Source organism: Podarcis bocagei (assembly GCF_964188305.1).
Source record: "Podarcis bocagei genome assembly, chromosome: 9".
Classification (NCBI taxonomy): domain Eukaryota; kingdom Metazoa; phylum Chordata; class Lepidosauria; order Squamata; family Lacertidae; genus Podarcis; species Podarcis bocagei.
Window position 1 is genome coordinate 26,738,314 of NC_138134.1, and position 144,179 is coordinate 26,882,492.

The following is a 144,179-nucleotide window of genomic DNA, read 5'->3' on the forward strand; positions in this document are numbered from 1 at the left end:
AGGTTGGGAAATAATGGCAAAAGAAGCGAGCGAGCTGCAGCAATAAACAAAATGTTTTTCAGTAGCACAGGTCTTTAAAGGATCAGTTTACAGGGGAGGGTGAAACACAGTTATACTTCTTATAGTTCTAACTTCACAGTGAGTGGAAAAATGACTTTTAAAAAATCTGTATATACCACTTTCCCAGGGAAAGCCTACTCAAAGTGACTTGCAGCAACGAAGACTTCAAGCATATGCACTATAGACACAAATGAAAGTATTATTGAGCTATTTAAATAGCAGATCATTTTCTCCAGAGCTTTATTATTATTTGAGTACTTACCATTATATTTATTTTCAATCATATGGTACGTATATACCCCACTTTTCTTCCACCGTGAAACTGAAGGAGCCTCAGGAGAGATGAAATAAAGTTCTTATTAATGCAGTGCATAAGAGGCAGTGATGACCAGCAACTTGGATGGGTTTAAAAGAAGATTGTATAAATTCAAGGGGAGTGAGGCTATCAATGGTGACTAGCCATTATAATTGGACGCTGCCTTCATGGTTGGAGGCAGTAAAGCTTCTGAATTCCAGTTGCTGGAAGCCACAGAAAGTGAGACTGTTCTGCATGTGGGTTTTCCATGGGCATCTGGGTGGCCTCTGTGAGAACAGGAACCTGAACTTGATAGGTCATTGGCTTAATCCAGCAGGAGTTTAGCGGCAGTCTTCTACCTGGGCACTGATTAACCACGAACCTCTTAGTTTCAGCAAGGGAGCTATTTCAAGGGCCCTCCGGCCATGTTAAGGGCGAACAGCTCTGCCCTCTGCAATACAGTGGTACCTTGGGTTACATACACTTCAGGTTACATACGCTTCAGGTTACAGACTACGCTAACCCAGAAATAATGCTTCAGGTTAAGAACTTTGCTTCAGGATAAGAACAGAAATCGGGCTCTGGCGGCGCGGCGGCAGCAGGAGGCCCCATTAGCTAAAGTGGTGCTTCAGGTTAAGAACAGTTTCAGGTTAAGAACAGACCTCCGGAACGAATTAAGTACTTAACCCAAGGTACCACTGTATGTGCCTCTTTGTTTGTATGCACATATAACATTTATTATATAAAATTTTCTCCATTGGTTAACTTCATAATAAATGTTCACAAATGTGTGTCCCCTAACCATTAAAATACCAAATTACTCTGTTCCTTTAATATATTCCTTGAGATAGGATTTTACAGTGCAGTTTTTCTTAAAAAAAATGTTTAAGGTTACCCTCATTTTCCTACTCAGATTGAAATACTGCCCCTCAATGACGCTAAACTTGGATTCACAAAATGTTTAGGGGAGTGTGTACCCCTGAGTCCCCCCCGAAAAAAGCACTGGGGTTTTAAAATAAACCCTCATGAAATTTTGGAGCAAAATGTCCAAACATGTATGGCAACTTTTTTAAAAAACAAGTGAAATAAGCTGGTAATTCTGAGTGTGAAATTGTTTAGTCTCTGATTCAAACACATGCCCTGTTCACCATATAGTTGAACTATTCATTTACAGATACCCAGATTTGGAAAGATAAGTATGGAGCCTTGATTCAGTATTGTACACTTGTAACTGAAGCTAAAAATATATAGGAAAATACTCACTTTAAAAAGTTCCATTGTCAACAAGAATACTCCAAAGTATGTCAATTTAGCATTGTCGCTCACAAAAGCAATATTATTCAAACTAGACGTTATCTATTTGCGGTGATTCCCTTGTCATTTGTACTGCAGTTAAAAAGTCTCAGTACTATACAGATGTCAATCAAGTCGAGGAAAAAACACCCAAATAGGAAATGGCAACTAGAGAAAAAACAGAATAAATTTTACTTAACTTTCTTGGATGGTTAATGAACCGGGACTCTTTCAAAATGCCTACCTGGGAATCCTTTTGATTAAACAAGCAACCTAGACAGGATGGCTCATGTATTTACATGATTCGCCAACTAAAAGTAAAGCAATCTGATTTATCTCTCAGCCCCCTGCTAGAGTGTAGGCCTTGTCAAATGCACAACAATACAGTGGTACCTCGGGTTACAGACGCTTCAGGTTACAGACTCCGCTAACACAGAAATAGTACCTCGGGTTAAGAACTTTGCTTCAGGATGAGAACAGAAATCGTGCTCCGGCGGCGCAGTGGCAGCAGGAGACCCCATTAGCTAAAGTGGTGCTTCAGGTTAAGAACAGTTTCAGGTTAAGAACGGACCTCCAGAACGAATTAAGTCCTTAACCTGAGGTACCACTATACTGAGCTCTGATTCTGTCTGGTCCTACCACAACAATTGTTTGGCTGAACTCTTAGGCAGCATCCCAGCCAGATCTCTGGAAAATCTGCATATGCTTTGAGAGCCATCACCCCAATGAACTGGCTACTCCTTCTTGCTTCTGCTATCTGTTTGCCTTTCCTCTCCAGTGATTTGACCAAATATATGAGAAATTGAGAATAAAGTGTTTGCTGAAATGCTGCCACGTAATTATTTTGCCGATCATTCAACACATTTCCGTGGGAAAGAAACCCATTGAACTTTGTGGCAGTTGTGTCATAAGATTGCATTATTGAACTCTGTGTGTCTTTGTGATAGGGAACGCCTTTAAAAACTTTTTCTTTGGGGGGGGGGGAAATAAAGCATCGGAGGGTTTTCCCCAAGATCTTTCAGTGTTTTTTCAAAACATTCTTATGAAAAAAGAAATAAACTGAAACATAAAAGTATTTCAGGTTCATTTTTCCTTGTTTAATAATAATAATAAGGGTTGAATGCAATGGCATTGCACACCGTGACTTTACAAATATATCTTAAGAGGCCCACTTCAATCCCTGCCATTACTTTTCCAGAAATTGCTTTTTGCTGTTGTTGAGAATATGTAACAAAATAGCAATTAACTGGTTTAGTGTTGGAGGGTTCCCATGAAGGAAGATAGAGGAGGAGGCACTGAGGCATGGCTGTGCAGTAAATTTCAGCTTCTAAGGAATGGGAGGAAGGTTTGCAGTAAAAGTGAGAAAAACGGAATACGGGTGGAATAATCTGAAAATCATGATGGTGGGCTCAACTGCGTAGATCCCCTCCCCAATTCAAATCTTGCTCCTTGATCTCATTAAGAAATGAGCACTAGTCCAGAGAGGCAAGGATGAGCAGCCAGGAGCTTGTATTTTGCTATTCACCCCTCTACCCCAAATAAAAATAAATTGAAGCTATCCATTTCAAGGTGAGTGAAACATCTTGCAAACGATCATTGCCATTTTGAGCCAACATCACCAATGGGAAGCCACTTCTCTTGCTACTTTTAAATACATAGGAATATTATCACGAATCACCTTTTGTCTAAAGATATCCTCCCTAAATATGAAATGTACACAGATTGACTTTTATGGTAAACATGAGAACAAACACTTCTGACACAGATCTAGAGATAACTGAGTTTCTTTAGGAGTGTAATATGTTACATTCAATGAGAGTACAGTCTATATACCTTTGTACATGGCTGAGCAGGATATACCAAAAAATGTACACCCTTTCACACAACCACCTGTACCTATGCAGAGCCCATTTGTTCCTGGGTTTACTGCAATGTGTGAACAAGTCTCTTTTACAGATAGAGATAAAAACAGTTGTGATTTGCTGCTGCTTTGAAAAAGCCAAATTAATAAAGCACACATTACCCAAGATTTTCGTAAGTCCCAAGTTATCCCATGCAAAGCAGCAAATGCTACCTTTCTGGTGCTGAGCATTTTCCTAACACTATTTAAATGCATTCTAGAAGTACATAAATGTTTTGGATGACTTAATGAAGTTTACGGCATTTATTAGCAGTTGCCGTGTAACGAATAGGAAAAGTTATATCTAGAGAACACTTAAAAAGTCAGCCAAATGGTGAGGATTGCAGCCAACATTTTAGCAAATCATTATGAAGGAGGGGCGAGCGAATGGGCCATTCTTTGAGCCTATAAATTGTAGTTATCACTTGGTTCTCTCCCATTTCTGGTGTTTGTAATTTTACAATTAGGAAGAAACTTGTCAGAGGCACAATGAATGACACAGGGGGAAAGTCTTGCAGAATGCAACTGCCATCAATAGCGGGAGAAACAAAGCAATTGTTGTGTTGCTTAAATTTTTAAAACCATTTGGCAGCTTAATCTGTCTGAACAGTCGGGCATAAAATCTGTTATATCTGTTAGCTTTGATTTACACTCAAGTGGTTATTTTGCTTTTGTGGCGGTACAAACAAAAGATGGGCTTCAATAAAATGAAGTGCTAATGAGGATTTGTTTGAATTATTTTAATAGATTGTGATGGCCTGCAAGGTGTGTGTATACAAGCAGCATGAAAACACACACACAAAAGTGGCATTTTAGAACAAGGTTGGCAAAACATCATTTAGGAATTCTCACTGCCTGCCAGACAGATTGTACATTGAGCTATAAGCATGGTTGACCCATCCCACAAACTGATAGAGAAGCTTTGGGTTGCTAATTGCCACCCTGGAACTAGGCTTAGTTGCATCTGTATAAGAAAGCAGCTACAGTGGTACCTCGGGTTACATACGCTTCAGGTTACAGATGCTTCAGGTTACAGACTCTGCTAACCCAGAAATATTACCTCGGGTTAAGAACTTTGCTTCAGGATGAGAACAGAAATCGTGCTCCGGTGGAGCAGCGGCAGCAGGAGACCCCATTAGCTAAAGTGGTACCTCAGGTTAAGAACAATTCCAGGTTAGGAACGGACCTCCGGAACAAATTAAGTGCTTAACCCGAGGTACCACTGTACTACCTTTTGCCCAAAAAGGGGGGCAGAGACATGCAGCTCTGATCTGCTTGCTTTTAGAAAGGTCTTAGTCTGGTTTTTCAGGCACCTAAAACCACCAGGATTGGATCTAGTCAATGCCTGTATGGAAGCCACATATAGGATATAAGAGAAAGATACAAGAGATAGAAAAATGCTGCAGAAAACAAATCTAGGGTGCATGTCTTTGTTACAGCATATGAAAGAGGCAAGTTGTCTGAGGAACCTTTGTGAAAGGTTCTTTTGGATATACTAAAAAAGAAAAAAGGAGGGGAATGCACACATAAAAACTCCATTAATCTAGGGACCTCCCCCTATCAAACTTTAGGGTGAATGTTTGTGGTGAATGTTCCTCAGTTTTGATGGGCTCAAGTATGTGCTGTGGCCTATATCATTTTGTTCATTAGAGAGAAGACAAAAGGAAGACTAGAAAGCTGCAGAATAAGACCATTGGTCCATCTAGCTCTCCTAGCCCTACCTGGAGATGTTGGGAACTGAACCATTGCACCTTCTGCATTAAAAGCAGATGCCCCCACCACTGTGCTCTGTTCCTTCACCAAATCTTTTTCTGTGATGCATATTATCTCTCTTTTGCTTCTCCTTTCTTGTGGCTTCTCCTCCCTCCTAATTAGTGGGCTTAATTCATGCTCGCTGTATATTTTTTAATAGTCTCAATAAAAATGTTTTTAAAACAGGGAGCGAGAAAGGGAATATATGTTAGAACATTTGAAATCAGAATTATTGGGATGCAAAACAGACTAATGGCAGAAAGTAAACCATGAATTCAGAACATGACTAAAGAGCACATTTGAGGTGAACAGGTTCTCCTGTATTAGCATGATAATTTCGGGTGAAGTGTGCTCTGAATAACTTGCTTGTAGCAAACTATGCTTCAGAAGCAGGGATGGTGCTCAAATTTACCCAAATTGCAACCTGGCTGCCACTAACCAGCTTTCCTTAGCTGGAAATATCTAGAATGCTGTTGCATCTCACGCAGGGCATGAGGCCCATCAGGCCAGCGTGAATTATGCTGTCATGACTGAGCTGCCACAAGAGATCTGGTATAGCTGGGTGCAAACATGGACTGGAATGGATGAGATATGGCTGTGTAAATAGCCTGCAGATGCCCACCCAGCTCCTGCCTGCCTCTAAAACGAGGGTGGGACAGGGGGAGAGAAGCATGCAGCAGTAGTAGCAAATGGTGGGAGTTTAGAGGGAGACTTACCACAACATCAGAGGCATCAAAGAAAACAGAAAACAGGTAGCCTTAAAGTGGAGATGGCTATCAGAGAGGACTTCAATTGGAGCAACAGTCCTGGCCACTGGAGATACCCTGGGGGGGTGGGGGGGAGGAAATATGGCTACAGCACTTTGGAGAGTGAATAAGGCACCTATTAAATGGCTGCATCTTTCTGGGCTCAGGATGATGATCACCAACCCAGTACCTGAGGACCCCATGAGGCCTGCAAAGATGGGGGCTCTGAGCTTCACTTCTTAAAAACTGTAAGTCTCTAGCCCTCCTAGAAAGAAAGTTATGAAGCAAAATGTTCAGGCACCCTTCTATCCATTAAGTATGCCTTTTATTTGTGATTTTGCATCTGTATGGTGGGCTGTGGTACTTCAGTATTATTCCTAGAGTTAATTATCTTTTATTAAAGGTAAAGGGACCCCTGACCATCGGTCCAGTCGTGACCGACTCTTGGGTTGCGGCGCTCATCTCGCTTTATTGGCTAAGGGAGCAGGCGTACAGCTTCCAGGTCATGTGGCCAGCATGACTAAGCCGCTTCTGGCGAACCAGAGCAGCGCATGGAAACGCCGTTTACCTTCCCACTGGAGTGGTACCTATTTATCTACTTGCACTTTGATGTGCTTTCGAACTGCTAGATTGACAGGAGCTGGGACCAAGCAATGGGAGCTCACCCCATCGAGGGGATTTGAACCGCCAACCTTCTGATTGGCAAGTCCTAGGCTCTGTGGTTTTATTATCTAGCTCTAATTTACAGCTGTACACCAGCAATAGGCCACCAGTTTGCAAGCGAGTGTCTGGACTTGCTTCACAGTTTGCCTAGATCCTCTTAGGTTGGAGACTTACGGGTTTTTTTGAACAGTTGGACAATAGAGGCATCATTGCTATTGGTGTACCTGTTGCCTCTGGACGTTTAAAAAACAAGCAAATAAAAACACTGCAGATATCTGTAAAACTTGTTGTCACACGACAGGCAGTTATACGTCTATTTCACAATGCTCCACTCTCGGAAAAAAAAGCATTGTTTGTTTCAAACACACAAGTTCTCCACTACCCTCCAGAATTCAGCAAGTGGAATACAGCTCACATAACTGGCCATGCTGATGGGGACCAGTGGGGGTTGGAGTCCAGAACATCTGGTTGGCATCACTTTGGGCATCTAGATAACGTCTCAGTAGGTCCCCAGAAGCTGTTTTAAACTTAATATGACTCAGATAATTTGTTTGATTAACAAGTCAAATATTACACATTTGGGAACCAATCTCATGAATTTGTGCACTTGAGTTAATAAAAGTTCTAAGTCATATCCTCTGAAGATTAAAAATTAGTTTCCTGTTGTCACTTTGCTTTACTTCAGCAATTTCCTCTCTTGGATGTTCAACCATTTGAAATTTCCGTACTTCATTTAAACTATCTGCCTCTGCAATACCATAAACCTGCTAAAATAATAACAAACAATGAAATGGATGAATGCTCCACAATGGAAAAACACACCCTTGAACATCCATATTGCACATTCTGGAATATGAACTCATTCAAATACAAATTGCTTTCAAAGAAAAAATCACCAGGTGCAAACAATGCTATGTGAATAATTTACTTTAGGACCAAATGAAACTACGAGGCTGGCATTGAATGGATGCTTGGGCAGAGTGGTAAAGGCTGAGGAGAGGTGGCTTTACATTGCTGTGTGAAATGAGGCATAGGAAGAGATGGTTTTAAGGGAATGGCCTGGTCAACTAAAAGAGAACTGAGGACAGATTCTCATTAAACCTCCTAGCACTGTTGCTCCTGTGGAAGATGACCGCTGACAGAGGAAAAGGGAGGTGAGCTTTTTGCCTATTCCCTTCTGCATCACCTAACAACTGCATGTTCTGGTGGGTTGAGAGAAACAGGCTGTAGTGACAGACCCCAAGCTGGATGACTACTAGCCATGATGACTATGTACCACGTCCAGCGTTGCAGGCCATACGCTGCTGTGTGTCAGTTGCTGGGAATTGTTTTCTGTAGGGGTGTTCATACATTACATTCAACACGTATATAATTTGTGTACAGAAATAGTTGAGCTCCACACTCATATAACAAGTGTACAGTTTGAGGTATTTAAAAAGGAGATAGATGATAGATAGATAGATAGATAGATAGATGATAGATAGATAGATAGATGATAGATGAAAGATGAAAGATAGATAGATGAGAGAGAGAGAGTGAGAGAGAGAGAGATGATGATGATAGATATAGATAGATAGATGATAGATAGATGCAGGTTTTGGTGTCTTCGGGTGTCTTCCCGTGTAAGAGTTGGGGTGTCTAGGCGACGTTTCGACGAGGTCTCACTCGTCATCTTCAGGCTGGTGCTTTCGGCTTCTTGTTACTGGAACAGAGCAGGATCTCAGTGTTTGAGTTCCTATAAATACTGTTGAGGGGGTGTGGTGTATAGCCTCCAACGTTCTGGGCAGAGAGGAAGTTCCCAGGTTAGTGTGTCTTTTCTTCTTTTGTTCATTAATTACTTGAGGGATATCTTGAGTGATTTCTTGAGTGATATTCTGAGTACCACTTAGGAGGGTCATTAGGTGTGGATTAGTTGCTAAAGCTTTCGTGTCTTGACCTCTTGAGCTTGTGAAGAGTTTTTTCTGAGAAGATGGCTGTACTGCACTTACTGTACTGTGCAGTACAGCCATCTTCTCAGAAAAAACTCTTCACAAGCTCAAGAGGTCAAGACACGAAAGCTTTAGCAACTAATCCACACCTAATGACCCTCCTAAGTGGTACTCAGAATATCACTCAAGAAATCACTCAAGATATCCCTCAAGTAATTAATGAACAAAAGAAGAAAAGACACACTAACCTGGGAACTTCCTCTCTGCCCAGAACGTTGGAGGCTATACACCACACCCCCTCAACAGTATTTATAGGAACTCAAACACTGAGATCCTGCTCTGTTCCAGTAACAAGAAGCCGAAAGCACCAGCCTGAAGATGACGAGTGAGACCTCGTCGAAACGTCGCCTAGACACCCCAACTCTTACACGGGAAGACACCCGAAGACACCAAAACCTGCATTCCTGTACCCGTGAAAATCTACGAAAGCAAATGATAGATAGATATAGATATAGATATAGATATAGATATAGATATAGATATAGATATAGATATAGATATAGATATAGATATAGATATAGATATAGATATAGATATAGATATATGATAGATAGATGATAGATAGCTATAGATATAGATAGATGATAGATAGATGATACATAGCTATAGATAGATGATAGACAGAATCAATATCTGTTTTAGTACCTGTGTACACAACAGCTAAGCTGCACAAACCAACCAGTGTTATTTTAGGTGTAGTGGCAGCTTGTAGTTGTGTTCAGTGTAACATAAGAGTAAGCCTAGATTCACGTGCTATTAAAGTTTAAAACAAATTATAAGAGACAAAAAGTCCAAATTATACAATTAAAAAATGTATATAAAATCCAAGACAGGTTTAAATCTTTTGTTACACATTTTCAGTTTGAGCTGAAGCCTCCAGCTTCGAATGATTACCTTTCTTGCTTCAAGTCGCTCAGGAGGTAAGCTCTGGCTTTAAGACATTTCCTGTTTCTGGTCTCTAAAGGTTCCTAAGCTTCACGGTTATCAATTAAACAGTCTTATTAGCTATGACTCAATCTGCCAGCTGTATTTGCAACCACTGGGCAGACATTGAAGGAAGGGGGAAACTCATAAAACATCTTCCCTGTTCATCTGGAAAAACGATCACTTCACCACTCACCAGCTACTTAGACTTTGGTTGCCTTCTTTAAGCTCCAGAGAATAACCATCTCCCATGACAATCTGAAATCTCAAGTTCATAATAATTATTTCATTGACCTAAAATAGTTTGAAGCAGAGCATCACAATTTCCCAGCAAAATAAGAGAGACTCACCACATATATGGCCTTTTAACTACTACTAAATAGTCCCAAGTACACCAGGAAGGATGAAGAGTAAGTGTTCCTTTCTAAGAAAAATCCCTTCTCACTCCCCCAAAATATCCCCTCCCACCCCCACTGCAAAAATGAGTGTGTGTGTGTGGTGATTTTCTGGAGATGAATTATTTTGAGATGTTCAAAAGGGCTGTTCTTTTAATATTTTATTGGAAGCTGCCCAGAGTGACTGGGCCAATCCAGTCAGATGGGTGGGTGATGATGATGATCACCATCGTCATCATCTTACTGTGTCTCACCAGGCAGTGTTACTAGTGAAAAGCACTGCTCTCTTCCATCTACACATCCCAGAATGCCTTGGGAGCAACATGATGTGAATGTTGCCTCATTCCCAAGGTGTTCCAGCCTGTGAAGAGATGCAGAAAGAGGCTTATTTTTGCTGCAAGCTGCTTACTAAAATAGTTTTAAAAGCAAGAAACATGGAAAATCACTCACCACCTCATAAAGGTTAAGTATGATAAGTGACAACTCTTTCCTGAAATTTTCAAAGAGATCTCTCTTCTCTCCCTAGTCCTATGACTTTTCAGGAGTTGTGTTTTGTCCCAACCCAGCCAATGAATGGTCAAAAATTATTAATTGTATTTTTTTGGGGGGGGGGGTGAAGGGTGCACAACTCGATACTAGAACAGATGAGTTATCTCTTATTGCTACACCAGTTCAACAGAACATCGTGGGACACAAAACCAGAGCAAAGAAATGAATCGTGCCCTCATAATGCAAGGATGGGGGGGGGGAGTCTGTGACCTTCCAGTTATCACTGGACTCCAATTTCCATCATCACCAGCCATCATAGACAAGTGTCATGGATGGTGGGAGTTGTAGTCCAGCAACATTTAGAAGGCTATAAATTCCTCACCCCTTTCGTACCCTCCAACACTTTGTGAGAAAAACTCAGGACACCCCCCCCCATCTCCATCACTTACCCCCTCCTGGCTGCTGACCCCTTCCTTGCCTGCCTGCTCACCCCCTCCACCCTTCCCCTCTCTTACCTTTGCTGTCTTCAGCCGTCTCACAAAATGAGATGATGCCAGGCCTAGAGTGGCCCTGGGAAGGCTGTGCCAGGCCTGGCAGCCGCCACAAATGGCGTGAGGCCTAGAGCGGCCCCCACAAGACCACGCCATGCCTGGCGGCTGCTAGAGACAGTACAAAGCCTAATGTGGTCCCATGAAGGTCACTCCAGTCTATACCACATCAGTAGATGGGGCATGGCCTGGAGCAGCTTCTGGGGAAATTGGGGGATCCTGGATTAAGTTCAGAAGCTGGGGCAGCTTCTGTAAATTTGGGATGTCCCTATTAAATTGGGGCACTTGAGGGGTCTGCTGTTTTAGTGATCTCCCTTGTATGTTCTGATATATCAGAACATTGTAATCCACTTCTTTAGTCTGATGAACAATGAAGATGACTGTCTGGAGCTCAGTGCAGTCGTTGTTTACAGATAAGATAGAAAACTCTTTGTTTCCTCAATCTGTTTCAATTGCTAAATGAAAATTACATGCTTCTATACTGTTGCAACACGAGAGACTGAAAAAGCTACGAACGGTTAAACAAGTCTTTTGTTTCCAGACACAATCCTCTTAAAAAAAAAAAATCCAAACAATTTTCCAAAACTAAAATCTGGACAAAATTGTGGCTTTTAGATTAAATCAAGCTTTAGCATTCGGTGTCATAATTCAAAATGCCATTGTGATGTCTGTAAGTTAGCACATAACTTATAAATGCGATTTTTCATGGCAACGCTTTAGCTTCGAGTTGTGCAATGGACATTTTTGAGGTCAGCTCATAATCTCATCCAAAATTCATTTCCCCCTTTTCTCCTTAATTCTCCCTCACATAAAGCTGCCTTTTAAAGTGTGGAGAGTGAGAGCAGGAAGATGGGCAATGCAAACAAGCCCAGTATAGCATATTGTTATGGAAATCTGCAGCTTGTGTTTGCAAGGACATGCGTCATTTATGCAACTGAATGCAAGCTGTAACATTTCGTTACACCTCATATCGAAGCGAGCATGCAGGGGACAAAACTGAAACCAATCGCTGAAAATAACTGTTCTCTTCCTACTTACAGAATGCTAGGAGCATTTCAAAGTAACAATATTAATTCTAGAAAGCAAAGAGAGAGAAACAAATTGAATGTATCGCTACAAAAAGGCCCAATTTGAAAACCTTCCACTGATACACGAGCCTTCTGCATCCTTGGAAATATATCATTTTGTTTGTTGCTTTTAACTCAGAAAGTTGTAAGGATACATATCATACCACAACTTTTGTATAGTGTTGGTCAGACTGTTCTGTTGCTTCATTTTTAAATGACCACCAGTTTAGTCAAATCCCTGCTCAACCATAGGTGAACTGGAGCCCACATAGCTAATCTACCTCACAGGGTGGAGTAGGAGGAAATGAAGTGAGCGAATCACATATGTCATCTTGAATTCCTTGGAGTTAAGGTGAGATATGAAAATCACTGGTTATTTTTGCATAAGGTTCTGGGGACATAGAAGCACTCTACTATTTGGTAGACTTCTGTCAAATAAAATCCCCGAGAAGCTATTATTATTATTTATTCAGTTTGTATACCACCCTTCAGCCAAAGAGGATGTTGTCATGGGTAGAGTAAGGCTGCATGCACATCATACAATTAAAACTCATTTCAAGTACACATCGCTCCAGACAAATCCTGGAAACTAGTTGTCAGGGGTGCCAACTTGAATAAAATATGGAGGGGCAGGTAAGCCCCACCCCTGCATAATCAATCACATGACACAGCAGATGCACACCATTTGAATGGCAATGTCCATCCACGTACAGCGCCCTGGGACTTCAGTTCTCATGGGTCTTGGGACCCATCTATACTCATAGTTTCTATGGATAAATGTTTCAGCCCAAGGAACATATTACCTTCTGTGCAATCTTTCAATGACCACATGGCAGGTGGGACCAGAGGCAATAAGCAGGTGGAGCAACAAATGTAAATTACCTTTGTACAGTAGGTTTGTTGTTGTTGTTTAGTCATTTAGTCGTGTCCGACTCTTCGTGACCCCATGGACCAGAGCTCGCCAGGCACTCCTGTCTTCCACTGCCTCCCGCAGTTTGGTCAAACTCATGTTCGTAGCTTCGAGAACACTGTCCAACCATCTCGTCCTCTGTCATCCCCTTCTCCTTGTGCCCTCAATCTTTCCCAACATCAGGGTCTTTTCCAGGGAGTCTTCTCTTCTCATGAGGTAGCCAAAGTATTGGAGCCTCAGCTTCAGGATCTGTCCTTCCAGTGAGCACTCAGGGCTGATTTCCTTCAGAATGGATAGGTTTGATCTTCTTGCAGTCCATGGGACTCTCAAGAGTCTCCTCCAGCACCATAATTCAAAAGCATTGATTCTTCGGCGGTACAGTAGGTTAGTTTCTACTAACCCATCCATCCCATTTTGTCCTCCTTCCAAACATGAGGCATTATCAGAATTGAAGGTCACATCCCAGAAAGGCAAAAATATTGAAGAAGGGTGCAAAGGAGGATTAGTAAGGGGGGATGGCCTTGTGAGAAGAGGTCCAGGTGAGGATGGGTGTGGTGTGAGTCCTGAGGGCCACATAGAGAGGCTTGGAGTTCCTAACTCACCATCTTGGTTCTGTGTTTGTTGGCCTTTCTGGTTTTGAACTATGCAGGGTTTAGGGTTTATTAATATTATTTTCTGAGGCTTCTGTCCTTCACCTGCCATTGTTCACGTGAGGTGTTCTGCTTCCTTCCTCAACAGAAGGATGCAAAAGTGGTGTACGCCCAATTATGAGGTTTCTGCATTGCCACATGTAGGCCCAGTTGGCAGTCCCCACAAAACATTCATATTTTCCTGTGGCTGTAGGTTTTTAGTACATTTCATGCCCTTGTTAGTATGCCCTGGTAGTCCTGACAGAGAAGAATTATATTTCCTGGATGTTTCTCTTTCAGTGCAATTGCTTCCTCGTATATTCGGAATAGCAGGAAACCTTAACATATCAATGGCAGGTTTTGTTTGAGATAGAAGTGGCGCTATCAGCAACCCCTTCTGTGTCCATTCTCATTTTTTAATGAATGCAAGGAAGTATCACTTGACAGCAGGTAATTCCTGCCACCCCAGGTGTGGGATAAAAACAATTTTCATAGGCAACATCCCCATTTCTGTTGAAGTCTCAGGAGATATTAGATAAAAGAGGAAAAAAAATAGCTTGTGGATCTACACCTTCGTCCGCCTCGTTTCATAAGTGTGCCCCAATTAAATATATTACTCTGGTTATCTCCAAAAGAACTATTGATCACATTCTTTCTCTGTGTAGAATGCTGTTCTTTTGTTTGGCTCAGGCTGATGGCAGAAACAAACCATAGTCCCCATCTTCTTGCCTCTTTATAAACACCTTGTAAGAGTTAAGCTGCGCTACAAACCCATCCAGCATTGTTCAGTTCACCTTTGTCTTCCTCTATGCAACTTTCTTTGTGGGCTACCTGCCTCCCCCCCAAAAAAAAAGTGTTTCATTGAACTCACTCATTATATTCCTTTTTGTTCAAAAGCAAATTAGGTTTCTAAAAAATAAAATAAACTTTGAAAAAAAAGCTTTGAAAATGAACACTGATAAGAAGCGGTTGGTGGGCTGTTGACCTTCTGTGTTAACGATAAAGAGCAAAGAGGGTTTTTATTTATTTATTTCCTTTAAAAAGGGATGAACAAAAGGACCTTTTTTTGATTTATTGTTAGTCTTTCCAGAAGGGCAGGTGACATTTCCTGCAACACTGACTTTAATTCATAATCCCCTTTTGGCAAGCCGATGAGAATTACAATTTGAACGATTTTCACAGTTACGCGCTCTGCTAGGATGAAAATGCAATGGAGAGCCTCACTTCAGCTGAGCCAGAGAAAACCTCCCCTTGCCAATCCCTCCTTTGTGTTTCAAAGTTGGCTTCCCAGTACAGATTGGATTCACACCATTTAAAAATAAATCCGCTGTCTGGAAAGCCAAAGATTCATCTATGTTGTCATGGCATTGGTATTTCCATTTTGACTCTTGGCAATAGCTTTAAGCTCTAGAGTGAGTAATGGCTTCTCGCATTAAAAAAGCTTCTGCTTAAAATAACATAAAAAAGAAGAAGATGTATACTCTTTTTAGTAATGTTACTGTAAGAGACTGGCCAATGTCTTTTATGATGCAATCACACACACACACACTATTATCTACTTACTTTTAGAATTTATTTTATAGCCTGATAGGTGATCAATATACTTTGTGGCTAAATGCACGTGTAAGTGCATTAAAATTGCATTTAGTTTCACTTCTAACATAAAATTAATAGAGCCATAAACGTTGAGCAATGGCTGAAACTTCATTAACCTTTAGCATCTTGTAATGCAAGGACATTACACGGAAATTCAAATATTCACATTTCCCATCAATATTAAAAGATCTAGAATGCTTGGCCTCTCTTTCCTCTTTCAAGTCTAGCTCAACAGCCTCCGGACCATGAGTGTGGATGGAAAGCTGTTATGTCTAAAAAAAAAAAATAAAGCTTCAGCAATGGGAGACTCCTGAGACAAATCTGACATCAAGTGGGATGCCAATCCATCTTCTAGTTTCCAACTCAGACTTACAAAGTGAGCAGGGTGCCTGTATCACTAGGACCTCAGGGGTGGGGGACTACAAGTGATCATATCTTCATGGTTATGACAGCAGACTCCTGGAACTTAAATACTTTCCCTCCCACTATGGTCCCAATCTGGATCAGAGGATGAGCTGGACCTCCAATCGAATTGCAAAAAAGGAGTCCTATTGAAATAACTAGGTTGTTTTGTTTATTTATTGGCAATACAAATTACAGTTGTGAAGAAAGGAGAGATCCAGACTGAGATCACGGCACGAGGAAAGGGCTTAAAATATCCCACTTCTCATTCTAGTACAGTGGTACCTTGGTTCTTGAACATAATCCATTACGGAAGTCCATTTGACTTCTGAAATATTTGAAAACCAAGGCGTGGCTTCTGATTGGTGCAGGCATCCCGAAAACAATAGCCAACAGCAGCATTGGACATTCGGCTTCTGAAAAACATTAGGAAACCAGAACACTTACTTCCAGGTTTTTGGTGTCCAGGAACCGAAATGTTCAAGTACCAAGGTGTTTGAGAACCAAGGTTCCACTGTATTCTAATCCATGCTGGGGTCCTCACATCAAGAATCTATGTATATGTGAGAAGCACCTGCACTCAAGCGCAGAACTTTGGATTAAAATTAATGTGTAGTTTGGTCCTCAGTGGCCCACTTTGAGTGTGGCATTTGGAATTTTGGTCCACCATTCCTCTTCAGTAGTTATTCTCTAGTCACACCTACACTGTCCAGTTAAAGCCCATGGCTTACCCCAAAGAATCCTGGGAATTGTAGCTTGTTAAGAGTGCTGGGAATTGTAGCTCTGTGAAGACTTAACTACAGTTTCCAGAATTATTTGGTGGAAGCAAAGGGCTTTAAATATATAATATGAATGTGGCTTCTGACAGTACAAAGACTAGTTGCTGACAGGAACCCCAGTGTGGTTTAAAAACATGTTGTGTAAAGGTGAGGGCTGCTTTAAAAACAAAAAACAAAAAAACCTTCAGTTTGGGAAAACAAAATGGATTTCCACATTTTATTTTAAAACAAAGTATCCTCTTTTTCCCCCTTTATGGACATTCCAGACAGGATTTTTAAATAAGACAGAGCTATTACTAGTTATCAGTATAAGTATTTGGTGGGGAAGATATTAATTATACATTTGTGCAGGAGACCTTTTTTCATTAGTGCTCAATTTAAAAACATAATTGACATAACTTCTAATATTAATGTAGTTTTATTATAAAATCATTCATGTGGTACCCGGAGACTTAAAATAATGAATCAATCAAGCTTCATAATACAGACTTAGGGAAGATATTATTTACGGTAAAAAAGCAATTAAAATTTCTCTTCAAATGTTAAAAGCATCCCCCATGAAAAATAAAGTGGTTTTTTTTAAAAAATAAACTGCCCCCCATTTGTGACTTAAATGCTCTCAAAATGGGATGTAAACAAAAAGAGCTACATTTTAATAAAAGCCTAAGAACATATGCATAAATTAATTGCATGACAAGAAAACTGAGTGATTCCCTCTAAAGGGGCTAGGTTCAGAGCACAGGGAAACGCTGTTAACCTTCCCACTGCAGGAGTACCTATTTATCTACTTGCACTGGCATGCTTTCAACTGCTAGGTTGGAAGAAGCTGGGACAGAGCAACGGGAGCTCCCCTCATTATGGGGATTCAAACCACTGACCTTCTGACCGGCAAGCCCAAGGAACTCAGTGGTTTAGAACCCGCTTGGAGGACATGAACTAGGTTGGCAGAAGAGTTATTTGCATTATATCATTGTAAATTGCCACAAACACATGTGCTTGCCCTCATTTCTTGGGGGGAATGTGTGATACAAATGCAGTTAAAATAAATAAGTCTGCCCCATCACCCATTAGAGAACATGCGATCATCAGCTGTTGCTCCTTGCCACCATCTCCATTCATCCACTCACCTCTAGCAACCAGCAATAGAGAGAAGGAAACAGTGGCTAGGACTGGTCCCTTCCAGTCCTCAGCAGCTGATGTTTAAGGATGATGCCAGCTGTGATCTTCATCAGGACTAGACAAATAACGGTGAACTATAACATTTAGGTAATGGGAAAATACCATTACAGATTATTATTCAAGATGGTAGCAAATAATGGCTACAAAAATATTTTTCTCAAGGAATCACACCATTTATTCTTCTATCAGGATCAAGCTAGACAGGAGATCCATGATCTCCCAGTGGCTGTTTTCTTCAAGTTCAAAAATGCTTTGGGAAAAACTGGATTAGAGGTGCGCAGTTGGGTGAGGGGTTGAACCTGTGTCATTTTCCCATTCTAAATCTTCTTCCTTGCAGATGTTATTTATCCTGCAGGACAAATCATACAGATAACAATATGTTTCCCTCTGAGTGAGAACTAGTAACTTGGGAGATATTTAGATCCAATTTGGACTCCTCTACAGCTGCTTTGAAGGGACGCGGGTGGCACTGTGGGTTAAACCACAGAGGCTAGGACTTGCCGATCAGAAGGTCGGCAGTTCAAATCCCTGCGACGGGGTGAGCTCCCATTGCTTGGTCCCTGCTCCTGCCAACCTAGCAGTTCAAAAGCACGTCAAAGTGCAAGTAGATAAATAGATACCTTCCCACTCCAGCGGGAAGGTAAATGCCGTTTCCGTGTGCTGCTCTGGTTCGCCAGAAGCAGCTTAGTCATGCTGGCCACATGACCTGGAAGCTGTACGTCGGCTCCCTCGGCCAATAAAGCGAGATGAGCGCCGCAACCCCAGAGTCGGTCACGACTGGACCTAATGGTCAGGGGTCCCTTTACCTTTGCCTTTACAGTTGCCTTGAACTCAAAACAAAACAAGTCAGCCCATAGGAGTTCCAATCACATATCTCCCAGTGAGTTGTCTCATTTAATAAACAGGTTAAGTTTTGGGTTCTGCTGAAAGTGAAAAATAATATTAATGAGAAATGTTAGAAAAATTCCCGTAACATAGTGACAAATTGGAAGAAGTGGAACTTAGTTGCTGTGTTTTCAAGCACATCTAAAACAACCTGCAATTCTGCAAAATAAACAAGATACAGTTTGAAAATGGTGGCAAAATGAAATTCTGGTCTCTTCACGATGCATTTCAGAATGCAGCTAATTTATTTATACTGGTTTTCCTCTTTTTTTCATGACTAACTGTAACAACAGCATTACTGGAAATCATATGGGTTGTTACTAAGTTTAGAACTACCTGGAAAATGGGAGAAATCTATTATTTTCCATGGAACACAAAACTTCATACATTGCTATATGGCAGTAGAACATCCTCTAGGGGGAGTTGCATAGGAGCAGAAAGGAAGCTATAACTTAGCAAAAGTAGCCAAGAAAATGTATAGTTAGACCTTAATACTCCCAAACTGCTTCCCACTGTTCCTTATTACCTGTGATCTTCTCCCACTGGACCTGAAGAGTCTGCAAGAGTTTCTACAGCCAACATTTTATAACAGCTGCTGCCTGAACGCGAGGCAAGGGGCTGTGGCTTTAAAGCTTTGGAACTTGTTGAATGGAGTCAGAACTGAAACCAGCTCCCCTTGCAATCACCCAAAGGCAGGTTCCCTGAAATGATGGACTTCTGTTTACAGAAGGTGACTCCACTTTGCTTTTGAGTGATGGTCCATCAACTCAGTCTCCCACGCTGAAAGCCATTCCATTCAGCTGGTCCTCTCTCCCTAAGGAGTAGTCTTGAGGGCATGGGGTTGCAGAGGGGAGAATGTGTGGAATCACATTCTGACAACCATCTTCCCTGAGTGCTTCTCAAGATCTAAGCCATTGAGATAGCAGTGTAGGGATGGAGAAAAAACTGTCAATTTCAGATTTTCTCAGTTTCTCATTTTTTTCAGCCCTAAGGTCAATTCTCCACGTTTCCATATTTGTTTATTTTTTAAGGTCATCATGAAAGTCCATCAGCGTCAGTCCAAATTTATCCTAATATACACCTTTTAATGCAATTTTGCCTAAAAGAAACATGTTTGCAAAGGAATTTTCTTAATATAATTTATTTTTGTATGTTATATTAATGTATGTATGCATTTATATATGGGTTTTACCCTAGTAGATGTACATCCCTTGGTTGGAGTTGCACAGGAAAATTTAGAGAAGAGTGAATTTCTAAAGACTTTCAGTTTGCATATTGTTCAGAAAGTGGAAATTCGGTAGATTAGGTAGATTCGCCTTTAAATGTGAACTGAACTGGATTTTTCCTCCATCCCTACAGAAGAGTCAAGCAAGCATTGAACTGGTACCCACTGTACTATATGGGACTTAAAATATTTTATATCTGGATCATATACCCCAGGGGTCAGCAAGGTTTATCTTGCCTGGGCCGGATTGGTCCTGCAGAGATCACACACGCAGGATCACACACGCACTCGCGATTTTAGCGCAGCATGTGAGCAGGCAACTCGGTTCAGGGGCGGCTTGTGGGCCGGTCAAACGACCTTCATGGGCCACTTCCGGCCCATGGGCCTTAGGTTGCTGACCCCTGATATACCCTTCTTATTAAAACTTTCAAGTTAGTTTTAGATACATCAATAGTAGACACATTGTCCTTGCAACCATTTAAGTTTCAGAATCTTGATTCGGAATTGCAAAAGCTTTGCAATTTGAAGGTCTGATGAAAGAGCAGCCCATTTTGCAGACAGTTCTGTGATTAAACAGAAAGTTGTCTTTCACATTACTAAGGTATATTTGGGCATAAGCTTTCGTGGACTAGAATCCACTTTATCAGAAAAAACTTATGGCATCATAAATTTGTAAGTCTTTAGGGTCCCACTAGATGCTTTGTTGTTTTTGCTGCAACAGACTAGCAGAGGTACCTATTTGGAAATAATTATGTACCATGGCTTATTTTTCATCCTCTTAATATTCCAGGAGAAGCCAGACAGCTCCTTTTTTAACTCGCTCATTCTCAGCCTTGTTCTAAAAGATCCAGATACATTTTCTTATTAGGCATAATTCAACATAGTTCTTTTTATTAGGAAATTTGGACAGTTACCAAATTCATCTGGGATTGGTGACATTCACAAAACTTGATATCACCTGAACCTAAACACAAGAAAGCATATTTTGATCCCAATCAACTGTTTGTTTTCACTTTAAATGATAGGATCATTCTGTGGCGCTGTTTCTCTGAATTAAATTTTACCTGGAGAAGCATGCCCCAAACACAAAAATATAAAGCTTTTCCTAAAAGTATTTCTTTCCTGTGTGAAACTGATAGCACACAACTATGTCGATCTGCTTTTGGTGTGAAGAAGTCCATTTCATTCAGTATTTGCTGCAAAGCATGGTTAAGATGTCAGTATTGGTTTTCTGCAATGTACTTCTGCTTTGGGGAATTGTGCTGAAATAGTTTGAAGGGCTCTGATTATAAGAGCACTGATCCTGCACTAATGCTAAATTTAATTCACTTTAGAAATGTTCCACAAATCCACTGTTGTTTTCATTTGTTTCCCGCAAGCATAAAGGATTTATAAAGGGCATAATGAAGTTTAATGAATAAGCCCATAAATGTTCAGTTGCACACCATTTCCATTAATCTGAAAATCCATTTAATACATAAACTCCAGAGTTGGTTCTTAACTGGAGTTGCCATCAATTTTAATCTTCTGAAGGTTTGCATGCTTTGCGTAAAAGGGCATAGGAGACGATAAAACAAAAATGCCCTAATACAATGGAAGCAGTTTTCTATCAGAGCAATCTAGAGGAAGACAATGTAGTACCCTCCAGATGCTGTTGAACTACAAGTCCCATCATCCATAAGCAGTGGTTGTGCTTCTTGGGGCTGATGGAGTTGGAATCCAACAAAATCTAAAAGATAACATGTTATTTACCCTTACGATAATCATCTTTCACAGGAGCTGGAGATATGCTGTTGTGACATGCTGGCAAAATGGCTGCCATATCAAATGCTTGCTCAGCCCGAGAAAGGAGGGGGGAATCACAGGGTAAAATCACAAGTGTCAAAAGGGCAGACTTGCTCCTAACATCTCCAGAACATCGCCAGAGTGCACAAAGTCAGGAACTGTCCCAGCGATGACCTACAGAAAGGAATTCCATCCTGCATAATGGCAGCTAACATCCAGCACACCTGAGAAATTGCCCAGGCAGGTACATAATTATGACTCAATGGGAATAACTCAGATTGGACACCAGTGTTGTGCAAAATCAGGCCACAAGTTTATTGACTAAGTGGAGGTGGCATAACAGCAGGGCAAGGATCAATTCCTTATTCCACTCAGCCCTTGCTTGATGGAAGGGCACTCTGTCAGGGTTGGGAAGCATCCCAAACCTCCACCATGGGGGATGGTCAGTGATGAACCCTGTCATAGTGCAAGTGTCCAACTGGGCAACCAGAAGAAGGGATTCTAACCAGGAAGAGGACCTACTCCATCTTAGGACATCTCTTGAGCTAATCCTCCCCTTCAGGCCCAATATGGGGGGCTCCTCTCCCATGCTGATTCTGCCCACTGCTGTTTCTGAAGAAGTTGTGACAAAAATGTCTAATCAACTAACATAATCAAGCATTTTCACTGAGGTAAAGATGAAAGAAAACCCAACCAAGAGCCAATTCAAGTTGGGAAGAGGTGAGTCCTTTCCGGCCCTAACAACCAGTGACTAAAATAACCCAGTAAGGCTCTATCACTGAGAGTAGGCAGGTGAGAGGAACATTGGGGAAATGGCCCTGAAATGGGTGAGGTCTTTCAGGCTTCAGCCCCTCTTTCACTCTCACAAGTACCCACAGGAGATTCAGAACAAGATTAACCATATGCCCAGCTTTCAATATTAAAAAGAAATTGTATTAATGACAATGTATGTATCCAACAAAGAGACAGTGTGCTTGGCAATGAATGTCATAAGGATTTCCCCCAAAGGTGAACAGAAAAGCTAGACATTGGGTGACTATCATAGAATCCTATAGGAAATAAAAGAAAGATTCCTACTAATAAGAGCACAGCAGTGTGTCTCCTTCAGCAAAGCACATTGCATTCAAATACTGGCACTCCCTGTTTGAATGTTAGAAGCTACCAACTATAAGTTACCGCAGAGCATCAAATATAGTTAAAACAGAATAAGACCACCACCTCAGTGGAGGGGGCCCTATTGGTGGCTTAAGAAGTTTAGGGGCTAGCAGCCTGAGAGAAGGAGATGGGTGGGGAAAAATAATTTACAACTGTTTTCACCTTCAAGAGGTATCATGCAAAAATTATAGAATTTATAAAGGTTGCTTCAGGTTGAAACAGTATTTCAGCATTGTATGTGCAGCTGCTGAGTTGTGAGTGCATTCTGGCTCCGGATATCTAACAGATATTCTAGCAGAACATGCAGTCACTGCTGGAAAAAAAATTTCAAATGTTACCAGCTCATATCTTGCAGGGGCTGGAATACCATTAGTTGTTTCTAGAAGTGCTGTAACCATTACCTTGAGATGGTAACTTTACAGCAATTAAAGAAATGGTGAATAGAATGGGATGAAGTGTTATCACAAGGAAAAACAAACAAACCCAGAAGACGTTCTTGGCCAGGAAAATGTTTCAAAATGTTTTATACTAGAATGTGAAGGCAGGCCAGCAGATGCCAGCCTTGAAGAAACAGCTGTTTTCTAATAATCTCTCATTAGAATCAATCATGAGGAATTCCAGCACCCCCCTTTCTTCTTCTTCTTCTTCTTCTTCTTCTTCTTCTTCTTCTTCTTCTTCTTCTTCTTCTTCTTCTTCTTCTTCTTCTTCTTCTTCTCCTCCTCCTCCTCCTCCTCCTCCTCCTCCTCCTCCTCCTCCTCCTCCTCATCCAATACTCCAAACACACTTCCTTAGAATTGGATTTGATCTCTGCAGCTCTCTGAGGTGTTAAAGTAGGGCGCTGTTATTTTTGTATTTTCTTCAGCTGCAAATGGAATTATATTCAGGAGGAAATAGAAGTATATTTCTTCACATTATGGGGAAATAGGCACATGATTGCCTGCCTTAACTTTGTTGTTGAGATGTGAAGAGCTTGACATGACTAAATGACAGAAACTAAATAGCAGTTCTGAGCCACATGTTAAAGACTTAAACACTTATTTTTCGGTTGCAAGGAAAGCTATTAAATTGAACAGCGGCACTTTTTTGGCTGAAGTGTTTTGCAGAATAGGAGAATGTGCAGGAAAATGATACTTTATCTGCTCTTTGCAAAGGAAGACACAATGCCAGCTTGAGGATTTGGGGGCCCTTTGGGTGAGGCACTCTCAAAGAGTCTCAGCAGGTCATTTTCTCACCCTTTCTTTATTCTTCCTGGGTTCTCCCTGTAAAGAAAGAGTGGGATCATGGCATGATGGGTTCTTTGCCTCTTTTGAGGCCCTGGCAAATGCCAGGCCATAAAACCTTCTGAAGCTTGCCCTTGAAGGAAACAACCTCATAGTTTATGTTTTTATTATTATTTTTATAATGCATTGCATTGTCTAGGGAAACGTCTTTGGGAAGCATGCATCTTCCATATCTCAAATCATATTTCAAAAGGGCTTCTTCTTTTTTTTGCTAAAGCTGGTTCTTGGGTAGTTTTGTCAGTTCTGTTGCACGTAATTTATTTTTAAAAGAGAATTAGCATGAATACCAGAGGGATTCTTTTCTTCTGCCCTTTTCTTCAGGCTAATTTCTTCTTCACTGTTCTTGTACTCTGCAAAAGTCAAAGCCTAGGTAACATTCTCCCTCAGTTTCAGAAGACAGTCCCTGACAGAACAAGAGTGTGGTTTGGAATGTCCTCTATATTAAAAGGGAACTTGCAGCCTGTGGAGAAAGTGGAACACTCTAAGGAGAAGTGTGCATGTTAAAACGTTATATCCTCTCTATACTAGAGAGAGAATATAGACTACATACAAACAAGTAGAAATATATTCCTGTTTGCTTGTATACAGTTGACTGAATGGGGAAAGGATTTACCATTTACTTACATCTGACGCTAGTGACATACACTGTATAGAGGTTCTGCATTTGGCAGCTGGTTAAGAACAAACTAGGCTGGTGATGTTTGTGTGCTTAAAGCAATTATACCCCACCCCTCAGTAAAAATAAAAAACACCAGAGTGGTTTATAGATATCACTACTATATACCCTCCAAGCCTTGAAGTCAAAACCCTAGACACTATCTTCTCATTTTTTATCATAAGAACTTGGTGGCCATTTTGGTTGCCATGATCTCACATGATTTTGGCTGGAGTCCACCCCCCAAAAAAGAAAAACACTTGAGAGGGAGGCATTGCAGTGCAAAACTACATGAGATCACAGCAACCCAAATGCCTGCTATTCTCTTGCAATAAGAAAATGGTGTTACTGGTTTTTCCAGGACACTCTTGGGGTCTGCTGCTAAGATCTTCAGGCTTGCAATTTAAAAAGCAGGTAACACACCAGGTAAAAAGAATGGGGGGGGGAGGAAAAGCAATCTCAAGCACATGTTCTTAAAAGATCAGTATTTAGAACACAAATGCTAAAGAGGCGATGGTGTGTCATGAGCTCTTAACACCTACATACAAATAAAGAATTAAAAAGTCAAATGATCAGGTTGCTACAAAGTACTGATATCAACAGTGGGATTACTATATACCGTATTTTCCGTGTATAAGACAATGCTTTTTGCTTAAAAAAAAGAAAAAGGCAGAAATTGGGTGTCATCTTATACACGGATAGTGAATTCGGGGGGGGGGGTGATTAATGGCAGCAGCAAGCAGGAGATTGGCAGCTGCAAGTGGGTTGGTGATTGGCTATGGCTGCGATAATTGGGCAGGTGATTGGCGGCTGTGGCGAGGCAGCCAGGCTATTGGTGACTGCGGCAAGTGGGCGGGCTGGTGGTGGTGGCAAACGCGCAGACAATTGGCGGCTGCAGCGAGGTGTGCGATCGGCAGTGGCCGTGGCAAGCGATTGGCAGTGTCAGGCAGGTGGGTGAGTAATTGGCAGAAGTGACCTCCCCCACCCCCCAAAAAAAGCTAAACAACTTAATTTCTTAATTTGGGGCTTAAAAAAATAGGGGTTGACTTGTACATGGGGGCATATTATACACAGAAAAATACGGTAACCACCGCTATGGCAGCCTGCTCCTCTTAGGTTTTATTTATGATATATTGATTACGACTTTGTATAGCCGATAGGTTGCAAAACATACATGTTAGGTAACATTAGTTCATCTCGTTAAATTTCCCCGTTATATTGAATTCTCTGGCAGTAATTCCGCTCAGCTTCTGCATGCCAATGGTAGTGAATGGCTCCAGGTGGAGATGCATCCATCAAGATCTATGGGACTTGGATGAGCACTGAGATGCAGATGCGTTCCTCACACGTGGTTTTATAGATCCAGCAAGGGGATGTGTGTTTGAAAGCCTGCTTCCATCTGTAGATACTTCTTCCTGGACTGCAGCATCTGTCTTTAGATGGTGCTTTGTGGTTCAAAGCCACAGTCTGGTAAGTAGATGTTAGGAGTTGCTCAGGGGCTTGGGAGCAGCCGGCAGAATACCTGATGTGGTTTTCTTTGGGCAGCAGCTTTCTGCACCAGATTACAAAGAATTCTCTGAAATTATGATTCATCTACAGGAGAACTCACAAAAAAACAGAATTAATGTTTGAAAATCTGATATTTCTGAGGGCATGCACAGTGAGCACATGGATAGCAATGTTCTATTTACAAACTATAATTCTCTTTTAATGTTATTTTATTTAAACCTACTCTGTTTTAATAACAACCATTGGGCTCTGATGATATTTATATATGTGGATTTTCAGGTTGAGGTTCTGCAGTATTTCAGTTTCTGACTGCTTTAGATACTATGATGCAGACACCTAACTTGCCTAGAAGGCTTCAGCAGAAGTTAGAAGAGACATGCTTATCTTTTATAGAAACATTTATTCAAAATTGCCAGTTTTGAATTACTCCCCGTATAATAATGGCCTTAGTTGTTGCTCTTATTTGATTTACAGATACTACAGCTCTGCACAGGCTGTAAGATTCGCCTTGCATCTGTACATTTTTAAATTTTCCTATCTCTTCTTCATTACTTTCTGCACTATCTGCTTCAGTCTGTATGCTTGGTTCCAAGCCACTCAGTAGAAAATGAAGCTCTGTGTTCCTCATTCACTATAATGTGGAAATCTACAAAAAGCTATAACTTTTTACCCTTTAGATCAAAGTGGATGAAGTTTATAGGTGCATGAACTCCTTCAGAGTGGCTCAATCCAGCCAATTTATAGCTAGATAAATCTACAGATTTTCTTGCTGGACATTTTTGCATTTTTAAAACAAAGTAAAGTCTATAACTATTTGATTCCCAAAGATGTCTTCTTCTTTTTTGGCTATCACTCGTAGCTGAACAGACTGAACAGTGTGTCCATAAGTGACTGTGGAGGCCAATTCTGGATCCACATGTACTTCCACAGTGGGGACATAGGTTTCCAGGCGAGAGTTGATCATGGTGAGGATGCCTTCCTCTTACCATGTTTCTTTCTTTCGTCCTGAGTTTGTGCTTCTTCAAAGTCCATGATGCCTTTGGTAGAGGCTATTCTCCAGTTGGAGCACTTGCAGGCCAGTGTTTCCCAATTATCTTTGCTTATACTGCATTTTTAAAGATTTGCCTTAAGAGTGTTTTTAAACCTCTTGTTGTCTGCCGCATTTTGCTTTCCATTCTTAAATTGGGAATAGAGCAGTTGCTTTGGAAGACAATAATCAGGTATCCGAACAACATGACAAGTCCAACAAAGCTGATGTTGAAGAATCATTGCTTCAACCCTCTTTGTTTTGTCCAAAGATCTTTGTTTTGTCCAAAGAAGTAATGCCGCTGTTGAGTACATAAATTATGGGAGAGAAATTCCTAATGTATTATCACAAATGATAAATAATAAACATGAACTCAGTGTAGGGAAAGAAGCGTTCTTACTAGCATGTGTTGTGCCAAATAAACACCAGCTCCTAATAATAATCAAGAAAATAGAAAGGTGTTCTGCACCTCCCCACTTCCCACAGGACAGGCTTGCTTAGATAGAGCCACCCATTTCAAATTGGGACAGTCTGACAATAAGGAAATCTACAGTGTTCAAATGTTGTCCCAGTAAGCTCCCCAGTAACTTGGGGAGGGGAAGAGGAGACAGGTGCGACCACTATTCCTGCCAACATTGCAACAGTAAGAGATTTGACCAGTGCCATGCACCCCAGGTTAAGGGACGCAGGTGGCGCTGTGGGTTAAACCACAGAGCCTAGGACTTGCTGATCAGAAGGTCGGCGGTTCGAATCCCCACAACGGGGTGAGCTCCCGTTGCTCAGTCCCTGCTCCTGCCATCCTATCAGTTCAAAAGCATGTCAAAGTGCAAATAGATAAATAGGTACCACTCCAGTGGGAAGGTAAACGGTGTTTCCGTGTGCTGCTCTGGTTCGCCAGAAGTGGCTTAGTCATGCTGGCCACATGACCCGGAAGCTGTACTCCGGCTCCCTCGGCCATAAAGCGAGATGCACGCCGCAACCCCAAAGTCGGCCACGACTGGACCTGATGGTCAGGGGTCCCTTTACCTTTATGCATCCCAGGTTAAAGAAGATGTATGCAAAAAGTGTCAATGCCAATCTAGTTACTGCCAAGACCAACAGACACAGTTGAGAACTTTTACTCTAGACCAGGTGAAGCCAAAATGGGGCTGTTCATATGTCATTTGCCATCAGCCAGCATGGCAAATGGTAAACGATGGGAGTTCTGCCCCAATACTGTCATGAAGACACCATGGTGGCTACCCTTGCTTTAGCATGGATAGGACCTATTTAAATGCGAGGTGCTCCTCACTCAGCTAGTTTACTTGCACTAATGATGCATGTGAGAAGTGGAATATTTAAAAGTTTTCCACAACAGCTGCAGCTGCTAGCGTTTGTAGCCTCGACACATCAGCACTGCTAGCAGTGCCACGTTTTAATTGTCTGAAAGTCTAGCCCATTAGCGCTCATAGCATCTCCATTTAGTCACTGGTGTAGCTCTATGAAAACAGATGCATAAATAACTTGAGATATCATAGCAGGAACTAAGAGTATTGCTCAGCTAAGTGGTACAGCAGTCAATTGTAAAATAAATACTTGGTTTATGTCCACAGATGTTTTAAAAAGCCAGCCCATTTTAACACAGGCATCCTGGAAGAAAATGTCTTTTTATAAGAGGGGGGAGTGCTGTTTGAAGAGGCAGCAGCACAGAGGAGAAAATAAAGGGAAATATTCTCTTTGGAATCTGACCATTATATCATAGTAGACAGCATTATCATAGTGCTGTTTTGCTCTGCACACCAATTACCTTTAATATTGAGTATATTAAATTGCATTCAGCAAATTCCAAAAGATAAGCCCAGATTCAATTATTGCCTCCATTAACTTGGCATATGCGCCTCAGATTGTGCAGATTTTTTTGGTTTGTGGCAAACAGCTTGCGATGCTCTTCATGTCAAAACAAAACATTAAAAATGCTTCCCTGTGTCCTGGGGTGAATGTGCTGTTCCTCTGGAAGCTCCAAAGAGAGTTAGAAAAAACAATATAATCCTTGAGTGAATATTAATATCTTCTTAGGTTGTGCCTGCATTTCTTGTGAGAACTCTGGAGTTTATTACTCTGGCTTTGGGCATAGTCTGAAGAAAATGGAATCATGAAAAGCTCTTCGATGGTTATGAATTTGCACAGTGTATGGGAGAGGTGTGCCTTTAGTGTTTCTGAACCAACACTTTACCTGGCATTTAGAAGAAGGGAGAAAGTACAGCTGAGTGAATGCTCATTAGAACCCACCAGGCCTGAAAGCACTCCATTGGCTGCCAGTGAGCTTCCGGGCTCAATTCAAGGTCTTTAAACTAGTACATAAAGCCCTAAACGAGTCATAGGACAGTATGTGACATCCTCAGGCAGGACCCAGGTACCTAAAATGCTGCCTTCCCCGGTATCAACCATCTTGGACCCTAGGATTGGCAGGTGGCAGTACTGACACCTGGGACTACTCATTTGGCATTGACCCATGGCAGGGCCATTTCAGTGGGAGTTCCCCATTTGTGGAATACCCTCCCTCATTATACACTTTCAGGAGAAATTGAAAAATATTCCTGTTGAACCACAGACACAGTGTAAAAGCTTTCAGGTATTCAGCTGTGCCTCCAAGCAGAAGCATTTCTGTACAGGTCCTGGTATGTTTGGGAAATTGATATTTTAGTCATTCATTCAAATTGAGTTTCCATCCTATGATCTTTCTGTAAAAAGGGCTTTAAGGTGTGTCACAACTGTTCAAAAACAAAACAAAAATGGGGATGCTGTGAGGTATTTTTTTATGAACAAATGACAAAGGAATCATTGGCTACAATTTGCAGATTGCTGCCGCATATGTACCCAATATACATGATGTGAAAATACATTTGTTTCCATCACAGTGCAGGTAAAGGTAAAGGGACCCCTGACCATTAAGTACAGTTGCGGACGACTCTGGGGCTGCAGTTCTCATCTCGCTTTATTGGCCGAGGGAGCCAGTGTACAGCTTCCAGGTCATGTGGCCAGCATGACTAAGCTGCTTCTGGCAAACCAGAGCAACACATGGAAACACTGTTTACCTTCCCTCCGCAGTGGTACCTATTTATCTACTTGCACTTTGATGTGCTTTCAAACTGCTAGGTGGGCAGGAGCAAAGATTGAGCAATAGGAGCTCACCCTGCCGCAGGAATTTGAACCGCGACCTTCCAATCGGCAAGCCCTAGGCTCTGTGGCTTAGACCACAGTGCCACCTGCATCCACTTACAGTGCAAGTATGTGCTAAATACATGTGTGAAAGGCCATGATTTGAGCAGAGGGGATCTTCAAATATTACATGGCTATAAATCACCATGCTCAACAACCACACACATGTATTTTCTCTCTGTGTGTGGGTATGCATGCTGAAATTCTTATTTGCCACATTAAAATATTTTTTGAAGGCTTTTATATATTTCTTAATCATTAGCATTTCTAAGTGGTGTACATAAAAATTAACCATACAGAGAACAGAACAATGAAAAATGTTCATAAAGCCAAATACTACCTTAAAATACTTGCTGAAATTTAAAAAAGTAAGTCTTGATCATATGTCTGAAGTTGAGCAAGGAAGGGGCCTGTCTAATCTCATTCAGGAGAATTTACACAAGCTTGGGCACAGAATAGTAAACGCATGGTTTGTAACAGTTAGGAGCTGTGCATCTTAATTACAGGGGACAGGCACCAAAAGAGACTCCTGCAAAGACCTGGGTGATCAGTAGGTAGAGGGGGAGAAATAAATTCAGCTCACATTTAAAGCTAAATCCATCAGATTCACACGTTCTGAAACTATAGGAGAACTAAATTGCCTTTGCAATTTGCACTTATCTGAATTTTGCGATGCAGCTCTCCTACCTGCCAGTGTTTACAAAGATGACTATATACGGGGAAATCGTGCATATTGATGAAAATACCATACAAAAATGCATAATGTTAGAAGCAGCTAAAAAAGCCAATGCAACTCTGGGCTGCATCAATAGGAGTATAGCATCTAGATCAAGGGAAGTAATAGTGCCACTGTATTCTGCTCTGGTCAGACCTCACCTGGAGTACTGTGTCCAGTTCTGGGCACCACAGTTCAAGAAGGACACTGACAAACTGGAACGTGTCCAGAGGAGGGCAACCAAAATGGTCAAAGGCCTGGAAACAATGCCTTATGAGGAACGGCTAAGGGAGCTGGGCATGTTTAGCCTGGAGAAGAGGAGGTTAAGGGGTGATATGATAGCCATGTTCAAATATATAAAAGGATGTCATATAGAGGAGGGAGAAAGGTTGTTTTCTGCTGCTCCAGAGAAGCGGACACGGAGCAATGGATCCAAACTACAAGAAAGAAGATTCCACCTAAACATTAGGAAGAACTTCCTGACAGTAAGAGCTGTTCGACAGTGGAATTTGCTGTCAAGGAGTGTGGTGGAGTCTCCTACTTTGGAGGTCTTTAAGCAGAGGCTTGACAACCATATGTCAGGAGTGCTCTGATGGTGTTTCCTGCTTGGCAGGGGGCTGGACTCGATGGCCCTTGTGGTCTATTCCAGCTCTATGATTCTATGATTCTGTGATTCTATTCTATGTTAGGATAAATTGCAGAAATGTATATGTTAGTCAAAACTGCATACAAAAATGTGTTTGTTAGAAGAAATTTGCAAATTGCTGCAGAAAAGTGGAGAACTGAATTTAAGATTGTGAAAATGAGAAACTGTGAAAACTGAAATTGACAGATCCTTCCATCCCTATTGATCAGACAGTGATATAAAGAATCAGGCAGTCCTTAAGAAATCCAGAACTCAAGTTGTTAAGGGGCTTTTAAATTAATACAATAACTTTTAATCTGGCCCAGCAGCATATGGGCAGCAGGTAACAACCTTTAAGCACCAGAGTTTTGTGCTGGTGGCAGTCTGTCCCCATTAACAGCCTAGCCACAGCTTTTTGCACAAGCTGGAGTTTCCAGACCAGACACAAATTGTGGCCCCGCCTAGAGTGCATTGGTTGTACTGAAATAGACAGAAATGCAATTTTCATGACTATGTGTTCCAGCCTTCATGCTCCAGAAGTGCTTTCTGCGTAGGTAATGCATAATGTCTGGCCCTTAGCATCCAGTCACTTGCACACAAAAATTGAGAAGAAAAACACCTTCTATTACAGTGCTCTTTTGTCAACGAATTAAGCTAGATTTTTTTTTTTTTTTTTAAATTTTTTCAAACTTTATTGCAAGCACATAAAATTACACATACATAAAATCAGACATATACACCTGAAAAAGAAAAAAGCGAACAAAGAAGAAAGAAAAAAGAAAACCAATCACACCCTTACACACATTTGACTTCCAATAACCTCAGCTTTGGATTAAATATTCTACATATATCATCTGCAGTTGTTTTCATTCATCTTTCCACGTCGTAGGAGTCAAACATCATCTACTGTCAAATTATTAATTCCTAAATTAATCTCAAGGTAACTTAAAAATTTGGACCAATCCTCTGTCTTTTTGGGGTTGTCCTGCCTAATATATTGTGTAAGTTTCGCCAATTCCACATATTGATACAATTTCACCCGCCACTCTCTCATTGTTGGTATTTCGGGGGATTTCCATTTCTTTGCTATTAAAATCCTTGCAGCAGTAGTAGCATACTGAAAGAAGGTCTGATCTGATTTTTTTATTTCCTCCCCAATCATCCCTAAGAGGAAAGCTTCGGGGTTCTTGGGGAAATTATACTTCAAAATTTTCTTTAACTCCTCGTAAATTTGTCCCCAGAAACCTTTCACTTCCCCGCAGGTCCACCAAATATGAATGAAGGTCCCCACCTTCTCTTTGCACCTCCAACAAGTATTATCTGCTGTTCTATACATTCTCCCTAATCTAGCCGGGGTCAGGTACCAACGGTACATCATCTTGTATAAATTCTCCCTTAAATCAGCACATGCCGTAAATCTCAAGCCATACTTCCACAAAGTTTGCCATTTGTCATAACCTAGCTCATATCCAAGGTCTTTATTCCATTTAGTCATTACCTCTTTGATCAGCACTTCCTTATTTTCATTTTCCAGCAGTTGCCTATACATTTTAGATAATAATTTATTGTTACTCTCAATAATCTCTACTTGGAATCTAGATTTATTTTCTCCCATGCCTATTCTCTTATGTTCCCTCCATAGTGCGTTAATTTGATGTAAATGAAACCAGTCCTTGATTTTCTCTTTTAATTCATCCTGCTGTCTTAATTTCCACCCTTCTTCTGATTTAATTAGGAGATCTTCATACGTCCACCTTCTACCTGTCATGTTTACTTTCTTTATTTTGATAATGTCCACGGGTGAGAGCCACCAAGGGGTACTTTGTTCTATCACGCTTTTCTTCCTATTCCAAACTTCTAAAAGTGGCCCTCTAACTGAATGATTATAAAAACCTCTATGAATTTTATCTTTCTCCTGCCAGAGGTAGGCATGCCACCCAAATCTTAAATCAAATCCTTCTAGGTCTAGTAGATCAGTATCTTTCAATGTGACCCATTCTTTAATCCAAAGTAAACATGCCGCCTCGTAATAGAGCCTTAAATTTGGTACACCAAAGCCCCCTCTTTCCCTAGAATCCATCAAATATTTAAGTTTCACCCTAGGTTTCTTCTCCTGCCAAATATATTTGGTCAAGGTCCTTTGCCAGTTTTTAAAGCAGGCGGTACCTTTTATAACTGGTAAGTTCTGGAACAGAAATAACAGCCTCGGGAGAATACACATCTTAATCGATGCCATCCTCCCCGTCCAGGATAGATTCAATCTACGCCAGGTGTCCATGTCTTTCTTCATTTCTTTCCAAAGTTTATTATAATTATCTTCTACTAAGTTAATATTCTTTGGGGATAACCAGATTCCCAAATATTTCACTTTATTTACTACTTTAATGTCCACCTGTTGTTCCAGCTGTAATCTCTCCTGTGCTGTTAAGTTCTTTATTAATATTTTGGTTTTCCCCCTATTTAACTTGAATCCGGATAATTTACCGAACTCTTCCAAGAGTTCTACCGCTCTGCTAATACTTTCAATTGGGTTCTCTAAGAAAAGGACCAGGTCATCAGCGTAGGCCTTTAGTTTGTATTCTTTCTCTCCAATTTTTAATCCCCTAATATTCGGGGTCGCTCTTATTTTGTTCGCGGCTGTTTCTAACACCAAAATAAACAGTAAAGGTGACAGAGGGCAACCCTGCCTTGTCCCTTTCATTATTGAAAAATGTTTAGTCAGGTTATTATTAATAATCAGCCTAGCCTGCTGTTCTGTATAGATCGCCCTAATAGCCTTCAAGTAGGGGCCCCCTATTCCCACCTTATCTATATTTTGCAGCAGAAATTCCCAGGAGACGCGATCAAAAGCTTTTTCTGCGTCAATGAAGATAAGGGCCGCTGGTACATCTGGTCTTGCCTCCAGGAACTCCATTATATCTAATACGTGCCGGACATTGTCCCTCAATTGCCTCCCTGGGAGGAATCCCACTTGATCTCTATGTATATATCTGTTTAGTAGATTTTTGAGTCTACTTGCCATGATGTCAGCAAAAACCTTGTAATCACAATTTAAAAGTGAAATTGGCCTATAATTTTTTAAATCTGTCTTTTCGTTTTCTGTCTTGGGAATCAGCGTAATGTACGCCTCCTTCCAGGAACTAGGGATCCTCCCCTCTTGGAGAGTGTTATTTATTACCTCTGTTAATACCGGCGCTAACAGATCTACCAATTTCTTGTAATATTTTGCTGGCAGGCCGTCCGGACCTGGGGACTTCCCGTTCTTCATCTTATTAATGGCATCCCTGACCTCCTTTCCAGACACCGCTTTGTTTAGTTGTATACAGTCCTCTTCTGTAAAAAATTTTCTTTCTTCTTGATCCAGGTAGTTTTTTACTTCTGCACTACTCTCTTCTCCTTTTTCATACAACTTTTCAAAAAAAGCAACAAATCTGCGTTCAATTTCACTCGGGTCCTCTATCACCCTCTCATCTACAATAAGTTTATTAATCGTATTTTGTTTCTTTCTTTTCCTGAGCTGCCATGCAAGCAGCTTCCCCATTTTATTGGCCGACTCGAAATATTTCTGTCTTGTAAATTTAATTTTTTGTTCTATCTCCTGGTTCAAAATAGCTGAGTATTGGGACTGCAACACCTTCACCGCTTGGCTGATCGTTTCATCTGTTGGATTTAAGGCCAGTTTCCTTTCACAATCTTTTAATTGGGCCAAAATATTGTCCTTCTTTTTTTCCTTAACTTCTTTCTATAACTATTTTGCTGTATCAAAAAGCCCCTTAGGACTGCCTTACCGGCATCCCATACCACCTCTATTGGGGTGTCTCTACTCAAATTTATCGCCAGGTACTCTCTCAGAGTTTTTTTGGCCATATCTAGCACTTCCTCATTCTCAAATAGATATTCATTCATCCTCCACCTGGGTTGCCCTTTCAATTCGTTTTTAATTTCCAAGACCAAAGGGCAGTGATCTGACAGGGTCCTGGGTAATATCTCACATCTCTTAACTCTCCATACCATCGCCCTAGTCACCCATATCTGATCGATCCTGCCCCAACTTTTGTGGGGCTCTGAGTAGTGAGTGAACTGTTTAGTGGTGGGATTTCGGTGTCTCCAGATATCAATTAGATCTAAATTTTCCACTAAATCATTGAAAGCATTGGGGAGCTTCCCCCTGTTTACATTCCTCTGGTTCTCACTTCTGTCCATGCTTGGTGTTGGTACCCCGTTCCAATCTCCCAATAGAATTAACTTATAAGGATCCAGTTCCAGCAGCAAACTTTCAAGTTTTTCAAAGAACTCTGCTCTATTTGAGTTCGGTGCATATACCGACACTACATTAATTCTTTCCCCTCGAAAATTTAATTGAATACCTAATATTCTCCCTTCCTCATCTTTACAAATTTGTATTGGTTCCCACCTTTCTTTGGCGTATATTACCACTCCTCTTTTTTTGTTTACATCCGAATTTACAAATTCTACTCCCAACTTTTTATTCATCAAAATATGTCTATGCCTCTTTGCAATATGAGTTTCCTGAACACAGATTACATCACATTTCTTATTTCTCAAAGCTTTTTGGATTTTATTTCTTTTAATTTTCTCATTCAACCCATTCACGTTCCACGATAAAAATTTTAAAGTGTCCAGTGTTATCTTAGTTCTCCGACTACTCTATCTCAGGTCAAAGCTCTAATTAGAATCTAGCGCCTTTGTTTCCTGAGAGCCCCTCCTCCTCAGCCGCTCCTTCTCCCACTGCGGCTTCCTCCTCTTCATCTCCTGAGATTGACCCCCTATCTCCTTGGTCTTTCGCGCTCTCCTCCCCCTCCTCTTCCTTCTCCCGACCATTCCCCTTCGTTTCTTCCCTATCTCGCAGTCTATACTCTGTCCTTCCCAGCTCTCTTTCATATCTTCTCAGGAACTTCTCTGTTTCCTGTATATCCGTCAGTTTAAATTTCTTATCTTTGTAGAAGAAGGTGATCCCCTCGGGGAACTCCCACCTAAATTGTATTCCATTCCTCCTTAGAGCCGCGACCACTTGTCTATAGCCCTCTCTTTTTCGTAATAGTCTGATTGGGATTTCTTTGTAGATAATGATGGGTCTACCTTCAATTCTGAGTTTATTACGATAGCTCGTCCTTAGAATTAGATTTCTCATTTCTAAGGAGTTAAATATCACCAGACAGTCTCCCAAAAATTTATTAGGTTTTAAATGTTGTGGTCTAGACATTCTAAATACGTTATCTATTGTTAGTGCTATCTCTTCTTCTTCCAGGCCCAACCATTTAGATAGCTCCTTAATCATTTTCTTCCTGACATCTTCATTTCTTTCTTCTGCCACACCTCTAAATTTTAAATGGAGCTGCTTTTGACGCATGTCCGCCATAGCAAGATTGTCCCAAATCCTGTCCTGTGCTTTATTTAACTCCCCCAACTCTTCCCTCATCCTCCCTGTTTCTTTTTTCTGTTCCCTCATTTCTTTCTGTAATTTCTTATTAGACTCCTCAATTATCTTAGATTTTACTGACAGGTCTTGGATTTTTGATGAGAGCTCTCCTACTGCCTCTTCTATTTTTTTGTCAATCAGTTCTTGCATATCCCCTAGCTTATTTTCTATATATGTTTCGTTTTGTTTAAATTCTTCCTTTATTTTGAACCATAAGCTATCTAAATCTTTGATCTCCTCTTGGCGTGATGTCTTTCTCTCCCCCGGGGTCCCACCGACTTTCTTTGCGTCCCTCCCTTCCTTCCCCATCATTATTTGTGGCGCACTCCCTTTATTCACCGTTAGTTCTTTCCTATAATCCTTTTTCGTCCTATAGTCCTATAATCCTGACCTTTCCCTCCTTTCCCCTCAGAGAGCGCCTGCTGGGGTGGTAAATGTTATAACTGATCTTGTCCCATCCAATATCCATACAAAATACATGTATACCCCGGGAGAACCGACAAGCCCTCTATATACCCTTTAAAAGCCTGGGGGGAATTCTTGTTCCAGAAACATCGATTAGTCCACTCCTGGCTTTAATTTGTTTTCCCCTTCTACTCCTCTCAGTCCTCCCCTCGAGTCTTTTTGCCTAGTTTCACCTGCGTCACGTCCAGCCCCCAGCACTCCGAAGAAGGATGAAGGGAAGGGGGGGGGAATGGTAGGTGGGAGAGGGGTGGAGCGTCTATAAAAGTCTATTAGAGTCTAATTGGAAACGTGGTCGTCCTACACAACTTCTTTTCCTATACAGTCAATTTTAGTCCTGATTAATTCACTCCCGGTACTTCAGGAGCTTCAGGGGCTTCCAACACTTCTAGCACTTCCGGCACTTCCAGCACTTCAGGAACTTCAGACACTTTGAACACTTTAAGCACTTTACGCACTTTGGTCTCCTCTCACCAAGTGATTGCGATCCCAATGATATCCCCCGATTACAGTCAAGGCTCCCACTCAGAGTTTCATGCCCTCCTCTTCAGCCCCACACAGGTCAGGCATAGTCATGAAAAAAAACAAACAAACAAATAAACAAACAGAGGGAAACTTCTGTACCGTTGATTACTCAGCGTCCGACTTCCGCCACCAATAGCCGGCTGTTTGCAACAGCGACCTGTCCTGTTGTTACCGTCACAGCTTTGGGCGTCTTTAACGTATCTCAGGCTGCAAACCGAGGGTCAGACCCCTACCGCACCTCCCTTGGCGAGTCCTCACCCGTCTATCCTTGAGTAAATATCCTTGAGGAGCGTAGATGATATTGGGGGGGGTCGTCGTAGTCAAAACGAGACCTCACCGGGGAGCTTGGAAAAGCGTCCGTCACTGTCTGCCCCCGGAATTGGCGTTATATTGTTTAATACAATTTAGTCCTTGAAATCATTAAAAAAAAAAAAAAAAAAAAAAAACAATTCAGTCCAAATTCACTATCAACTCGGCTCTTGCTCATTCAGTCAGACTGAATTCACTGACCTCCTCACTCCTGCGGCTCCCCTTCTGCGCCATCTTGTCTCCGCTGCCGAGGAGAATTAAGCTAGATTTAATGAATTTCTCCACATCATTTATCTTCTTGTCACGGCAAACCACTACAGTATTTTCTCTTAATGATTACAAAGCTGACAATGATGGCAAATGCTCTTCAGTAAGTTGTTAACCCCTTTCCCCGATGTTTATTTCATGGGTGGGAAACTTTAAGAAGAAACAGCAGGGGTTCTGTTGAGAGTCCACCCCCTCCAAAGTTTCGTGGGAAATTTTGTATAATGCCAAGCACTAACTTCTACCCGCAGAAGGTTCAACAAGTGTCTTTCACATTATGGGACACAAGAGTAACCACAATCATTGGTGGACCCTCTTCCCCATGCTTCATGTGAAACACAGCTTTTACATTTCTTCCTACTTGCAGCTGTCTGAGCTACTGATACAAGAACTGTTTCCACACCTCTCTGTGGAGTGGGTGGATGTGGGTTAGACTGGGTGGAAAAATTCAATTTTAGACAGAACTTCAGAGAGACAGAGGTGCCTTGCATGAAAGCAGAGTTAACAATCAGGGCAGAACTGCTGCTCCTATGCAAGGTCTAGTCTCAGGTATACTGTTGCTGAAGCAACGTCAGAGTTCTGCTCATATATAGCATTCAGGGTGAACCATGCATAAGTCAGCTTAGCCTTCTCCTGCATTGTCTCTGCTGAGGTCAGCACTTGCATCAGAGCAATTGTATTGAATTGGCAGTATTCTTTTCTGAGAGCTTGTTTACATAATCAAGTTTGAGGCACTGCTATAGAAGTGGATCCTGATCTTTTGTGATGTCCACCACTAACAGGAAGTGATGGCCTAAGCAAAATCGAGACACGTAGGACCAGGGCTCTAGAATAGGCTAGAAATCAAGACAAGTCCAGGACTCTGGACAAGGACTAAGGTGCTGTAGGTTCTGTAGGTTCAGAACCAAAGTCAATTGTCCCACAACTGAGACAAGAAGAGCAAGTTGTCTCAGCACTGTCCTGGAACAACTGGAAAAGCCTTTTAGAATGGGGTGAGTAGTCAAGATTAATAACCTGTGGTGCCTTTTTCTACAGCCATTGGTTTATTTTAAGCAGTGGGGTTTCTCGTTCCAGGGACTTTCCATGTTGTTCAATTTATTGGATAATTTACAGGCCACGGTGTATCTTCATAGCCACAGGCACTCAATCTGGAAATAACTGATGTAGATAGATTGATGGATATAGATAGATGGATGATAGATAGATAGATGATAGATAGATAGATAGATAGATAGATGATAGATAGATGATAGATGATAGATGATAGATGATAGACAGATGATAGATAGATAGATAGATGATAGATAGATGATAGATAGATAGATAGATAGATAGATAGATAGATGATAGATAGATAGATAGATAGATAGATAGATAGATAATTAGTTAAATCATCTGCAGAGAACTCTTGAAACAGGCTTACAAACTATGAGAACTTGAACCATAAAAGTGAATCTTTTTTACGTGGTTGCTTATTCCAGAATAAAAGAGCTCTTGCTTGCACCATAGTTTGTTGTTGACACTTTTGAAACTGCCAGTTCAATTCAACCGTGGTTGAAACTGCCAATCTTCAGTTTCTGCCAGTGTATTTGCATGGTGCTGACTTCACTGCCACCTTCCCCTTTCCCTCTACCTCATGGTAGGCAGCATTAACACGACCAGCTGGAGAATGGGTGAGCCATGATGTCCCACCACTGCAGTAAACATGCAGACAAATCAGACAGCAGAAGGAACTTGGAGGCAAAGAACAACTAGTGATTCAGTACTCTGGTGATGAACTTTTCTGCAGGCTTCTCCTGTTAAATTGCATGGGCTGATGTCCTGCTCCAGTACAATGAATGGGAGCTTTGTCATTAACCTCAATAGGAAGAGCATGGTGCTAACACTTGCAACAGAACACCGTGACGGAAACCAGAGCACACAGAAAAGCTGTTTACAGCAGTACCTATTTATCTACTTGCACTGGCATGCTTTTAAACTGCTAGGTTGACAGAAGCTGGGACAGAGCAACGGGAGCTCACCCAATCATGAGGATTCGAACCGGTAACCTTCTGATCAGCAAGCCCAAGAGGTGGTTTAGACCACAGCACCACCTGCATCCCATTTATTAAGGTAAGAGCTATGCTTGATGACTTTCATAGCCACTGGCAATAAAATGTATTCCTACCTTCACAGTCACGTTCCTGGGCTGAGTTTCTTGTTCACTGTCTTAGTCAGTATCCAGCGAATTAACTATGCACAATACAGTCTAGTTCCTAGACTTCCCTTTTCTCTTCACCACTTCTGTTGGGCGAAACTCTGCTCCAGGTCTGTGATCAGAGCCTCACCAAGGATCTGTATATAACCCTGCTAATTTACCAACACATGTATGGACCCTGAAAGCAGTGATCTCATACTTCAACAGACTATACAACTAGACTGTGACAGAACATTGTGTGGCCTCTTAAGTAATTAATAGAATTGTAGAGTTGGAAGGGGTCCAAATTGTCATCTAGTCCAACCCCCTGCAATGCAGGATATAGATACTATAGACCTGGGCAGTATTTTATGTAATCATACATGGGTATAGTCTAGGAGCAGCTCAAACAGTAATAGCACTCACTCAAAGGATCTACCGATGGGCTGTACCATTTCAGATGGCAAGCCAGGAGTTACATATTTGAATGCTTTCATTTTAAAATAATAATAAAAAGACCTCCTGGTACATATAAACCTAGGAAAGGGAAACTGTATACAGAAAAGAGTTGTCATCTATCCTCCCTATCATATTTGTTTTGTGAGTATAGGGGTGGGTAGGTGTTATGGTGTTGCTTCTTAATGCAGAGGAGATTGATGCATTTATTTGTTTAGATTATTTATACCTCACTTTTTATACCAGTCATCAAAGTGGTTTACTATACAAAGGAAACCAACTAGCAACACAGAACTGCAAAAAATATCCACCATATACAACTTCATCATAGAATATAGCAGCATAAAAATACAGCATAAAAAGAATTAATCCCCTAAAACCAAAGAATTGCTTATAGATTGCCACTTAGGTAAAATGGGAAATCTAGTATGTTTTTTCCACCTCATAGTCTGAAATTGTAAAACCTAGAAAAAGAAAGCAGACTACATGAACAGACTGCTTATTTGCTCCTATTCTGAATCAGAGAGCGTGCAAACTCTTTTAGCTACCATTCCAAACAATGTGAAGAGGCACAAAAATAGATACCATAAAGGAAAGTTAAAATAAGCCTATCAAAGGGAGGCTACATTTAAGTGTGTTATATGTGAACACATGCACTTTTCCTTTTCCAAAAGTAGGGAGAAAAATTATTTCAAGGCACCATTTTCTTTGGTTGTTCTTTCAATGTTTAGAAGAGGCTGATTGCTGCGGAACAACGATCATAGAGAATTTGAGCGAGATACAGATCAATACAGATTGTTTACTGCCAAAGATGGTTTCAGCTGCGCCCTTGTTAAACCCTGAGTATAAGTGTGAAGTAAAGCCATCTCCTTTGTAGTCCAATGACATTGTGCAGGGTATAACATTATTTCTGTCAAGAAAATAACTGTTTAAATGGCAATCCCCCAAAGATAGGTGGGCTATTTGATGCCATTCTTCTTTGCCCTCAACCCAACAAAGTAGATCACAGCAATGCATAATTGAGGAACAGTGTTCCATGGGTCTTGTGTAGCTCTGAGGTTCTTTGAAGGGTAAAAAGAAGTGCCCAAACCGAAGACCACCTCCAATCTTCAGCTGATATTCAGCACATATATCTTTTTTTCTTTATTTGCGGGGAGTGGGGGATCAGATCTCATTTGTTAAGGGTGCTGAGAGTTATTAGGAGACCCCTATTCCTTTTACAGAGCTTTAACTCTCAGAGCTCACTGGGAAGAAGCATTGACTGTTAAATCAATCTTGAGAATTACAGCTCTATGACAAAAATGGGTGTTTACCAAGTTTGAGGTGGGCAGAGGTTACAGCTCATTGTGTTAGGCCGTGCAACCCCCCCCCCCAGCAAACTCTGTTGTGCAGTTGACCGTTGAAAATCACCAGGCTGTCCGCAAGGCACTATGGTGTTCCCGCCAAACCCGCAATTTGAATTCAGCCAATCGGGCTGGGCCTTGGGAGATAGAGCTTTGGGAGCAAACCTGACTGTGGCAGTTTTCACTCCAGTCTGCTCCCAGGCCATAAAAGACAGCCACCACTCTCCTTGGCACTCATTTGATTTTATCAGGTGTAATGATCTCCGGCAGGCAAGCAATCCCCGCTAAGAAGTAATGACTCTCCGGCAGTTTTACGTATGTTTATTTACATCAAAACACACCCAAAGCACAGCTTCTCCTCTGCTCACATTGATGATAGTAGATCATTCTGAATCTTTGCCCCTTCCACAGCAGGAAGGACACCAAACTCCCACCTTTCCCCTCTTGCCCTTCCGTTGCCCTCTGATCTTATCCAGTCTCCTAGAACATGGACTGAGAAGCTGGCCTCTGCCGTCCCCACTTTCACTTGACATAGTCTCAGACCTCTGCTTATCTGCTGATTGCCTAGCAATGCTCTAGCTGCCTTCCAACTCTTCCTCTTCTTGAGAGCCAACAGTGTCTTCCTCGAGAAGGGGGGGTTGAACTGCCCTCTCTAGACTCTGTCAGCCACTCCTCATTTGAAGAGTCAGTCCCTCTTTCACTTAGCTCAATTCTGAGTCTGACTCTTGCCCTGCGTTCTGGTGAGCCACGTTCCTGACACCAGGGAAGGAAACACTGGAGAAAGGGAATATAGTACTGTCTGAATGCAACCAGTGTCTGTCACAGTGGAGACCATTTTGCTAGTTCAAAACTTTTTTAAATGGCTGCTTCCAATATTACATGCTATGGCAAGTCATCAACCTGGACAAGTGTCAAGGGGTTGTTATGATCTGGCACCTGCTAAGGGCCCACACTCCAGCAGGTTACTCACCCGCAAAGCTCCCTGGACCTGCTCATCATATTTAACACAGTAAACTGTTTGTTCACTTCCTTCTCCATCTGGCTAAGAAGGAATGACTAAGCAAATGACAGCAGTAGTCAGAAGGAGAAGGAGGCTCACTGCTTGCTTGCTCATTGGTTCTGACTGGGAAGCAGTCGTAAGGCAGAGGAGCAGCTACAATAGCAGTCAGGGGTTAGATTAATTGAGGGAGTGGGACACTGAAGTTCTCTTGTTGTGAGCCCTCCAAAAGCTGGAGCTATTTGTAGTAGTAGTAGTGGTAGTAGTAATAATAACAAATAATATTCATGGACTAATGCCTTTAAAAAAAAAAGTGTCAACAATGATATCTTAAACAAACATTGGATTAGAGCCTTGTCTTACAAATACAGTTTTCAATGACTGCTTATTTTAGTTCAGGATATTTGTAGAAATTTCTGAAAAGCAGTCAGAATCAACATGCACGTATTCATCTCTCTTCCCCACCCTCCAGTAAAGTGAATGTGTTTTTTGTTCCCAGTTCTCTGAACAGTCATAGTCAAAATCCAATATCAAGAAGACATTCACACTTATAATTATGAGATGTGCATTAATTTACTTCGGGGAAATGTGCTCTTTGTTCAAACTGGCACTCACACGAATCCACAAAATGATTAATTGCAAATCCAGCAGTGGCATGTTATGACTAACAGGAGAGAATGTAATATACCTGACCCTACTGCTAGTATCACACCATAACTATTAGACGGAGGGAGGATTTTTTTTATTTTATTTTTTTTGTTTTTGGATCAGTACATCATCAGAGAGCAATGATATGCCGGGCCAACTGACACATGTTGAGTGCTGGCAATGGCAAGAATACTATCAGCTGTAAAATAAATCAAGCAGTGTCAACATATACAAGGGCAGTTCAAAAGATAGCAGCAACTGATTATAATTAAAATGCAGCTTCACTGAGAACAGCATATGAAGGGAACAAAATCCATTTGTCCTCTGCATAAAGATTTGTTCATGGACGTGCATTAGGACAATATCAAGAATGCAATTATAAATGTTGTTCTCATGCTGGCTATAAATGAGAAGCCATAACCCTCACACAGGACTCTGTTATTTTATTAATTAACGCGACCAAAGTTCAAACAAAAGGTTTAATTTTTGTAGTTAATTGGCAAAATAAAATAGTGCCAAGTTGTGTCTAAAACCAAGCCAGAGGCAGATTTAGGACAGCACAACCATTTCTGCTGCACAGGGCATTGCAACTATGACATAGTGAAATGAGCAGAACAGAAGGCAAGAGATGGGAGGATGCTGAATTTTGGCCTCACACAGGGTGCCGCTGAAATTTGGAAGACCGAAGTCTGCCCCAGACCAAGCAAGCAAGGTACAGAAAAGAGGCTCAAAGCCATTTCTTTTGCTGTGGCATGCTACTGAAAACAAAGTGCCCTCTGTATCTCATTCTGGTGTTTTCTCCAACCTCTGGAGGAGATTTGGGGAGAGCACAAGGGATGGGGAGGAAGGAGCTGTGTTGTAGGAGCAGGAATCCTGGAACCAGCGTGATGCATTAGTTGAATCTCACTAAGTATAACTAAGAGATTATACACCCTTCACCCTCCCAGAGGGGTAGCCATTTCAGTCTGTTGCAGCAAAAACAATGGTTGTGTTATCACCTTGTTGCTATAGCAAATGGTCACTGTGGTTATTTTGCATACATTTCAGCTCTGATTGAATTGTCGTGGGCTGTATTTTTTATTCTTCATTTCATTGGCATTTGAGTCTACATTCTACTTCCCCCTCTCTATACACACCTACTTACCGAGTGAGTTAACATGTGGATTTTTGTGCATAAAAGCTTCATGTCATAATAAGCTTGCTAATCTGTAAGGTAGTACACTACTTTTTGCTACTTTTTGTTTTTAGCTCTGTATTATGAAAAGATGAGAGAAAACTATGTACTCTTTTCTTATTGAAGTTCACCTGTGGACCAACTCTAATGGAATTTTAAATGTGCACATTGTACATTTTCTTAATGACGCAGGAAGAAAAATATTATGCTCCTTTCCAAAGGTGTCTCTCACTCTTTCTTGAAAGATAGGATAGGTGTGTAGGTGTTTGTGTATGTGAGAAAGAGAAAGAAGAGAGAGGATGATTCCTTTCTCACAAATTTAATAAAGTGAGTTATAAATATGATAGCTGGAAAAAAATCCTTTTTATTTTTGTAAAGGGTAACTTTTCTTCTTTAAAAAAATCAGAAAAATACGATGTGTTGATTAACTGAGACTTGTACTTATCAATTTTTGAGAGAAAGTGAGAACTAAGCTGATTCATAAACACCTCCAAAATAGCACTAGAATTCTGAAACCTATCTAAGCTACTGGCATCAGCACATCTTGTGCTAGTTATTGCATTATTTGACGTACTTTTGTTTGTCGGTCCTGGATCTATTGCAAATCAAGTTTATTGGGTGACCTCAAGGATCAGCATCATGAGAAAGAGCGAAAATGTTTCTTGTGGCTGCACCATTCATCATCATATAAACACTTCTATCCTCTCCCCTGAAATTTTGACCATCTCTTTTCTTAACTAAAAAAAAAAAGAAGTGTTCCAGGCTCTGTAGCCTTTCCTCAGTAGGAAGATACACTGAGCATCACCAGCCGCTAGTGTGGGAGCTGGAGCTAAGCAAGTAAGATGGAAATCAAAGAACTGGAGAGGACTGTCAAGGTGTAGACATGCAAAACACAACTGAACTATTTCTGATGAACATCAGACATAATCAGGGGAGCATGACAATGATACACAATGATAGTGACAGGTGGGGCTAGCCTCTTCAGCCCCGCATTCACCTTTGCACATTTGTGGAAAGTGTTTCTGTGTATCTCCTTTAATTTTACTTTTTTATTTTGGTGAGGGAACTGTCCAACTAATCGTTCAGTTTGGATTCCCATTTTTTCCCAGACTGAAGTTCAGTTCGCCATATTTCTGCATTGGTTCTTGTGAAAATCAGTATTTTGGTATTAATTTCTCCTAATATACACATTTTCCTATGCAATTTTGCCTAGCCTGTGAATTCTTGCAAGCCATTTCCCCCCTGTTATAATGCATTGTCAATACAATGTTCACTAATATATGTGTTTTTATGCCCACCTTCTCCTAGTATATGCATTCTTTGTAAACATTACTTGACTGGAGAACTGCCTTACAAAATTCGGAGAAGCGTGGATTTCAGAGGATGGTTGTGTTTGAGTTGACATATTGTTTTGGAAAGTGAGAAAGAGGTAGGCTTGCCTTTAAATGTAAATTGAATTGAATTCCACTCCTATCCCTAGGTGAAACCACACTGTAGGACAACAATGCTTTTAGAAGGATATTAACATAGTAATAGATAAACAGTGACAATCCTTGGACTAACCTTGAGTATCTGTATTATTTGTAGGAACCTAGCCTTAGAAAGCATGTAGCAGAAACTCTAGAAAGAGTTTGTTGCATTTCATCATCAATGCCCATTCTGTGCTGCCTGTGAGAGATCCTTTAAAGGAGGAAAAGATCATATGCAGAAAGCTGGTGGGTTTAATAGATAAAGGGATTAGCTGAGACTCAAATGAGCTTGGCGGTCACAGGCTACCCTGATTGTGTTCAAGGTAGCTAAGTGCACAAAGAAACAGAAAAACATAAATCAAGCAATTTATCATAGTTGGTGTTTTCAAGTCAGAAGCCATGTTTGAAAGAGCCGAGTGACCTTCTCGAAGCCCGTTCTACAAGTGACAGCTAATTTAGAATGCCTGATAGACGAGTGCTCAATTAAATCATTTTAGATCAGCAGTGGAGGACTTCACCTTAGCCTTACGGAATTACACAAATGTATCTCTTATGTAAATAACCTGTGAAGCAAGCATAGTGGCAGGTATTCAGCCTAACAGCAAAGGCAACCAGAATCATTAGCTGAGCAGTGTTCCAAGCAGTCACTTGTATGAAGGGTTGCATGTGATGGCCAATAAAAGGAGCGGGAGGGGAGCAGTTAAATTCTGCCCTCTGCCTGGTCAAAAGTCTCCTACACCTGTGGAATCTTCTTTCGCCCTTGCTGGAATTCTGACCTAGAACATGTAATTAGAGCACTCCCTCTCCATCTTTTATCAAGTCTTTTCTCAAACTTCATCTCTGCCAATGACACCTTTGATTTAAGCTGTAAATTCCCATCTTTATCTGAAACAAATCTAAATGCATGTCACTGGATGTGTACATATTAACCACTCCTTGCTATGTTCCTTGCTTCTCCCCCTTTGTAAAAATGAACAAGCAATAAGGAAATTTAATAATTAAGACCTTCTAAACAGAAAGACACGGGTGGCGCTGTGGGTAAAAGCCTCAGCGCCTAGGGCTTGCCGATTGAAAGGTCGGCGGTTCGAATCCCCGCGGTGGGGTGCGCTCCCGTTGCTCGGTCCCAGCGCCTGCCAACCTAGCAGTTCGAAAGCACCCCCGGGTGCAAGTAGATAAATAGGGACCGCTTACTGGTGGGAAGGTAAACAGCGTTTCCGTGTGCTGCGCTGGCTCACCAGATGCAGCTTTGTCACGCTGGCCACGTGACCCGGAAGTGTCTCCGGACAGCGCTGGCCCCCGGCCTCTTAAGTGAGATGGGCGTACAACCCTAGAGTCTGTCAAGACTGGCCCGTACGGGCAGAGGTACCTTTACCTTTAACTTAAACAGTAAGAGTAAAGACAAATTAAAAAGAAAGAACAAGAATTAAATTAAGAATTAAAAAACGGCAGCAGAGGAATTTTAAAAGCTACCAGGGACTTGGTAGCTTTTCCTCACTTGGCGAGCAAAACAGTTTCAATTTGTTTCTTTAATGGTAAAAGAGTTGGTGCCTCCCTTATTTTTGAAAAAGAGCGTACCTGAGTGGAACCACTGAGAAGGCCCTCTTCTTGGTTGGGTGACCTATCTAATCTTATTTAGCAAAAGCAGTTAGAGAATATTTTCTGAGACAAAGCTTAAATTTTGAGCAGATTCATATGGGAGGATGCCAGCCCTTAGGTCAGGAATCCCCAAACTCGGCCCTCCAGCTGTTTTGGGACTACAGTTCCCATCATCCCTGACCACTGGTCCTGTTAGCTAGGGATGATGGGAGTTATAGTCCCAAAACAGCTGGAGGGCCGAGTTTGGAGATGCCTTCCTTAGGTACTCAGGTACTTTGTATGGATTTTGTTTGAGCACAACCCTCACTATTCCTGGCCACTGGCAATGCTAGCTGGGGCTTATAGCAGTTGGTCCAACAACTTCTGGAGGTCCACAGGTTTCCCATCTGTGCTTTAAAGGCTTAATGTAGATATTAAACAATAAGGAGGATAAGAGAAAATCTTTGGGGAACATTATAATACAAGTGTCATGGTGCTTGACCATAATTCCCCCAGCACTATCTGGAATCTACTTGTGGCATGGAAGTTGAGTCATCAATGAGCAATGGTCCATAAATCCTATGCTGGACATGTAATCTGGAAGTTGATACCATCAAACACTGCTGAGAGATTCAGAAGAACCAACAAGCTTGCAGTCTCCCTGTTGCTTTCCCAGCACATGTTATCTCCCAGGGCGACCAATGAAGCTTCAGCCAAATTTCATCTAGTGGGTTGGTCATAAATATATGTGCTCCTAAGAGGAATCATGTGATCTGAACACAATAGCAGCACTGTGTCCATTCCAGCAAATGCCAGTTTTAAATTGGCTTGTTATAAATCGGTTCACCAATTTAAGCTACACATGTGTGGGGAAAACCCCTGAAACTATGATTGCTAGTAGCCCTGCACACAGTACTGTAGTCTATGGAAAGTACACCGGCTGCAAAGGGGAATTCCAATATTTATAGGTCAGTGCTTCTCCATTTCCATCCCTCGAGGCAGACAGGAGTAAAAAATATAGTGGAAGTGGATTGTGTTCTACTGAGTGGCAACAGGATATGAAAAATGCAGAAATGACTCCACACCCATTGTTAGCAATAAACCTGTGCTGTGTGATCTCTAGCCAAAATACCTAAGGGGTGGTTGAAGAAGCAGAGAGCTGCAATACCTACCAGGAAGTGGTTTCCTCAGCCAAACCTCACTGGCTAGGGGTAAAGGATACAGTCACTTTAGCAGCTGTTCTCACGGAAGTTCAGTTCTGATATTCGGCCGCCAAGAGTTTATGAAATCATTCTTCCAACCCACAGAATCTCCTTCTGCAAAACCAACACACAGCAGTTAAGGCTCCTGTGTGATGGTGTTAAAATATTAAAGATGAGTAGGTGGACAGATGGCTAGGTAAGGCAACCATGGTAAACTACAGTATTTAATTTAACCATTTATACATTGCTTAACACTGAATTGCCCTCTTCAAAAATCATCCCCTTAAAAAAGCCCATTATATAGTAACTCCTTTTTCCTGCTTTAAAAATATGTGTGCTCTTTTTGTAATAGTGAGGCTTTATATAGTCGACCATATATTTTATTATAATTTAAGTATTGACTCGTCGTGACTAGAAATGGAAAAACTTGTCACATCTTGATTTGGAATTGAGCCCTCTCCCTTGTCGCGAATTCCTCGCAGCGCTTTAGCAGAAATGCTCAGAGTCCCAGGTTCTTCAGTGCAGTATTATTTATTGTGAGCTATATACAGTGGTACCTCGGGTTACATACGCTTCAGGTTACATACGCTTCAGGTTACAGACTCCGCTAACCCAGAAATAGTGCTTCAGGTTAAGAACTTTGCTTCAGGATGAGAACAGAAATCAGGCTCCGGCCTCGCGGCTGCAGCAAGAGACCCCATTATCTGAAGTGGTGCTTCAGGTTAAGAACAGTTTCAGGTTAAGTACGGACCTCCGGAATGAATTAAGTACTTAACCCGAGGTACCACTGTATACACAAATATCTACAGAAGAAGTTCATACAGTCAGACAGAGTACCTGACTGCACCTTATGGCAAATAGGAAGACTCTTTCTCTCTGACCACACTCCTCCACACCACCACCTTTACTGCTGAGACAGGCTTCCCTTTTAAACCAATGAGAGCCAATCAACTGTCAGCACATTACTGCTGAGTCATTCTGACCCAGCACCTCCATAGAAAGTATTGCATCAGCCTGTTGCATCAACTAGCACACTCAAGCCTGCAGACTTACTTACACAGCATTCTGTGAATCCCAAAATCCCTCTCCCACGTCCCCACCAAATGTGACCAAGGGAAGAGTTCTCAACTTGTGTCCACAAACTTATGTAGCCTGCCCTATCCACCTTTCAACTGGCCTAGCAGGCTGGCAGCAACAGGCAGCTACTGGAATGTTGCTGTGTCAGTTCTCCATGCACCTGGAGTCCTGGGAAATATTATTTCCCGTGATGTCTGGTGTCCATATAAGGAATTCAGGTGACCTGAGAAAATTACATTTCCTAGGGTCTGCATTACCTCAGTCCATTAGAGTTTGGGACATGCTGTAGCAGGCACCAGAAAGGGAGGATATTCAGGACAGGTAAATTAAAATGGAGCCAGACAGGGAGAGACAGAGAGAGACAGAAACAGAAACAAGTTCTACCCCCTGGCTTTAATCACAAACTGAGCTAAAGAAGAACTCATAGAAGTGCATGTGTGCCTTGGATTGAAGGTGATCATTATATTATGAATACCAAGATATGTTTTCAAACCAGGACATTGCAGTGGTAGCACTACTTATGACTGGGTTTAGTCCATTCTTTCCTAACCTGGTGCTATCTAGATGTTTTGAACTGTAACTCCCACAATCACTTATCACTTGCCCATGCTGGTTGAGGTTAATTGCTCAAAGCTCACAGAGGGCACCAGGTCGGGGAGGCCTGGTTTAGTCTATGGGCATAATTTAACCCCAATGCTTCAGACCTGCTTCTTCAGGGAGAGTATGACCCCATCTAAAACAGGGTGTGTCCTACTCATTAGGACAGAGGAATGAGAGCGTCTCAGTCTTGTTTGGATCAACCAGATTGTGCTCTAGATATTCCATGAGGATCTGCCACAACAGTAAGCATTTAGGTCACAGTGTCATCCTGTACGTGGGAAAGGATCTCTCCTTCCACCACGTGAAGGAGAGCAATTTGGGTACAAGTAACAAATTATATGGCTTACAATCAGTGGTGGAGAAAGCCACTTGGGCACCTAGGGCGATGTGCCCAGGGGCAGGGTGAGCCGCCCATAGGGGCAGGGTGGGTGAGGCAAGCCACCCATGGGGCGGGGCTTCTGGAGTCTGCCTGCCTCCTCCCACTCAGCCACCCTACAGCTGGGTGGGAGGCAGCAGGAGGACCATTTGGGGCAATGCAGAGCCTCCCAGCCCAGGAGTGATGTGTGGCTTTGGCGCACTGCAGGCCACACAGTGAGTGCCGCCCAAAATTTTGTCACCCCCCTCAGTGGTGACACCCGGGGCGAGCCACACCCACCACACCCCCTTCCTCTGCCCCTGCTTACAATGTATCCCAGAGAGGCTGGGGAAACCCAGCCGGATGGGCGGGGTATAAATAAATTATTATTATTATTATTATTATTATTATTATTATTATTATTATTATTATCCCTTCTAAAATACCATGTGATTGCACAAAATTGAGACTGTTCACTTCATGCTATGGAGCCTGTGCTTATTCAATTGTTTTCCACTGTTTACCTCCAGATTTGAAGACAAAGGTGTCGCAAAGCCAAGTGTACATACCGTAATTGCATATCAGTAGAATTATTATAAGAGAATTATCTGTCATGTGGGTAAAATTCCCTATAAAATGGGGCAAGTTATAAATCACTTGGCAATAGTTTCTCTTTAAATTAGGGTTCAAATATTGGAGTCCACCTAAGCTATGAAGGTAAAGCACTAAGAAGGGCAGTTTCTAAAAAAGAAGCAATATTGGTGGGTGATTTGTATCCTACATAACTACTTAGTGCCTGCTATCATGACAAATGTGTGGGTTAAAGAAAAAGAAAAAGCAGTCCTTTTTTTATAACCGGGATGTCTTTTGATGATAAGCAAAGTGCAGCATGTTTTGTAAAGATTATCTTTGAAAGCACTATATATTTTTTAAAAAAAATGCAAATAGATGCATGTGAAGTATTCCATTTAAAAAGTATTTCATTTGAAAGAAACATGCTTTGCTTTTCCTCCTCCATAGGTAGTGCATCTTTCAATGTGATGAATAGGATTAAAGGGTTCAAAATGCCCTTTTTTAAAAAGGGAAGTTCAAGTGTGTTACATTTCTTAGAGATATCTATACTTTTTGATGAAAACATCCAAATATTTTTGGATGAAATATTAAAGGAGCCAGCCCTACTGTGCATGACTTGGCTGGTTTGGGGTTTCTTCCTATGACTTCATTTTTTAAATTATTATTCTGGAAATAGTTAATACAAACTGTGAGGATGAGATGCAAGGATGCAACAATGAAATACAACTGCAAGTGTAACAGGACATCCACTATCTGATCTCCTGACAGGAATGAGAGGATAGCCATTGACCATCCGTCTTCTTCCAGATCCAATGGTGGCAGCACGACAGCTGAGGTGAAAAGGTATCTCCTTTTCCTCTTTTTTCCCCCCTTTAACAAAGACAAGTGGTCACCTAAGCTGTGCTGTGACTTCATAATTCAAATCCTTACCACCACCAGTTGTTATTAGCCACACAGAGGAAAACATATAGGCAAACCTTGCAGATTTTCTGGCAAAAATGTTTCACAGAAGCTATGCTGTTGCTCTGTATGGCTGCTCTGCCAAGTTTGTTGGTTTCATGGTTTCAACTTTACAATTTTAATGAGGATAGATTTTTGGAACCCACCCTGGGTTACATTCGGTGAAGGGTGGACTAGTAGTAGTAGTAGAGGTAGTAATGTTAGCAATTAGTAATTAGTGGAAAGTGTAAAAAACAACAACACCCTCCTGAGGCATTCTTGACCATGATTCCAGCCCCCTCCCATGTCTACATTTGGAAAAGGAGACTGTTGAAAAGCAGGTGAAAGAATCTAAATGCTCCATGCTTATGGGATAACAATGGACATCTAACTGACTTCAAGTTAGATCTGGCCCTTGAAACAATATTATCTGGTTCCATATGACCACTACCACATTTTAAGCAAGATGGTATGCCCCACGGTATGCCCCATGGAGGATCTTAAGGTCCACAAATGATAACATTTTGGAGGTCCCAAGTTGCAAGGTGGTTAGATTGGTCTCAACTAGGGCTGGGGCATTTTCAGTACTCGCCCCAACTTGGTGGAACGCTCTGTCACAAGAGACTAGGGCCATGCAGGACTTGACATCTTTCTGCAGGGCCTGCAAGGCAGAGCTGTTCTGCCTAGCCTTTGGTTTGGACTCAGTCTGATTCTTATGTTTCCCTCCCCTTATGGTCTTGATTTATCAGCTATTTTAAAATGAGGCTGCATTTTAAATTGCATTGTAACCTGTATTTTAAATTGTTGTTTGTTTGTTTCCCCCCTCTTTCCCCCCTATTATGTTTTTATTGTGATTTTATTGGTGTTAGCCGCCCTGAGCCCAGCTCTGGCCGGGGAGGGCAGGGTATAAATAACATTATTATGATGATGATGTCTTTTTTAAAAAATATATATACTATTTTACTTATAAGCATAGGAAACAATGTGTGATATCCAATGTAAACCATACTCAGTGTGGACTCATCAAAATCAAAGGAGTTAAGTAACTTAGTTGCATTTATTTTAATGGGTTTGTTTATGATTTAGTTGGATATCAACCTATGAGTCCTGAAGTGGGTTTCATTTAAGTTTATTGAATTGCTATCTTGGGTGTACCATAGGAAAGCAAAGTGGCTTCTGCCAATTTGTCTCCTGAGGAGATCTTTTAGGAATCAGCCCATTTGTCCCTTGTCACTCCTTCACCTGATGTCGTCCAAGTTCCTATGCTGTTTTCTTTGACTCCATTACCGCTAGGCAAACATCTCAGTGTAAAGGTCAGGTGAAAGAGAGAGAGAGAATTGTTGAGGGGGTGCACAGTTGTTCTTTGAGAGAAATCATAGAGTTGTGGAGTTGGAAGGAACCGTTGAACTCTAGGAAAACAAACATTCTTCTCTTTCCCTTTCCAAAACTCAAATGTTTTTCCTCTCACAACGCCCGGAGACCATTTGCCTCCTTTGGTTGTGGGCTAGTCATGAACAGACGAAAGGAGGCTCACAGGGACAAACTACTGAGAAGACATTACTCTGTGGCAGATTGGAATGGCTGATCTGCCTAAATTCTCCTTCAGAACTGATTGATGGGAGGAGGCAACTAGTAGTTTAAATTCAAAGTCAGAGGCTATGGTATGGTTTGTTCTAGGCAACCTCCCAGGCTCCCTAGACCTCTCATTACCTCTTTATACTGAGGGAAAACTGTGGGTTTGTTTGATCTGGAGTGACCCTCAAGCCTTGATTATCTGCCATGGTTAACTGAAGACTGAAAGCACCAGCTGTCCTCTCAGGAGTAAGACCCATGTAATTCACAAAGATGGCGGAGAAGGCCAAAGTGACCACGGTGAATTAGTTAATTTAGCACCAACGTACATTTTTAATGGGTCATGATGTTAATTACCTTTAATTTGCATTCCAGTGGGCATATTTGTGGAGTAAAAAAAAAAAAAAGGCTACAAGCCAAAAAATAGTTCCAAATAAATTATTAAAATAGGCCACAACCATCTATCTATTCAGCTTTGCTGCAAAATGAGTCACTTTAAAAAAAAAATATCTTTATTTTTCAAAGGACATCCACATTTGCTTTGCATCATCTTAGCCCATACTGGAAACAGGCAAGTGCAGCCAAAGACTTTGGCATTTCCCCAACTGTTTTCCAAAGTGAGTCAGTGGTTGATGTCAAATAGTCATTTGGCCAACACATGATCTCTGTCTTCAATTCTCCTCGGGGAAACAGCCAAGCAGCTTCTCGTTGCCATTTCCAAGCCGTGATTAATACCTGTCCTAGAGAAATCTTTCTAAAGCCACAATTGTTTGTGGTACCAAAATAAGAGAAAAGAAATATATAAGAAAAATGCATGCAGTAGCAAAAAAACAACCACAAAAAACCAAAATAGAACACAATGACAAACACCACCTCTGTTGACTCCAATTGATAACAAGGCATATTCTAATGAGAGGATTTGCAAGCAGGCAATTGCTTGGATAAGGAAGGCCCTTATATTCAATGAATTGGATCCCCACCACCGCCACATACTTCAAATGATAAATATCCACCTGATTTAGCATCCAAATCCTACTTATTACTTCACAATCTTCTCCCAACCCTGTCTGAAAATTACTCCGTTTCTTCTGTTATCTTCAATTATCTTTAGTCCCAGAGCTTTTTGACCATTTTAATCCTCAGAGCATCCAGAACTACTAAAAATAATAATGAGTGAATGCTGCCTCCCACAGAAGCAGGCCGATATGTAAGCTAGGAAATGAAGCCAATTCTTGATGTCTTGGGCACATTCCCATTCTATAGCTGTTAAGAACAATGATGGAAAAAAATATTCCTCCCATACTCCCATAGACATGACAGCTGTCTAGCTGGCCATCCTGGGTCTCTCAGCATTTCAACCACAGCCATTTAATCAATGGTTGCGTGTAGAAAAATGGTCAATTCTCATCCCACCTCCCCACTGGCATTTCATAGCTCTGGTTACTGCCCATCTTCCTGTCACGGTCAAGCTGGTTCCTCAGAGGAGGCGTAGAAAGAATTCTTTTCTATCTGCTTGTTTATGAGCCTAGCAGATGGGAGAGTGGCTCTCAATTTGTTATAGGCTGTTCACTCCATCCGACACATTGCCAAGTACAGGGTCACCAGGCTCCATCAAAACTGAGCAAGGAGGGGAAAGCAAAACACTCTAATTGCCCAGCAACCTCAACTTTAAATAAAAGGAAAGTCATCTGGTATTACTCTCCTGCATGCATTTGAGCTATTAAATATGATGTGCTCTTGAGACATGGGGTTCAGGGGAAGAGATCTAAAAGAAACATGATGCAATGTGGCACATTAGCTACACGAATGGGCTTGCATGGCTTTGGCCAGAGATTCTTAGGCCAAACAAACAGATGCCTGGAAACAGGCCTTCAAAATGCACAACTGCCGCGATGATTTTGATGGACTAAACCTCCTCACCAGCTTAGCTAGACTGTTAAGTGTCAGCATAGCCATGTGGTGCTGGGTATATCAAACCATTTGCTTAATTGTTGCTCAAACCATTTGCTTAATTGCAACACTCTGGAACAATTGTAGAGTGCAAATAAGAGACAAATTTAGAACACAAAGCTCATGTCATCTGATGTTGTCCATACACTTTTCAGGGCATTATGTGGACAAACTATGGTGACTGCAGTGCTCAACAGCATGGGTTCAATGTATTAGAGTTGCCACGTGACCATCCTTTTTTTTTTTTTTTTTTGAGAAAAATGTTCCCTGTTCTGTTTCGACTTCAAACAGATGCCCTTTTTCACATATTCAAGCTCATCCTTTTCTTCCTCCTCAAAACTGTGCGGGCAGAGGGTAGGCCTGATGGAAGGAGGAGAGCTCTCTGATTGTATTTATGACATCTATTTTAGAAAATGAGATTTATGTGGGGTGCAATAGTTTCTTTTCCAATGTGGCAATGTTTTTAAATACACATTTCTACACCAGGTAAAGTAATTTTTAGCCCCCCAATTCCTCCCTGAGCGGTCCCATATTTTGCCCGACCAAAGGTGGTAACCCTATAATGATGCAAAGTTGTGGTCCAAGAACATGTGACTGTAGTGGCTAGGCTATGTGTGGGCAACACTTTAGGGCAGGCATGGCCAAACTTGGCCCTTCAGCTGTTTTGGGACTACAACTCCCATCATCCCTAGCTAACAGGACCATTGGTCAGGGATGATGGGAATTGTAGTCCCAAAGCAGCTGAAGGGCCAAGTTTGGCCATGCCTGCTTTAGGGGAAGACAGAATCATACCACGGAGATGTTGGTGGGAAAAGAAGTGATGAGGAGACTGACTCTAGTCATGACACACCTCCCAAGTAACTGATTGGAAGGATATCACATATCTTTATAGGGCTAAGCATGTGGAACGCCATTATGTGGTGGTAGAGCTAATAGACTGGTCAGGGGAATTATGTGCACAACATTCCATCCAGCTAGGATTGCATGTGTGGAAGTCTCCTTTAGTATATGTATAATGATACTTAACTAGAGCAGTACAGGGGGCAGGGACAATTAACTTGAATAATCAAAATTTTCATTTCTTTGACATATTTTTGTGTACAGCGTTGTTACTTCTATCACTGATTATCCAGCCAGGACTGTGCATGCAAAGCAGCCCCCAGGGTGTACGCATGCAGTTGAATCTGGGATTTTAGGGGTTAATTTATGTGCAAGATTTGAGCAATCATTCAGAGATGGACATGCATGTCCGAATGCACCCGCAGAGCCCCAAATTAAAGAAGACTGAATGTACATAAGAAGTTGCCTCATGTGGTCCCCACTGGCTTAGTTTTTTCTACAGTGATTAACAGTGTTTGCGTAGGGTCTCAGGGGTATTTCTCACCCCACAAGGAGATGCCAGAGACTGAATCTTCTATATTCAGAGCATGGTCTCTGACACTGTGACCTGGCCTCTCCTGTATCCAAAGTAGTTTTGTCGCTCTCATTCTTCTGCATCATAAGCAGTGCTTTTTTCTGGGGGGATGCAGAAGTACGCATACCTCCTAAACATTTTGTGAACCTAACGATAGAAGAAACTAAGATTTATTTATTTATTTATTAAAAAGTTCTTCTTTAGCATGGTGAATCGTCAGTTCCGTTGCTACCCTCGATGGTGGCCTCAATTCCTGTCACAGTGTTTCCTGAGGCTCAGATGGAATGAGAGTCCCCCTAAACTTTTTTAAAAAGAAAAAAATCACTGATCATAAGAATATTATTAACTAGACAATTTGCTACTGTGTGGAAATTAAAACCCAACCTAAACCATTATTTTAAATCACAGAACATCTTAAAAGGAAAGAAGAAGAAGCATGCCATTCTGTTCTGGAAAGCTATTTTAAAATATGTGTGATTAGCAAATTACTCAGAAAAAAGCCCTGCAAATTATCTTCAGTCGTAAGTCTCCCAATAGTAATGTCATTATATGGATTAGTATCCACAAAGTTCAGAAGATTTTTCTGAGGAATGTGGTAACCAGGTTACAACAAGTCATCAAAGGCACACACAAATCATTATTCTGGAAACAATGAGAATGTTCTGACTTTTATTAAATCTGAGCAATTCACATCTTTCTGCTTATTAATTAGTCCACTGTGAATTGCAGACTGAGAAAAGAAACTATAAGGATTATCTAATAGCTACTTTTTCTGTTCTCAAATAACAAATTACTTAAATGAGTTTTTAATACAGCATCAGTTTAGCTTAATTTGCCAAATTCAAAGATTTGGATTTCCTCCTGCTGCATTTAATACGCATCCTGATGTAAAAGGCGCTTTAACCTCTGGGTAGGAGCAAGTCATTTGGTGATAGGGGCAAGTAATGTGGTTCAAGGATGCTGTAGCTACTTGCCTCTCTCAAAACCACAAACCTGCACAGAAAATGCAAGTGGCATATACACCCTCGAGATTGCCTCACTTCATTATTATGATTGATTCTCATTACCAAGGCATTCACCTCCGGTCATCTCCCACATCTCTTTATAGAAATTGGCACAAATAGCTACTCCAAAACAACGCAGAGTATTTGATTGTCTAGAAAAGGATTCTAGACACTGGACTATAGATGGATTACTAGACAACTAGCCCATGGTATGTAGCAATGGTGGCAGAATTCTCTAGAGTTGCTGCAAGGCTCCAATCCATGCTTAATATGTATTGCCCTAGGGCAGTGGTGGCCAAACTCGGCCCTCCAGCTGTTTGGGGACTACAACTCCCATCATCCCTAGCTAACAGGACCAGTGGCCAGGGATGATGGGGATTGTAGTCCCAAAACAGCTGGAGGGCCAAGTTGGGCTACCACTGCCCTCGGACTTGCTGAATCAAGAGAATGCACAACAAAATTGATTAATTAAAATAAGAAATGAGAAAGCGTGTTCACATCAAAAGAGAGCACGTGTTGCGGTTGGGGCCGAACAAAACCCCATGTTAGTGACCAGGCCATAGATGGCTAGAGGCCTGGGAGCAGATTGGTGGAGGTTGTTACTGGGGCAATTTGGATGTTGCCAATTTAGGGGTGGGATCAATGGCTTTATAAGCAGGATCCACAGCTTTCTCTTTCTCTTTTGCTGTGGACACCGGATCTATCTCTAGCACCGGAGCGAATCAGCAAGAGATTTTGGTCGTATAAACCATTTTCCCCCTCTTTTCTCTTTCCTTCCCCTCTTTGACTTATCCTAAACTACCCCAGGGTAATTAATTTTATTCTCCCCTTTTCTTTATACACTCTTACCTTCTCCTTGTGGCCCTTGGGACGCCGGTGGGGGGGGGGTGCGGGACCTCCCGGTCCCGGCTGGCTTACGGCCCGCTCTCGGCCGAGCCGTGGGTGGACGGGGGTGTGTGATTTGCCCCGAGTCTCTCTGCCGGGTCCAGCCCAGTTAGTGCCTGGCCTCCCTTAACCGAGGGAGGCTCCCGGCCCTGATCCGTGGCCTACGGTGCCTTGGGCCTGTTGGGGCGACTGCTGCACCGCGCGGCCTGCGGCCGGTGGCGGAGCTAGGGAACCCCTATTCCGCGGCTGGATTCGGCCCGGCTGGGGCTCCCGGTCGCCCCCTCGCTACACTTCTTCCCGCGGGCCTCTCTGGGCCTACTGCGCCGCGTCGTCACCGCCTTTGGCGGTTTGGGGTCTCCCGCGGCCCGCTGCGGCCTGGTCGGGGCCTGTAGGCCTCGGCCGCCTCTCCGGCCTTGGGGCCTGCGGGCGCCGGCTGGTCGCGGCCCCGATCCGCGGGCTGCCGCTTCCCGGGGCCCGCTCCGGCTGTTGCCGCTGCGCGGGCCGCGTCTGGCGGCGGCTCCTGGGAGCCCGCGTTCTGCGGCTGTTTTTTTTTCGGCCCGGCTGCGGCTGGATTGGCCGCCCCGTCGCCCCCCGCCTTGCCTTTGGGCCCGGCTGGGCCTGCCGCTTCGCGCCGCTTCCTCTCGGCGGCGCGGGGTCTCCCGCGGCCCGCTGCGGCCTGGTCGGGGCCTGTAGGCCTCGGTCGCCTCTCCGGCCTTGGGGCCTGCGGGCGCCGGCTGGTCGCGGCCCCGATCCGCGGGCTGCCGCTTCCCGGGGCCTGCTCCGGCCCGCTCCGGCTGCGGCTGGATTGGCCGCCCCATCGCCCCCCGCCTTACCTTTGGGCCCGGCTGGGCCTGCTGCTCCGCGCCGCTTCCTCTCGGCGGCGCGGGGATCGGCGGCCTGCTGCGGCCTAGTTCGGGCCGGTTGAGGCCTCGGCTGCTGCTCAGCTTCGGGCTGCCGCTTCAGCCCGGGGAGTCGGTGCGCCCCCCCCATCCAGCACAAGCGGTTTGGGGGCGCACAGGGGGGTAGTGGAGGCCTTGGGGGGCTCAGAGCGGCCTGAGCCCTGGTTGCCTGCCTCCGGTGTCGCTGGTGGGCTAGAGGTCCTCCATTTCGGGGGTTAAAATCCTCCTGTTTGCTTCCTTGTGCTTCCTTCCTGAGCAGTGGCCTCTGGTGGCCAGACTTGGTAATTGCAAGCTCTGCCTGTATTTCAGGAATTTACTCGACAGTGGCCTCTAGTGGCTGGTTCGGTATTGCAGGGTGTTTCCCCCCCCCCTGCTATTAGAGTTCCTTTTTAATACCTGTGCTTATATTTGGTTGCATAGGCCTCCTGTTACGCCGGCGGTGTTGGGTTATTCCCGTACCTGCTGATTCTCCTTAATTTTATTGATTATTCGTTATTTTATCTTTCATTAATTTTATTATTATTATTTTTATTTTATTTCTTTTACAATTGTTGAATTTTAATTAATTAATTATTTTGGTCCGGAATTTAACCCCTTCCTTTTATTGATTTTCTGTTTAAGTTCTTAGCAGGAATGGTGCCAAAGAAGGCAGCAAGGAAGGCTGGTCCTGCTATTACTCCAAAGCGGCCCATAAAAGGCCCATCGCAGGCTCTGCGTTCCCCGCAACCTGCCCAGTCTCTACAACGCATCCGGTCCATGGTCAACAGCCTGGCGGGTGATCCAGTGGCCTTGGCAAGGGTGGAGTCCGAGATGGATGGTCTGCTCCGCCGCTCCTCTACCCCGTCGTCATCCTCTGCAATATTGAGTCCTGCTTTAGGCGCCTTGTCCCTGGTGGCGTCATCTAGCGAAGATGAGGGAGGAACATCGTTAGCCGGGGGGTTGCCGCTTGATAGTCAAACACCACGCACCCCGGTTTTACCTGCGTCGCAGGTTACTGTGGCAAGGGGTCGTGGCCGTACCAGGGTTGGGGCCAGCAGGAGGGCAACAGCACGGGACCGCATGGGGGGTTCTCCTTCGCGGTCTTCGGTGGCAGGGATTCAGGCGCCGGGTCATTCACATTCAATTTCTTGTCAGTCGATCCCAGGTACGGTGCAGCAGGCTGATTTATCGGAATCTTCAGTGGAGGATAGCCTTCCCCTACCTCCAAGGTCATCTTCTGGAGGGCTCCATCGCCGCAAGAGAAGCTCCAAGAGGCGCGCCAGGAAGAGACGTAGAGGCACCTCGTCTTCTTCTTCAGGTACCTCCTCACAGAGTTCGAGTAGTGACGAGGAAGCGTCGCTTAAGCTCTACTGGGGGTTTGGGGAGACCTCTGGGCTCCCAAAATGGGTGTGGGAGCGGAGGGCCAACTCCCATAGGGCCAAGTATGGGGCGGTTCAGGATTGTCTTGATGGGGCATTGGTGCCTGACGTAAAAGTCTCCACCAATTCAGCCAGGGACATCATCCCCGGGGCCCACCTGTCTGCCAAATTGCGGTCCAGGATCCTGGATGGCCGCTATGTTGATATTTTCTGCCTTGCCCCCCCGCTCGAAGGTCAGGAGCCCTTAGACAAGGGTCTGCAGGCATCTAAGAAGCGGTCGGTCTTGTCAAAAGCAGATAGGACTTTTGAAAGGTGGTTAGATAGCTTCCAGGTTTTTGCTGGAGTTGTGTCCGCAGCTTATCCCAGGAGATCCCTGCATCTGTGGGTTTACCTGTCCATTGTCCGTTCGGCCTTTACGATGGCCGGGGAGACTGCTGCGCTGGCCTACGACCAGAACTTCAGACGTAGGGCAGCTAAGATCCCCACTGCCCGCTGGGATCGGAAGGATTTGGATGTCTGGACCACTTATGTGGCCCCCCGTATTGACAAGAAACTGCCCGACCCGCAGAAGCCCAGGCCCGCCTCTGCTAGGTCGGGCCGCAAGCTGTTCTGCTGGGATTTTAATAAGGGCACTTGCTCGAGGCAGCCTTGCAAATTCGCGCATGTGTGCGACAGGTGCTCTGGGAACCATCCAGCATCCATGTGCGGAGGGGGTCGCCGGCCCTTTCGAAAAGGGGGGGGCTCTCAGCAGCCTCCAAAAACAGCTGCCCAGGCCCCTGCTGCCGGAGCAGGAAAGTAGTGTCTTATCCTCCTTAGCTTACACCCCAGTAAAGTTACAACCGTTGCTATCCTTGTTAGAATCCTACCCTGACACCAAATCGGCGTCCTATTTGCGCGAGGGCTTTTCCGCAGGTTTCAGAATCCCGATAGTTTCCACCCCAGTAGCCAGGAACCCAGCAAATCAGAAATCGATCAGGGACATGCCAGAAGTAGCACGCAAGAAAATCGAAAAAGAATTGGCTTTACGTCGCATGGCCGGTCCTTTTGCCACCCCTCCTTTTCCCAATTTCCACATTTCACCTTTGGGTATAGTTCCCAAAAAAGCTCCGGGGGAATTCCGCCTAATTCATAACCTCTCTCATCCTACAGGCACGTCAGTAAATGACGTGATTCCCCCGGAGCTTTGTTCAGTGAAATATGCCTCTCTTGATCATGCGATCAAGATGATTCGGAAATTTGGGACGGGCGCTTTACTGGCGAAATGCGACATCGAATCGGCTTTTTGGCTACTTCCAATTCATCCCGACGATTTTTGGTTGCTGGGATTTCAGTTCGAAGGAGGATTCTATTTTGATAAGGCTATGCCCATGGGCTGTTCGGTTGCCTGTGCGGCTTTTGAGTGTTTCAGTTCATTTTTAGAGTGGGCCTTGCGTGAGAAGACCGGATTGGGCGGTGTCACGCATTATCTTGATGATTTTTTGGTCGCCTCAGCAGGTAATACAGGGGACTGCGTGGCGTTATTGCAGGCCTTTGCTTCCTTGACGGAAGATCTGGGCGTCCCTTTAGCGGCTGGAAAGACTGAGGGTCCTTCTACACAGTTGACTTATTTGGGTATCTTGTTAGATACCATGGCCCAAACTTCTAGCTTACCACCTGAGAAGATTATCAACTTGAAAAAGGTTATTAAAGATCTTCTGCCCTTAAGAAAGGTTACCTTGCGGCAGCTTCAGTCGTTGCTGGGCCATCTAAATTTTGCGTGTAGGGTGGTCTCCCCCGGACGACCATTTTGCTCCCGATTGGCCACACTTACCTCGGGGTTACGGGCCCCGCATCACAAGATACGCCTTCCTAGTCAGGTACGGGCTGACCTTGATATTTGGTTGGAGTTTCTGGAGGACTTCAACGGGGTGTCCTTGTGGCAGGACACTTTGAACCTGCACAACGACTTCCAGGTACATTCTGACGCTGCCGGGTCCATGGGGTTTGGCTTGTATTGGGACGGTAGGTGGTGTGCTGAGCGCTGGCCGCCCGCTTGGCAGGGGCAGGCTATTACTCGGGACCTAACGTTTCTCGAGTTTTTTCCCATTGTAGTGGCAGTGCACTTGTGGGTTGAGCATTTCAGGGATCATCGTGTTTGTTTCTGGACTGATAACCAGGCGGTGGTGAATGTACTGGCCAAGCAGTCTTCACGCTCCCCTAGGGTATCGGCCCTCCTACGGGCCTTCGTGCTGCATTGTTTGCGTTTCAATATTGTGTTTTCTGCACGTTTTGTCCCAGGAATTTCTAACGAAATTGCTGATGCTCTGTCCCGTTTTCAGATGCAGCGATTCAGGTCCCTGGTGCCAGTGGCTCGAGACCGTCCGGAAATTTTCCCGGATCATCTCTGGAACCTTGGCAGAACTTAGTTTTACAGGGAGTAGCTGCATCTGTCGCACCCTCTACCTTGAGGTCCTATGAGAAGGCCTGGGCTGACTTCTTGTTATTTAATGGGCAATCTGCTGGGGAAGTTACCACCTCCCATTCCACCTCTCAGGTGCTCCGGTATCTGGCGCATTTGTTCCAGTTGCGTCGGGCGCCTAGGACCCTTCGTCTGCACTCAGCAGCAATTTCCTTTTTTAATAAGGCTTATTTTGACAAAGACCCATGTCAGAAGTTTGTGGTCCGTAGGGCCGTGGAGGGTTGGGGGCGCCTCGCTCCTTCCAGGCCCATTCCCAGACGCCCCATCACATTTGAATTACTGGCAAAAATGCGCTCCAAACTGCGGAGCATCTGTTGGTCCAAATTCGAAGCTCGGCTATTTTCAGCAGCCTTTTCATTAGCCTTCTTCGGGGCCCTAAGAGTCGGTGAGGTGGTGCTTGAGCCTAAGCAGGACGGAGGCTCAAGGGGCTTGCTGATACAGGACGTTAGCGTGTCGGCAAGTGACCTGCAGGTTAATGTCAGGAATTCAAAGACAGACCAATTAGGCAGGGGCGCCTTTATTACGCTCCCTGCAACTGGTGGAAGTGGCCCTTGCCCAGTGAAAGACCTTACCAAGTACCTAGCCTTGCGTCCCGGTGGTGAAGGCCCCCTTTTCGTTCACGAAAATGGCCACCCGCTAGCAAGACACCAGTTTGCCAGTGTGTTGCGAAAAGCGGTTGCGGCTTACGGCCTCCCGGCTCAGGAGTTTGCCCCTCACTCCTTTAGGATTGGAGCTGCCACAACCGCTGCCCACTGGGGTTTGTCGGTAAAAAGGATTAAGGACCTGGGCCGATGGAGATCGGACGCCTTCAAGGGCTATGTGCGGAAATGATTTGTTGTTGTACTTACATATGTGTGTTTTGACCCTAGGTCGGGCTGCTATCCATATCTGGGTAGTAGGGCACAGTATTGTGCACTGGGCTGCGGACAGAGCTCGCCAGTCCGGACTGGGTGAAGGCCTGGGATTCCCGCAGCACGTACATGTGTCCTGGATCTCCAGAAGGGGGATGCTGTGGAGAGAATTTTTACCTCTCATGCGAAGGCGTGTTCTCCAGTTCGGCCCTCCTTCAGCGATCGTGGTGCAGCTCGGGGAGAACGATATGGTTTCTTCTTCCTGCTACGGGCTGCGTGCGGCCATTTTACTGGACCTGGGGGAGCTGGCGGCACTGGTGCCGACTGCTAAGTTATTTTGGTCACAGCTTCTTCAACGCCGCATTTGGCGTGGTAGTCCTTGCCCTGCTGCCACCGAACACGCAAGGAAGCGGATTAATTCCGCAGCAAGTAAGCTGGTGGTGAATCTGGGCGGGTTTGTTATCCCTCACCCTCTTATCTCATTCAAGGCGATTGAATTTTATAGGGATGACGGGGTTCATCTCTCGCCAGTGGGGAATGATGCGTGGTTGGATGCTCTAGCATCCAGGTTGAGGGTGTGGCTTGATTTGTGAGTGGTTGGCGGCGAGCGTAAGGGCTCGAATGGCGGTTAGGCATTGGTTTAAAATTGGTTGGTGGAGGGGTATGGATTGGCTGTGCCTGCCCCTCCAATGCTGCTGCAGACGGGTATTCCGTTAAAGGAATTCTGAAGCTTACCATCCCCTTCGTCCAAACCCTTGGAGCAGGGTGCGGGCCGCGTAAGCTTCAAGGAGCAAGCGCGGAGTAGCTGAGGGCCTGTGACGCAGCTCCAGCTGACTCTGTCCCTTGTTCTTCCGGGACTGACTAGGGAGTCAGTGCTGTCCCCCATGGCGGGGGGTGACAGATAGTCATAACCAATGCCTAAGCAACCACTCTCAATTTGTATTTAAATAAAGTTGTGGCCAAAATTATGCCAAAAACCTAAAACAAAAATTATGTGTGATGTGTGAGTTATTGGGAAGGGGGGTTTTGGTGGACCTCAACACGCAATAATGCTTTCCAGCACCAGAACCCTGGGCTGAACAGCAAGGGATGGTAAATCCCTTCATTGTCCTTATGGCAAGCTTCCAACAGTGTCTTGCTGGCCATTGTGAGTGGTTGGGGCAACCTAGCCCAGTGGACGGTGTATAAATAATAAAAATGTTGTTATTATTGCTGCTGTTGCTGCTGTTGGAAACAGACTGGACTAGATCAGCCTTCCCCAGCATTGTGCTCATCAGTTATTTTGGACAACTCCTATCACCATTGATGGAAACAATACTATTGTCATGACATCGCCAGTGATATTGACAGAGGTCTCTAACACAAGGAGAGGTTGGGGTCATGGGGTCATGCGTACTAACCTTCCACCTGCAGTCAGTGCATGTTGCGTTCATGTCCCCAACACCCACAGCAGAAATGCTTCCCCATTGCCCATGCATGCAGATAGTGTGAGAAATGGTTCCATGCACACAGTGCTGAAAGCACATATAGATCCTCCATACTAAGAGGGGACTTGGTTTAATCCTTGCATGGAGTAGCTCTACATACATACATCAATATGCACATTGAACCTTTTCCCACACTGGGATAATATCCCAGACCCTAAGACAGCCATAAGCACCATTGTTCACCAAAACTACAAATGCTGCTTTTGTTTATTTATAATTTATATGGATAATAAATCATAACACTCTCATTTCCTTTCATGCACCAGTATGCTTGTCTTATTTCTTATATTTCTATAGCTTTTGAACACTCGGGATCTGATTTCATTTTCATTGCACTGGGATGACAGCAATGCCATATAGATTTGTCTCGGAAAACAAGAACAAAATGATGAAATCTGTTATGTGCTTGGTCTGAAGTTTCTGCAGCGGCCCAACACTTTTCATGCTGCCATTTTCAATGAATTGGCATGACAATAAAGGTCACAAAGCAATATGAGAGTAAGTATAGAGTAAAATGGGTCAGAAGAAATATAATTGTGTTAGTTCAAAAGTTCAGCAGAGCTTGCATTAAGCCCTTGCACACTGATTTCATTTTCTCACAACGGCATGGTGTTTTGGTCACCACAGGGTCAGAACATAGGGCTGTAATAGATTTACTTTTTTGCATTGCAGTGGCAAATGCGGCATTGATTCTTCATAAATGTGTAGTGCATATTTTTCAGTTCAAGGGCCATACCCTTTCATGGGCAGACTTCCAGAGTCCATATGACAGTGGTATGTCAGAAGCAAAAGTCAGATGTTTCAACACACACACACACACACACACACACACACACACACACACACACACACCTTCATCCTCTTTCCAGGCAAATGTGAGGCATTACTACACTTCAAGGAAAATTTCCAGATATACAGAATCACTCGCAGAAGGTATTGATCAGGGTTGGTGAGGCCTGAAGCCTGGAAAGGATAATGTTTTGGAGAGACAGAGAATGACTCATTTATCCCCCAGGCCCAAGGTCTCCCAGCCCTGCTTCAGAATGTCTATGGCAATGTGTATTTATTAACCTTACCTGTTACAGGAAAACACACATAAAGCACAGAGAAAGCAAGGTGTCTAGGGGGCCTGAACAGGATCCTTACAACTGGGTACCAAGAAGTGGCCCAAGACATTTGTGTGAGTCCCAAGGTCTAAGGATGTATAACATTAACCTCTGTGAATGGCAGCAATTGTCTTTTGGTTGTGTAGGCTTGGCCTGTGTAATCAGTACCCTGCAGCAATGGAAAGTACAGCTCATGCATTCAAAGACTTCAGATCCTGGGGAGAATGTATGTAGGCCCCCTATGCAGAAATTATAGCCAATGATTTGAAGTTATGACAGGACCAGCAGCCATGATCTACATGACTTTCCCATGCACACATTTCCACTCTGACTGCCTTTTCATTCCAAGACAGAAGATAAAGCTGGAAGATTTTCTGTTCAATGCTGGTCATGATTATGCATCCATAAAACTTTTTTTTTTGTAATTTCCCCTGTAAATTGATGAACAATGAAAAGGAGGGGGGAATTATGTGAAGTATATTGATAATTAATTCACTTTTTGTGAATTTTGACCCAGAAGCAACATACTAGGAAGGCTTGCAAAAACCAGTTAATATCTCAAAAATAAAACACGTCTAGCAGATCTTCAAAAGAAAGCAGCCACAAGTTGTCCCCCTACATCAATGAACACACATATTTTATATTGCAGTTTCCAGTGCCAAGATTGTTTGCTTATGAGGTGACAGCCAAGTTGGATCATAGAAAACATTCTCCCTCCCTCTTCCTTCTGTTAAATTTATGTTGCAGTTATGTTGCTAAATTAGGGTAATTAGAGTGACATACTACAAGCTTCTTTTCTTCCCCGTAGAAAGCAAAACTGGAAAATAGATGTTCCAATGGCAGCAGAATTCAGGTTTTAGGGGTGGGACACCTTATTTAAATAGGTTAGTAATTAATACTATGTTGAGATAGTTTAACATTATGTGTTTTTGCCTATATATGTACAAAATAGTTTCATCAACCCAAAGTATTGTCAATTTTAAGCTCTCTCCCTCACTATGACTATGAAAGTTAACTTTTCCAAAGTACTATCTTAAAGTTTTCATTTATGCTGCTACTGCCTTTTAGGACCTCCACCTTCCCCCATGAGCCTTATTTAGATTGTTCTGTTGTTTTACTAATAAGTTTCCCATTTTTATCATTCTTTTGTAAGCTGCCTTGAATATTTGCTCAAAAGGACGAGGTATAGAAGCTGAAAGCAGACAAACTTGCAAAGCTTTCAGCCTTGTCATGCTCAGATTCCTATAAATGCTATCAGACGTTTATTAATTGATTTAGCAAACTGATTGGCTTAGTCAACTGCTTTAGTAAATAGCATTATGAGTTAAGGCAATGCCTTCAAATCACAGAATTGTAAAGGGCCATGAGAGTCATCTAGTCCAACCTTCCTCAATGCAGGAATCTTTTGCCCAACGTTGGGCTCAGACCCACAACACTGAGATTAAGAGTCTCATGCTCTACCGACTGACCTATTGGAGAGACTATGGCAGCAGATTGCATCTGGGAAAACAGGAACCAGGACTATCTAGCTCTGTGCTCTAGTCCCTCTTGTGGTGGATTACTTAGGACTGCAGATGAAAAAGTATTCAGGATTATGGGGTCCTCCCAGCTTCTATAGTGACTCTACCTCGCAAAGCACTACACATTTTTCTTCTGAATAAACTGTTCACACAGAAATCCCTGAATGTGGGTGTGGAGGAGCAAGACCTCATATAATTTCCCCAGTTGTTATGTATTCATCTGAATAAATCTATAATTTACACCTTCAGATGAATCTGTGGAGCAGAAAGAGGTGTGATCCTGCTCCTCTCCTCCACATGTTCAGTGTTTGTGTCAGAGCTTTCTTAAATTTTTATGTTGGTGACATGCACGCTCTCTCTCTCTGTATATATATATGGATGAATTTTCAATTTAGCATCTCAAATAAAATATTTTAAATAATATTATATATCCAATGACTTCCCTTCTTCTCCTTCCATGGTTCATTTTGCTTTTCTATCATTCCTGCATATTTTACTTTAACCATTTTAATGATTCTCCACTTTTACATTACTCAAATATTAACTACACTGTTGAATTTATCTTAATGCTGCCATCATTTTCAACTGTATACAATTATTCTCCATATACTCAATAAATATTTTCCACTCTTCTTTGAATACATGTCCTTCTTGCTCTCTTATTCTATGTGTTAAACCTGCTAGTTCTGTATATTCAAACCTCTTAAGTTGCCAATCTTCCCTGCCTGGGACCTCCGTTACTTTCTATTTGGGGGCTAAGAAAACTCAAACCACCGTTGTTGCATACATAAATAAATTTCTCTGACACCTAGGAATTTCTGTCTGAACTATTCTCAACAGGAAGGACTCCAGTCTTTTGGGGAAGGTTATTTTAAACATTTTTCCAACTCATTGTAGTTCATTTCCCAATATTCTTTTATCTTGTTACATGTCCACCACATATGAAAAAAATGTTTACTCCATTTCTTTACATTTCCAACACATATCTGATTCTACTCTATACATCTTAGCCAACCTATTCAAAGTTAAATGCCACATGTGAATCATTTTCATATAATTCTCTTTCAATGTGTAGCATGCAGTAAATTTCAAATCATTTTTCCAAAGTTTCTCCCAGAGGTTTTAGTCTATATTGTGGTGACACACTTTTTAGACACGCATTTTCGAGACACAGTAATTCAGTTTTACTAGTAATAATAATAATAATAATAATAATAATAATAATAATAATAATTTATTATTTATACCCCACCCATCTGGCTGAGTCTCCTCAGCCACCCTGAGGTTCAACTAACCCCTTTCCAGCCCAAGGAGGAGCGTGGGGAGCATTTGTGTGACACACCTACACAATGCAGCCGACACACTAATGTGTCGCGAGACTAATAATAATAATAATAATAATAATAATAATAATAATAATAATTTATTACTTATACCCTGCCCATCTGGCTGGGTCTCCCCAGCCACTCTGGGCGGCTTCCAACAGGAGATTAAAAATACATTAAAGCATCAGTTTGGAAAGCTCTGGTTTGTGTTGAAAGGGCTGTTTGGAAGCTTGTGTGTCAGGATTTGAGAAACTAGGGTCCCTACATGCATCTTGCTACTGGCTGCCTAGGCTGCTCATTATCATGCAGTTTTGTGACTGCCCTATCTATAGATAAAAAGGAGCTTAAATTTTTAACCCAGCTTTTATTTTTAACTGGACCAGAACCTAATTTCTGGTCACCCCAATGAAAAACTGAGTACTTATTAGACAACCACACAAGCAGAACTGCCAAAGTGGCCTTTTTTTTACAATTGCCATTGAAAAACATCACCAAAAATATTCAGTCAGTAACACAGTATAACTGTTTCAAGGGCGAAAAAGAATGCTAGCTATTTCATTGGCACACTATTATTGAGTTAAGATTGTAATTTATATTATGTGCTATGATTTAGAATCTTAACAATATATTTGGACCATCCGGAACATTCCAGAGTGCATATTGTCATATTTTTAGTACCTTTAAGGTGCTTTTCAAGACACAGATATGCTAAAGACATTTTTCTTCCCATACGTAGCTTAAATTAGTTCTTTCATGTCGATTTAGCAGCAATAACCCTATCTTTCCATTCTATCTTTCCATTGCAAGATAAGAATAGTGTATGCGGAAATGGAACGAATAGAAATAATGGGTAAATCACCCATTTAAGTGTCTGACATATTGACAACAGCAGTAAAATGGCTAAGCTTCTATTTTTATTTCTGCACAGACTTATTGTGAGGGCTAGGTGCCTGACACAAGGATATAAAATCAAATTCTTCCATTTGTTTTCATAAAATGATGTGGAAAATTTGCCTAATTCCCTAACAATCGTAAGCCATGTTATAAAACTATACACACAGTACTTTCTTGTAGAGGAACAAGGAGCTGGAGTGTGTGAGTTTTGAGCCAGAAATGGTCGCTTGCCCCTTTCCCGGGTGGGAAACAGTTGCAGGCCCTGGCATTCTGCCGCCATCCTCAGCAGCCACAACATACATGCAGATGGGTCTCAGAAAGACATTAGTGGCAACCGCCTTGTGGAACGCCCTCCCATCAGATGTCAAGGAAATAAACAACTACTTGACGTTTAGAAAACATCTGAAGGCAGCCCTGTTTTGGGAAGTTTCTAGTGTTTTATCGTGTTTTTAATATTCTATTGGGAGCCACCTAGAGTGGCTGGGGAAACCCAGCCAGATGGGCAGGGTAATAACAACAACAACAACAACAACAACAACAACAACAACAACAACAACAATAATAATATCTCTCATCCTTGGCAATTAAGTTTGCTTATTAAACAATGGTTTTGCCTGGCTCCCTGTTTGTCCTTTTGATGCCAAGTGAAAATCTTTCCCTCATGGATAGCCTTCTTAGTGCTACTTTCCATTGTTGGGTGGAGCAAGGAGGGAGAGTGTCAGGGACTGGATTGAGGAGGAATGGTGGGGACCATCCCCACTCCTGAACCTTCCCAAGAAGAGGAGGACAGTACAGATTTACAGCAGTGGTTTGCAGAAGGTCATAGTACAGAGGCTGCAGAGGGGAGAAGCTGGGAAATATTGGGAGAGGAGCAGCAGGAAGAATAAGCACGGGGGTGGGAGACAGGTGACAGACTCAGTGTCTTCAGAAAGCATTATTGACCCCCCCCCCTCTCCCAGGACCCGGTGTGCACTGAGAGTAGTAGAACAGAAAGCTCAGAGGCAGAAAGCACAGATCAGCTGATACAGGGATGATATATAGTAGGAGAGAGAGAGAGGATTGGACTTTACTTGGAGCAATGCTATTATCTAAGAGAGACGGCATTTCTATGCCTCTCTGTGAATATTGAATAAAAGACTTGGTAAGAACTCTTCTTGTCTATCTGCTTCTTGGCTGCCACAGTGGGAGCGACTGGATTTCCTGAAGCCTGACAGAGGGTGGCCAGAACAATGAATGCAACATTTACCTTTCTATAGTAGAGTACATTCCATCCACACAAGACAGTGAGTTCCACAAACACACACTCCTCTGTCTATCCTTCATCCAGACAAGCAATAGGTTTTATTACAGTACAAGGACACATTCCAGCCAAAATGTTGGGCAGGTAGACAGACATGCTTGGAGGGATGCGCCTGACCCCTGGGCTTGAGGTTCCCCACTCCTGAATGAAGTGAATAGAGTTGTTCCATGATAGCTGTCTTGGTGGTATGCAAGATGGACTTTCAGTCATCTCTAGTTCCATTTCCAATCCTGATTCCAAATTCCTAGTCCCACCCTCCACGCCCAGTTTTCGATGCCACCACAATGTTGTGCTGCTATTGCTACTAATTTGCACTTCTGTGTGAATTTTATTCCCTCCATTGTCTGAGGATACCAGGCTGTGGTGCGTCAGTGATGGTCACATCCTATCTTAAATGCTTCCGTGCCAGTGGAGTAGTTCACAGATGGGGCTGTAAACAGAGAAAATATAAAACTGAGAGCTATAAAATATAGAAATCTTGTTAGCAGTTGGCTGTAATGATGTGCCATCTGTATCCTGAGTAGGGCCTGGCTTAAGAGGAGCGTTAGAGAGAATTCTGAAATGCATTGTTTCAAATATTAAGGCATGTGGAAATATCTTACAAAGTTCCTGAATATGGATCTTTAATGCTTCAAGGTCTTGTTTCCATCCGCTTTGCTTTATATTGAAACAAAGTGACTTTCTGCTATTATTCTGCCCTAAAACTGAGGTTCGTCAGTGTCTCCTAATGCTGTTTGCTGGTTATTCTTGGCATTTATGACACCTGCCCACTTTTTCTTTGGCTTTTGCCAAATGTCAGCAGTCTCTTGGCATGGCTAATAAACATGTTATGTAGAAAACTTCCTTGCACATTCAGGTCCCAGTAGGGCAGGCTGATTTGAAAGCTTAAGAAAACTCTTAATACTTCTTTGATTGAATCTATACATTAAACACATCGCGAGTTCTATGGAAGCCTTGTACACAGAACATGGACTTTTGTAAGAAATAATAACAAAACAAAATTAAATACATAAATATGAAATAAATTTAGATATGATATAAATATTATTCCTGAAGCAATAAATGAAATCAGCAATAAATGCAGTGCTAGAGTCTGGTGCCATCCTCTATGTGAAGAATGGGGATAGATGGAGGCTCCTTTTGAGATTTTAGTATCTTCAGATCCTGTTTCCATTCCACAGCTGACAGCTTGGCTCAGCTTTCCATAGTGTTTTGCACATCAAAACAGACTAGGGATCTGAAAGACCAGAGTTCCAGTCTCCATTCAGCCACGAGGCTCTCTGGGTGACACTGTAAGTCACCAACTTCAGCCTAACCCACCTCACAGGGTTCTTGCAAGGATAATGTCGAGAGGGGAAGATGAGATCTTTGGAGGAAAGGTGGGATGTAAATATAACAACGAGAATAACAACACATGCATGTCTGGTGTTGTTGTTATCTGATTGGCCCACACAGACATTTATATTCATGAGCCACCAAGCTTACATAGCACTTTTCTTCATACAACAGAGACAAAGAGGTTTGAATCTGTAAAAATATTTGTGTGCCTCAAACATTCTAGTGGGCCTGTTGTATTGCACCAAGGGCCTATTTTGGCTCAAAACATTGGCTTCAAATTCTCCTCGTTCAGAATAGCAAGAGGGTGTTAAAGTTTATTTATGGAGATGAGGTACATCTTTATCTCTCCTTGGCCCCAAACCACTGCCTTTCCAGAGGTTGTTGAACTGCAACTCTTGTCAGCCCCAGCCAGCATAGTCAATAGTAAGAAATCTGAAGGGCCATGGATTTCTCAATCCTGACATAGATACTGCACACATCTGTAGTACATATGCCCATCCTTCTGCTTTGGTGTGTATGTAGTGGATTTAAAAAAAAGAAAGAAAAAGAAATGAAAAGCCCCATAAGAGCCTCCTAGTTGGGCTAATCACAGACAAATCTTCCCAACATACAACATCAGCAAGATGAACAAAGAGGACAGACTAAACTTGCCTCTTTAGAGAGTCACAGCTTTGCATTTTGGCAGCTACCTGTTTTGAATTTTTAGAGATTGCTTTCAGCTGTTGGATGGATTCTTTCCTTTCTGTTTTCTTTATCATGTTGCAACGAGCCCTACGTTATTTTAAGCAAATGGAAAAAGAAACCGTAACGACAGATAAAAGACGCAATGCTGGGAGCAAAAGGTGAGAATTTAAATGCAAAGAGAGAAAAAGACACATTTGATTCAGTTTAATTGATATGCTTTTAATTGATAGAGGCTGAGGGCTGGAGAGGAATGCAGCGGCTTCTGGTTGTGTGCCTAGCAGTCTGATTGTTTAAGGTAGGGCTTCCATACATCCAGATTTCCCTGGACATTACCAGAATTTCAAAGGCGGAACTGACGTCTGGGGGGAAATTCCAAAATGTGGCACTTTGTCATGATTTTTTGTTTAAAAAAAAAAAAGCTCGACAATTTTTGGGGTGTCCTAGTTTTTACTTTTTGAAATATGGTGATTCTAGTTTAAGGTGCTATTCTATAATGGGGAACCTGAAGCACAGTGGACAAATGTGGCCCCTAGGCCTTTCTATCTGGCCCTTGGGACTCTCCCCAGGCCACACCCCTCTCCAGAACTGCACGACATCCTTGTGTGCTTTTGCATTACTGAAATGTGTCCTTCAACTCTGATAATGCCTCTTGCTTCTCTGGATGGTGCACAGAGGTGGATGTATGAGTATGAAGAAGCTAGCCTACTGTACAAAGGTAATATTTATATTTGTTGCCCTGCCTCTGGTCTCGCCCACTATTGGCATGTTGCCCCTGGATGGGAATGTGTCCATTAGGCACCCTTCCTGCAATGACTTGAGGGATTTAGGATCTGACAGAAGCAAGCTATGCCAGTGTAACAGCAGGTACACCTCCACCATGACAAATACGCTGGTGGAACTCTCCCAGTACCTTGTAAAGACAACAATGCTTACCAACAAAATATCAATTAACACTGACTAATTGAATGAAAATGCATTACAGCACATTAATGAACAACATTTACTGCTGTTTCTGGAATGGAACCCAGCCCATCCAATTTGATAGCAGATAACATGATTCCCCAACTGAGGGATGGCTCATAAAATTATTCCTGCTCATTAGAAAATGTCCAGTATCTCCTATGACCATCTATTGCCATCCTCTCACTGTGCTGTAAATGGAGTAGACTGAAGTGCTTGTGTCCAAAGGGTGAATAAGTTGTTGTTGTTGTTGATTAAACTTGTTAGTTGCTTCATCTTGCCCAGGGCAACCTAAAGTGACCCAACGCTGCCCAGACAAACCAGTCAGATGGGCAGAGTACAAATAATAAAATTGTTGTTGTTGTTGTTACAAACAAGCAGACATCCCATTAGATGTCAAGGAAATAAACAACTATTTGACTTTAAGAAGACATCTGAAGGAAGCCCTGTATAGGGAAGGTTTTTATGTTTGGTATTTTATTGTGTTCTTAATATTTTGTTGGGTGCTGCCCATAGTGGCTGGGGCAACCCAGTCAGAAGGGCAGCATATAAATAACAAATATAAGACAGAATAGGCAAAACAAACCACACAGAGATACATTAAAAACACCTCATCAACTTCTAAAAGGCCACAGATAGTTAAAGGCTGGCATCTCAAGATAGATAATGATGGTGCAAAGCAAGTTTCCCTAGGGAGAGCATTCCACAAATGGGGAGTCAGCACAGAAAAGGTTTGTTCCCATGTTGGCGCCCTCCGGACCTCTTGTACCTCCTATTATGATTGCAGGGCTTGGGGCACTTCATAAGGAGACAGGTGGCCCTTGTGTATTGTAGTCCTGAGCCTTTACGTCTTTATAGGTCAAAACCAGCACTTTTAACTGGCAGCCAGTGCAGTGGGGCCAGCATTGGCATTATATGCTCAAACTGTCCTGCCCCAGTGGCAACCTGGCCACTGAATTTTGCACCAGCTGAAGTTTCCAAACCATCTTCAGAAATAGCACCACATTTAATGTATTGCTGTAATCTAACCTAGAGGTTACCAGAGCACAGACAACAGAAGTTAAGCTACCCCTGTCCAGATAGGCCACCTCCCATTCATCTGGTGTAGGGAGAGTGCTTCAGTCTTATCTGGCTTCAGCTTCAGTTTATTGGCTTTCATCCAGTCATTACTGAAGCAGGACTTCAGTCCAGCACATCCACTGCCACACCTGCAGATGTAAAGGAGAACTAGAGCTATGTGGCACAGGCATATTACTGACAATGTACTCCAAAACTCTGGTTGACCCTACTCAGCAATTTCATATAGATGTTAAACAGCATGGGGAGTAAAATTTAACTCTGAGGATGTGCACACTGAAGACTACATGGGGCTGAAGAGCACCCTCCAACCATCAGCCTCTGGAAACAACCATCCCAGTTTGAGCAGAACCACCCATCCCTAACTTGGACAACAGGATACCATGGTCCATGGTATCAAAACCCAATGAAAGGTCAAAGAGAATTAACAGCAGTGCTTTCCCCCCTAAAAAAATATATTTAGGGATACTCTCATTTTCTTACTCATATTGAGATACTGCCCCTCAGTGAGCCCAAACTTAGATTCACAAAATATTTAGGGACATGCGTACCCCTATGTCCCCTCCCCAACAAAAGCACTGATTAACAGGGACACATTTCTCCTGTCTCCCTCCCAACAAAGCAGTTTCTGTGCTAAAACCAGGCCTAAACCCTGATTGAAATGAATCGAGAAAATCAGTTTCCTCCAAGAACTCCTGGATTTGGTCTGTAACCACCCACTCCAGGACCTTTCCCAAGAAGGGGAGATTGGCAACTGTCCAGTGAGCTTTTCTTGAGGAGTAGTTTTTCCACTGCCTCCTTCAAGCAGGCAGGGACCACTCCTTCTTACAAGGAGGCATCAATCACCTCCCTGGCCCAGCCAGTTGTCCCCTCCCTGCTAGTTTTTATCAGTCAAGAGGGCAAGGACACAGGCAGTTGCATGGACCAATCCAAGCATCTTGTCCATATACTGAGGCCCTGTTTACTGGAACTCATCCAACACAACAGTTTTACACAGTGTTCTGGACACCTCTCAAAATTCATCTGCTTTAACAGTGGAGTCAAGGTCTCAGCGGATGCAAGCAATATTATCCTCCGAATGCTTTGCAAAAAAGTTGCAGAAAGCTACCATCAGTTCTACCAACTCCTTTGGGCCTGGGTAGCACACCACACTGCACTGGAGCTGCTTAATGGACCAGTAACAATGGTATGGCAATTCCAACTGAGAATTACACTGGCTGAGAAGATTTTATATTTAATTCTTTTTTGCTCAGGTGACAATTGCACCGACTTTGGAAATCAGGCCTTTGGAAATCTCTAGCATAAGTAGGTTAAATGATGGATTTGTGTGTGTTTTTATCTACATTACATTTGGGGAACTGGCATGTTGCAATATGGATGAAATGAAATGTATCCATCGTGCATTGTGTAGGAGGCCCAGCTTTTCAGTGAGATGCCATCCTCCTTTATGAAAAGGCCACTTTCCTATAATTGCTATGGTGGTTTTCCTGCAAGTCAAGTGCATTCTGCAGAATTATTGCTTACCGCCACCCCCTGGCTATGCATTAGGTATTGTAAATAAAGTCCTGTGATCATTTCTGCCCAACATGTTGTGGTATTGAATTACTAGGAGGCGGGTTAAATGAGAGTGTAGGAGCATTCCTTTTTTAATGTGATATTTCCTGCAATCTCTTGAGAGATTTTGTTATGAGAACGGTTTAACGGTGTGTCATTTTCTATTTCATGTTTTTCAGGTGAGTTCTGAATGTTTGATCTGCAGTATGAATTATGATAGGAGTCTGTAGCACTTGCCGTCTCTCTCCCCCCCCCTCTCTCTCTCTCTCTCTCTCTCTCTCTCTCTCTCACACACACACACTTCTTTCATGTTAAGGGAGCAATAAATGGAACATTGAGAAGGATCACAAATTCTTATGATAATTCATAAAACTTTAATTGGTCGAATAAACTCATTCTTTTAAAAATGTATAATCTCATTATTTCAAAAGCTGAGAGCAGAGCAAGACATTACAAAACTATTGGCCTGGTGCTGCAGAAAAGCAGCCTCATATTGATTTTCCCCTTCCTCTCTGTAGCTGTGAGTTCACTATACCTCAAATCCTGGTGACATTAAATTGAGTACACCCCCACCCCTGTAAGCAGCAACCAATACTATGAGCAGGACACAAAAACATGCACAGTAATGGCATTAGGTTGGGGAAAAGGTGAACTCACACAGCCACAGAGAGTGAGAAATTGGACTTGGGTCTACTCTTTGTTGTACTTGTGGGAAATTGCAGTCAAACATAACTGTGTGTGAGTGCTAGTTAGTGCATGAAGGGGTTAAAACCACAGAGTTAGATTCCTAGACTTGGTTGTGCTCCTTCTTCTCTGATGAGGGAGGAAGTGAAGCATTCTCTTTCTCACTCTCTCTGTGACATATAACTGACCAAGGAAGATGTGCCTAAGAAAGTTCAAAGCTTAGAGCACATGTTTGAAGCTATCTTTCTGTATTTTCTATGAAAATGCCTATGTTCTCTTTGCCACTGCTTGGATAAATGCATCTATTTGACCTTTGTAACATTTTGTAAGTAAAGCATTTTAAACTTACTTAACAGTGGGCGGTTAGTTCATTGCAAGAGGGGTAGAAAGAGGATTACTGTTTGCAATTGGACTAAATGGGATAAAGGGTTCTAACAACTTATATTCCTAACACTATACTGCTGCTTGACTTTTGTGAGTTTAAATTCTGCTTCTGGTGGCTCTCTCCTGCTGGAGAGTAAGCTTAGCCCCACAGTTTGAACCCAGGCACCCAGCCAATTCTTTTGTTTTTTACCCCACATGTGTGGGTCACAGGGATTATATTTTTTCCTCCTAAAATTAGCCTCATCAAGTGGCTTGTTGGGTTGGGGAAAGCCTAGCTTCCTGGCAGGTGGGTCGCCGTTGAATACTGGGAAGCAGAGGAGTGAGGTGGTGTGCCGGTTAGCATGCTGAAACACCAGTGCTTCTGCCAGAGCATTTGCACCATGCATGCTTCCCATGTATGCTTCCCAGAAGTAGCAAGAAATGTTTGTTTTTAGCTGGCGATTCTTTTACCATTCCAAATTCCTTTCTATTACCAGTAGCTAATACATTTTCACATCTAGAGCTGGATAATCTAACTCTCACACCAGTGAGTGGCCTGAAGGCACATGGGGCCATCACCTTGTTGAATCTAAGCAGGTCTGAGTCTGGTTAACTGCCTGGATGGGTTATCACTTTGGAGCCATGTGTACACTAACCTGAGTTCTATGATGGGGGAGAAGGCAGGATTGATATGAGAATAAATGTACACAGAAGGTTTTTTTCCCTGTTATGAAGAGGAAGACCCTTTTTTGTGGACCCAAATCTGCTCTAGAGGGTTCTGTGCATGGACACCATTGGATACAACCCTTTATTTTTTACTTGCTTTTAAAATCTCATTTGTAAAGACTACTGATGGAATCTACCTGTAGTATGTCATTTGTTTTGTTTCACTTGATACCATATACAAGTGACGATTTTGTGTAGGATAGAATCAAGGACTATGAATCAAGAAATCCTTTTTTTAATCCTGCCTTTCAAGCTTTTTGTCACAGTGCCATTCAACTGTCTCCCTCCACATACAGGAAGCAGGGTAATGGATTTGGACAGATAATGGAATTTGATGGCATAGTTATCAGAGAATAGTACCCCATCCAGTTTGTAAGGTGTGGCCACCCTCATGAATTCGCAAGAAAGTGTGGGGGGGGGGGAATCTGATGGCCTGGACACTAGAAAATATTGCCCTGGTACTGAAATATAACAAGAGATAGAAAAATGATGTTCACAGAGCATTTGAAAACATTACCATTAAAGGAACCTGAAGGGGTAAGATAAAATGACGTTTTCAGCTGCATATGCTAGTTACCAGCTGCGTGCTTGTGGAAATTCACAAATAATTCAAGAAACAATCTCTCACACAGTCCAGGTGGAGTAGGTAAGGCTTCTGGAGATCAATAAAGCTGCAGATGCGAACATGTTCATTATTGCATATTTATGGTAAAAAAGACCCATTGGAACCCATCAAGCATCTCTTTCTAAAAAAAACAACAACTCCTAATGGCTTGACAGATCCCATCACAGATACCTTTCATTCCCTTCAAATGTAAGGAGTGGATGAAACTATTGGCCAAATTTATTGCCATGAAGACCCAGGTGCATGTGAAAAAGAAGGGTGTGTATAGTTTTTCCTTGGTACCCCCCTCTTCAGAGATGTTGGAATTGGAGCCATCACAGAGCCAGCATGACAGAATTTGCATTAATCCTTGGTCTTTCTGACACATAGTGAACTTCATTATAAAGGATTATGTAGGCCTGGGTACTAGGTACACAATCTGGGTTTGCCAATCTCTTTTTGGCTCATGGGCATTTTTGTAAAGAGAAGAAACTTGTGGACCTCTTTCTCTCTCTCTCTCTTTCTCTTTCTCTTTCTCTTTCTCTTTCTCTTTCTCTTTCTCTCTCTCCCACACCCACCCATACCTATTCTATTGGCTACAATAGAATGAAACCTATAGCGATCAATGGGACAGGATAGCCGTTTTGCGTGTGTGTGTGTGCTCACTTGCTCTTTTGGATACATTCAATATTCAACTGCAAAAAAGCAGTGGAATCAATCAACACAAAGTTAGGCATGTGCAGACCTATTTATTTCAATAGATTTAGTCATTTGGAACTCTGTGCTGTATTGCGGTCAGTGTACTTGAAGAGCCTTTTTTGTGGTTGCCATTTTTATACCGCAGAATAATTGCATGTCACCAGGAGTTGTCACATTCCCTTTCCTGGTGCCCACAGAGCCCTTCCTAGCACTGAAACTAAACTTGAAAGAAACATCTCTCACACTGAAATCAATGGGACTTAAAAAGCATTTCCCTTGTTCTAGATCACACTTTGTGTAAATGCGTGAACCGGACATTGCAGAGCAAATTTACTTGTAATAGTCATAAACTGAATGAACTTCGCTGGTGTCAGGTTTTATCTGGATTCAATGCAAATATCAATAAGGAAGACAAATTGTGAAAGGTAAATTTTGCTGCTTCTTTTCGGGGTGACTTTTTCCTTTTTAGTTCTTCCAAACCCTGTATAGCTGTGGGCTTCACAGAGCATATTTACTTAGCACCACTTTACACTTCATTTTGGTTTTCCCTGGTCCAGTTTTTGTTAAAGGTGAAGAACCAGAGATAGAGGTTGACCTTTAATATAGACAGAAATGAGAGACTTAACACTTCAGTTGCTTAATCCTGATACAGCCACCAGAAAACTACTATGCCAAGAAAGGGGGGAAAGATGAAATATTTTGAGTTGGATAAGATAAACAGGCACAGGGAACTGTAATAAGTTCCAAATTGGCAAGTTAGTTAAAATTCATAAAGTACTTTTGATAATGCTAACTCCCTTGATTAAAGGACACCGTCTCTACCATTTTTCAGCAATAGATATTGTAAATAAAAGCATTTAGGTTTGTGACAGCTGTGCCTGTTAGATAAGAAAAGCATTGTGAAACAGTGGAGAAGTAATTTTCCTGCAACTTATTTATAGTTGCCCTAGCTGTAAAAGTGGAAAGGGGAGGAGGTTAAAAATCAATCCCAGCATTTGGAAGGAAAACTCAATACTTATTTGATAAACATTATAAATTGGTACAATGTTATCGTTATTGTACTTCGTCCCCTGCTCTTTCTAGATATTAATCTGCGTGAGGAATGAAATTTTCGGTGATAGCCAAAGGTGTTTTCATGGCTACAAGTCAAAAACTGTCCCATTTGCTAATGGCTATTTGTTTTTGGCCACAATATATATTGAACAAACAGTCATTCCTAACTTGACTCTGCCTTACGCCTTTTGAAGGGGACGGGTTCACACAAACACATGCATCCCGAAATGTTTTGACAGCTGATTTAGTGTGTTCCTGGGGATGGTTTGCAAAGGCTCATTATTCAGTAATTATAATGCAAAGTAATGGTTTGCATGTGTGAATGGGCCACTTTCTGATATAGCACCACAGAGCTGGTGAAACTTCCACATCAGCTCATTGTCAATGCAGGCACTGACCTTGCTTTATGTTTGAGGAGCATGAGAAGGGAACCTACATATGCATCAGTGCACATACACACCAATGTGAGCCTTGTATACATGGATCAGGATCACCCTAATACTTTTCTTTTCTTTTTATCAAGCAGGATTTGAATTTGCATTTTCTGCTGCTTATATATTGCATGCTTTTATTGATTGTGTACACCACTGTGGAATTTTGCCACCCTATTTTTTGACTAGGGACGCGGGTGGCGCTGTGGGTTAAACCACAGAGCCTAGGACTTGCTGATCAGAAGGTTGGTGGTTCGAATCCCCATGACGGGGTGAGCTCCCGTTGCTCAGTCCCAGCTCCTGCCAACCTAGCAGTTTGAAAGCATGTCAAAGTGCAAGTAGATAAATAGCGTTTCCCTGTGCTGCTCTGGTTTGCCAGAAGCAGCTTAGTCACGCTGGCCACATGACCCGGAAAAACTGTCTGCGGACAAACGCCAGCTCCCTCGGCCAGTAAAGCGAGATGAGCGCTGCAACCCCAGAGTCGTCCGTGACTGGACTTAAGGGTCAGGGGTCCTTAAATTTTTTGACTGCATGTTTTGTAATTGTACATTCTTTTATTATATCTTGCCTTTTCTGTCTTATCTACAAGACACCCAAGGTTGCAAACTTCATCAAAGGAATGCTTCTGAGTTTACCAGGTATCTGTCAGCATCAGGGGATCCTACAGCATTCCTTCTCAGGAGGATGTCATGGTTCATATACTGTGAGAGAAAAGAAAGCTCAGTGCTGCTCAAGGACTGCAGTCATAGAATAGAGCAAGGACAACCAATTTAGGGTCCTTCAACCATTGTGTTGGACTCCCATCAGCTCCAGCCTGCATGGCCAATAGTCAGGGGTGATGGGGAATCGTAGCCCAATAATGTCTGCAGAGCATCTCATTGGCTCCTCCTGTAATATGTGTTTGGTAATATGACTTCATTCTCCAGGGCACACTTCAACTCATCTTACAGCATTCAAGTGTGACTTGGCAAACAGCTTGGGAATAACTGTTTGTATGGCTTCTTCAAAACCTACTGGAGGAAAGATATGCTACCCTGTTCTATTTGTGTTACATTAGATGCCACCTTGTCATTAGGAGTGCAAGTCCCTGCTTGCTCTCTCATGACAACATATAATTGAGTTCTGCCACACTATAAAAAAGTACCATTAAACAAGGGGGTCACTGGAGATATGTAAGGTAAAGCAGCCTTACATAAAAGTGAAGACTTGCTATACATTTCCAGACCTAGGAAATTCAATGGGAAACTGCACCATAAACCCATTCAATAACAATACATCAAGAGGATTTCAGGATGATGATGAATAATTCATTAAATTTGTATCCTACTGTCAGGGCTGCTTCCAGATCCTAGCTCACGGAGGATCACGCTAGCCAGCGTTCACTTTATAAAAGTCTTTATTGAGTTACAGTTTCCAATTTCAAACTGCCGCAGGCAGCCCTACGTCTTATCAGCTAGACCGGCAAACCTCCGTCTGAGTCCCCGCCTCCTGTACACCAACTTAATAACCTCGCCTTACTCCACCTTTTCCGCCTTCCCCTCCTTCTCTGGGTCCCTCTGCCCCCCGTGGTCTCTTCCTTCCTGGACTCTTCTGACGCTGACCCCCCGGACCCTTCTGTCTCCTTGCGGCGGGCTTTAGGACCTGGCTCCCTTTCCGGGCTGCTTACTCTGCCGCCTTCCTGTGCATTTGAACTTAGCGCGCGCGCCCAACCTCCCACTTTCCGCTTGACCGTCCCTTTGCTCCCCGATGGAGGTGTGGCCACTCCTGACTCATGCCCTCCCCCCTGCGGCGAGCCGCTGGATCCCGATACCTGACACCCTTCCTCCCCACTGCGCTCTGTTGGGGACGTGGGCCCCGATTTCCAACTGCTGCTCTCTGAACCCCCTTTTGTCCCTTTTTCCTGGGGTGTCCCCTTGATCTCCCCCCTTGCTCTGACCACTGGCGCTCCTTTCTGTGAATCTTCCGATTCACTGGAAAGACTCGGAGATCTCGGGTCGTCGTCATCGCTCATCTTTCCTTCGGACTCCTCCCCCTCGCTCTCTGTTTCCTCCCTTGCCCTCGCCTCTGCTCCTGAACCCCTGACACCCACCCTTCCTCTCAAAGGAATCTGGGGTGGCACATTACAGATTACAGTGGTACCTCGGGTTAAGTACTTAGTTCGTTCCAGAGGTCCATTCTTAACCTGAAACTGTTCTTAACCTGAAGCACCACTTTAGCTAATGGGGCCTCCTGCTGCCGCTGCACCGCCGGAGCCCGATTTCTGTTCTCATCCTGAAGCAAAGTTCTTAACCCGAGGTACTATTTCTGGGGTAGCGGAGTCTGTAACCTGAAGCGTATGTAACCCGAGGTACCACTGTATTTGTTATTTGGCTTACCAATGGCAGGATATCTGTGCTAACGCAAGAAGTGTTGGAATGACATGTTGGAATCGTGTTTTTAATATTCTATTGGGAGCCGCCCAGAGTGGCTGGGGAAGTCCAGCCAGCTGGGTGGGGTATAAATAAATAAGTATATTATTATTATTATTATTATTATTATTATTATTATTATTATTATTATATTATCGTCGTCGTCATCGTCATCAGTGCTTTTTTCTGGGGGGGTGCAGGGGTACACATACCCTAAACATTTTGTGAATCTTTGTACTTTTGACCATTTACTGTATTTATTTTTCCCAATTTGAACTATAAAATAGTGATTTTCCTGAGTCAAAATGAGAGTACCCATAAACATTTTTTAGAAAAAAAGCACTGATGACGATGATGATGATATCACTGTATGTACTTTCTACACTTCATTTCCCTCTGACCTGAGAGCTCTCTCTCTCTCTCTCTCTCTCTCTCACACACACACACCATTTGTATATCTACGAGAACAACACATTATACATCTGATGAAAAGGACAGTGCTCAAAGGAAGGTTATGCCATAATAAATAGGTGAGGACTGGGTTCAACTAGTGCAATTGGGTTTTCACCCCCTCTTCTCCTACTGTGTGCCCCTGGGCCCCTCAAATCAGTTTGGGTGGTGTTGGGGATAACACCAGAAGAGCATTCAGATGAGGAAAGGGAGATTGTTCTATCACAGAAATGCTTGCACTCATGCAACAATAACTTTATTTATTTATTTTAAAAAATATTTCTTAAACTTTTCCAGACAATAAAAATTACAAAATTGTAGATAGGAAAATAAAAGAAGCATAACAATAATAAAAGAGAGAGAGAAAATACAAAAATACGAAAACCAAATACATAGACAATAAAGAAGAAAGTTAAAAAAAAGAAAAGAGAAAAACAATCAATATTTTCATGTCATATCTTTCATTTACTTATTTCCTGACCTCCTCACACCCCCTTTTCTGTATTCCAGTTCACATAGTTAGTTCAGCAAATCCTTACCCTCTATCATTTATCTTTACTTATTATCTTAACCTATTATAACTATATATTTCCAACCATTGTCAATCCGCATTTACATATTCTTATTCATCTTTTTACCAATACCGCTTATTTTCAGTCCAACATCCCTTCAATATTCATTAATTTTACAGTATTTCTGCAGGTAGTCTTTAAATTTCTTCCAGTCTTCTTCCACCACCTCTTCTCCCTGATCTCGGATTCTGCCAGTCATTTCTGCCAATTCCATGTAGTCCATCACCTTCATCTGCCATTCTTCCAGTGTGGGTAAATCTTGTGTCTTCCAATTTCCGAAGTTTTATTTAGGTAGTTTGCAAGAGATTAATTCCACTGAAAAGCAAGCACCCTTCAAATAAGACAATATCAAACTGCTGATCGTTTGACTATACTAGTTTTTCTTTTTCTTTTTCAAACTTCATTCTCCTTTTCAGCTACAATTATGCCAGCCAGCCAGGTATGAAAAATGGAGAAGCGACAATTGCTGTCTTTCTTCTGACAATGCAGTTATGGAAAGAGAGAAAAAGTGAGCCGATTCTCCTGAAAGGAAGATGCAGAGAAGTATTTTATATATATATAAAAATCTCATAAACCTACTTTAACAATGACGCCTCCGTTGCAAATATGTCTTCAATGATACAAAGTGGTCCCCCTCCTCCATGAATTATGCCATTTTGAGACAGTAGCTGTAATTCCAGAGTTATCATCCCTGCTGGGCTACAACACTGTTTTATTGTCAGATTGTATTATCATACAATGCATAAATACCGCAAGCCTGAAGCCAAAAATGTGGCTGTTATTACAAAACCATATAGAAACTTCAACCTCTCTCATCTGTAGTCATGTCCATCTCTCCTCTTTGCTTGTTCCAATTTTCCTTCGTGGCAGTAGCTTAATGGTAGAGCATCTGCTTCGCATGCAAAAAGTCCCGGGTGAAATCTCCAGCATCCCCTTTAAGGCTTGGAGACACTCCTGTCTGAAACCTTGGACAGCCGCCATAGTTAGTGTAGACCAGGGGTGGCCAACTCCCAAGAGACTGTGATCTACTGACAGAATTAAAGACTGGCAGTGATCTACCCCCTTTTGGGGGTTCAGGTCAAAGTTGCTGAGCTTTTTTGGGGGGAGGAAAGCCCCAGTTTTGGGGGGTTCAAGCCTAAGCTCTAGGGAGAAAGGGGAACAGCCACTCACCAACAGATCACTGGGGAAACAAACAGCCTCACTGAGTAAACTCCGTCTTCTATTTTGCGGATCGTGCAACAATGGAGGTTGGGGCAAGGGGGCGGGGCAGGATTCTATTTCACCAACCCTAATGAAAGGGACCCAGCGATCAACCATGATCTACCAAAACCTCCCGGGGATCTACCAGTAGATCGTGATCGACCTGTTGGACATCCCTGGTGTAGACAGTATTGAATGGGCTGGCTTCCTATGTTCCAACTCCTTCCCCCTCATTTGTGGAGCCTCCCTCTCTCTTCCACTTCTTCTTTTTTTTTCTTTCTTTTTAACTATTCCTGCTTCCCTTGACCTGCAGCCTGGTCTGGCCTCTGCTTTCATCTTCCCTTGACCTGCAGCCTGGTCTGGCCTCTTCCCTGCTTCCCTTGACCTGCAGCCTGGTCTGGCCTCTGCTTTCATCTTTTGGAGATCCATGCTCCTTCTGTCCCTCCCTAGATAATGCATTATTGGTGTTAGGCTGAGGAAGGCTGCTTTACTTATGCATAGGGTTTCCAATAGAGGGATGGGAACACTGGTTGGCCAAGGGTCCCTTCCCCATGCAAGAAGCCCAGTGCATGAACAAGACAAGCCCCCATTAGACTAATAATGATTACATTAACTTGGCATCATCAGAGCCAACTTCTAGGGGTCCCCTAACAAAATATTTGAGGGGGGCGGACATCCCTAGATTTGATGGGCATTGCAGGAGGATGTATTAATTGAGAAGTCTAAGTAAGTATACTTACACAGTATGTTATATTTTAGTTCAAGGTGTCCCAGAATTCAGCCTCCAGTTGTTTATGAACCACAATTCCCACCATCCCTGACCACTGGTCCTGTTAGCTAGGGATGATGGGAGTTGTAGTCTAAAAACTGCTGGAGACCGAAGTTTTGGAAACCCTGTTCTAATCCCTCCCCACTATCTAAGAGTACAGTACCTGTAAACCGTTGGTATTTTGTGGGAGGGATTTACATGCATCCTGGGAAATTTAAGTTTGCACAATTAGAGCAACTTGGGATAGTTCAGTTGGTTCTTAATCTCAGGGTTCAAGCCACATGTTGGGTGAAAAAATTCTGTATTGCAGGGGATTGGACTAGATGACCCTTGTGGTCCCTTAGAACTCTACAATTCTATGAATCTAGAATGCTGGACTATGATGATGATGATGATGATGATGATGATGATGATGATGATGATGATGATGGATTAAAGTACTCGGTCATCCTAATGCAACAAATCCAGTTTTTTTAAAAAGCAGACTTTTTATGGTTAGGAAAATTACTGAAAAGAGTAGCATGAACATATCAAGATGAATGCAGGACCAACCCTCCTTGTTGTATAACTTCCCTGAAACCAAATCACCATGAGTGCTCATTAAAGACTGAATATGATCTAATCCCCCTGCAAGCAATTCAGGATTAATGTGCAATAAATAGGTAATTGGAAGGAGTCCTAAAAGTTTTGCACAAGCTGGGACTATTGCCGTGCTTCAGAAGAAGGTAGAGCGAGTTGCAGGCTTGCATCCTCAAAAACATTTGGGACCTCACTACAGAGATAAGTTAACTGGCCTGTACCTCCAGTTCTGTTTTCATATCATTCAAGAGGCATTCTGAAAAAGAAGAAGGTGGGAGACTAATTTATTCACACGAAATTTAAAATCTTTTCTGTAATATTTTTCCATAAGCCAATAGATGAAAAGGATTTGCACATCGTAAGACTCGCCTGCATAATATGCCATGTGAACAATAAATATGGCAGCCGTCAACAGATGTTTATAAAGAACGAAACAAGATGTGCCCAATTTTTGGTCCACCAAAGTTTACAGCATTCTTTTAAGTGTGGCTCCAAAGTACTATTTTGGGAAAGAATAAGACAAAGCATATGTTTAAGAATGCTGTGTTTTGAAAAGCTGGCATCCCATACAAATGGTTTGACATTTTTTTCTATAGATAGCTTTCCTCCACATGGTGGTGATGAGTGGCTGTAGACCTCACTAAATTAGCAATTATGGGTTCCAAAATGAGTCTCTTCAGAACTTCATAGGCAGTGATTAAAAAAGAAGAAAACTTGCTGCCATGCAGGTTCAACTGAGCATTCCTCACCCCACCACAGAAACAAATTTCACCCATTTAGATTGAGATTTATTTATTTATTAACCCACCCACCCCTACAGTGGTCGTTTTAATCTGACAATGAAACATGCAGCTGTACTTCAAAAAATAATCTCCAAACAAGCAGCTCTCAACCAGACAAGCAAATATAATTTCAGAATCATATCTCTGTCCTAGAAAACTCTGAGTAGAATAATCTTGAAGAGTTTTGTTCAGATGAGATTAGAATAATTCCACCATCCCCAGAACCTGAAGCCATTTTTATAAACCGGCTCTGCACTTCGCAGATGTGATATGCTTAATTAAGAAATAGTAGGCAGGCAAAACTGATAAGGAGGTTAGTTCCAACATTGCTCTTGGTGTTATATAAAGCTTATGCTGGTCAGTCATAAGTGTTTCACTCAGCCAATATGTTAGTTTTTGCAAGAGAAAATCTAAACAGGTTGGATCTAGTCTAAATGAGTATGCTTTGGTCCGATTGAAATCAATGAGACATAATGCAATTGTAATCCTAATGACTTCTTAATATGCTGGAACCAGTTTATTTGCAGGAATAAATTTATTCTTTATTCACAGGAAGCAGGGGAGGAGACCGCACTGCTGGCATGTTGTCTTCACTACAGCGGTACCTTGGGTTACAAACGCTTCAGGTTACAGATGCTTCAGGTTACAGACTCCGCTAACCCAGAAATATTACCTCAGGTTAAGAACTTTGCTTCAGAATGAGAACAGAAATCATGCTCCAGCGGTGCGGCAGCAGCGGGAGGCCCCATTAGCTAAAGTGGTGCTTCAGGTTACGAACAGTTTCAGGTTAAGAACAGACCTCTGGAAAGAATTAAGTTCTTAACCCGAGGTACCACTGTATTTTGATAGCCTTCCTAGAGGTGGAGGGTGAACTTGGGCAGTGGGGAACCTCCTGACAGGAGACAAACATGTTTATTACTATTCACAATAACTATTTTAAGGTGAAAACAAATAGCAGCGTAAGTGTCTATTAAGTTACAGAGACTTCATCAACCTGCTTGCAAGGTGAAAGGCTTATCTGAGGACAGAACAATAAACTTGGTGGTCTTCTCTCTCCTACTAGTGCCCATATTTCTGGAATTCCCATTCTCGATTGTCTAATGTACACACCTGCTGACAGTGTGTTGACAACAGTGCATTCTTCAGAGGTATCTGATGCTTGGTTAGCTTGATCCATAATACAGTGGTACCTTGGGTTAAGTACTTAATTCGTTCCGGAGGTCCATACTTAACCTGAAACTGTTCTTAACCTGAAGCACCACTTTAGCTAATGGGGCCTCCTGCTGCTGCCGCATCGCCAGAGCACGATTTCTGTTCTCATCCTGAAGCAAAGTTCTTAACCTGAGGCACTATTTCTGGGTTAGCGGAGTCTGTAACCTGAAGCTTATGTAACCCGAGGTACCACTGTATGGTTTCTGCAAATGACACAGTTATTAACCACGATGTCCCAAGCCCAGAGTGCAACTGCATTCCACTTCTTTACTTCAAAGCGCTTCTTGCCGGCACCACTTTTGGTCCCACTCGGTGTGTCCACATCCATCGCAACAGCTGTTTGGGCAGCGGGGAACCTCCTGTGCTTGTGGAGGCTCCTTGTGCATTTTAGAACCCCGAGTTTACAACCATGCCTGAAGCTCACTCTCCAAAGAGTGTCTGGTGACATGAAAAGGAACACATCTCTTAGGGAATAAGGATACACTCCTGCACTCTCACTTGCTGATTGCTGGTGGGCAACCCTTACACCGTGGATGTTACAAATCATAGCATGTTTACTATCTAAGTTCCTTCACTTTGTGTCACAATCCAGGAATTAGTCTTCCCTGGAGTGAAATGGCTTGAGAACAATACAAACGCTGCCATAGACACACCAGAAACCAAACTCCATAATGGGGCAATGCCATCAGTAGCCCAATAAAATATCACCAAATCGTGGTCAAGTTCTCCAGAGTTCTTCATCAAATATTTGACGAAGGGTCATGGAGAATTCAAAAGCTTGCTCACTCGTTTGTGACATTTTAATTAAGCTGATAAATGCATTATCCAGTAATGCATTTCAGGCTTTTTCTGACGGGCCAAAACAACATCATTTTTTTAAAAAATAAAAATAAAACCAAATAGTATCTAAAAGTCCATGCAATGTCAATACTGTGTCGTCTGCTTTCCAGGCTGTCTATCTATTATGAATGTCCTCCTGCTGAAAGCTAATTGCCAGGAAAGCAATGAGCGACATCTGCCAGCTCAAACTATGGAGAGAAACTCATAAACTGTAGATGTTGAAAAATATCTAGTGTTGGGGGGGAAAGGTTTCCCCACCTCCTTTATGTCACATAACAGCTGACAAGATAAAAGAATCCTGATGTGAAGTAGAGAGGAGCCACTGCCTCTCTATGGCATTTGAAGAGTGTTTCATTAGGAATAGTGTGTCAGTTTCTGCACACATCAGGAAAGAGAAAATCAGTAAAGAGGGATAGAAGAGAAGAAAGGCAGGGGGAAACATTGGTTTCTTGGATATTATATTGCTTGTTTTTTACTTCCTCTATTTTCTCCGTAACGGAATTACTTTTTTGAAACTATGTACTGGCACTTGTAAGGGACACGGGTTAAACCACAGAGCCTAGGGCTTGCCAATCAGAAGGTCAGCAGTTCGAATCCCCACAACGGGGTGAGCTCCCGTTGATTGGTCCCTGCTCCTGCCAACCTAGCAGTTCGAAAGCACGTCAAAGTGCAAGTAGATAAATAGGTACCACTCCAGCGGGAAGGTAAACGGCCTTTCCGTGCGCTGCTCTGGTTCACCAGAAGCAGCTTAGTCATGCTGGCCGCATGACCCGGAAGCTGTACGCTTGGCCAATAAAGCAAGATGAGCATCCCAGAGTCAGCCACGACTGGACCTAATAGCCAGGGGTCCCTTTACCTTTACCTTACAGTTGCCAAAATGGAATGCCTAGTTGCTATTTGGGGGCAAGACTGCTCTAAATGATGAACTGACTGTAATTGATTCTCAGTTTAAGGGTAAAGGTACCCCTGCCCGTACAGGCCAGTCGTGTCCGACTCTAGGGTTGCGTGCTCATCTTGCTCTAGAGGCCGTGAGCCGGCGCCATCCGAAGACACTTCTGGGTCACGTGGCCAGTGTGATGAAGCTGCAGCTGGCGAGCCAGCACCAGCGCAGCACACGGAAATGCCGTTTACCTTCCCGCTATAAAGCGGTCCCTATTTATCTACTTGCACTTAAGAGTGCTTTCGAACTGCTAGGTAGGCAGGAGCTGGGACCGAAAGACAGGAGCTCACCCCGCCGCGGGGATTCGAACCACTGACCATACGATCGGCAAGTCCTAGGCACTGAGGTTTTACCCACAGCGCCACCCGCGTCCCTGAGTTTAACACCTGGCTAATGGTCAGGGGTCCCTTTATCTTTACTGGCACTTGTACCTATTGGTGGAGTTTTGAAAGAGCAATTCTAGTAACAAAAGTAGCAATAAACCCAGATGCCAACTTTGCTGCCACATACAGCCAGACATCACAATCACTGGACCCAACAACATCAAACATACCATCTGGGGCCAGCTTTATTATTACCACTACTACCACTACTACTACTGTTCAAAGTCTGCTTTCACTGAAAGATCTAATGGTCAGAATATAAATGGCAAAAAAAATTCTGCTTTCACCATTTCATAAAACACCCCATACATTCAAAGTAATCCCATCATAATTTCACCATCATTTTAATTTATTTGAATTAATTATTTGAATTAATTTTGGGATGTATTTTAATTGATTGATTGATTTTATGTATATTGTGTTTTTATATTATATTAGCTGCTCTGAGCCCAGCTCCAATAAGGATAGGGCAGGATACAAATAAAATTTGTTGTTGTTGTTGTTGTTGTTGTTGTTAACAATTTGAACATATTGTACTATCGGTACAGCTGGGGGAAAATGTAGGGCAAGTCTTAAAGTGCCGTTCTAATATGGCTCATTATCTAACACATTTTTGAAAATGACATTAATCATTTGCAAACAGATTTGAAAAAAGAGCTGGGAAAAAATATTTTCACATCATAAGAACAAGGACTGTGAGCTACAAGACAATTGATTCCAAAAATGTTTTATATATTTTTACCAGCTTTCAAAGGCAAGGCTTATGACACTCAGCATGACTGAAAATGTGTTTTCAGCATCTGAGTAAACATTTTATTGATATTCAACAGGTGATGTTCCAAAACTGAAGTTGTGTGGACTGCATCTGATAAACAGAGTGTGTTCCAAGCAAGCCTTGTTTTATTGTTCTCTATTGCTGTTCTCAAAGCTAAAGTAATCCATGCTGAGCACAGCCCAGTTCAATAGAAGTGTTTACTTTATGTTTTAAAAACATAAGGAATGTTCAAGGGCTGTCAGGCAGTTATCTTAATCATTATGGTACCTTTCCCCTCAGATTAAGGGATTACACATCACACTTCTAGTAAGATTCAGATATTTGCAAATACAGCGTTACATTTATCTTGTTTGACCGTCAGTCAAGGAGGTATTAAGCAATTGGATAATGTCCCCAAGCACTTGATAAATTAAATCCTTTTATGCAAGCCTACACTTGCTGCTAGCAGTAAGTCAGCCATTTAAAACTGTGTGATTCCATGGGAGAGCATCTCAGTATTTTAAAACTGGATTTGGCTGTTTCACAGGTTCCTCTCCCCTCCTCAAATGTAGACTGCAAAAGGGCCTGACTATTTCATAATTACAAAAATATCTCTATGGATATGGATGGATTGGATCCAGCCTTGGCCATGCTTAGAGTAGACCCATTGAAGTCAATGGGACCTCAGTTGTGACTAAGGCTGCAATTCAGCTACTCTGAGGAGGCTCATTGAATTCAGTAGGACTTACAGGTAGGACAGCCTGGATCCAATCTGATATCTGCAATTTATCTGGATTCATAATTTACAGTAACTTTCTAGGGTATCTAATCCCAGCTTGAGACCCTCCAGACATTTTGCACATCAACTCCCATCAACTGCTTTGTAAAATTCTGCCTGTGTGAACGTCTGGTCCTCTGCACTCTTCAGTCACTTGAGAGTAGATGGATTTCTTTCTCTCTCTCTTTTGCCAATGAGGATTCTATAGTGTTCCTGAGCAAGGATCTATTTCCTAATCCTCAAGTGCACACATCTCCAGACCACTTGCCAAGTTCAAGAGCCAGAGTAGACCTCCACACAGGAAAGAACCTCATACAGCTAACTCAGTTGTTGTCTACACCTTTAGTAGAGAATGTTGTGCTGTCAGGCTGCTGCCAGCAACTCCCGGCCGGTTGCCCAAGAACATACAAAGACAAGGAAATGTTTCTTACCATCTGCTTTTTATTCAGTATTTACAGAGAGAGGCTATAGAACCCAGCCTCTTTAACCATGACCATTAACCATGCTGGCTGGGGCTGATGGAAGCCAGAGTCCCACACCATCCAGTGTAGCCACAGATTCCCCATTTCCATATTAGGTGTTGCGATGGAATCCAAAGCTTCAACCCTGTTTTCTTCTTAAAAACCACTCTATCTACCAAAGACCCTATCCTTAAGCAGGAGAAAGATGGCTAACTAGGTAGCCCAAATCAGAGCTTTTGCAAAAATACCCCCCCCCAAAAAAAAACCACAACGCAACAAGATAACGTTTTCCCATGTTAATCCATTTAGCAGAAAGTGAAGAGTGACATTTCTTCTAGTTTACACCTTTTAAAATTGTTTCCATGTGCAAAACAAGGTGCTAAGATTGTCATCCATGTGACCCTGGCTGATTAAATGCTTCCACCTTCTGTTTATGCAACACCTAAAGATCACAGCATGCTGGCTTCATCCTCCAGAGGGTTCCCAAATAAGGATGCTGTTGTTCCTTAAAAACACTCACGGTATGAAGTCTGGAAATAGCTGTTTATTTTCATTGGGATGCAACCTCCTATCTCTCTTAACTCACTTTATCTTGAGTACTTTTCTAAAAGGCTTTGATTCAAGCTCTGTGGTCAACATTCTGCTTGCTCAGGATCTCTCATGCCCCCAGCTTTTACGATGTGTTATTGCATGGATTGGGCACTTCCCTGGAAAACCGGAAGGCTTGCTATGAGTGCTCCCCTGTCCTCAGATTAATTTCTGTAGCTCTCAAGTGTGTACTAGCTTGGGAGCAAAAAAGGAGGAAGATTGTGGAAACTGGTTAATGACTTTATGAAAGGTCACCTTGCAGCCTGTTTACCTCATAAAGGAAGTGTCTCTTCATTACAAGGGTTTTTACAAATAAATGATTCTGGTGATTCCTTGCATGTTATTGATTGTATCTTCAAATACAGGCCAGGGAGGGAAAACCTTAATGAAAATTTTAAAAAATTGTCTAGTGATGGAAGGCAAGGGAGTCAAGGGAATGAAAAACTTTTATAATGGGGAATGAGCAGTTATGCTGAAAGTGGGAACTGGGGTTTCTAGGGTAAGTAAAAGTAGACACAAGTTGCTGGTGGAAGAAGCAATGTACCACCAGGTATTAGCTTAGACTAATTGAAATAGATAGATGATAGATAGATGATAGATAGATAGATAGATAGATAGATAGATAGATAGATGATAGATAGATAGATAGATAGATAGATAGATAGATGATAGAGATAGATAGATAGAGATAGATGATAGATAGATAGATAGATAGATAGATAGATAGATAGATAGATGATAGATAGATGATAGATAGATAGAGATAGAGATAGATAGATAGATAGATAGATAGATAGATAGATAGAGATAGATGATAGATAGATGATAGATAGATAGATAGATAGATAGATAGATAGATGATAGAGATAGATAGAGATAGATGATAGATAGATGATAGATAGAGCTAGATAGAGCTAGATGATAGATGATAGATATAGATAGATAGATAGATAGATAGATAGATAGAGCTAGATAGAGCTAGATGATAGATGATAGATGATAGATAGATGATAGATAGATAGATATATAGCTAGATAGCTAGATAGAGCTAGATGATAGATGATGATGATAGATAGATAGATAGATAGATAGATGATAGATAGATAGATAGATGATAGATAGATAGAGATAGCTAGATAGATGATAGATGATAGAGATAGATATAGAGATAGATAGATGATAGATAGATAGATAGATAGATGATAGATAGATAGATAGATAGATAGATAGATATAGATAGACAGATGATAGATAGATGATAGACAGATGATAGATAGATGATAGATGATTGATAGATGATAGATAGATAGATAGATAGATAGATGATAGATAGATAGATAGATGATAGATAGATAGATAGAGATAGAGATGATAGAGATAGATATCACCAAGTTGATTGTATGATCCAGTTTAATCTGTTATTAAGGGCTGCTTTTGTAGCAATGTTTTTACAGTACATACTGGAATGAAGAAGGAATCCACCCACCTGGTATTCCAAAGTAGAAAAGCTGATTCAACTTGAACCATTCACAAAGTGGTTCAGATCATGAATCCTCATCAGAATCCAGAGTTCTGTGGGTCTCTTTACAAGGCAGTTTGAGGGCTGCAGTGCTGCCTGGTCTCTTCCTTTACAGACAGACAGAAAGACAATAAGCCACTTGGAGCAGATAGCATCTGATCGCGATAACAGCATACTGAACTAGATGGGCCATTGACCAGATCCAATAGGTTCCTCTTATATAATCCTTATTTATTTAAACAAGTATTTTATAGTGTGACTTTTGGGACAGTTTTCCATACATTCATTTTTTTTATTGCAATTTCTCCTTGTGTGGAGCTCCCCAACATGGCAATATGGAGATTATTCAAAGTAGAGCTGTTATGACGTCTGGGACACTTTTATTTTTGCCAACCCACTTCTGGTTAATATCACTGGCGCAAAATAGCAGCCTGTTATGCAGAAGCATGTTTCACACACTCTGGCATAACGTCTAGGTTTCTCCTGCATGCCTCTCTACATGATGGGAAACACCATGAAGAGAGGATATAAGCTCAGCAATGAATGTGTGAAGCTGCCCTGACTGGAGAAAATTGGGTAGCACAATCTCATGCATATTTACAAAGAAGCAAGTCCCCGAGTTTACGGGAATTTACTCCCATGTAAATGTGTGCAGAATTGTAGCATAAATCTAATCATATGAGGCATCTTTAACACTGGGCTACTGAAACTTCACAAAACATTATGGGACATCAGTGCTGGTGAAACATTATACATGGGCTGCAGGCTGATATCTCAGTCCAAATGTTTAATATTAGGATACAGTGGTACCTCGGGTTACATACGCTTGAGGTTACATACGCTTGAGGTTACATACTCCACTAACCCAGAAATATTACCTTGGGTTAAGAACTTTGCTTCAGGCTGAGAACAGAAATCATTCAGCAGCGGCGCAGTGGCAGCAGGAGGTCTCATTAGCTAAAGTGGTGCTTCAGGTTAAGAACAGTTTCAGGTTAAGAACAGAACGAATTAAGTTCTTAACCTGAGGTACCACTGTATTAGTGTTGCAAAAATCCATTTGTCATTCCAAAAACCCTTTTATCTCTTTAAGCTGGTGCTATATTTGCTTTCTTGTTTTGTGGCACATTATGCCTGAAATAATGCTTGCAGAATAAAGGTAAAAATTATTGGGATGGTTAGATGGGCAATGCCATGTGAAACTGATAAACTCAACCCTGACCTCTGACATCTTGGACAAGGAACAGGCCTGTGTCAAAGGCTGGGGACTCAGGTTAAATTGTACCAAGGGGGCTGAGAAAGGCAGGGTTTGAATACTAGACTCCTGGCACCAAGCCCGTCTTGCTAAAGTCTGGATGGTTGGCCCTCTTCATTATAATTCCTTGAGTTTGAGATATGCTGATCCAATGCACTGCAGGTCAGAAATCATGCTGAAAATGTCTCTTTCCATTTAAACTATTGGATTACATAGTAAAGAGCCTATCTTTACTTTTTAGAGATATAGGCAAAGAAAAAAAAAAGGCAGTGTTTTTAAAGTACAGCAGAAAGCTGTATGTCTCTGGCTCCATGCAGCAAAGCTTAGTGGATCTTGTCCTTTGACCTTAAACATCAACCCTTCACATTAGTCACCTTCTTATTGGTGAGGAAATGTTCCTTTCGTTGGGAAAACAAGTTTGCATTCCTTATAGGGAAACCGACTCAAAATAACTGGGCAATTGCCTACAGAAAGAAAAAGTCTTTCTTTCTTTTTGTATTGCAAGCTCTTTTAAGGAATATATCCAAGACCTTAATCAAGTAACAGCCTAGAGCCACGTGGCTTAAGATCTGCTAGAGTTCAGCAGCTGCAACGCAAGGTATGAAACTGTGGAGCAGAACCTTCTCTGTTACATTCCTCAGAAGTGGAATGACCACTCCTTGGAGATACATATGCCTGTCTTCCACAGTAACTGATTTCAGAGGTTAATTTAACACGCACCTTTTCCTTTAGGCGTAGAAAGACAGATGATGCGCATACTTGCCCAGGCAGGTGCATTATGTGACCCATGAGAGCAGCAAATAAGCAGACTGTAGAATGGTGGTGGGATAAAACCAGGCCAAATCTTTATTGACAGCATCAGGCAAGGGGAAGGGTTGGCATGGCACTGGGTCCAGGATCAGATCATCATTCCACAAGCCCCATGTTGATGGAATGGATCCGTTGGGTTTGAACCGTCCCAAACCTGTTACATGGGAGTCGGCCAGTATTGAACCTTTCTGTGGTGCAAGCCAAGCAAGCAAGGTCTCACTGGGCCACTAGGGTGCAGATTCTAACCAGGCAGATACCCCTATCCGACCTTGGGGGTGCTGCGGTCAATCCTACCCTCAGGCCCCCATATTCTATGTTGATCCTGCCCAATGCCATTGCTGCCCCCATGCAAACAATGTTCTTCCTCCTAACAAAGGAATGCCGTAATTTCACTAAGGGAAAGGCTAAGAAAACCCCAAGTGCCAATCAGGTTAAGATAATAATAATAATAATAATAATAATAATAATTTATTATTTGTACCCCGCCCATCTGGCTGGGTTTCCCCAGCCACTCTGGGCGGCTTCCACAGAAACCAAAAAACACTAAAATATCATACATTAAAAGCTTCCCTGAACAGGGCCGCCTTAAGATGTTTTCTGAATGTCAGGTAGTTGTCCATCACCTTGACATCCGATGGGAGGGCATTCCACAGGGCGGGCGCCACCACCGAAAAGGCCCTCTGCCTGGTTCCCTGTAGCTTCGCTTCTCGCAATGAGGGAACCGCCAGAAGGCCCTCGGCGCTGGACCTCAGTGTCCGGGCAGAACGATGGGGGTGGAGACGCTCCTTCAGGTATACTGGGCCGAAGCCGTTTAGGGCTTTAAAGGTCAACACCAACACTTTGAATTGTGCTCGGAAACGTACTGGGAGCCAATGTAGGTCTTTCAAGACCGGTGTTATGTGGTCTCGGCGGCCGCCCCCAGTCACCAGTCTAGCTGCCGCATTCTGGATTAGTTGTAGTTTCCGAGTCACCTTCAAAGGTAGCCCCACGTAGAGCGCATTGCAGTAGTCCAAGCGGGAGATAACTAGAGCATGCACCACTCTGGCCAGACAGTCAGCGGGCAGGTAGGGTCTCAGCCTGCGTACCAGGTGGAGTTGGTAGACAGCTGCCCTGGATACAGAATTGACCTGCGCCTCCATGGACAGCTGTGAGTCCAAAATGACTCCCAGGCTACGCACCTGGTCCTTCAGGGGCACAGTTACCCCATTCAGGACCAGGGAGTCCTCCACACCAGCCCGCCCCCTGTCCCCCAAAAACAGTACTTCTGTCTTGTCAGGATTCAACTTCAATCCATTAGCCGCCATCCATCCTCCAACCGCCTCCAGGCACTCACACAGGACCTTCACCGCCTTCACTGGTTCTGATTTGAAAGAAAGGTAGAGCTGGGTATCATCTGCATATTGATGGACACCCAGTCCAAACCCCCTGATGATCTCTCCCAGCGGCTTCATATAGATGTTAAAAAGCATGGGGGAGAGGACGGAACCCTGAGGCACCCCACAAGTGAGGGCCCAAGGGTCTGAACACTCATCCGCCACCACCACTTTCTGAACACGGCCCAGGAGAAAGGAGCGAAACCACTGTATAACAGTGCCCCCAGCTCCCAACCCCTCTAGACGGTCCAGAAGGATGTTATGGTCGATTGTATCAAAGGCCGCTGAGAGATCCAGCAGAACTAGGAAACAACTCTCACCTTTGTCCCTAGCTCGCCGGAGATCATCAACCAGTGCGACCAAGGCAGTTTCAGTCCCATGATGAGGCCTGAACCCTGATTGGAAGGGATCCAAATGGTCCGCAAGAGAAAAATATCCTTTCTTGCCCTGTCAACCAGAGACCCAAAATTGTTCAGTGAAGGCTCTAACCCAAGGGTGGGGGAGCAGGAAGCTTTTGGTTTTGTAGGACCAATAACTGTACTGGAGCAGAAAGGGGCAGCTGTTCCTGTTGTCCACTGCTGTTCTCACCCTGGGAAATGATTTACAGTGGTACCTCGGGTTACATACGCTTCAGGTTACAGACTCCGCTAACCCAGAAATAGTACCTCGTGTTAAGAACTTTGCTTCAGGATGAGAACAGAAATCGTGCGGTGGCGCGGTGGCAGCAGAAGACCCCATTAGCTAAAGTGGTTCCTTAGGTTAAGAACAGTTTCAGGTTAAGAACGGACCTCCAGAACAAATTAAGTTCTTAACCCAAGGTACCACACTAATTCAAAATGGCAGGCATCTTGCTGGAACCCTGTCTACCTGAACAGCACTACCTTTCCTATTCTGCCCTGACAGTCAGCCTTCCCCACTTGCTTGTTCACCTGCCCACTCCATCCCTGCTTGAGGAGATTTCACCCCTCCCATACCCAAGAATCTCCTGACCATCTCCTGATGGTCTCTGCTGACTCTCCACAGAGAGAAGGAGGCGTGTCCTGCCTATCTACTTATTCTGCCCAGCAACATATCTGTGTGTGTGAGAGAGAGTCAGTCAGTCAGTGTATCGGAGAGAGTGAGAGTGTTAGAGATCCTAGAGATAAGATTGCTGCAAAGAGCAGCTGCAGACTCTCAGTGTAGCATTGATTTATGCTTAGAATATTCAGCTCTGTATATAGTTTTGTATCATAGTTGTAGTTATAGAATAAAAGGAAGATATTCTACAGAGCTGCTCTCCGAGTGGTTTATACTCTGCAAGACTCTGCAAAACTCTGCTGCGCAACGACTGTAGTATTGAGACAGTGAATCCGGTGCTCTCAGCTCTAAGCTGTGAGTCCACAGCACTGTGACCTGTTCCTGTGGGAAAAGGAGGTCTCTGGCGGTGCTACCCAGCTCGCCTAGCCCAGTCGGGGTTGAGGTGCAAGAGTCCAGTTGGTGCACTGGCTCTAGGGCGATGCTGACACTGCTGACCACCAAAGTTTTGAAAATACAGAGCAGCAGCAAGGTGGGAGAAGGAGTGGCCAAGTTAGCAAGGCTGCCAGGGCCAAGGAAGTGCCATCACCATCAAAGGCACCATGCCAAGGGCCCTCTAAAACCTGGCAATGCCTCTGATCTCATTTTGCTTGGAAAGCCTGAGGGCAGAGCCTGCATCGCTCATTTTGTTATTTCCTCATCCCCACTAACAACAGCAACAGCATTTCAATTCATAGATGGACTTCGGTCTAAACTGAATGTGGATTCTGCATTTTCTGTCAACTGTTTCAAATTCTCAGTGCTTCTAAACCACGCACAGGCACACAGAAGTCACAGGAACTGATTCTTCCAACTTGCTGACTACTCAACACATTTATATTTAGAATACTATGAAAATCAGCTACCTGAATTAGCTAGCGCTGCAGGCATTTAACAGATGCTTGTTTAGCTTCATAAAGCAGGGTTTGTTTCAAGCTGTCACCAGAGGAAAACCTCATTACAGGGAATAGTAGATAAGCCACTGTTTCTTGGCCCTAAAACAAAACAAGACTCGACGACAAAGTTTTATCAGTATTAGTTGGGCAGTGTCAATTGTCATCAAGTTACAGGGATAATTTACTCAACTTTTTGACATGCATCTCAATCAATTATTTGATCTTCTTGGCTTGTGCCTGGACTAGTACGAAAGGTGTTCTCATCTTTAAAAGGGCCTGGTGGGAGAAATCACCACTCTATGCAACAAGTGCAAGATATAAAACAGCTTGCCAGGTGGATCACCCACAGCACACAGACAGTATCCACAACACCAGCAGACATTCTTAATAACAGCTACCGGTGGCGTAGAAATTCTGCATGGAGAAAAGGAATCATCCACATGGTGAGGCATATGAATATTACAGCCATTATGTATGCTGTATTATGACTCGCCTTGCACACTTCCAAGCTGGTCATAATAAGAAGTGAGGCTTAGTTCCTTGCAAGCTGAGCAGAGCCAATCAGTTATGCCCCATTTGGCTAGCACTGGTTTGCCCTGATTTCTACAGCTAAAGCTGATGCGTGAGATTGATGTGGACGGTTTGTAGGTTGGAGTGGACCGAGTCAATCCTCTTTTTCATTATTAAAAGTAAATTGCAATATAACAGCAACAATAATGCTAGAATAACAGCAATAACCCTCACATTCCCCAGGACTGTTTTTACCATTGTAGATAAATGCAAAAGTGAAACTGCTGTGGTTTGGGGATTATTATTGTTATTATTAATAATAAAGCACCGAAACCTTTCTAAGCACTGCATAATTTATATTTAAAGTGGCTATAGAAAGTCAGTGTGTTGCAGTAGCTAGAGTGTTGGACTAGGACCTGGGATACCACAGTTGAAATCCCAATTTGCCATGAAGCTCATATCGTGACCTTCAGACAGTTTCTACTTCTTAGCCTACCCCACCTCAAAGGTTTGTTGTGGGGATTAATTGAAGGAGAAAAGCATGTATTTCTCCATGGAGGAAAGGATAAGATATAAATGCAATAAAAACAATAAGATAAGTCCTGCCTACCAGTTTGTAATCTTATAATACTAAAGGAAAAGGGAATGGGGAGGGAAGATGAAAGCAAGCCTTAGAACAGCTGCTCCTTCACTGAACAATGGATGGTGCATTATGGATTATTATTATTATTATTATTATTATTATTATTATTATTATTATTTTATTCAACTAATACACTGCCCTATTACCAGAGGTCTCAGGGCAGTTCACAACAAGACCACAACATATGAATTCAAACCAAAAGCAGTAACCCAAAAGCCTCCCCCCCCCCAAAAAAAATTCCATGAGTCTATGTTTGGGCAGCAAAGGAGAACCATGCACAATCTTTAAGTAATTAGGGCTGCAAATTGGCTTTTATTGATGTAGAATATTTGTTTGGGGTTAGATACAAGAGTGTTGCTCAGCTGATGGTAGAGAAAGGGGAGAATTTCATATTTTCTATGCATTTTAATGAGGAACCGCCTGATTTGTACATCTTGAACTAATCACAAACCCAAACACAACTATCCTATGAAATTTGCACTTATCTGAATTTTGTAATGCAGTTCCCTGTACAATGTGTGCAAAAAAATGCATATACTAAAGAGAAATGTGCGTGAAAAAGCACATATTAGTGAAAATAATAATAAAAAATTAGATTAGGGGAACTTGCTAGTCAAAACAGTGTATATTAGTCAAAACTGTGTACAAAATTGTGTATATTAAGAGAAATTCACACCAAAATGCTGGTGAATTTTCAGGAAGCTAAAAAAAAAGAAAATGCTATGGAAATGCGAAAAGCCAAATTTGACCATCCTTAGCAGATGGTAAAACTTCTGTCAGCTGAACAGTGAAGGAAACAAGGTCCAACTCTTCCCCCTCCAGACCCCAATCCCCATTTAATCTGCTCCAAAGGGTTCAAGGACTTTCCAAGTAGATTTAGGGCAACAGTAATAGAATCCTTACTGTCCACTGAGTGACATCATTGGATATAGCACCTAAAGTACTGATACCTGACCTACATATTTAAGTTCTCATGTAGTCCTTTGAAGAGACTTTCCAAAAGCAAGTGGATATTGCAGTGGACAATTTCTTTAGCATAGCAAGAAACTAGTCCAGATTTCAAGGTAGATATTTTTGACTTGTTTCATATATTTTCGAAAAGGCTATCATGCTTGAAAGGTTAGCATTCCTGTAATGTCATTGTTCCATTGTTCTGGGGAAACCTTGGAGTTCCTCATAAGACCATCAGGGGTTATTCACTGAGAAGATCATTACTGGCAGAGCAGCTTTCCTGAATGGCAGTTTATCCACCACTACCAATTTAAGTTTTGATGAATAATCAATTGGAAGTGTTCAGAATGATCTAAGGGCGCACCTTTAGTTCTTAAATAATACTGTATGGTTCTTTTTGATGCCTGGGGTGCTATTCATGATTTCAGAGTGCACCATACAATGCATTGCAGAATGTAACTGCAACACATAGTGATTCTTCTGCAGGTAAAAAAAAGTTGTGAAAAGTGCTTCCTGAAGGTAAAAACGTATTTTTAAAAAGACTGTAAGGAGGAAATGTAAACCTCTTCTGCTTCTAAATAAAACAGTAGCATTGGGCTGTTTCGAATCTTCCTTTTTCAGTTAAGTAATTTTAGCAGAAAGCCTAAGGAATGATGATATGTGTGACTCATTTTGACTTCTAACTAGGGAAGAAGACATGTATAAAATAACATCCTGCATATGCAGGTTCCTGCTGTGGAAGAACATCTGATCTGCTATGAAAAGGTGAGAGAATGTTAGAAATGAATTCTCAGCCGAAAGTAACATCATAACCCACTGAATGGCTGTAATTACCTTCACAGAGAATCCACTGTAGAACTCAAAGGTTAAAATGACTGCATTTTAGTTCCAGAAACTGTATGCTGTTCTCGAAAGAATGACAATTAACAAAGGGGTTGCATGCCATATCATTGTACTTTTCAAAAATACTGTTGCTATAGGGAAATCATTTGGTAATTTTAATGAGCAATATCTGGGAAGAAACTGAGAAAGAATGTGTCTTGTCCAGACCTCCTTAGTAAGGAATCCAGTCACAGACTAATAGCAGAGAGATGATGCAGAGATGATTACCAGAGAGTCAAAGTACCACTGATCAGGGAGTTGGCAATGCCTGCAAGTCCCTTTTTGGCCTGTGACTTTACTTTTGATGCACCTGACATCTTATGAGATCAGGGATATGGCAGGTGGGTATGGCTTGGCCAGAACAGCCTGGTGAGCCAAATGGGGAAGGCTAATAAGGACCATGTGCCAGAGATTCCCCACCATGGGGTTAAAAAGTCCACTGCTTTGCCTTCTTATGGCAATGAAGAACAAATGTTCGACCAAAATCTCCAGCCAAGATTTTCAGGCCAACCCAACCACAATTAAAAGTAGATAGATCAAATGTAGATGACCTTGTCAATACAAGTGACCAGATTATTGACATTTCAGACCTTCGTGGAAAGTGAATTACAACTTCTTTGTGATACAAGTAAATTTATATTGGTCTACACAAATAATTCATCTTATGCCACCAGTTTTACTCTAGCATTACAGAATGACTATTAATAGCAACTAATTTTACCAGTATAGCAGAGACTAGAATGATCCTCAAAGTCCAATATGACAGGGGGAAAGAGGGGAAAGAATCCTATTTATTTATTTATTTATTTATTACACCGCCCTATACCTGCAGGTCTCAGGGCAATTCACAGGATATAATCAGAATATAAAACTACAAAGTACATAAAATAAAATAAAAACCACTAAACACATATTTTAAAAGGGCATAGAATTGCTTGCCTTTTTAAGAAAATGGCTCCTAGATTATTTCTGGGTATTCTGGAACAAGAGACATGTCACCTCTCTATTTCTCCTCCATTGAAAATAGTCTACTCCCAAAGATGCTTTGCAGTGCAGAAGTGGCATTTGGGCTAATATTAGGTATGGCAGAATTGTACCATTCGATTTGTGTGTGTTACACACAAGTCTTTCAAGTTTTGCTTTAGTGAAGTTTTAGGTTTTAACTGTGAATAGAAAGCTTACATTAGCCAGAATCCTGATGCACATTACAAGTTTTGATTGTGGTGTTTTGTGTTTTGCATTAATAAGGAATCACAGCTTAGATTTCAGCTACTCTATGAGGGAGGATCAAAGACATTTTAGCCTCACACATAAAAATGTTGTAAGCTGACAAACCAATCCAGTGCATACGTAAACTGGGAACAGACCCTAGTGAAAACATTTGGACTTACGTCTGAGTAAACATGCACCAGATTGCAATATAATACTCTGGGAACTTTGCAGTGGCCCATATGGTCTATCATCCTGTTCTTATGGGGAGCCCCAAACCAGGATCTGAGCACAACAGCACTCTAGACCTGTGATTTCCAGTAGTTGACATGCAGAGGCATACTGCCTCCAACAGTAGAGGCAGGAAAAGAAACACCTTAAGGCTGGTAGCCATTGAATATTGTACAAGCTCCCACTAACTGAATGGGAACTGCACAAAAGTACCTTCTGCTTTTGCTCAGTTTTCATCCATGTCAGTGGGGTTTGCACAATGGACTGCACCAATTTGTGATTAAAGACAGCGAACGGGTTGGTTCATATTTTAATTCCAACCTTCCTAATTCACATTTACCATACTGGTGTGCAAACTGAACCTTGACTATCCTTCAAAATCTGCACTTCTCCCGGTTTTGTGGTGCAGTTCTCCAGCCGAATAATGTGTACAAAGATGCAGTTATTGGGGATGATAATATACAAAAACACATTACCATAGGGGTCAGTGCTTGGGGGTGGTGGGAAACTGTGTCTTTTTGACAAAATTGCCTGTACATGTGAGTATTAGGGGAAATGGATGCTGAAAAACTGATGACTTTTCACAAGGGCTTTAAAAAACTCTGCAAAGTGAAGGGGAAGTGTAGAGAGCTGAACTTAAAACTGGGGAAAATGAGAAGCTGAGATAAACCACAATTTACAGAGATTCTTCCATCCTTACTTGTGGCACTCCATAGTTAGACAGTAGAGTGACACAACCTCTGATTCAAGTTGATGTGTGGGGATGAATTCACATTACACTGAAAATGACCCCCCTTTAGCCAAATGGCCCTCAGTTCTCATTCATCTAAATATGATTTGCCATTTTTTTATTGCTTTGTTTCACCGTTTTATCTCTGATGATGCATTCCAGCATAGATTTTTTAAAATAATAATAATAATAATAATCGCTTCTGGTGCAGCTGCTGTGAGATTCAGAAGGTTCTGATTAAAGGAGCAGTACACAGATGAAAATGCTTGAAGGAGAATGAGATGAAATCTGCAACAAAGCTTGTCATCATCATCAATAACCTTACACTCCTCTTGCCTCAACACTTGCTAAGGCCACATGGAACACATTTTTGTCTGGCTAGAAAAATTAAGAAACATAAACAAGATTGTGTCACGATTGGCACGAGGCAGAGAATCAAAGGGGAGGCTGACATGGTCCTTCACTTTCATAGTAGTTATATCAGAAGGGGTGGGAGAAATAAAAGTAATTGTTATTCTGGCTTAAAGGCAGGTCTGCCAAAATTTATTTTTGAACTCTCAGCCTGCTGTCAGGTAGGATGGGGCTGTTTCATATATTTGTCGTTAAACTGATATGTCCGAAGAGCTCACAGAGGCTTATGCATGCTTTGCAGCCAGACACCCACCCAGACAGACAGCTTATATCGCCAAGCCTGTTTAACTGCATCACTTGCTTCCATATCAGTCTCTGAGCCATGAGATTCTGGCTGAAACAATACAGTGATATATACATCTGACAATGCAGAGGCAAATCCCCAGAATGCTCTTTCCTGTCATAAATTATTGTCTAAACTTGCCTGCACGTCAGGGAATGGAAATGGAAGAATTACTGCCCCAGTCTTATCCATGTTTACTCAGTTGTCAGTACTATTGAGTTCAACGGGACATATTCCAAGTAAGTGGGTGTAGGATTGCAGCCTTAGGGCATTTTTGAATTGGAGAATGGAGGTTTGGTTTAAACTCAGAGTCATTTCAGGATCATGGACACAGCTACTACTTTTCTATAAAAGTGTCCATTTCCTGTTATACAGCTCTACGGTGTGGCTACAGCTGGCTCACTGTGTACTTCTGGTTGCTCCAGCTGAAAAGGAATATTGTAGAGTTGGAAAATATGCATAAGATAGAGACAGAAATGACCAGGGGAAAGGAATATGAGGAAAGGTTTTTAGTTCAGAAAAAAAGGTTCCCTGGCCTGGCCCTGGGGATGAAGACGAAGACTAGTGTTGCATTTAGAATCATAGAATCATAGAATCCTAGAGTTGGAAGAGACCACAAGGGCCATCGAGTCCAACCCCCTGCCAAGCAGGAAACACCATCAGAGCACTCCTGACATATGGCTGTCAAGCCTCTGCTTAAAGACCTCCAAAGTAGGAGACTCCACCACACTCCTTGGCAGCAAATTCCACTGTCGAACAGCTCTTACTGTCAGGAAGTTTTTCCTAATGTTTAGGTGGAATCTTCTTTCTTGTAGTTTGGATCCATTGCTCCGTGTCCGCTTCTCTGGAGCAGCAGAAAACAACCTTTCTCCCTCCTCTTTGTGACATCCTTTTATATATTTGAACATGGCTATCATATCACCCCTTAACCTCCTCTTCTCCAGGCTAAACATGCCCAGCTCCCTTAGCCGTTCCTCATAAGGCATCGTTTCCAGGCCTTTGACCATTTTGGTTGCCCTCCTCTGGACACGTTCCAGTTTGTCAATGTCCTTCTTGAACTGTGGTGCCCAGAACTGGACACAGTACTCCAGGTGAGGTCTGACCAGAGCAGAATACAGTGGCACTATTACTTCCCTTGATCTAGATGCTATACTCCTATTGATGCAGCCCAGAATTGCATTGGCTTTTTTAGCTGCCGCGTCACACTGTTGGCTCATGTCAAGTTTGTGGTCAACCAAGACTCCTAGATCCTTTTCACATGTACTGCTCTCAAGCCAGGTGTCCCCCATCTTGTATTTGTGCCTCTCATTTTTTTTGCCCAAGTGCAATACTTTACATTTCTCCCTGTTAAAATTCATCTTGTTTGTTTTTGCCCAGTTCTCTAATCTGTCAAGGTCGTTTTGAAGTGTGATCCTGTCCTCTGGGGTGTTAGCCACCCCTCCCAGTTTGGTGTCATCTGCAAATTTGATCAGGATGCCCTTGAGTCCATCATCCAAGTCGTTGATAAAGATGTTGAATAAGACCGGGCCCAAGACAGAACCCTGTGGCACCCCACTAGTCACTCTTCTCCAGGATGAAGAGGAACCATTGATGAGCACTCTTTGGGTTCGGTCAGTCATTTATTTGTGGCTCGCTACATAAAATATCCCAAAGTGACTAAAAGCATTCATAACACACAATTTAAAATACAGTAAAAATATATTAAAACACTATTAACTTTATATGGACACAGATACAGACTAGGATATGACCATGATATATGGCCCTAGTTAAAAGTCAAATGACTGGGTGATAGTTTATAAACAGTAACTGGGGCCCACACCGTGGAACTGATTGACAGGAAGTTCAGGACTTATAAAAGGAAGTATTTCTGCACTCAGAACATCATTAATGTGTGGGATTCACTGCCATAAGATGTGACTGCCACTAGCTAAGATATCTTTAAAGGAGATGAAAAGAAATCATGGAAAGTAGGTCTATCTAATAGCTAACAATGGAGAATGCAATTTTAGCTTGCAAAGTTCTCATAAGCATCTGGCTGGTCAATGGGAGAACAGGATGTGTGATGCTACTAAAAACATGGCAAATTCTGAATGAATGGTATCTGTGTGTGCACATGCACTTAGACCCCCACACATCAAGCTGTATTGTTTAGAATGTTTCACCATAAAACGGAGAATCTTCTTGCACTCAGCCCTAGTTTCTTCTGTGGCAAGGTGACTTATCCACACAGTGAGCCACTCAAAAGGTTACAGATAAAAGGTGAAGAAACATATAAAGGAATAATGTGTGGCAGAATCCCTATGGAAATCAGTGTTCCAGCTCCAATTTCCTGGAGACAGAAATCAATTCTCATCTTTGACCTCCCTATTGGAGATGCAGCTAAAGTTACAGCATTGGCTATTCAGGCAGAAGCATTGGTCAAGTGAAGAAATGTGAAGGTAGCCAAGCTATATATATATGAACACTTATCTAGAGGTAAGCTGTTGATTTTTTTTTGGTTTGGGTTTAAAAATGAAAAAGCTGTAGGAAAGTGGAGCAATGGACTTAGGAACCTATACATTTAAAGCACCATCACACCACTGTAAACAGTCTCCAAAGAATCCTGGCAACTGTAGTTTGTTAAGGGTGTTTGTTAGGTGTTTGGATTGTCCTCAAAGAGCTCAAATTCCCAAAGTTCCCCAAAGGACAGGATGTTGAACAACTCTGAGAATTGTAGCTCTGTGAGGAGAAAAGGTGTCTCCGAACAACTCTCAGCCCCATAGCAAACTACAGTTTCCAGCATTCCTTTGGGGGAAGCCATAATTGTTTGAAAATGGTATGACACTGCCTGAAAAATATAGTGCAGCTGGGGACTTACAGTGGTCTACCAAGTGTGGTGTTCTCCTTAACTGAGCATGCACATTACTCTGAGTACCTCAAAATAATAGCTAACAGCTTGGATTTTTATGTACTCCTATCTTTTAAGAGAACTGTAAATCAAGTCAGCGCAGTTTGACAACAATATTATCTGTGCATTTGTAATTAGGCTTCTGTGAACATATTTCAACAAGTTAAATCAGTACAAATGGGTAAAAAGCCAGCTTCTGTGTGTAATTTATGGTGAACCTGTTTTTATTCTTCAACTCATGAAATGAGAAGTTTGTAATTAGCAGCCATCACAGGGCTGTCTTCCACTTCAGTGCTTCATAATCCTCAGCACTCAGAGATCAAAGTTAACAGTTGGGTGCTACAACACTTAAGACTTGGATCTCATGAAGAGATATGGAAATTATCTTTTGGAACACATTTGGCATTTTTTTTCTATTAAAAAATTGTAATTTTTTGTCTAGCACTTCTGAGCAATAGTATCAACACAAATCTTGCCCTTAGTTAAGGCAAGCACTTTGTGATGTCTACAAATGTGTTGTGTGTGATGGGCAAGGGGATCCTCTTCCACTGCCATACAAAGTAGCTTATTTCTTAATAAATATATGCTGCAAATTCATTCCTGGAGAAATATTGAACATCAAAGAAACCACAAACACTCTAATCCTAAACACTTATACTGATAAGCAAATCCCATTGACCGCAGTGGCATTTATGCCTCGGATTTCAGTTTCTATGTAACATTTAGTACACAACTGTACCCAGCAAACATTCCGTGGGGCTCACTCCCCATAAAGTATGCCTTAAATATGTATGTATGTATTTATTTATTTACTAAAAAAGAAATGCTTAATTAAATACATATGTTTTAATGAAGATATAGATTTAAGTTAGTGCTTTGCCGAAGAAATAATTTCTTCACTCTCTGGATGCAGATAAAACAAAATCCTCCCAAAAATCACAGGGTGTGTGCGGGGAGAAGACATTTCTCTGAACCTGTGGGACTTTTCCCCATTTCCCCCTGCTTTTTAAACACTTTTTGATGTCACTGGATTCTGGGGTTCTTCTTTAGCCAGGCAAAACACAAAACATGTTTGCCTGCTGTTGGACTTCCCATGGTCATCTGGTTAGCTCTCCATACATCTTCTTTCAGGCAGGAGAGGCACTTGCCAGTGTTTAAACACAAACTTTGTTTCTTTTTTCATCATCTTGTTGCTTAAGGCAGATCTGTACCACTAGAAAGAATGTCCACTGAAAACAGACAATGGCATGTGAAATACGAGGGTAAGCCCCAAGAACAAGCAGAAATGTTACCCACAGTGGAAGTCCCCAAGTGATCATTGCCGAGTGATGACCAGTGTCACCGTCTTCATGAAGCATCCATATAACCCTGTGTGTGCAAATCACCATTTAAAAAAACAACACCTTCAGTGTCTTGGATTGGGGACAGGAACTAAGAGGAGCCAATGGCTAAGGAAATGCATGTTGGGAACAAAACTAGAGTCTCAGCAGAAAGTCCTGCAACCAATTTACAGGTTTGTGTGTGGTTTTCTTTCCTCTGTAGTAGGTTTGTGAGGTTGACAGGAGAGGCTTGTATGCTAGGCAAGCCTTCGTTTCAGCACACTGCTACTCAAGATTTTGCATCACACCGCAAAGACACATCACCTCGTAGTTGTACACAGAGGAATGCTGCAAAGCCATTGTTTTACAAAGGCAGGTGGTTGCCAAGGCTTCTGATAGCTATTCACCATTCTCTTTCTTCCCTCTTCATTCTCTTTGTGTTGTTGCCCAGCTGGGCTGCTTTTCTTAGAACCAGACTCCAGGCACTTCAGGTAAACTCAGACACGAACAGCTTTATTCACGTACAGCAGACAGGGAGTCCAGCTTATTCCTGAGCCACGTACAAGCAACAGAGCACTCTGCTCCAACCTCCAGATGCCCTATGACTGCTAAAGGGAAATAAACTCTGATGTAAGGGGGATGAACATTGTGGCCAGGTGACTACCTTGGTGCCCTCCAACAGCTAGAGAACAAACGGGGAGCTTGGTTCTTACTCGCCAATGCAAGGAACACTCGGCTCCATGTTCCAGTTAGCCTGGGTGTATGGAAACACAAGGAAAGTCATTCTTTCTGATAATCTCTATCACTAGAGCTAAATCAGTTCATAAAGGAGCAGCCAAATGGTGCCAGCATGGTAGTAGTGCCCCAGCTCTGGAATTCTCTCCAATTGCCACATCATTGATAGGGATTTTGCCACTTGGTAAAACTTACTCTAGAGCTGGAGGAGACTCTTGAGAGTCCCATGGACTGCAAGAAGATCAAACCTATCCATTCTCAAGGAAATCAGCCCTGAGTGCTCACTGGAAGGACAGATCCTGAAGCTGAGGCTCCAATACTTTGGCCACCTCATGAGAAGAGAAGACTCCCTGAAAAAGACCCTGATGTTGGGAAAGATTGAGGGCATAAGGAGAAGGGGACGACAGAGGATGAGATGGTTGGACAGTGTTCTTGAAGCTACCAACATGAGTTTGACCAAACTGCGGGAGGCAGTGGAAGACAGGACTGCCTGGCGTGTTCTGGTCCATGGGGTCACGAACAGTTGGACATGACTAAATGACTAAACAACAACAACAACTTACTCATTTTCTCCAGCCTTCAGAGACTATGGTTTTTGAGTCTTTAGTTTGGCTTGTATTATATTACTGAGTGCCTGAGATTTTATTGTATGCCAAGGCCCCATGACCCCATCAATCCCTAAGTGATGAATAACCAGACAAGACAACAACATAAAATTGTGTTCAAATAGGCCACAACTTTATTATAGATTTGAATGGTTTGGTGTAGGCATTGGGTATAGTCATTTATTCCACCTCAGTCCCTTAGATGCACTGCTGGGAGTTCATCTAAGGGTAAACCACATCTGGGGGGCCCTATGACCTACATCAAATAGGGGTACCCTTGAGAGGTGCCCATTGGAGGTGTTCTACGGCCCTAGCCTCCACCTGGGCATCTGAACAGAAGGAACCCATTGACAATCCCTTTAATGGGATACTCTTAACCAAGTAGGGGCAGACAGGTGCTACAACCTCCCCTACAGCTAAGACTTACCCAATGCCTAACCTCATAACGTTGTGGTGATTGCTATGAGGAAGGCAATCAAATGGCCAGTGCCAATTTGCCAAGTGGAAAAATTTCCCAAATTCCACCCTGAATATGGGGCCAACAAACTCCATAGCAAGGTCTTAGCATGAAAGTAAAACATATGAAAAAGAAGAGGAAGGATGGGGCATCCAGTGACAAACTTGAGGATGCAAGGGAAGATCAGCCTGGTCCAAACTGGAAGAAATAATGTCCATTTATTGCTTACCATTACATTCTGATCTTAAAGAACTGATCTCCTTCCTCTGCCTTTTTCTTTCACTCTACTTCCATTCATACCCTTTATTTTTATTTGTAAGCTTGCTGGCAGACGTCTGTGTGTCTGTTTTTCTTTCTTTAATTGGTATTATTTACTTTGAGAAGTCATAATTGTTTAAAGATAAAGGTAAGGTAAGGGATGCAAGTGGCACTGTGGTCTAAACCATTGAGCCTCTTGGGCTAGCTGATCGGAAGGTCAGCACTTTGAATCCATGTGACTGGGTGAGCTCCCGTTGCTCTGTCCCAGCTTCTTTCAACCTAGCAGTTTGAAAGCATACCAGTGCAAGTAGATAAATAGGTAGGAGGAAGTTAAATGGCAGCAGGAAGTTAAATGGTGTTTCTGTACGCTCTGGTTTCTGTCAGTGTTCCATTGCACCAGAAGCGGTTTAGTCATTCTGGCCACATGACCCAGAAAGCTCTCTGTGGACAAACACTGGCTCCCTTGGCTTGAAGCAAGATAAATGCCACACCCCATAGTCACCTTTAACTGGACTTAACCAGTCTGGCCCTTTACCTTTTACCTAATTGTTTGAAAGTGGAATAGTCAATAAATAAAATAAAGTAATCTTTTAAACAAAATGCAGGTAACCAACCAAGTTGTCATTATTATAGTGCATAGGTTTTAAACGTTTTTAGTGTTTTTGAACATTTTTATTATTACATTTAATTGCATTGTTCTGCTGCTTTGTGATTTACTGAGCTGGGCTTCTTTTGGAGGAAGGGCAAAAAATTACAGGAAAAATCATTAGGAGAAAAAGTCACTTGGCTTTTGGTTATGTACCTGTCCCAACAAGAATATTGTCTTAATCCTAAAAAGGCCTATAGAGCATCTTTGTGAAGTATAGCTGAAAACTACAACTTGTGCACCTAATATTCTTGGATTCCTAAATGAAATGATTGGAGAAAGGTTTTCATCATCTTGAGTCGTAAGAACAGTCTGTGCCTCACTGCTGATTAATTTTGACAAAAATAATTATGGTGCAAATTACTCTCAGCAGATAAATGAGTCATCATGTAATAATTAGTGTTATAAAGTAAAAGACTTAGAAAATTAGACAAGATTATCCAATAGAAACCCCTATTTGTTTAGCGATTTGTTCTTCAATAAAACTACAATCTTCTAATAACTGCAAAGGTGACTCCTACTACCTGTAATGCAATGATATAGTGGAATAGAACAGAAATCAGGCTCAATTCACAGAGATATACATGCAACTTGCAGCAGAGTGCCAAAGCAAGTTTTGAAATTAGAAGACACAGAACCAGAAAAACTTGGGGCTCTTAAGTTCAATTCAGGCTGATATTGGCACAGGATTATCTTCTATCGTATAGAAAAACCATGTTCAGGGCCCTGATATTCCCCACTGCAGCAGGTTAAATACACCTGACCATTAGGTCCATTCGTGGCCGATTCTGGGGTTGCGGCGCTCATCTCGCTTTATTGGCCGAGGGAGCCGGCGTACAGCTTCCGGGTCATGTGGCCAGCATGACTAAGCCGCTTCTGGCAAACCAGAGCAGTGCACGGAAACACCATTTACCTTCCCGCTGCAGCGGTACCTATTTATCTACTTGCACTTGACGTGCTTTCTAACTGCTAGGTTGGCAGGAGCAGGGACCGAGCAATGGGAGCTCACCCCATCACGGGGATTCGAACCACCGACCTTCTGATTGGCAAGTCCTAGGCTCTGTGGTTTAACCCACAGCGCCACCCGCATCCCTACCTGAGTGTTAGGGGTGTTTTAAAAAAATATATGATGGCCCCATATCATCCTGAAAAGCGTGAATCACTTACAACCTGTCATCCCAAACAGTCAGCCCTGGATAACAGATGATAGTTTCAAACATCTCTGAAAATGCAAGATTTGCTTCTTTTCTGTCTTGAGCTTGTCTTCCTACCCTCTCACTTTCTCTCCATTCTTTCAGACTCTTTTTCTCTCTTTCTAGAGATTTCTTCCTTCCCTCTTCATTTATTTACAGTAGGGATGGGGAATCTGTGACCCTTCAGATGTCATTGGATTCCTGCTTCTGTCAGCTCCAACCAGTATGGTTAGTGGTCAAGATGAAAGGTGTTGTATCCTACAACATCTGGAGGACCAGAGGTTCTCCACACCTGGGCTTAGGTTCACTTGGATTAAGCTAAACGGGCCCGTTCACATGCAGACACTAATTTTGCTTGTAGAATGAGTGACACTAAAAATAAAAATAAAACTCAATAAAACCATAAACAGAAATAACAATATGATGGATTGTTTGAAAGGCATATTGCTAAAAGTATTTCTACTCCTCATGGGACCTTTTTTTGAGAATTTCACTGGCTGTTGGGATGTTTCCATCTTTACAGCCTTTCAATTATACATCATTTGGGCTGTGTCTAGGTTTCCTTTAAATCTGGAATGTAGTTGGTTTTGTCCTATATAGCATTGCTATATCAGTGATGCAGCTGAATGAATTCACAGTGAAATGTTTTTCCAAACAGTCAAGATATGATTAGAGTATTTTTTCCCCCTGGAATGTATTTGTAACTCATTGGTTTTTTGTTATCAGGGCAAAAAGATTCCTTCCCACCCTGAATTTCATTTTAAAGTGTCCCTGGGTGGCTGAGGGAAAGGAGAAACGGTTAAACAAACTCATTGTTATTTGTTGACTTAAGAATAAACAATCTCAGCACAGGTAACTGTATAACTTTGGACAGTATTTAATAGATTACACTCTGCTGTCAGTTAACCACTTGCTGGTTAATGAAGTTTTCTTTTTCATTGGTTGTGCAGCAAGTTGCAAAGCTTAATTTAGCAAGGTATGAGCAGGTTACCATTTATTACTATCCCAGCAATATGTCTATGTATAGAGGGACGTTTTACCCAATCCATGGTCTCCAACTAGGTTTCCCTATAGCATGCCATTGAAATTTTGGCTAAACTGAAATTTCGAAGCAATATTTAGAGATACAACCTCAGTTGAAACATTTTTGAGGAAAGGAACACAAGGAAACACCATTTCTGGGGTATCATTTCTGGGTCCCCCCCCCCAAAATTGTTAACCTGTGCTAAGACAGAATTCATAAAGGGACTGAGGTAACTGTCTGAGTTATATTCATCCTTTTGTAAACTCCATTGAGTTACTCCATGATGTTTAATGTAGTAGTAGTAGTAGTAGCAGCAGCAGTAATTTCAGCCCTAACTAGAGGTAGGAGATGGTATTAAATCAGGGGTAGGCAACCTAAGGTCCATGGGCCGGATGCGGCCCAATCGCCTTCTCAATCTAGCCTGCGGACGGTCCAGGAATCAGCATGTTTTTACATGAGTAGAATGCGTCCTCTTATTTAAAATGCATCTCTGGGTTATTTGTGGGGCCTGCCTGGTGTTTTTACATGAGTAGAATGTGTGCTTTTATTTAAAATGCATCTCTGGGTTATTTGTGGGACAAAGGAATTTGTTCATTTCCCCCCAAAAAATATAGTCCAGCCCACCACATGCTCTGAGGGATGGTAGACCGGCCCATGGCTTAAAAAAGGTTGCTGACCCCTGTACTAAATCAACTTCCTCTTTATTCACCCAGGAGGTCTTTTGTCAGTGATTTAGAAAATACAGTCAACAGGGATATGTCAAAGATGGGTCAGCATCAATGGTGGTGGGGCAGCCACGCTAAGTAGAAAATTGGTAGAGGAAGCTCTGGTGGAAGCTTTTCCACTTTTGAATTGCTTTCTCCAAGACTTAATTTACCTCAAGTTGTGAACTTGTCTGTGACTTGGATCCTGAGTATGGGTTTGGATGTCAGCAGCCCAGTTTCAAAACTTCACTCTGCTTTGATGACTCAGTGATCATGAGCAGGTGTTTGTCACCATAACAAAATTCACATGGCTGTTGCATGAATAATAATCCCTTATTGTACATTTAGATAAGTGCTATATGGTCATATCACTTTACCAGCACAACTGGGAGCAAAGTACATAGTGTGGGGGTTGGCCCCACAGTCCTACTAACTATTTAGTTAAGTCACATATTCTTTTCTATATTTTGGATGACAAACCATCTGGAAACACGTATGAAAGGGGGGAAAGTGTGTTTAAAAATCTAATTGTACTCTAGGACTGCTGACAAGGAAATTCTAGTGGCCAAGAATAGTCAAGTGCGTGCAGACAAAATATTGAAAGCATTGCTATGCTCATAATATATTCATAATTATAGTCATATGTTGACACAAAGAGGTGGAAACACAGTCTGCAGAGGCAGTGGGTGGGAAGAAATCGTGCCCATATAATCTAGTAGTGCGAAGCTATAAAGCTGAATTTATTTATTTACAATGTGGTTGCACTTGCTACCCCATAACACCTTCTAGTAGGTGATGATTTAATTTTTTAGAAACAGTGCACTATAATTTGGGTGTAAGAGCCACATAGTTTCCTAAAGGAAGGAGCTAAATATTTATAATTATGAGATGGGCAGTACTCTCTCATACAATCCCTTCATTGTATACCTCTCTGGGATTACTGTGAATGATATGATCTACAACCTCATCCATAACCATTCTGAATCCTCAACCTATGAAAAGCAGTCCATTAATGTGTAGGGTTAGAGTTTCAGTTTGGGGAAGAAGAAGAAGAAGAAGAAGAAGAAGAAGAAGAAGAAGAAGAAGAATGCCCTGCCTTTTCCCCTGACAGGACTTAGGGCAGACTACCAGGGGGCGGGGGGGGCGGGGGGGGACAAGAATTGCTAACAACATTTTTTTTTAAAAAAAATAACATTGGTAGAATTAAAACTATATACATATATACAATCTGATTAAAACAGATTTCTCGTGTTAACTAATAGTTCTTGTGATATCAATCGATCTATCCACCCACCAGTCCGTCCATCCTCCTGTCCCATTTTTCTGCAATGTTACACCCAAAACAAAATTAGAACATTTAATCTCACATTGGACTGAAACCCTAGTCCCTGGAGGCACAACAATTAAAGGTGTTTAATCATATAGTTTTATTAGAGGTGTCAGCAGGTCTATCAAATTTTCACTTTCTGAAAAAATGTGAGAACTAAAGAGCAACCATCCTTCAAAAATTGCACTTACCTGAATATAACAATATATTATTATTATTATTATTATTATTATTATTATTATTAAAAATGCCTAAACTGAGGTAAAGAGTGCATAACAATAAATATATTGGTTAAATAACATACCGAACAAATAATTTGCTTGCAAAAAATGTGTACTAATTGTGCATAAAAATGCAGATGAATTTTGATAAGGATAAAAATACAAATTGCAGCAGAAAGTGTAGTTTGTTCAGGGTGCTGGGAACTGTAACCCTGTGAGGGGGAGAAACTGCAGTTCCCATGATTCTTTGTGAGATGCCATGTGTTTTACATGTGCATTGGATGGGCTTTAAATGGAGCTGTCCTTTGTGTAATTTGTGTTCCTATTATTAGCAGAGTCATTTGTCTTAATCATCGCTGTTGATTTCAATTAAAATGTATGGACTTTTGTTGTTTCAGTAAGCGTGTCAAATATAACAATTTCCAAACTAAGGCTGGAGTCAGTTTGTCTGGTGGTTTGAACATGCGTTTAATTTTGTGACAGCGATGGCTTCCATATGACAAGAGGAAATAAGAATAAGAGGGGAAAATAATTAACTGAATAATGCCATGCTGTATTTCTAGCATTAGTGGAGACAAAGAAGGATCCTGCAGCACAATCCTCTACATGTCAACTTAGATGTAAGTCCCATTGAGTTTGATAGGATTTACTCCCTGGTAACTGAGCAAAGGATTACAACCCTATAAAGCCCTCCAACCAAAACAAACATCAAACAAGAAGACACAGGACACTAAAAGTGTACTAGAGAAAGGTGCCTCCATAGGAAAACGTTCAGTTTTTCTTCGTAAAAATAATGTTAACTTCTTCTTTTTTGGCAGGCTAGCAACATGGAGGTGGGAGGGGGGCGTAATTTATAAGGCCAAGTTAAACATCGTATGTATGTAACGAAGTGTACAGCACAGAACATCTGCAAACTTCAAAAAAGTAACTTGCTAAATTCCAAAGAGTTTATTCACTTCAGATATAAAAGCTGGATAGCTGTGAGTTAGATTAATTTGAAATTGCTTTGAATGAACATGGTTAGAAAAAAGTGACAGTTCATTATATTCTACAATCTGCAGTTATTACCATGCCCTTGACTGTGAAACTCCACGAGGAACAACTCAGTTATTTATTTTAATGAAATGTAACACATAATTGTTCTGTGGAACATGGGAATCAGTCCGTAGTTGACTGATGCTATAATTTATAGCTAAGTATTACAGGGAGAAAAGAATGGAAAAGACCAGTTCCTTATCAAGTAACTCAGTATGTTCATTCATCACAATGAGCTTGCCTCAGAAATATTTAGACAATTCTGTGCTTTCCACTATTTAAAATTGGTATCTTCATGTTTTGTGATAGGCCCCAAATCAGTTCAAAATGGTAACCTCAAGGGAGCTGTTGGGTCCAATATTACTGTCAGACTCTAAAGGTCTGCATACATCCTGTAGTTGCATGGCAAGGCCCTGGATTCCTTTAACAGAATACCCTTGGTCAATGAAGGGGCAAGCGAAGACTGACCTCCCCTCCCCCACAAATCAATGAGCCAATGCCTAATCACCAAACATTACAAAGTTGTGACGATTGCTAAGAGGTAGGCAAAAACCAAGTGGCCAGTGCCAATTTGCCAAATGGAAAAATTCCTACCTAGCCCCTGTCCCAAGACAGGCGACCAACCAACATCCAAAGCAAGGCCAGAAAAAACATAAATTACTGGGAGGGTGGGCGGGAGTTTGGCAGCGCGAAGCAAGTGGACAACCCACATCGTGCTGCTGCTTTTAATTCCCCCACGATTCCCCCGCTCAAAAATGATTGGCCAATAGGCCTGGGGTGATCATGATGCCGCCCTGGCATGAAAACGTTACTCCACCCATGCCAGGGTGAAGGGAGGAGCTGGACTGAAGGTAAAACTACATGTTATTTTAACTACTGTTGCTTTTTAATTTGAGCACTCTTGTTTTTCAATATATTGTCACTGTGAGTGGTAGTGGTCTTGGTCGAGGGTGAGGGGCCTACCCCCCTGCTGTGATCTCAATGCAGATTCACCCTTTCATGGTTGCAAGTGTGTGTGTCTGTGGAAAGGTGCTGGTCCAGATTGGGGCCACAGCAGAGGACAAAGAAGTAGATCCCCCTATCCATTTGCTATCATTCCGATCCAAAAAGTTACCCCAACTGGCTATTTTTGTAGAAATAACAGCACAGATAACCTCAATAACACAATGTCTAGTTTGGACTTGTGTTGTGGATGCCAGGAAGTCTATGGCCAGTTTCCTCAGACCCTTGTAGCTCCATGTTTATACAGTGAGTTGGGTGTGACCACCTCAACTGTTGATGTAGCTCCACCAGATGCAACTAGGTCCCGACCTTCCAGTCTCCTATCAGGAGGAAGCAAGCTGGACATGGGCAGAGCAACTGGATTAGGAGACAGGCGAGAAGTCTGGGTCAGGCAATTCTGACAGAGAAGAGGCAGGCAAGACTTGAACAGAATTCAAAGCAAATAACAGGCTTTGGGGGAAGTGGACTGAAAGGACAGAGCAAGGCAAATAAGAAAAGAAAAAAACCACACCCAACCATGCTTTACTTGTGTTTTTATCTTGTATTTTATTCTGTGAACTACCCAGAGATCTTAAGATGAAGGGAGGCATATAAATGCAATAATAAATAAATAAATTCTGGTTTAGGGATAGAAGCATAGGAGGTGGCACAGCCAAAGACCTCCATGTGCAAGCTGTTGAGTGACTAGCCTGCTGGCAGTTCTTTCCTGAGGTCCTTGGCCAAAAACCACCCTCCAATTTCCCATAAGTTGCATTCACTGCTAAAACAGAACAGTAAGATTTAGAACACCATTTGTAATTCATAAGGGTTTCCGTAGTCATGTATTCCATACAAGGTTAAAGAACATATTGCATTGGAAAATGCTTGCTATGTATATCTTTAAATCTTCTCGGACAGGTACTTGCGCTCTGTTGCTGCTTTGATTTGATCACTGTTCTCTCTTTTTAGATGCCTCTTATCTGGTGTATGGAAATGGCCTATGTGATATCCAGTGCAGAATGTGTATTTTATTTGAAAGGTTTAGAAACCACTTGCTGAACACAATCAATTCACAATAGCAAACTTATTGTTATTATTACAACACAAAGCCAAATACAATATCAATCCATTCTAAAACAACAGCAAATCCCAAATGTGGACTTCCAATCATGAAGAGAAAAGGCCTTGCGCGTGTTGTTAGGAGCTTTGAGGAGGCACACAGCAGCATATTTCAGTAGCTGAAGCTTCCAAGTTGTCTTCAAGGGAAGGTACACAAAGGGTGCTGTACTACAATCAAGCCTGGAGGCTATGAATGCAGATTTTCACTGCAGCATCTTCTCTGTTCAATAGGGTGCCAAGGCTTTACAACATATCTTAGCTACTACATCCCGCTTGTAAAAAAAAATCAAGGCTAGATCAAAAGCTACTCACAGACTGGTCCTGTTCCACTGAAAATATTACAACACCATCAATTGCAGACCCCAAGGATCCTACCAGCACCATCTTTGACTTCCCAACATCTACCAGACTGCAATTTCCAGACACTGCTTCAGATCACAGATGGCAGTAACTGATATGCAGAGCTGGGTGTCAACATGGATAATCCCTCATAGCAGCTCCATGTAAACATTCAACAAGACCTTTGAGGCATGATGTCCCACTGAAATACTGTTAAGACATATGCTATTTTTTATTAATATTTGTATGTATAGCTCAGTACCACATTGAGGCCTCCTTTCACCTATCCCTGGTTAGTGGGGGAACATGAAACTGGGGCTCAGCTAAGGATCTCACCAAATGAGCAAGTTCACATGGTAGAAAATGGCCCTTCAGATAACTGAGACCTGTTTTGGGGATGTTGGCAGATTTACAGCACCCCTCTCTGTGCATGTTTATACAGAAGGGAGTCCCACTATGTTCAATAGGGTTTACTCCTAGGTAAGTATGTCCAAAATCACAGCCTTAGAGTGTCTGGCTCAACATATTTAGCATAACTTTGATATATCTAATGGTTTGGTTGCTTTGTTGTGGGATATTTCGAGAAAGTAATACAAAAAACAAGCAAAACAAGTCATGTGTTCAGTCGGTGAGAAGAAATCCTACAAATCCAATATTCAGCTCAGGGGAAGGCTAATATGCTAAGACACTGATTTTCAGCAAAGTAAATTCTGTAATACTGAAGAGATAAGTACATAGAGGATTATTAGAAAAATGTGATGCCTGCAGGAAAAGCAGGATTAATGGCATGGTTGGGCACTATTCAAAGGTGAACTGAAAAGCATTAATCAGAATACTGATACCATGTGCAACCTTCAGCCAATGAAGAATGAATCTTCCGCTGATGAGGATCTCAAACCACATGGTGTCATTTTTTCATTCCAACCTGTTGCAGATCATAGCTTGGAGGTTCTAGCCTATTTGATGTAGAACTGACTTGTTCTGTTACTAAGAGTGCAGTCTTGTACATCTCTACTAAGAAGTCACTCCCACTGAGTTCAATGGAACTTATTCCAAAGTAAGTGTATATGGGATTGCAGCTTTACTCTCTATATCTAAGTAAAAAGGTAAAGGACTCCATGGCATTTAAGTCCAGTCAAAGGCAACTATGGGGTTGCGGCACTCATCTTGCTTCAGGCCGAGGGAGGCGGCATTTGTCCAAAGACAGCTTTCCAGGTCATGTGTCCAGCATGACTGAACCACTTTTGGTGCAACAGAACACTGTGATGGAAACCAGAATGCACGGAAACACCATGTACCTTCCTGCTGCAGCGGTACCTATTTATCTCCTTTCACTGGTGTGCTTTCAAACTGCTAGGTTGGCAGGAGCTGGGGACAGAGCAATGGGAACTCACCCCATCACAGGGATTCAAAGGATGGCGCTGTGGTCTAAACCACTGAGCCTCTTGGCCTTGATGATCAGAAGATCTAACAACTGCCTAACTGGGATTTGCTTCTTTACCATGAGTTTTGCCACTTTATGTTTGATCTAATCCACACACAAAGATACCCAGTAAAATGGGTACCTCTTAATAAGAAGCAGATTTCCACATGTTGATGCCATGTTCATGTGGATGCGCACAGACATTATACTACATACATGTTCATGTATTCCATGTGATAACCTAATGTGCATCAGTGTGCTGTGACAGTTCAGACATCTGCACTTAGAAGCATTAATGGTTTTACATCCTTCCATCCTGGCAGTGGGCCACGTGAATAAAATTCTGTCTGCACCTGTAAAATTCTAGTAATTGGTTTGGCAACCATACCAAGTGTCACAGAGACAAAACCTGTGTACGTTTTCCAAGTCCTGTTGAGAAAGCTATTGTCTCCTTTAAGCACAAGGGATCTGTTCTAGTGCATAATAGTAAGGTGTAGCCACACACACACACACAAAACACACACACACCCCACTGCACTTGCTCTTCTAATAGCTTGCAAACAATACTATAAATAAAGGTGTTGGTCTTTCTCCCGTGGAGTTGATTTGATACAGGCTCCATCGCAAGCCTGACAGGCCCAGAGAATTAACAATGTATTTGAAAGGGATCATCAAGAAAGTAAGACAAAGGGCGAGAGCATGCTGATATTGTAGGACGGTGTGGATTATCTGCTTTTGTGGTTTGGGACATGCAAATAGAAGCTGTTGTTGCAAAGAGCCTGCTATAATTAGGTTTCATGCTGCTTTTAGAAGTTGCTTATTATAGAGCTTTTAATAGTAGATAAAGCCACAGCTTGAAACTGTTGGTTTGGATTCTCTGGTCATTTAATGTAAAAATTAGTATTTTCAAGTTCGGTGGTTTCTGAAATGTCATCGTTTCCCTGCCAAGGAACTTGAGCTCCTTCTTTGACGCCTGCATGTCTTTAAGTTTATTGTGCCTCTTAGCCCAGACCCAGTGTATTCTTTCTTTGCATTATATATTTTGGAGTCTGTACAAGTTTCAAATTAGAAGGGGGATGAGTTCTGAAAGCAAACTATCAAGTCTAAATCATGGCCAGTTTGCCACACAGATCGTGTGGTGAAAGACCACACTGTGCTTCACCCCTCCCCCAGAAATGTCAGCAGATTTGAGTGAGTGGCAGAGGGCATGAAGAGCCACAGGCGGGTGGTATGTCTTATGCAGAGCAGACCCACTGAAATCAATGAACTTTAATAAGACATGATGGCAATCTCTGATTAGTGGGTGAAGGCACAGAGATTCTGCATATAACTGTGTGCCTCAGATACACGTGTAAGGGACTCATTTTTATTTTCCTTATTTTATTCCCAGGATTCTTTGGGAGAAGTCGTGTGTTTTAAATGTGCAGAGGATGCGCTTTAAATGTTTGGTGTGGCTCTGCAGTTAGTCGCTTGTCTTTCTTGTTGTGGTTCTTGTTTGGTCCTTTTTAAATATAGGCATTTTCAAAGTAGGGCAGAAGATGCACTGATGAGCTGACTTGCTGACATTTGTAGGATAATTTGTTTGCAAAATGAAATGGACTTTTTAAAAAATCTGTTAGCTACAGTCACCTCTCCCTTGGCTCATTCATTTTCATTCCTCCCTGTACTTACCTAGATAAGGAGAGGGAACATAATTCAGTGGTCAAACCTTCCTACACATGAATGGGGCTGGGAAGCATCTCTATTTGAAACCCTGGAGAGGTACGGCCAGCAAGGCAAGTTAGATGGGCCATATGTCTGATTCCATATAAGGCAGATTCCTATGTTTGCGTGGACAAGCGGAGACCCCCCCCCCCAACCCCAGGCGACACCCGAGTAGAATAATGACTTGGGACAACGTGTTATGGGATTAAAATTAGCCACAACTTTATTAAAGCGTCAGATGTAGGGAGACCTTGGCTTAGGCTGGAGCCAACTGAGAACTCCCAGGTAAGTTCCACCCTCTATGTGTGGGCAGGGAGGTCCCTCCCCTTACCTGACCAACTCTCTCCTGGCAACGCCCACCCAGCTGGGATAGGATAACTAGTAGAGGTAGGAGGCAACCCCCAGGTGTCCAGCCTGGGGGTGGGGTTTAATCCAGGCTCCACTGCCAGGAGCCGTGTGGGATTGGGGGGGCTGTGTGCGACCACGCAAAAGGTGCCCCCCATTTGATGATAGAAGCGGTCATTATGTCCCAATTGCTCAGTCCTAGTCCTCCTCTCATACACACTCCTGCAGTGACAGTGCTACATCCGTACCATGTCATGAGCAAGTTTGGTCCAAACCAGAGTGGTTCCTCAACTTTTTCACTATTTTTCTGCATGAGACTGAATGACAGTCATCCACTTAAATACACAAAAGCAAGCAAATGTTTTTGGGAACCCCACAAATACCAGTATGTACCTCCCTGTTTTCCTTCTGGGATCCCACTCGTCCAAATTCCACCAGATAGACTGTGTTAAAAAAAACTCTCACAGAGCAGATTATTCCACATAATTTCCTTGTGGGTATTCTTTACTGATAGGACTGGCTACTTATCCATTCCATCACAGATGAGCTGAAGGCTTCCAGCTCCTCAGAGACTGTCTTCTAGTTTCTATTCAATCCCCTTGCAGTGCTCTTCATTCCATTTCTACTTACCCTAAAGCATATATTTGTCCTGCTTCTTAGCAATGCTATTTTTCTAGAAAAAGAGGTTCCGGAACTCACCATGAATTGTTCTCTTATAATGGCAATGGGACCACCTAAGATATGCCAGAACCGAGTTCCATCGAGTTCTGGATGGGAAAAAGCCTTGCTTCTTAGATATGCCTTAGGGGCAGACTACAGCAGCATTCTTTCAGGAAAACCAAAAATCCTCCCTAAATAATGCAAGGAGACCTACTGCCCAACTGTGCCTTAATTTGAGTTGAAATATTCATCCCTTGGATAAGAAAAGAGATTTTTTTCACATTCATCGATATGCTACATGTGAGAAGAAACTGAAGGAGAATCTGCTGCCTTTCAACCCTTTCACCCCAAATGACATTTTAAAGTAACTTTAAAAGAGTGGCCAGTTTTACAGTGTTTCAAATTGGATTTGTTTCAGCTGAACTGGTCTCAGCAGAAAATATTCAAGAGCAGTCACCATCCCTGAAGAATCTAGGGAGGAAAAAGGCAGTCAAATTAAGAACCAGGGGCATGGTTCTTACCTGTGGCATCAGGGAAGTGCCTTTGCTGTTTGCTATGCTCCAACGCAACCGACGGACTGTAACACTTTTATCTATCACGGAGCAACAACAAACTTACCTGAAACCATAACCTGAGTTGATTCTCAATCGTGCACCTTTGATAACAGAGAGTCAACCTGTACAGTTTGCTATCTCAGTCATGTCTGTAACACATCCCGCCACACTTCGGCTGAACAAATTGATTCCATCACAAAATAAATTTAAATAAGAAAGGAATAAGGGGATGTAGAAATAAGAGGGAGAAATGTTCAATACCATCTGAATAGAGGTGGTTATGAATTCTGAAATAACCCCTAGGCACTATTCTCTAGAAACTTACAGGGTTTGCCAGGGGGGAAAGTAGTGGGGAGAATTTTAAGATCCGTTAGTAGTCAATGGTTCTTTACGCTGGTAGAGACTTTTGAGAGATGCTTCCTGGCTTTTAAAAGCATGGTTCTCAGTGAGTAATCATATGACTGCAGCAATTGTTGGCAGCATTGTTATTGAACAATGAGCCTTCAATGCTTCACTGCAGAATCTATTGTATTCATAGATTCATCTATTGTACACACCTGGACTTATATGTGTACGAGCACACATGCATACAAAACCACACACAACTTTACATTCTTGCACCAGATTCATGCATGGGAGATGCTCCTTCTCAAACTCCACTTGGAATCTTGTATAAATTTCCTGAACGTTCTCTGGATGACTGAAAAATCTATTTGGATTGGGTTTGGATCAGGGCCCTACGCCTTGTTATCCTATGATAATATCATAGTCACATACCAGGATATGGAAGTATTGGACCTTACTAAGACATCCATGTGCAAATTGAACCCTCTCCCACTGCACATAACTTAGTTGAGGTGGGTGGTCTACTGGGACGACTCTATTGGCATGCTGAAATCCTCAGCAAGAACTGATGGCTTGGTAGCTACCATGGACTGTATTTTTAAAATGAGGACCAACTGACTCAGAAAGTTCTTTCAAAAGCATGCATTTCTGCTAGAGACATTGCAGGTGATGTATCTCCATGGGAACCAATTGTTGGACGATCTTCCTGAAGTCTTCTGAATAGAGAAGACAAACCTTCCCACACCCCAACAAAGGATGATGCAATCTAGGCATATGTGAACGAAACAGATGAGACAGTTTGTAGTTTTCGAGTGGGACCAGGTCAGGCTATAGGATCTGGAGGTGGTGTTGGAGGAAGTGAACATGGAGGACACAAATCACCCCATGTATGAGATAAGCAACAGGTGTAAGGTCAGCCAAGTCAGTTGCTATGGTAACAGCCCAGGGCTAATTATAAGTAATTAAGGCATGTCAGCTCAGTAGTCAGTTAGTGAATCCATCCATGAGTTGGAGTCTGTGTTATGTCTTGAAACTGGAACAACAAAGATACTATGTGCTTGTATATATCTGTATCTGTATAGCCTACAAGCTGTAGCATCCAGAACTGTATTACTGAAGCCTAATCTTCTGCAGCAGTAAACTATTTTGAACTTTAACCTGCCTCTGTGCGGTGAATGGAACTGGGAACAACTTCCACTACTTGGGTATCTCACCTCAGATTCCCAACAGGTTGCTTCTGTCATTGGAAATCTAATAATAATAATAATAATAATAATAATAATAATATTTATACCCCGCCCTTCTGGCTGGGTTTCCCCAGCCACTCTGGGTGGCTTCCAACAAAGTATTAAAATACAGTGGTCTGTTAAACATTAAAAGCTTCCCTAAACAGGGCTGCCTTCAGATGATATGTAGAGCAAGTGGGGTTAACAGTCTGTTGGCATATTTAATCTGTGCCTTCACCTATGATAGGCAAATAAGAAACTCAAATAGTACAAACCACCATAATCCTCTAGTGACCACCCTCCAAAGAAAATGAAACCCTGGTAAATGCTACCCCCATAGAACTCTGCTGTCTGGAGCAGAGACCAGACAGATGTCCATTTGCCTCAGAAGCATGGTGGAAAAGAGAATGAGTTCTGAGGCAAGGGAAGTTCGAGAAAAATAGACGCTCTTGTCTTTTTCCCACCAGAGACTTCAAGGGAAGTGACATCAGACAGTGTCTTCTCTGGTAATCAGGAACTCTGTGAGTCTTAACCCCTTCATACAAGCATACATTGTTGCTTGCCCATAGCATGTAGCCCTCATACACTTGCCCATAAGGGACTATGGCCATTGAGTTGAAAAGGACTCCTCACTCCTGTTATAGATCATACCACTGTTTACCTCTTTTGAAGCCAGACAAAGTTCCTAAAAAACAGGAATAGGGAACCTTTGGTGGCTCTCCAGATGCTGTTGGACCAGAACTCCCATCATCTCTGACCATGTGGCCATGCTGGCTGGGAATGAAGGGAGTCAGTGTCAGAAATCATCTGGAGGGTGACAGGTCCCCCACATCTGATATACGAAGAAACAGCCTCATTTGCATTACTTACATGAAATCTCTATCTACACATCACCAGTGGTGAGGGAAGAAAGTGTAGGGAAGTGGATTCCATAATGTTATGAATGAATTAGACTTTATAATTATAAGTGTGCATGAAGGAAGGAACAAGGGTGAGACTGGTGTAGATATTCTGGTCCAACAGATTTGGTAAGAAAACTATGTAAAGGTATATTTTACTGCCCCAATGCAGGTGGCTTAAAAATACTCTTAAAGGTTTTGCATCAGAAAAAAGATGTTACTAGCAGAGCAATAAAATAAAGCAGCATGGATTTGTATGTCGAAGATTGTTGTTGACCTGCCATTTCATTGCCCTGAAAAAAATGACATCCTTGGGCAAAAAACCCAAAACCGATAATTGGATTATATGTGATTTGCCTAATCTAAGAAGAAGATTATGCAAATGCGATGTCACTTTGACAGTTTAACAGTACCTCAGGGGCATTTTTATATTGGTATACAGTGGGGTGAGTTTTCATTTCTTACCATATCTCACATAAACAAAGGAAGTACATGATATTTAAGCAGTATCACAATCCAATTCAAACTCCCATTGAAAGGAATACATATCATCTAAGCATGCCTTACTCCATAGGTGGGAAGACTTCAGGCTTTCCAGTTCTACTTTAATTTTTTTACTAGGACACCAATATCTAAGTCAAGGGTGGGGAATGTGTTTCAGCCTGAGAGCCACATTCGCTTTTGGGGAACCTTACCATTGGTGGGTGTGGCCAGATAAAAAGCAGGTGGAGTAATGGATATGACTCTTAACTTCCAGTCTACATTCTCAAACCCTGCAAGTGTCCCAAAAAACATGGGATGTCCCATTTTCTCACACAAGAGTAAAGTGGTCATGAAAACATGGAGGTACCCCCAAACGTGTGTTTTTGAGTATTGTGTGAGCATGTCCCTGAAAAAAGTGTGTCTTTTGGGCTCTGTTATCTTGCAAAGGTCACATGACTCATGTGGGAGCAAGAGCTGGAAGACGCATGTCCCACAAGTTTTGTGACTCAAATGTTGGGGGATATGCACTCTAGATATACATGAGTCAGAGGTTTCTTCACACACATTATCGTCCTCCATCCAGGTAAGGAAGAAGCATAATCGTCTTTCTAGGACACACTCTAACCAAGCAAAAGCATTTGAGGAGTGCAGAGCCTATAGGCTATGAGTGTTGTGGTTGCAGGAGAGGCATAACCTAGGGAGAGACCCAAGGGTTGACTAGAGAGGACTTGGAAGGAGAACCATATCTGGCCTCCAGGCCTGAGATTCCACATTCCTGATCTAAGTACAGTGGTACCTCGGGTTACATATGCTTCAGGTTACATATGCTTCAGGTTACAGACTCTGCTAACCCAGAAATAGTGCTTCAGGTTAAGAACTTTGCTTCAGGATGAGAACAGAAATCGGGCTCCGGCGGCGCGGTGGCAGCAGGAGGCCCCATTAGCTAAAGTGGTGCTTCAGGTTAAGAATAGTTTCAGGTTAAGAACAGACCTCCGGAACGAATTAAGTACTTAACCCGAGGTACCACTGTAGTTAAAATGAAAGAACTGAGTGCCTCTGAGGATATTCAAGCCCCTAGTTTCTTTTACAGTACCACAACTGAACTGAGCTCACAATCTTCTCAAGCTTTCCTCATTTCAGCTGCCCAATTTAGGTGCAGTGTTGCTTTGCTGTTGCTATTGTGAACTGTGAATCACAAATGCTAATCTACTCCAAATCACTCGTAGGTCTCCCAGCAGATCCTGATCTACATTCTGCCCATGCCATACTTACTCCCTGCTGGATTGTGACCAGTGGGTTGAGTGAAATAATATGAGTTCAGAATGAATGAAGCATATGGCAAATATGACTTCACTAGAGATGTTAATGATTTGTGGGGGGGGGGGTTGTGTGTGTGTTTTTAAAGCATTTCAAGTTAAAACATCTTGAGTCTGAGTTATAAAATATTGGAAATTCTAACCATTTTCCCCCCTTTACCTAAACAGTATTTAATGGCAGAAAATGATTAGATCACGGCAGGTAGTTAGGAAACTAACATTTCTGAGCTGCAAGTTGAACTGGGTCTGGTTGGAAGAGCACATGTTGGGTATGCTGATGATTCAGGTGGGACAGTGTTTTTGGTAGAAATATTGGAGAAGAGCTTTGTCTTGAGACCTTGGAGAGCCAATTAGAGCAGATTGGCCTGGTGTAGAGGACTACCTGAATGTACATCTTGTATCACTGGTGGTCTGTGGACCATCTTTTAATGAATGTTTACATCAGCTTCACTTGACACATGGCAGCATTTTATCTTCATAAGAATAACAGTAGATGGGAATTAGAAAACAACTTAAACCAAGAAGGCTCATAGTGACAGTTTACATATATGACTGGAATCAGTCCCAGCAAGAGTTGCTGTCAAGGACCCAAAGATGGTTGGATGGCTAACAAAGCTATTCAGACAGCAATAGACCTTGCCCACTCTTCTCCTGGAATTTGTGAGAGCTGCGGAGAGGGAATTGAATGTTTGCTGTTATTTTCTTACTTTGGAGTGTGGAGCAGGTAGGTGCAGGGTAAAAGCAAAGGCAAAACTCAAAAGCCAGAATCGGGCCGTTGTAAGTCAATTGATCCCCCAGTCTTTCCAACATTGCACATTCTTGGGTCTATTTCCCTACTCATCTCTGTTCCAGGACAGTCCACTCTGATCTAGTGAGAATTTCCTCATCTTGCCCAATAGAATAATTTGTTGATACAAGGCAACCAGCTTGCATTTGCTGCAGGTGTAGTTTTCCACCTTCTCAGTCAGGAAGACATCCATGACACAAGTGCTGCAGCAAGTCCTTTGCCATCCAGGTCTCTTGGTTCTACAGACACCGTGAGACAGCACTCTGGGTTTCCCCCACAAACTCCTCCACTAAGCTGCTGTTTGGAGACTTTGCATTATGAGGTTGGCATTACTGCTTAGCTCAAGGGATCAGAGGCATGGGGAGTGATCAGTACCAACAATTTCTTCCTTGTTCTATGGTTTCATAGTGATGATCCCAGTACAAGTTCTCCTTTCACATATGAATCATTTGCGGCCACTGTCACAAAAGATTGGTCTGCCATTATGCTGCTGCTTCATTCCAGAGACCTGCTTCATAGATACAGCCAGTGCTTTTTATGGGGGTACGCAGGGGTACGCATACCTCTAAATATTTTGTGAATCAAAGTTTGGTTTCATTGAGGGACAGTATTTCAATACGTGTAGGCAAAGGAAAGTACTGGATACAGCTGTTGCAACTTCATTCAGAAAGGTTGATATCTGTGGTTTTAAAAACACCCACTAATGGAAGTGGTTGGAAGTAAAGCTTTAAAACTTGGTGTTATATCTAAAAATGTTAGCAATGAAATTACATTCATTTCAGAGGCAATTTTCTGTTTTTCTTAGCTTTAGTTTTATCCAGGGCTCACTCATGAGAAAAATAGTATTGCTTTAAGTAGCCAGAGGTGCAGACTACAAAACACACTCCAAACCATCAGATTAGCAGGAGGTAAACAAATCATTTGAGGGATTCCACTACCTCAGAACATAAGAGCCTGGAATCTATTCTGGTTTACTAAAAAAGGGGGAAAGGAAGAATTTGAAGTGTGATTATGATCAAACAGATTGTTGCTAAAATACTGCCTTCTGGTTTTGCTCAAGGCAGACTTTAATAGATTTCCTTTACTATCTTTCTTTCACTTTTGTTAAAAATGAAGAATCATCTCTACATCGCAGCAGACTCTGCACAAACTATGAGCTGGGTCTCAAGCCCACATGTCCTGAACACACACAAACTTTTTGATAAGACAAGGGTATATATTTCTAAACTATACAATCAAGTCTTTAAAAAAAAACCTGCTGTAGAGTTCAAAGATTATTTCATTAATGCTGTTTCCCATTTTTAGATTCCCTCCATTTCATTTTTTCTTCTTCCATCCGTGTCCCACCTCCTTATCATAAGCGATGTCACTGATTTGATATAGATACACACATGTGCTCTCCAAAGCTTCATTTCCCTATTAATGTAATGGCTTTGAAGCTCAGGCTAGACCCCACATGTGCACCCTCATCCTCTCTCTCTCTCTCTCTCTCTCTCTCTCTCTCTCTCTCTCTCTGACACACACGCACACCATGCTTGGGCACTGCATTGCATTCACATCAGAGCTAAGGTCCCACCCCTCATGGCAATCCCTCCACTTCCGTTCCATTCCCTCATCTGACTTGGCCATGATGGTGTGGTTGGGTGGTCCAGTTCTTGAGCATTCTACCCAGACTATGAACTAGCCAAGCAGATTTTATGGCACGAGGCATAGTGAAGCATAACAGGTAAGTCATCATCTTGCTGTGTTGTGAAATCACACAAAAGCACAGGAAGGATTTTGAGCATTATGTTTTCTTCCCATATAAAACAGTTTATAGATACACTCCCACTAATCCAAATCCTTGCCTTGTGGCTGTATGAAAACTTGCTCAGTACATATGGATATGATGGCTGAGATAAACTTTCTGCCACTAGTCTTTGTTCAGAGTACAAACCATATTAAATAGCTTGTATGTTGGAAACAAGATTTAGTGCATAAAACTCTCAGGATGTGATGTGGATGAACTATTTTAGCACTGTTCCTTTCCCAAGAAAATAATTTCCCTCTCTCAGATGACTGAGACCATGCTATGGGAAAAGTATGTGAAATATTTCCCTTGGAACGCTTAAAATAGTCTGTGCCGGAATGCAATATTTATTGAACTGAGTATCCTAGAGAAACAAAACTTACTAAAACCAAACTAGCTAGAAAAAGCTCCTGATATAAACATCAATGACATTGATTTATCAAACATGGTCCATGGACCACCAGTGAGGCAAAATGTACATTTAGTTGGTCCTCAAGGGCAAACCAAAGGTAGAGGGAAATGCTTCTTTTCCAGAGCAGTAGCAAATGTTGATTTACAAGATACAGGATTGTATCCAGCTAAATCAGAGTAGACCCATTGAAATTAAGTTAATCATTTACACTGATATCAATGGGTCCACTGTCTTCTAAGTAAAGCTTAGTAGGACAGCTCACATTCATTAACATCCAGATGCAGCCATACTAAATTTGATATAACTGGAAAAGAGAACCATTGCTAGTTTATGAGTAAGCACCATATGTACCTAGAAGTGCCTCACTTTCTAAAGGCAGTGAGTGGTCTCTCAATGTGAGATCAGTCAAGCAAGAAATAGACTATCAGGCTGAATTGTATTAACACTGCAGAGTGTGTTATTTTATTTATAGGAGTGCAAGGCTGTATATATCCACAGGGACAGCTAACGTTTGTGTGCTTCCAATGATATGTGCATGGCTGGACACCAATCACGTGAGCCCTTGTGCAATGAATGTGGGCTACATACATGTGTATACCCACCAACATTTCTCCGATGAAAATAGGGGCATCCTATTCAATAGTAGTAGTAGTAGTAATGTTTATTATTTATACCCCGTCCATTAGACTGGGTTGGCCCAGTCACTCTGGGTGGCTACCAACATACATAAAAACATAATAGAACATTAAACATTAAGGAACTTCCATATACAGGATTGCCTTTAGATGACTTCTAAAGGTTGCATACTTATCTCCTTGACTCAGTGGGTTGCATAACTCCAAACCCTTCAACATTTCTCCCATGAAAATATGGACATCCTACCATGCTCTCCAACATTTCTCTGATGAAAATAAGGACGTCCTAAGGAAAAGTGGGATGGGATCAAATCAGAAACCGGGATGGCTTCTGTAAATCCAGCACTGTCCTTGGAAAATAGGGGAACTTGGAAGGTCTGCATATGCAGAGCCCATTTTTTCAGTGTCCTCTGGAGTTAGTTAGCCTGGAAAGTCTATCCTCTTCCCCAGTCCCTACTGTCAAAAAGTGCTCGACATGTAAACAGGGAACCCTAGCAGCATATCCCTGCAGTGAACCAGGTGATGGAATTGGCAGGCGTTGTGGTTGTTTTGATGTCAATGATGTCCCATTGTTCAGCACTCTCGCTGTAAGGAACATTTCCAGAGTGGAAGAAGTTTCTGTGGGTTACGGATAAATAGGAACATTAGGAACACAAAGAAGGCCCAAGGGCTTCACAGTGAGTTGCGTTATTCTCAGTTCTGCTATGAAACTCCCATTGAGATCAGTGAAAGTTCCAAGTGTTTCTCTTCTTAACAACTTCTCTTATGGAAAGCTGCGAAAATCTGCTCTCATTTCAGCCTTCTCCTTTTGATGTGCACTGGCTTAACTTTCCTTTTAAAAAGAAACCTGTGCCATAGTTAGGTTTGAAAAAGAAGAAAGTATGTTTTCCTTGAAATATAATTACTGGAAGAGCAATGCTCCTACTAAGTGACATGAATTCTGAATATACTTTAAATCCACATAAAGGTTAACTTAGCATCGTGGTGCCTTATTCTATTCAAGTGGCGTTCCAGCATCTTAAAGTTGTCAGCAGGGTGACACAGCATGCTTAGGACTGGTTGGTGTAGAATTTACTGTGCCTAATAAAATGTTCTTCAGCTGCTTTATATCCAGCATATCATTGAGACAACACAGTTCTGATGCTGGTAGTAAATTCACCTATCTCAGATACGCAGTTACATTCAAGCCGGTGGCTGCTGAAAGTTTCAGCCATAGGGAGGGCGGAGAGCAAAATAAAGGCATTTCCAGTGACCTGGAGTGCTGGAACAGAATACAATGTGGCTTTAGTTGAGCTAGCTAAGGGCTGTGCCATGATTTGGATCTCTGGTTTTAATGCCCCCTTCCCTGTCTGTCACCACTCACAACATCCAAGGTTCAAGGAACATTGTCTGACTAAGCTGTTAATCAAACAGATACTTGCCATTAGCATTTTTCAATTTGGGTGATGTAATTCAGAAAGGATGCACCTAGAAGTTAGCATCTGTGGGTAAGGAATTGGTTGATCTCAAATAAACTGGCATATCTTTGCGCCTCCGTGGGTGTGAGTATTTAAGCACAACTTTGCCTGTTGTTGTCAACAGGGAATTCCAAAGTGCAGCTGTTGAAATGTTTTCTGAACTATGAGGAATATATGTTACAACACAGGTGTTCCTAGGGAAAACACTCAATTCAAGAGCATCACAATTTCTACTGCAGCATTGTGTAAGAAGTCCAGGGGGGTGAGCAAATTCTTTTCATATAGAAATAATTTCAGTTCTTGGATTCTTCTGTTCTTGTATTTCTTCATTATATGGCATGTAACCCAGAATCAAACATCTCAGAAATGCCTCCATTGTCTTTTCAACATATATTGAAAGTGAATTTAAACAAACAGGTGACTCATTTTCCTTATGAGTTGAAAAATATGCAAATATGGAAAATTCTTCATTTTCAGTTCATTTGGGAAAAGACAATTCTTGTTTGCCTTAAATTTCATACAAAGGAAATCACCTGCTGTTGTGTAGAGTCCTAATTAGAAAAAGAAATGGGTTCCTGTTAAATATGGCCAATAGATGTGCATGTGTTTATGTATGTGTGTATGTGTTTATGTATGTAAAATGTATACACCACTTGATTGTTAAAAAAAATTAAAGCAGTTTATAAAAAAAATATACATTGTAGGATAATGTTTAGGATAATAAAACAATAACATTGTCAATAAAAAGAATTAAGAATATTACATAGTTATGTAAGTCTCCCAGAGTGGCTGGGGCAACCTAGCCACATGGGCGGGGTATAAATAATAAACTGCTACTACTTATCATCATCATCATCATCATCATCATCATCATCATCTATTGTTTGCTTGTTATATTAAGAAATGCTATATTTTAACTATGACACTTTGTCTCCATTGCCATTGATACAGTAAGGTATGTCTTAGCCAGGCTTCATTTTTAATTTTTTTTATTTATTTCATAAGATTAATATGCTGCTTGATGGGGGAGACACAAAGCAGTTTACAAAAAGATAAAACAAGAAAATCAAGAAAAAAATATACAACAATGGTTTTAAACATACAAAATTATAAAATACTAAAACAAATTAAAATTCACATCAACTTTCTAAGCATCTGGATAGGCTTGTCTAAAGAACAATGTTTTTAACAGGTGCCAAAAGGAATACAGTGACAGCACCTGCTTGTTATCAATAGGCGGAAAGTTCCAAATTATTTGTGCTGCCACATTATAAGATTGAGTTCCTACAAGTGCAGAACAGGTATTAAGTTGTTCCTGAAGTAATGCCAGTTCCACTGTGGCATCTGAATATAGACTGCATTTTTAATCAAGACTTATATTGGCTTATATCTTGATCAGGTTCCTAAATTAAATGGGCTTAGATTTTCAAATGTTTCATGCCAGGCAAGAAGGCCAGCTGTTTTTAGAGAACCTTGACAGTGTTTTCCTCCTAGACAAGAGACGCCATCTAAGCAGTTCTGATATATTAGTTGTCAGACATTTGTTTAGAAACCTTCAAATGAAGGAGATCTTTCAATGTTTATGTGAACCCAAGGTCTCTGACATCTGTTCAAGATAAAATTTTAAAATTATTAACCATCTGTTTTGGAGGGCAAGGAGGGCAAGAGGTGAGCTGGTAATTAAGATTCTTTGTTGAGACACATGTAAGATATATTACTACTTATTTGTCATTTATAGATGTAACAATATATAGCTCTTTGTGTTCCATATAAGGACAGGAGGATGGATATGGGTGTATCTTAGAATTGGTTATAGCAATCAGCCAATAGGAAATTCAACCAGGCTGATTGAACAGAGGCAGCCACAGGAGGAGCAAAGGGGGGGTGGATTAAGGAAATATAAGTGCTGGCCATAATGGCAGGAGGCAGGCCAGAGCTTGGTAACCATATACCACTGTGCCTCTTATTTATTTGTCTGACAAATAAATTATTATTTTAATTTCTCTGTTGCTGCGTTGAATATTTCATTCCAGCTAAGTGTTAACCACAAGCAGGGTGCTACATTTTATGGTGCCTGCGACTCGGATCAGTGGTCTGCTGGAACGCAGCTCCTTCGCCTTACTGGACGGGGTACAAGAGAGAAGACAACTGATTGCCTACCCAAGCGCGCACTGGAAAAATTTTTCCAGGGGAACGCAGCAGTCTCGTCTGTCTGATACCCTGCCCACCGACGGCGACGGACCGGGGGGGACCAGAGAAATAAACAGGGAACCAGCTAAGGGTAAGTGCACTAAGGGGTTTTGGCCCTCCAATTAATTGGGAGGAAGAGAAGTCCTGATCAAACTTCTGCGTCTCAGTAAAGGGGAACTGAGTACGCTAGGTGGCTGGGTATATCAGATGGTGGTCTGGTGGGGGAAAAGGGAAGAATGGGAGGTAGTGTGTGGTGAAGTATCTGGCGCATTGCATGTGTGAGAAAGTACAATGTGTAGCTGACCTAAGTGTGGAGTGAGTACTACTTCGTTTCCCAGTAAGGTGTGTGTGTGAGTGACTGAGTGGATACTTCACAGGGCCATACAATGGGAGTTGGGGGTTCAAAGGGGGGAAGTACACCTTTTGAATGTATGTTAAATAATTTTAAGAAAGCCTTCTCAGGGGCATATGGAGTCAAAATGACGCCTGAGCGCCTGAGAACGTTATGTGAATTAGAGTGGCCGAAGCAAAATACTGAATGGCCATCTCAAGGAACCTTTGATATAAATTTAGTAAGCAAACTTTGGTCTAACATCGCCAAAGAGACTGGAGGGTGCCCAGAACAATTTTCATACATAGATTCTTGGCTGAGCACATTAAATAAAAATCCTCCATGGATAAGGGAATGCAAAGTCCAACGATGCAAATTATTGGCTGTAAAAGCCGAAGCTAGGAAAGGAATCTTGCCAAATAAATCCAAACACTCCACCAGTTGTAACCCCAAGGCAAGAAAGTGGAATGAATAATGGGGGTGGAGTCACAGAACTTGATTCCTTGATAGATTATGATAAATATCTTCAGGAGGCATTGGAGTCCTATAATGAAGCCCAAGCAGAAGTGGTTATTCCACCTGTGAGTCCCAGTAGAACTCCATCTACAGTCTCCTTTAGTGGAACAACTAATTGCCCACCCCAAACCCCTGTACATCCAAGTCCTAGAGAATTATTACAGAAGTTACAGGGAGACCTTAATCGGTCAGCAAGCAATACAGCCAGGCGTATAAAGCTGCTAAAAGAACGCCTTGGGACAGATACCATCCCCTATGATTTGAGGCCCCTAGAGCAAAGCGAAGAGAAAGATCACGTAGTAGCCCCTCTCAGAAGAGTATTTGATGCACTTGAGGAGCCTGTGCTGGTTAATGGGCAACCAGACCACGGCCACCTCGAACTTCGATCCTCCAGTACATTCCATTCACAACTACGGATCTGATGAATTGGAAAACACCCCATCTTCCGCAGAAAAACCTCAGGCTATGATGGACTTGGTGACTTCAATAGTAAATACTCATAGTCCTACTTGGACAGATTGTCGCCAGCTCCTGAATACTCTCTTCACCACTGAGGAAAGGAGAGACATAATTGAAAAGGCACAGATATATTTGCGTGAGCAGGCCAGAGTGGGAAATATTTATAATATTGACCGTCATCTCCAGGACAACTTTCCCTTGGAAGATCCTAATTGGGATCCAAACAATGCAATTCACCTGGCCAGGCTTACCACCTACCGCCAGACGCTTGTGCAAGGTATCTGCAGGGCATGCCAGAAGCCCACTAATATGTCTAAAGTCTCAGGAGGGTAGACGTGTTACCCATAACACTGTTTCGTGTTCGGTGCACACCCACAAAAAAAGACTTAAGTTGTCACCTTTTGAGCTCCTGTATGGGAGGCCGCCCTCCTTTGTTCAGGATAGTCCAACTGACCTCAAACAAATAAGAGACCATGTGACACAGGGACAAGTGCAATCTCTCTCCCGTGTTTTTGTCTCTCTCCCGTGTTTGTTTGTTTGTTTTTTTATCTTAACAGGTGGGCCCTCGAGCGCACGCAGTGCAGCATTGCCGTGCCGATTCATCAGCTTCAGGCTGGCATAGCATATGGGTGAAAGAGTGGAAACGTGATCCACTTGCACCTAAGTGGCGTGGACCTTACACCGTCTTGCTCTCTACTCCAACAGCGGTGAAGGTAGCTGAGGTGACCCCCCTGGATTCATCACTCCCGTTTGAAGAAGTCCGAAGGCAGTTGGACATGCAAAGGTGACCCCTCTAATCCTCTTAAACTGACTCTCTCCAAAAACCCCTGTATCTAGCCCTACGGGGAACGGGCTAGGTCACGGGCAACATTAGACGACCGGCCTGCTGCAGCCACACCCTGGAAGCTGGCTGACCTGCGCACGCCTGAAGCTTGAGGAGCGTCTGAACCAGCGACTGTGAAAGGGAAGATTCTCTTATACAATTGCTTGACTGCCCCCTTGTGGAACAATTATCAGGGATATTACACATTGGGGATCCTTGGGATATATGTTTTGGTCTTGGTGGTTCCCCATTTCTGTCACTGGGGGAATTATATAGGGGCTAATATTTTTATGCTATCACAATACGGTAATCTTTTGTGGAAGGAATGCATATGCTAGACATCATCATGATTTTATTATTAATCCTGATCCCTTGGGAAGGGGAGGGTCCTTGAAACTGACCAAATTTGCTAAATATGGATTCCGCTATGACCACAATATGTGGGTAGGCTTAGCTGAAATGGTAGGCAATGTTGCAAATAGGACCAATTGCCTTGTTTGCTCTTTTGGGCCAGATAATTCAGAGGGAGGTATGCCCTTATTACCGATACCATTAGATGCCATTGGTATGGTAAGCAAAATGCCACACCAAGCAGAAGTACAGAATTTCCTCGGATGGAACTCAACTAAACATTACGAGTTATACCTGTACAAGGGGAATTCTGTGTACATAAATCATCAGATGCAGCTGATTCTACCATGATAGGCTCTTCTCATTGCCACTATACTTGGGATTATATTAAGAATAGTCATACCTGGGCAAACGGTACTACCTATCGAACTCGGAATACCTTGCCCTGTGCAACCCCTTTTATTCATGCATGGAAAGTGGTATGGAACATAACTGTGACAGAGAAAGGCAATCTAACATACTGCACTGTGAACTCTCTACCTCTTTTGATATTTCGCCTTATGCACTCCACATACCAAAACCCTCAGACCCGATGGTTGTGGTGGATATGTGGAGAATGGGCATACAAGAAACTCCCTTCCAAATGGAGTGGGACTTGTTTCCTGGGATGGGTATTACCACCAATGTGGATTATGCCCACTAGTTCAGCTAAGCGAACACGAAGAAACGCTGATATTTCTCATATAGCAGGAGGAAGTACCCAAAGTTGGAGCGGTACTGATGATTGGCCACCAGAGCGCATTATAGCCTATTATGATCCTGCCTCCTGGAATCCTGGTGAGCTCATACAAGGGGCACGGGATCCTATTTATAATCTAAACAGAATAATTCGATTGCAAGCAGTAGTGGAACTTGTAACCAATGTAACGGCCCAGAGTTTGAGACTTATTGCACAACAGTTGGATGAAAGTAGAGCCGCATTTTGCAGCTGAAAATGGGAATGGATTATGTACTTGCCAAGCAGGGAGGCCTATGTGGAGTCTTGAACTTGACAGGGAGTGCCTGTTGCTTTAACATTACAGATAATGGTGAGGCAATCCGTGTGTTGGCCACTTGTCTTGCTTGTTTTTCTTGACAGTAGTAGTGATGGTTTTATGTATGATGCCATGTATCATTTCATGTTTTAGAAGTACAATTAGCAAGATGATTTCGAATGAAACTCTACCTCATATCATGGCCCTATACAGAGCTTTAACTCAGAATATGATGCAGATCAAGCTATCAAGGACGCTTGGTCCTTGAGCTTGAAAGGGGGGAATGTGGCATCTGAATATAGACTGCATTTTTAATCAAGACTTATATTGGCTTATATCTTGATCAGGTTCCTAAATTAAATGGGCTTAGATTTTCAAATGTTTCATGCCAGGCAAGAAGGCCAGCTGTTTTTAGAGAACCTTGACAGTGTTTTCCTCCTAGACAAGAGACGCCATCTAAGCAGTTCTGATATATTAGTTGTCAGACATTTGTTTAGAAACCTTCAAATGAAGGAGATCTTTCAATGTTTATGTGAACCCAAGGTCTCTGACATCTGTTCAAGATAAAATTTTAAAATTATTAACCATCTGTTTTGGAGGGCAAGGAGGGCAAGAGGTGAGCTGGTAATTAAGATTCTTTGTTGAGACACATGTAAGATATATT

At 42.3% G+C, this 144,179-nt stretch overlaps 2 long non-coding RNA genes across 5 annotated transcripts; one reads left to right on the forward strand and one right to left on the reverse strand.

Moving 5' to 3' along the window:
* The first annotated feature begins 23,405 nt into the window (after window positions 1–23,405).
* Window positions 23,406–90,840, forward strand: LOC308595216. 3 transcript variants are annotated; one of them, XR_014011927.1, is made up of 4 exons: window positions 23,406–24,039; window positions 52,996–53,162; window positions 87,301–87,427; window positions 90,767–90,840. It is a non-coding gene; the product is annotated as an uncharacterized lncRNA (long non-coding RNA). The 3 variants fall into 3 exon arrangements; XR_014011928.1 differs by lacking the exon at window positions 90,767–90,840 and having other exon boundaries at window positions 87,301–87,471; XR_014011929.1 differs by lacking the exons at window positions 23,406–24,039; window positions 52,996–53,162; window positions 90,767–90,840 and adding an exon at window positions 79,768–79,903 and having other exon boundaries at window positions 87,301–87,471.
* Window positions 87,269–89,243, reverse strand: LOC308595219. 2 transcript variants are annotated; one of them, XR_014011932.1, is made up of 3 exons: window positions 88,470–89,243; window positions 88,055–88,391; window positions 87,269–87,406 (listed from the first exon to the last, which is right to left on the reverse strand). It is a non-coding gene; the product is annotated as an uncharacterized lncRNA (long non-coding RNA). The 2 variants fall into 2 exon arrangements; XR_014011933.1 differs by lacking the exon at window positions 87,269–87,406 and having other exon boundaries at window positions 88,028–88,391.
* Window positions 90,841–144,179: the final 53,339 nt, after the last annotated feature.